Source organism: Rhinichthys klamathensis, unplaced genomic scaffold (assembly GCF_029890125.1).
Source record: "Rhinichthys klamathensis goyatoka isolate OS25496 unplaced genomic scaffold, OSU_Roscu_1.1 h1tg000019l_1, whole genome shotgun sequence".
NCBI classification, from domain to species: Eukaryota; Metazoa; Chordata; class Actinopteri; order Cypriniformes; family Leuciscidae; genus Rhinichthys; species Rhinichthys klamathensis.
The window spans coordinates 1,236,923-1,381,101 of NW_026606570.1; the positions used below are offsets into that span (position 1 = coordinate 1,236,923).

A 144,179-nucleotide genomic window follows, 5' to 3' on the forward strand; every position below is an offset into this window, starting at 1 on the left:
TCATTCCGTGTCAATTCTATGGAGCCCCTAAAGGGACGTGGTGGTGAAAAAAATTTGGGATGGGAGAAAAATTTGCGTTTCCCCGAGAAACTTTGCGTTCCCTCACAAAAATATTGCAATACTCGCAATGTGAGTGAGTGCTTAACTCAAGGAGTTCAGTAAAGTTGGCAATATATTCACATATTCAAACTTCCTAAATCAATATATTCATGAGCTAAACGTTGTTTAAAGACAAATGACACCTATTTTTAATCATAGTAACGTAGACAACGAGCTACAACCCAATTTTCCTCAAAATTAGCTTTATAATATTAATTGGTCTCTAAGCAGGCGGCTGAGAGACAAGTTAGAATAAGGGACTGTCTGCAAAGTGCAAAACCCTTTTGCACATTTTATATGATGAAATATTCAATAACTTCACTGTGACACACTGTACTGTCACCAAATTCAGTTCACACATCACTGCTCTACTGCTGGTTATACTACAACACTTAGTTTGATAAAAATGCATAATTTTTATGATTATTTATTATGAAACAAAATCAATAACTTATTCAATAACTTTACTGTGTTATACAGTGTAATGCCATCAAATTCAGTAAGTATAAATTGGGCTTAAGTGTTGGATAACCAGCAGGAGAGCAGTGATGTGTGAACTGAATTTGGTGTGTTACAGTGCGTTCACACCGCCGCCGGCGAGAGCGTCAAAGTGGCCGGAAGTCATTCATTTTCAATGTGAGCCGGCGCCGATCTCCTGTGAGGGCGGCGCGTCTTGGACGGCGAGTAGAAGTTGAAGTCAGGTCAACTTTGGTAATAAGCTATGATGCGGTTTGGCGGCAACCAATCAGAATGTAGAAGTCCTCCCCTTGAGAGGATTCCAGAGAACGCAGTCAAGTAAACTTTGGTTCTGACCACATTAGTTCCCAAGCAAAATAGAGGAGAGGTTGATAATTTGAATTTGATAAGAAGGCGCGCAGAACTAGGCAAGATTTTCGCGCTAGAATGCTTTTTTTTCAGCGGGAATGCAAATTAGATTAGCACTTAACCATGAACACAAAAGCCACACCACACAAATGGCTTTTAATTGGTTTATTTCATTAGCAAACATGTCACTATAATTGTTAAGTTCTTTCCATCGATCAATTTCTTACTTTCATATTTAAAAGATTCCATGAGGTTAACTTATACCCTACTTGGTCAGTCTGCAGAAATAACGATCGACATGCTGGTTTGCTTTGCGGCCCCTTTAAATAAATGTTTAAAAAAGACCAAGCATTCGATCGATGTCAGAGTGTCCACGAATCTTTCTACGGCGTCGTTGGCAGGGCGGCGAGAGCGAATTTCGCCGCTCTCGCCGGCGGCGGTGTGAACGCACGGTTACAGTGAAGTTATTGAATATTTTTCATAATATAAAATGTGCAAAAGGACATTTTATCAAACTAAGTGTTGTAGTATGACCAGTAGGAGACCATTGATGTGTAAACTAAATTTGGTGACACTACAGTATGTAACATTGAAGTTAATGACTATTTAATGTTTTTTGGGTTTTGCACTTTGCAGACGGTCTCTTCAGACTTGTCTCTCAAGCCGCCTGCTCAGAGATCAAATTATATTATAAAGCTTGTTTTGAGAAAGATTTGGTTGTAGCTCGTTGTATACGTTACTATGATTAGAAATAGGTGTCATTGTGTTTTAACAATGTTTAGCTCACGAGTTATTGATCTGGGAAGTTCGAATCTGTGAATATATTGCTAACTTTACTGAACTCTTAAAGTTAAACACTGGCTGCATTTCTTTATATTTGAGTCCAAGTTCAAACACTATGAACTGCTCGAGCGGTTCCATTGTTAACGTACGGAGGTGTCTGAAACACTGCCAGCGGGAAATTAAACAGGAAGTGTTTTTCCGAGCTCACAACAAGTTTTGCAAGGGAACACAGTAAGACTGGAAAAACTGGTTGAAGAACGAGTGGACAAAGGACCTTGCTGAAAATTAACATTTGAACTCCACCTCGTGCACTATTGAGACGAAGGTCTCAGCTCCCTCATCCTAATCTACATTCTTCACTCTTGCAGAGATTACCCAAACTCACACAATAATCTAAATGGTTTTAATGTGAACAATTATCATACAGTTTTATACATGTTTGGTATCATTTGAAATGTCTCAGTGCGACTGGTACAAATGTCTCGTTTCCAAATAAGTAAAACAAAAGGTAATAAGGTTTTTAAGAGTTTAGAGATAGCATACACACAAAGGAGGGTGGATGGTTAAACCCTCCTGCTCTCAGAAGGTGTTAACTCAATGCAAATTCCCACTGTTAGCAAATGGTTCCATGTAAATCAACTTCTGCCCCCAGTAAGTCTGGGACGGTGATTAAGGTGAATTTACACTGTGAACTCATGTTTGCATATGAAATGGAGTCTGTCTATGTAATGAAATGTAGAGGGGGGCTCGGGGCCTTTTCTGTATCTCTGTGAATGCTGAGAGTCGGCGGGGCTCTCAGCATTTACCTGATTATACATTTACCTGACATAATAAATTGTTACATTTTGATTATTCTAGCTGACTTTGAGATTATTTCATTAGAGTTAAAAGGAATAGTCAAACTTTCGCTTATATTAATTTTAATGATGCACAGATATCATTCATAACATTTTCATTTATGGAGTCAGATGAAATAACGAGAGAATACATGAGAAAATGTATTGCATTTAATCAAAAATACTTTGCCACGAGAAAAGAAGACAGTAACACGCAGAGACCTTCACCCACTGATCGGATGCCTCCATTGGGCCGATCGAGCTGGGCTTTACAGAACGCAAAGTTTCTCGGGGAAACGCAAAAGATGTGAAAAATATTTTTTTCTCCTATCCCAAATTTCTTCCACCACCACGTCCCTTGCTCCGTACATTTCAACCAGAGGACCCCGGCTCAAATTTTAGATTTTGTTAATAGTTTTTCTGTAGAAAGACAAACTAGGGCTGCATGATTAATGACATTCCTCTTTAAATTAAATAAGTATCAGCTGTATGCAAAGTGACCCACATTTGGTTTTTGACCACTGAAAATGTGTACAATTTACCTAATTTACTCATGGAGCCGCATTAAGATATCCATATCACTGGGATTGAACCATCGAGGGCCTTTAAAACGGAGATACCAAAAGAAATGTTTGTTAAGAACCAGAATCTAAAAGGATTAAGATATCTTTAATACTTCTTGAATTACAGGCATGCAAACCTGAGGCAAAAAACACAAGAAGTGCTTTTTGCCATTTTTGAACTGTCACCATTGGCATGATATAATGCAAAAAAGACTGCTAAAGTCAACAGATTGTACTAATAGACCATCCAATCTCTGTGTAAAAATAAAATAATGATGCTGACATCTTTCTAAAGTCCTTTTTACACCCCTGAAAGTTTTCTCCAAATTTCAGGTGAAAATTGTCACTGACCCCCCTCTACAAAATAGTTGATTACTAAGTAAATATACATCTGTGACATTAAAGGGATAGTTCACCCCAAAACAACATGAGGGTGAGTAATTACTACTGACAGAATTTTCATTTTAGGGTGAACTAACCCTTTAAGTATTTTGGCTACACACGGGAGTGCTTGTAAGCAGGCGTCTAGACGGATCCGCTGATAGACGCCTGCTTTCAAACGCTCCTGTGTGTATCTGTGCAAGCGCTCTATGTTTTTGAAGCGTTGATCATTGTAGCCAATCACAGACATATGTTGAGTGAACACAATGGCCAAACAAAAGCATTTAAGAATCCATTCAACAGCACTCAAAATGCTATAGGGAAATGTTGGTAACCTCGCATTTTTAAATTTCAGTACCGACTTGGTGCTGAAATCGGTACTTTTGACAACACTACGGATTGATTCCATAAACAGAATATTTGTTTTTGATATGAATTACTTCATTTAAAAGTAGACATATGTCTCATGTCTGTGTGGCAAGTATTCGCTAGCCTAAGTTACAGTTCATTTTCGGATGCATTTCTGAATGGAATTCTGAATTTTCTTATTTCAAAAAACGAACACTTAAAAGGCACAATATGTAGGGTTTTTTCGCCACAAGAGGGCGCAGTTTCCAACAATAACAAAGTAGGTTTATGACGCAGTGATGAGCTGAATGATGGGAATGCTGTCAAGCTGATGGATCTAATAATGTTTATGGATGAGTGCAAACATTCATGTTTTTTAACATTACAGTGGTATGAAGCAGGTCGCGATTGCTAAAGAGACAGATATCACACGCGAGTCCCGCGGATATAAAGGAATAAGGACATTTAATTATACCGAACTACCCGCAAGTGCTGGATTACTCACACAGGTCAGTTTATTAGACGAATTAAACTTGTGAGGTAACGCAGCGCTGCTTCACTTGGTCTAACGTTACACTATCACACTAAACGGCATATAAATGTGTTGAAAGTTATAATGTTATACTACGTGTTAGTTCGTTCGCTATACGAAACTAGCAGTAAGCTAGATCAACATTAGAATAACATACTGACCATATTCTAACATTTCATCATGTTGAGCTAACGTTATAACATTGATTTTTTTTTTTATGTACATTTGCTCACCTGTCTAATAAAGCTGTCAAGTCGTGACTCGTGAAGCTCTGTCAAGGCCAAGTTAGTCGCGGACGTGGAGCTCTCGGCATCTCAAAAACGCCACGCTGATATTGATCCTCATTTTAGTTCTGCTTGCCATGGTCTATGTTTGAAAGAAACAAGAACTGCGTGCCACTAAACGTTATGCACTACGCAGTTGTCCACGTCTGTCGCCATGGTTACGTCATGGCTATGGCAGTATGAACGGAAACCAAGGATAGCGCAGATATTGCGTCATTGACAGGCGACATTTTTTTCCGGAACGGCCACTTATTTAAAATTGGAATTTCTCTGAAATAATAAATCTTTGGAGACTTTTGGGATATTGTAAGTACACAACTGCAGGAAATATATCACACTGTGCAAGTGATTTTTGGATATTTTATTACAAAATTCTTACATATTGTACCTTTAAACTTACATCAGCGTGATAAAAACTACATAAAGTGACAGAAAACATCTTTGGAAAAAAATTATTTCAAGTGTAATTTGATTGTTTAGTTTGCATCATGTCCAATTAGACTACGCGGAGAGGGCGGGGTTTATGACCTATACTGGGACCAACCACCTAGGGGCGATAGACTCGCTTTGGCTTCACTTTTCAGGACTTGTTTGTGTACATGCTTGGTGTACACAAATAAAAGTAGACACTTAAAGATTTCGAATAATGTAGCCTATAACACTTATCTGTATGACCAAAATCGAAGGAGTATTTGTAGTCTCTTTCGCACTGATGAGAAGAAAAGTGAGGTGGTTGCGCCCGCGAAAAAATCAATTTTTACTAGGATACTCGCCAAGATGGGCATTCTGTCACAATTTTGTGTGAAAATGTCCGTTCAAGCATAAAACATGAAAGAGCTCAATTCAGTACTCACTCGTCAGTCGCGGCTTTCTGTCAAACGCGTGCAAGTTTTTACTTCTGTTTCATCTTGCTAAAAAACACATGCAAATTATAAACAAATAAAAACTTTCATGGTGCTGCATCGGGCAGTCCTGTCAAGCCCTGCATTTAGATCTAGTGCATCAATTCTCTTCAAGTGGCATGTGTAAAAGCCTCTTTCTTTCTCTCACTGTGAATGCGCGTGTGTAAGAGAAAGAGAAAGATATTTTGCCTCTAAATCAATTACAGGCGACTGAAATTGTACAATTTACTATCCATTGGCTAATTAAAGACATTTTTTAGTTGCCTAGCATGAAATTTGGCCGCATGCGAGTGATTTACTGGCATTATAGAGGGTTTTCTCAAGAATAGTAATGTGTGCTAACTAAATAGGGTCAATTTTGATTTCATGCGTACTTGCTCATTACAGACTCACCACCAGTATCAAAATAATAAAGAATTAGTGGTAGTAATCTCTCGGACAGTAATATTTATATTCATGTGTCATGGCATACATGCTACTCCATGGTACTATGTCATGGCACCACATCTAAAAATAATCTCCACTTGACCTCTGACAGAATCCACAGACTGAATACACACACCCGTATCCCAGGAACATACAAAATGCTTACAGCACTGCCAGCGCCTGTTAGAAAACACGCTGTTTGTAAAACAAAACATAAAGCACTTGAACAAACTCATGCACGAAGTGTAAAAACGGAGTATAACAGTGATGTGCCTCTGATAAAAAAAAAATTACATAAAATGTTTTACAATTGATCTAACAAACAGACACAATCACCAGTCAAAATAATGTAATAAGGTCTTCAGGACTGTAGCCTAAAACAAAGGCCAAATATTGAAGAAAAATTAACATAGCTAGTTAAGTAAACTACAAACAAACAAACGAACGAACGAAGAATGCAACAGAACCAGCTGGGGCCTGTTGCATAAACTGCTAAGACTAGTCTTAAAAGTTAGTCATCAATATTTTTCTTTAAGACCGCACATAACTTTTTTAAGTCATAAAAACGTAGATTGGTCTAATTTGATACCGAAAAGTAAGGCTGATTACCCCAAACTAACTGCTAGTTGATTGTACTAGTTCTTACACAGTCTTAACATAATGGCTATGTATGCAACTGGCCCCTCAGCAGTGTGTACGGAACTTTTTTTACAGTATGTGGAACGGAATGATAATTTGGTGGTGGTACGATCGCGAGTCTTTTCGCGAGTGAAATCTTTAAACAGCGAGTAACGTTAATTCTGTTCTAATAAATTTGAAGGCATCTTGTGTGAACGCGGAAATGGCAACTTAATCTTGCACCGAATCAAAATTGTACGTTTTATAACACTGTAGCGTTAGTGGGTTCAAATGCCCAGCTTCCTTACTTACTCTTGTCCCAAAACACCGTTCGAACACTTTTTGTGGCTGAAAAACAATTGACGGGTCGTGTGTTAGCACGGACAACCTTCAGAAAAGTTAAGAGAAATACTTCAGCTACTTACCAAAGCTAGAAAAACTCCTGAATCAGTGGTTATTATAATTCAGAGAGACAAAGTGAAAGCGGAAACTGGCCTAGTACTGGCAATCCTCATTGGAGGAGGGACCGTTCAGTTTGCGCTCATTTGACAAGCATCGAATACACACGTACACACTACACACCTTCATGAAGCTTCGAAACCTTTACGAATCTTTTGTTTCGAATCAGTGGTTCGGACTCGGAGGCGTGCATGTAGTCACGTGATTTCAGTAAAATAGGCTTCGTTACGTCATAACTGTTTCGAAACGTTTCGAAATTTAAATGGTTCCTCTTCTTCAATTCTTCATCTTGTTAAAGATATTTCTCATGCCTTTGCTCCCCTATCAGACCATAAGCATCAGCAATTCTTTTTTAAAGCTTTGCGGTCTGCAGCCTAATTCTAAATTGCGGGGCTACTGGAAATTTAATAATAGACCTAATATATTAAAGGAAATTCAATGAGAGTATTGTTAACCTTGCAAAATAATTATTTAATGATGTACACAATGGTTACAAAGAAAAATGGGAACATTTCAAATACAAGATTAGACTTGCTATTACAAGAAGTAAAGCATTGAAAGCCAATAGACATCAGTTAGAGTGTTTATAAGATCTAGAGCCAAGTGGGTATGTGGAAAAAAATGCTAGCTATTTCTTTGCGCTTGAAAAAAGAAACGGAAAGAAAAAAGCCCTCACTGCCATTTGTAAAGATCCTATTCAAATTTCTAAATTTGTTACAAAATTTTATAGTGACCTTTCTTCTAATTTCGATATTATTAGTTGTGATAAATCTATTGACAAAATACTGCGCTTTATCCTTGCCATTAATGATTATTATAAATCTTATTTATGATGAAAAAAGGAAAATCTCCAGGCATTGATGGCCTTACCATAGAATTTTACACTCATTTTTGGGATATTATTAAATGCCCTTTACTCAATATGTATATACAAAGAATGCATCACTCAGAGATAGATGACAGTAACCATGAAACAAGGGATTATTTCCCTCATCCCAACAAAGCTACTCTTTCTATTGACAATTGGCGCCCTATTACGCTTCTTACTGTAGTAGATTATAAAATTCTGGCTTTGATTTATGCCAATAGATTAAAATTTTATATCTGAAACACAATCTGTTTTTTTTTTAAAGACCATATTTCCAACAAGATTGGTCCTGGATTTGTTGGATTATGCAGATTCCATACAATCTCAAGGTCTTATTTTTTTTCTTGATTTTTACAAAGCCTTTGACACAATTGAACACCATTTTCTTTTAAAAGCGCTTACGTTGTTTGGTTTTGGGGACTATATTATTTCCACTACTTCTATGTTTTATAAAGGTGTTAACAGTTCTGTTGTTATTAATTTTGTGTGGTATTAGGCAGGGCTGCCCTATTTCTCCTTTTTTTATTAGTTACTGAGTTGCTATCTGTGAGCATTGTTCAAAATCAAGAATTGAAAGGAATCTCTATTTTTGGGAGAAAATTTTAAATTTCACAGTTGGCAGACGACACCACGTTGTTCTTAAAAGATGGAAAATATGTGTCAAAGGCTTTAGATTTAATTAACCAATTTTCTTGTGCTTCTGGAAATATCTCAATATTTCTTAAAATGAAATATCTCAAAATGTGAGATCATGCCTGTCCATGATTTGAATTATGATTCAATAGAAAATATTCCTGTTAAGTCCACAGTGAAATACCTAGGTATTTATATTACTAAAAATCTTTTGGCAAGACAACATTTAAACTTTTCATCTAGGATCATTAAATCTAAATATATTCTTAATATCTGGCAGCGGCACCAGTCATTATATGGCAGATTCCTCCTGTCAAAGGTGAAAGGTCTTTCTCGTTTTGTATATCCATCTTTATCTTTAGTTGTGGATAACAAAATTGCTAAAGAAGTAAAAAAAAAAAAAATTAGGTTTCATTTGGAAAAATAAACCTCAAACTAAAAAAGAAGTGCTCTCTAACGACAGAGCAGATGGAGGCATTGAGTTTAGAATTTTCTGACATAAATTTCTTTAAATATACTGTCCGCACACTCAAATCCTTAAAGCAAATTTAATAGGCCAAGCTTTCGGTCAAAAGACCATCCTGATGCCCTGAGGATGGTCTTTTGACCGAAAGCTTGGCCTATTAAATTTGCTTTAAGGATTTGAGTGTGCGGACAGTTTATTTATTGAGATCTTTAGTCTTGTCTGGCACCTTGAAGATCGTGAGTACGGTGTAACTCCTTCAAGACATAAATATCTTTAAAATAAATTGGCTTAAAAGATGTCTCGCCAATCCAAAATCCATTTGGTACTTTATCCCCAACAAAATATTTTATCAAATCAGTAGTCTTTCCTTTATTCTAAAATGTAACTATTTACCATCTAAGCTACCTACTGCCTTGTCCAAATTTCATCAACAGTGTCTCCTTGCTTGGAAGCTGCGTTACGTTCATAGTTTTCACCTCATGCAACACTGTTATGGAATAACAGTGATATCACGGTCAGAAATAAATCTTTATTTTTTCCCAGGTGGTTCCAAAATGATATTAACTGTATCCTCTTTACTTATGAGCAATTTATGATTTACCACAATTTCCGGATTCCTCCAAAAGAGTTTAATACAATACAATGGTTAAAGCAATCTCACCTGGGTTATCTCATCTGGTTAAAAGCTACTCCATATATAATGCAAGAACAACAGTCACAATACAATCTACTTTGCTCTAAGATGGAATTGATCTTTTGGACAAGAAATGTACGGCAAATCTTTCTAAAAAAAAAAAAGTGTTTCTCCAAGAGGAAAATTCTATTGGAGATCTTTGAAGAAGATATAGATTGGAAAAGGGCCTGGCTTTTACCCTGAAATACTAAGGAAATACATTTCAAAATTTTACATAAAAATATCCTGTCAACTCTAATATTTCTAAATATCTGGACATTGACAGCTCATGTGCTTTTTGTAAACAAGCAGAGACGACATTTGAACATTTGTTTTATGATTGCCCGATATCCAAACAATTTTGGTCTGACCTTGGTTCTCAGTTTAAAAGACAAATTTTTTTATTATAATGACAATAAAAATAAACCCCTAGAATACATTGTTAATTTCTTTATTTTATATGGCAAATTCTTCATTCATAAACAAAAGTTTGCAAATGGTATTCTGTCCTTGTAATGATACTCCACTGAAGGCAAGGTTGAAGAGAACCCAAATGCAGTTTATTTACAAAACATGATCAAACATAAAATAAAGGCATGAGATTCACTCTAAACATCCCCCCCCCCATCTTTCCGGATTTATTTGAGAAGATATTTGTAATGTTCATTTGTTTGATTCCTTCATGTTCCAGTCCATTCCTTAAATCCATTCTTTGATTTGAATATTTAATACACTCAAACAGCACATGTGCCACAGTTTCTGGTTGACTGCACATCTCACACTTTCCCGTGCTTCCCAATAATGTGTAGAGATGCATTTAGCCTTGTGTGGCCTAGCCTGATTCTGCTAAACATCCCCTGTTCTCCCCTGCTCTTCCCCAGAGGCTCTTCTTCCCCCACTTTTTGCTGTATCTTATATAAATGTCTTCCTTTATTTCCATTTTCCCATAATTTTTGCCACTGTACCTTAATTTTGCTTCGCATGTATAATTTGATTTCTGCTTTGCTAATTGGTACTTCTACCTTATTTATCTTCAACCCCTTCTTAACTAAAGAATCTGCCATGACAAAAACACATGGCAAACATGAGGGCTTAAATACACAAGACTAATGACTAGACAAGGGACACCTGTGAACAATGAAACAATGAACCAATGATACCATGACAACACAGAACACATGGCAGGATCACATGACTAGAACAGGGGATCACATGACAGACATGATACAAGAATATGAAACAAAACCAAAAGTTACAGTCCTATCCTTATTTTGACACTGAATTAATCTCACTTCTTAAATCTCTTCGTTATATAAATAATAAACAATCCCTAAGATTTATTAAATATTATGAAGAAATATTTAAAGAAAATACATGCACTTAAAAGCTTAATGTTATTGTAGCAATACAGTTGTAGTGTATGCCTTCTTGTCATATCTCTTTGCCATGTCATCTTTTGTTTTTCATAGTTTTTGTATAATTATAATTATAATTATTTATTTAATTTAATTTTTTAATATTTGTATATGTATGGTATGGTGGTGGTTGAGGAGATTCCCCCTTCTATGTAAAGCGCTTTGAGTGCTGAGAAAAGCGCTATATAAATGTAATGAATTATTATTATTATTATTATGTATTTGTGTGTAATTCCTTGACTATGTTCTTATTTTATTGAGCACTCAAAATTATAATTTTTTTAAAATGGTTCACCGCTGGGGGATGATATTTGTGAGTCCATTAATCATGCAGATTGTGGCGAACCATTGAACAAGTGTCTATGGGTCTTACCTGATCTCTGATCAGTTTTATAAATTTGTACACGTTTTAATTAGACATTATAAGGTCTGTTTAACTGAGCAATCCATGGAACAAACAAAACAAGCCCTGCAAATTGATAAAAGAACACATATTACACAGACACATGACATTCTTTTTAGATTATTAGTTAATTGCATAGATTTTATTGTCACTAAAACATTTGCAATGTGTTTGTAAAAGGTGTTTTTATGCATGTTTGGCCTGAGCTTTTGTTGCATTTTAACAACCCGATCTCACGGCAATTAGGCCTAGTTAACAAGTAATTGACCTCACTCGTATGATTTTTCAAAAAGCGTCATCAGAAGGACCACCGTAACCCCGTCCCTAAACCTACCCACCACTTGACCACTGGGGTCTAGACAAATCGTATGAATTACTGTGCGTTCACACCCCCACCGTCGAGAGCGGCAAAATTCGCTCTGGCCGCCCTGCCAACGACGCCATGGAAAGATTCGTGGACGCTCTGACGTAGATCGAATGCTTGGTCTTTTTTAAAACTTTATTTAAAGGGGCCGCAAACAAGCATGTCGATCGTTATTTTTGCAGACTAAGTAGGGTATAAGTTAAAGGTACAATATGTAAGAATTTTGTAATAAAATATCCAAAAATCACTTGCACAGTGTGATATATTTCCTGCAGTTGTGTATACAATATCCCAAAAGTCTCCAAAGATTTTTTATTTCAGAGAAATTCCAATTTTAAATAAGTGGCCGTCCCGGAAAAAAATGTCGCCTGTCAATGACGCAATATCCGCGCTATCCTCGGTTTCCGTTCATACTGCCATAGCCACAGGGCCGGCGCTCCGCACACGCACATCACGCGCTGCGCGTAGGGCACCAAGTGCTTGGGGGGGCACCAAAAAATCTGGGTCGTGAAAAATCATCACAATAGGCTACTAGTATAAATAACAAATAAAATATGTCTAAAGCATGTTAATATACAAAAGCAATACAAAAGTAATATAGGCCTTGACCAAATTAGTCGAGAAAAAGGTGAATCTCCTTTTTCGTCTCCCTCTGGTGCCCCCCCTTCCCCACCTCCCAGTGGTCTGTTCGATTATGCCTCAATCAATGTCAAATTTGGCAGACACCGATCTCAGACATGGCCTCGGAAAGGCACCAAGAGTCGGGGGCGAAAAAAGAATAGACAGCGGGATGATACTCGCGCGTCGCTTTGCAGGTAAGACAATGGTTTAAATAAAAATGTTAGTTTTGTAGCGCGGGCGCCCTTGCGTCGTGTACGCACGTCCAGGGGGGCGTCGCTAGTGGTGCAAATGAAATGATCCGGGGCTTTTTTAGCCCTGCATGTTGAATCTTTTATTTTAACGGGGGTCCGGGGCTTTCTCCCCCGGAAAATTTTGAAACTTGGGCTGTTTAAGATACAGTTAGTTTGTTTGAGAAGAAAAGGAAGACCGCTTAGATACGTTTTTTCGTTGTTGTTTTATGCGGATAATGCGTTCATTTTCAAGAGGTTCATAGGCCAAGGCCCAAGGGCGACATCTGTTGGTGAAACTGCAATTAAATTTTTTTTTTTTTTAAACACAATCTCAGTGTTTGTATATTTTCATATTCACAGAGTTGTCAAATTATTAGGGCTGGGAAAAGATTAATCGCATCCAAAATAAAAGTTTGTGTCTACATGATATATGTGTGTGTACTGTGTATAATTATTTTGCATATATAAATACACACACATATGCACGTATATATTTAAGAAATATTTGCATGTATATACTGTATATATAATTTATATTATATATAAATTTAAATATTTTATATATAAATAACAAATATTTCTTAAATACATACATGCAAATGTGTATTTATATATATACAAAATAATTATACACAGTACACACACATATATCATTCATGTAGACACAAACTTTTATTTTGGATGCGATTAATCGCGATTAATCTTTTCCCAGCCCTACAAATTATGTACAGAATTATTATATTGTGCTTCATCAGACTAAGAAATTCTGAATGGTTGTTATTCCTTGGGTGGGGGGGTGAGGGGCACCACCAAGCATTTGTGCTTAGGGCACCCAAATGGCTAGCGCCGGCCCTGCATAGCCATGACGTAACCAAGGCGACAGACGTGGACAACTGCGTAGTGCGTAACGTTTAGCGGCACGCAGTTCTTGTTTCTTCCAAACATAGACCATGGCAAGCAGACTTTGGGACAAACAAGGAGAACTAAAATGAGGATCAATATAGGGGTGGCGTTTTTGAGATGCCGAGAGCTCCACGTCCGCGACTAACTTGGACTTGACAGAGCTTCACGAGTCACGACTTGACAGCTTTATTAGACAGGTGAGCAAATGTACATAAAACAAATCAATGTTATATAACGTTAACATGATGAAATGTTAGAATATGGTCAGTATGTTATTCTAATGTTGATCTAGCTTACTGCTAGTTTCGTATAGCAAACAATCTAACACGTAATATAACATTATAACTTTCAACACACATTTAAATGCCGTTTAGTGTGATATAGTGTAACGTTAGACCAAGTGAAGCAGCGCTGCGTTACCTCACAAGTTTAATTCGTCTAATAAACTGACCTATGTGAGTGATCCAGCACTTGCGGGTAGTTCAGTAGAATTAAATGTCCTTATTCCTTTATATCCACGGGACTCACGTGTGATATCTGTCTCTTTAGCAATCGCAACCTGCTTTATACCACTGTATAATAAACTGACCTGTGTGAGTAATCCAGCACTTGCGGGTAGTTCGGTAGAATTAAATGTCCTTATTCCTTTATATCCGCGGGACTCGCGTGTGATATCTGTCTCTTTAGCAATCGCGACCTGCTTCATACCACTGTAATGTTAAAAAACATGAATGTTTGCACTCATCCATAAACATTATTAGATCCATAATGACAGCAAGTCCCATCATTCAGCTCATCACTGCGTCATCAACCTACGCCTTTGTTATTGTTGGAAACTGCGCCCTCTTGTGGCAAAAAAACCCTACATATTGTGCCTTTAACGTCATGGAATCTTTTAAATGTGAAAGTAAGAAATTGATAGATGGAAAGAACTTAACAATAATAGTGACATGTTTGCTAATGAAATAACCAATTAAAAGCTATTTGTGTGATGTGGCGTTCTAGCGCGAAAATCTTGCCTATAAATAGTGTTGCCCTATCAAATTCAAATGATCATCCTCTCCTCTATTTTGCTTGGGAACTAATGTGTTCGGAACCAAAGTTTACAGGACTGCGTTCCCTGGAATCCTCTCAAATGGAGCACTTCTAAATAGGGGTGGGCGATATGGCAAAAATATCATATCACGATTTTTTTCAGGAAAATCACGATTCACGATTTTATCACGATTCTTGGTTTTACTATTTTGTGACTGAGCATTACAGCCAAACTAATGTCCATATTTTAAAAACAAAGCCTTAGGTAACAAAATATAAAATAAAAAAGAATGGCAGACAGGGGCGAAGATAAAACATTTTTCATTATTTTCTTTGTTATTAAATATTAAGATCAAAGATACACATTACACATACACAACTTACCGGTAATATACAAATTAAATAAACAGTGCTTTATGTTTAAAGCTACAGTAGGTGTATTTAACAGTAGCATTGAAGAAAGTAATTAAATGAACATAAAACAAAACATAGACTTCACTGTATAAATTATACATGATACTTATTAAAGCTACTATTAAAAGTTATCAGTCAAGAGGAGTGAGTGATTTTCTCTTTGCATTTTGTTGTTTTATTAACATTTAAGGGATAGTTCTCCTAAAAAATATATAATTGTCATAATTTACTCTCTCAAGTTCTTTTAAACTCGAATAAGTTTATTTCTTCTGTTGAAAATAAAAGTTATTTGGAAGAATGTGGGTAACCAAACAGTTGATGTACCCCAGTGACTTCCATAGTATATTTTTCTCCTATGGAAGTCAATGGGGACGAGCTACTGTTTGGATAGCCACATTCTTCAAAATATTAATATTAGAAAAATATTAGAAGGAAATTAATACAGGTTTGGAACAACATTAGAGTGCGTAAATAATGAGATACATTTTTTGGGGGGGTGAACTATCTCTTTAAGGACAAGCGGCAGCATGTTTACTATTGCTACTGTCTCTTTAAGAGCTGTACGCGCCGCGTCTAATCTACACGCATTTGACAAGCAGATTTTCTCAAGTTTGCTTTCGCTTTAGACATAACTGACTTTGTTTATGTAAACCTTGTGTGTATTTGACAGTATTAGCACAATAAGACTCGAAAGATAACTTAGTCCAGTATCCAGGCGCTGGTAGACAGGCTTTTAGTGCATGTGAGCTTGAGAAACGCACACGTTAGAACAGCGCATCAGCACGCGAATAAATGTTTAACCGACAAGGCATTAAAGCACATGCAAATTATGAACTTTTGTGAACTGCAGTGTCTCGTTCCGCTGCGTTAACATTTTATGTGAATATACGTCGCGTTGTTCAGCATGTTGGGCCAGAGGCGCCAGAACAGCAACTGATAGAATGCACGATACTACGATATTTCTTCGAAAGCAGATCGTGGAGACATTTTAATCGTCCACGATCAAAAATCGTCATATCGCACACCCCTACTTCTAAATTCCAACTGGTTGCCGCCAAACTGCGTCATCGCTCATTACCATAAAGTTTATTTTTATTTTTTTATTGCAAGTTAACAAAACATTGTAGTTTATACAAGATAAAAGATCAGTGAATTATATACACATACAAAAGAAAGAAAGACGTACATGGAGCACACACAAAGTAAACAAGCCAAAAAAAAACTAAACAAAAACAAAACTAAGAACACGACAAAAAAAGAGCTAAATATAAATATATCGATCTAGTGATGTATGCAGGTACATTGGTAAGTTTAAGCAATGGGATATTTTAGAGATTTAGATAGAAGCAATATTGAGATATTCATAGTAATTGTAATAGAATTGTAGTAGAAGTAGAGGCAGTATTAATAATAGGAGTAGTAGGAGTAGTGTTAGCACTGTATTTATAATAATAATAATAGTAATTATAATAATACATATAGATCAGTAAATAAAATTATTGTGAATATACACAGTGTGAACTGCAGTGTCTCGTTCCGCTGCGTTAACATTTTATGTGAATATACGTCGCGTTGTTCAGCATGTTGGGCCAGAGGCGCCAGAACAGCAACTGATAGAATGCACGATACTACGATATTTCTTCGAAAGCAGATCGTGGAGACATTTTAATCGTCCACGATCAAAAATCGTCATATCGCACACCCCTACTTCTAAATTCCAACTGGTTGCCGCCAAACTGCGTCATCGCTCATTACCATAAAGTTTATTTTTATTTTTTTATTGCAAGTTAACAAAACATTGTAGTTTATACAAGATAAAAGATCAGTGAATTATATACACATACAAAAGAAAGAAAGACGTACATGGAGCACACACAAAGTAAACAAGCCAAAAAAAAACTAAACAAAAACAAAACTAAGAACACGACAAAAAAAGAGCTAAATATAAATATATCGATCTAGTGATGTATGCAGGTACATTGGTAAGTTTAAGCAATGGGATATTTTAGAGATTTAGATAGAAGCAATATTGAGATATTGTAACATAGTAATTGTAATAGAATTGTAGTAGAAGTAGAGGCAGTATTAATAATAGGAGTAGTAGGAGTAGTGTTAGCACTGTATTTATAATAATAATAATAGTAATTATAATAATACATATAGATCAGTAAATAAAATTATTGTGAATATACACTATTCTCTAGGCCTGGGAGCCACTCTACCGTTGCCGGTGAGCACAACCAAAAGACCTCCCCGACATAGACCCCCCACCGTCAGCGACACCCAACCCCAACAGTTACGCCTCTATGTTTCGCTGAGTCTTCCTCCGCAGAGTAAGATGGGGCACCATAACAGGCACCTGCAGACCAAGCTCACCTAGTCTGGTTGTGACCTGACAGGACATAAGTCAAGTTTGGTTGCCCCTTTGTTTTTGTTTTGTTGTTTTTTTCTTTGGTAATCTGTGGCTTAGACCCTGGTGTGCACTGGTTAGCTCCCTAGCCAGAGACACCACCAGCCCAGATATCTGTCCACCATATTTATTTTGCATGACGGAAGGGATTGGGGGCATGGGCATGTTACTAGTGTTACTAATGACCATGTCGACAATTATTAGACCATGTCGACTCATTACCATAAAGTTGACCTGACTTCAACTTCTCCACGCTGCTCTAGCAGTCCAAGACGTGCCGCGCCGCCCTCGCTGCCGGCTCACATTGAAAATTAATGACCTCCGGCCACTTTGATGCTCTCGCCGGCGGCGGTGTGAACGCACGGTTAGCCACTTCGTAAAATAGGTACGAATTGCTGTGAGATTGCGTTGGTTCTTCAGACATATGGTTCTGACCAGCAGGGGTCACCAGTGTGTAGCGTTTCGAACACTTCGAAACAGTGAATTGTATTTGCGAATTGGTTCAATTGATTCAAAGCTTTGAAAAGCTTCGTTCACACACACACACACACACACGTTGTGTTTTCATGTTTTATGGGGACTTTCCATAGACATAACGTTTTTTATACTGTACAAACTGTATATTTTATCCACTTACACTAACCCTACCCATAAACTTACCCATCACAGAAAACTTTCTGCATTTTTACATATTCAAAAAACGTCACTTAGAAGGGAGAACCTATTAGATGTTTTAATCGGAACGGAAGGGCGGTGTTTTGTCCCGCGACTATGCCGTCTCACAGTCACCCAGTTGCACAGGCTCTACAGCTGGAACCGAACAATGTAGAGTTCACTAAGCATCCAAAGTAGTATCTAAAGCCCTTGCATTCTTACTATCCTCGATTCTATTTTGAATGCGTGTCTCTAGTTCTGAAATCTTCTGTCAGCCTGACTATCTCCCTGCATTTATCACTTGTGTAGCCTTCAACGCTGACAGTGAAGGCTATACTATACATGTGGCAGGCAATGCAAGTGACAATAACAGGAGATGACATGACTCACCGTGTTTGATGACTGATCCAACTCACCACAGTTGTCTGATGGGCTCGTAAAAGGCGCGAGAGAGAAACAAGACGGTAAGCACGTATGGTAGATTAACTGGATAGCGAAATGCTAGCGCGTTGTGCGAGCGATAGCGTTTTAGATTAAAGCTAGCGATGTCAGATCAATGTGACAGACAAAATGAGATACTATCAGATATATTGTGATGATTAAATTATATCAAGCAATATAAAAGGCAGGAAAGATAGAAAATAGAGTTTAAAAAAAAAGTTATAAGGAGATACAATGTAATTCACTCAGACAGACAGGAAACAGCTAGGAAACAGCTGTGCAACAGTGAAAACGGGACGTTAAGTAAGGCTGGAAGTGAAAAACTTCTTATTGTGCCCAAAAAAGAGATTTACCTTGCACTGAAAAGTAAAATAATAATAATAATTAAATACTCATGAGAATGCAATAGTAGAAATTGCTAAATTAAGGCGTGACCAATGGACAGCAAAACGGTCATTGGTTCAGCAGGGTCATACATAACAGGCCAAGAAGAAAATACACATATTACTGTTAACTGCAAAAAATAAAATTAGGAATTAATGTGAAGAATTAGGTGTGAAACCATCAGGAACCCTGTAGTCTCCAGCGCTACCTTTTTTAGAACTTAAACCTACCTGGAGACTCCAGAAGTACAAGGTGTCAGGATCTCAGAGACTTTGCTATGGTAAAGAATCCTGAAATATGACTGTTTATAGACAATCTATCTGTCTGAAGGCTTTTGAGAGGTTGAGAGTGACTCTTGAGGGACCACCACCAGTTCAAGTCAGACAGAAGCAGCGAGGGAGTCGTGCTGTGAGCTGCTACTAACAATGAGCAAGACATACCTTTTAGTGTAGAAGATGGACTTAAAATCAACTCCCAAAACTTACTGAGAGATTCTGGAAGATAACTTCTTAAAACAGAGGTACGAGAGGATGTTGTGCTGGTCCGTCAAGAATCACTCCCAACCTATCTGTCTATAAAGCCTATAAAAAACAGTCTTCACTTGTTTCACAACACTTCAACTTGTGATTCTTATTAAGTGTGGGTCATATTTCAGGATTTGTTACCTTAAAAAAGTCTCTGATAATCCTGACACCTTGTACTTCTGGAGACTCCGGGTAGGTTAGACTCCGGATAGACCTTAATTCCTAATGTTTTTGCAGGTAACGTGTCTTTTCTTCTTGGCCTGTTTTTGTATGACCCTGCAAAACAATGAGCATTTTGCTGACCATTGGTCACACCTTAATTTAGCAATTTCTAGTATTGCATCCTCCCCAAGGCGTTTTTCACTTACAGCCTTCCTTAACAATTATGTATCACTTATAAATGCTTAAACACAAAATTAATAGTAGTTATTAAGATTGATGTGGTTTTGAATTGGTAAAATGTGCTTGGAAAAAAAACATGATCAGAATATCAACATGCATAATAATTATGCACGCACCGTATACACACATTTCACTATAGTGCCACTAAAAGTAAAACCGGTGGAAATGTTTTACATTCACAACAAAATTAAATCAATAGAGAGCATGCTTTGATGCAAAGGATTCCAATCACTGATTTAAATAAATAATTGAATTAAAGGAGAACTCCGGCGCAAAATGAACCTTTGGTCTAATAAAACATTGGTACCTAGTCAACCGTTCTCTGAGATTTGTTTTCATGATAATCGAATGTAAAGAGTTTTATCTCTAAAAACTGTTTAGCGTATAACGCTAGTAATGGGGGCATGTATTAAGTAAAAATAAATCGCTAGTTTATACCACTAACAAGACTCAAAATAGCCCCACACTAACACAGTAACATAATGAGGGTCCCTACATGCAAAGCATTGAGAACTTTGTAAGTGTACAGACCGTTTAATAAGAAGATATTTTATGAAGACAGTCCACTTCGTGTATACAGACAGGAGCCATCTTTGGAAAACAGTCTCGACTAATCAAACCACGAACGGCGTGCTAAGTGAGCTGAACTGTATGAAGTTCAGTGAACTTCTGAACTGTATGAATGGCGTTCGTGGTTTGACTAGTCGAGACTGTTTTCCAAAGATGGCTCCTGTCTGTATACACGAAGTGGACTGTCTTCATAAAATATCTTCTTATTAAACGGTCTGTACACTTACAAAGTTCTCAATGCTTCGTTTTGAGTTATTGTTAGTGGTATAAACTAGCGATTTATTTTTACTTAATAGATGCCCCCATTACTAGCGTTATACGCTAAACAGTTTTTAGAGATAAAACTCTTTACATTCGATCATCATGAAAACAAATCTCAGAGAACGGTTGACTAGGTACCAATGTTTTATTAGACCAAAGGTTCATTTTGCGCCGGAGTTCTCCTTTAAATAAAGCAAAAAAGGATATTCCCCTAGTACCCTCTGGACCCCAGTGTACATAAAATTGTATTAAAGGAATAGGGCTGTGTATTGGCAAGAATCTGGCGATACGATACGTATCGCGATACATGGGTCACGATTCAATATATTGCGATATATTTCGATACTGTGCATAAGGCGATATATTGCGATTTTTTTAAACTAGGACTACAATTTTAGAAAGTATTATTTAAAAAAAAAAGACATGATGTGCATAAAATTCAAACAAGTTTACTTTAGATAAACAATTCAGTACACAGAAAATCAAACTGCCAGTTTGGGATTGTGGTTCACAGGTTCTTAGTGAGCAAATTTGTATATGCTCATAGGCCTTAATAAAAGAAAATACATAGCCCCTGTCACAATACATAACATACACACATGTGTGCAATCTGAAAAAAGAAAAGACATCTGTCTATGTCAATAAAAATAAATAAATGCTTGCACTATTCCTAGTACACAGGGTACATCCAACACGTTTTGTGTTGCAAAAACACGAACACAATTCAAGTCAAGTCAAGTATATTTATATAGCGCTTTTCACAATTGTATCAAAGCTTCACAGTATAAATCAAAATAACATAACAATGTTTGTTTCTTAGTGGAAAAAACATCCAAGTTAGGTAGGGCTGATCAATGGTATTAATGATTGGTTAATTAATTTGAATATCCCCAATTCCTAAAGGAAACATTGAGGAACAAATATATAAATAGTCAGTTAAAGAAAATACATAGCCCCTTACTGTGACATCTAGGCTAATGCATAACACATAAGGTGCAATCTGAGGGGCAATCTGTCATTAAAAAAATGCTTGCACTATTATTCATACAGGGTACATCCAACACATACCGTAAAACTTCAAATAATAGCGAGTCCCATATAGACGCCGGTCTCTTTTACACGCCTGATGTGGCGAGTGGCGACAGGTTTGGGTAAATAAAGGCCAGTCTCAAATAGAGGCGGGGTCTGTTTTTTAGTTTCGGGTTGTATTTAATCTTTTAAAACCCGTCAAATCGTCCGCTTTTTAGCGGCTGCCAAAACAAATTTGTGTCCCGCCAAAGCCTTTTTTTATCGGTGAGTGATGTAGAATAGAAAGACTGCTGCGCTTGACAGGACGCAAACGAGCAGAGAGAGAGAGAGAGAGAGAGAGACAGAGAGAGAGCGCCCCGGCCGCACGCGCGCACTCTCACGTCTTCAAACAACACGCGCGCTGTCTTGCTCTCTCTCCCTCGCGCATATTAATCAAAATCATAGACACTGTAGGCGAGGACACTAGTGGTGCGTCTCATTCTAGCCATCTAGTGGTAGGGATTTAAACACAACATAAACGCGAACCACGGCAATAGTATGAATATTTTTGCACGTAAACTAAAAAAAAAAATCGATATTGCGTTTTTGAAAATCGATACAGTATTGCAAAATAAAATATCGCGATACTCAAGTGTATCGATTTTTTCTTACACCCCTATAAAGGAATGAGGAATCGTACTCGGTTACTAACGTAACCTCGGTTCTCTCTAGAAGAGGGAACGAGTACTGCGTAATATCTCGCCGCTAGGGGAAAACCTCTTTTCCACGAGATATTGAAGCCAAAAATTATCCTTAATTTTGAATTAATGTAAAACGCGTTGCGGCAGCATGCAGACATAGGCAAGACGACTTGCGTGCCTATTGGCTGTCCTGCGGCAACTGCAGCAGCCTATCGAGAGACGCCCTTGGTGACGTCAGATTCAATGGGACACCTATGACTACGTCACGTCCCACCGAGACGGGCGTTGCCTGGGCCTATAAATACAGCTCGATGGGCTGATATAATCTGGTTTTTCATCGCCGAAGCGAACCAGAGCATGTTGCGGGCACGGCAAAGATACGCAGTACTCGTTCCCTCTTCTAGAGAGAACCGAGGTTACGTTCTCTTACGAGAGGTTCTCTCGTACTGCGTAATATCTTACGCTAGGGGAACACGATGTCAAGTCAAGTCAAGTCACCTTTATTTATATAGCGCTTTTTACAATACAGATTGTATCAAAGCAGCTTCACAGTGATAACATGAAAATAATACAACAAAGTCAGGGGTTAAAGTGAAAAAAATTCCTGAGCCTGAACTTTGGGGGGGGGGGGGGGGGGGCGGGGGGCAGACGGACTTATCTTCAATGGCACCATTTATTTTCAAGTATTACAGCTGTATCTTAATGGCATCTTTTTATGAATGAAAGCCAGTATCACTAATATTATAACTGCTGATGTTTCGAAAATAATTTCCCCCAAAATTTTAAACATTAGGCTTCAAAAATTATAAAAACTTTTAATTTAAGTGAACTTGAAACAATCCTCATTAAACCTATAATAAATGTCATATTTACCATATGTGGCATAAGTGTGTGTGCTATTGTTCGTTGAAGCGCGAAAGAGAACTCGATACTGGCGCGCGTCTTTCTGTGCGTCGTGTGTGTGTGTCAGGACAGGAGGACATTCACTGACAGCGCGATCTCTTTTGTCTTGTCGCGCAGGAATGGTTTAAAGCATTTGCGTGAATAATAACCCTAGCTAAAGGATGACAGAAAGAACGGACGGATGCTGCGTTAATTGCGTTAAATATTTTAAAACGTTAAAGCTGGACAAAAATGAATCGCATGCGTTGACAGCACTTGTCATACATTGCTGACAGAAAATACTGCGGTTTGATGTGGACTCGTTTTCATTGTAAGTTAGGCCTACACAGAATGTTTTTTTAGTCAGCTACACAGAATGTTCTACATTTAATATTTAGCTAACAGTCTGAAGTTACCCATTATCCTGTCCTGAGCTAATTTCCTGAATCAACCAACTCACATCTCCTTTCTTTTCATCCATGATGACATTAGTCACCTGTTGTTGTTTCTGGCGTTTCATCACTGACTGTGTCGCAATCTATTTATTTTAAGTCTATGGTCGCAACCGCTATCCCTGCTCAGTAGAACTTTCAGTGAGCTATTTTACACAGGCTCTGTCATGATTCTGCCATCATGTCTTTGATTCCTCTTGTCTTGTGGCAGGATCATGACAGAATCATGTTCCCTTTCGAGAGGTTCCTCCTATTGCGTAATAGCTTTACGCTATGGGAAAACTCCTTTTCTCGAGAAATATTGAAGTCTTTATGTAAAACGCATTGCAGCTGCACAGCATACAGCAATGAGCGAGGCAGCTCGGTCATTGGCTGTGTTGCGGCAACTTGCACGAACCAATGACGGGGCGACTCTGAACCCGCTTCCAATGAGCGTGCTTCGCGCCCATGCGCGTCAGAGCCCGCCAAGATGGGCTTGGCCAAGGGCTATATATTGGGCGCCCCGTCGTCTGAGTTCTTTAGATTTAATCTCCTTCAGCAAAGAACCTTCTCTTCGCTGGATCCTCCGGATTTGTTGGAGTCTTTTCGCCGCCGCCGTCGACAAGCCTACAGCAGGACTGCTTCGAGGACGCCGGCGCCTTCAGCCGCCTTCGATCGCCCTTCTGCTAAGCCATCCGGCGCGCACCATCTATATCCTTTTTCAAAGCTATCAGTGTTCGCCCCCGCGACACTTTTCTAAAAGAGCAAATTTCACAAGGCGTTGTTTCAAATGCCTTCCTGCGCCTCGTGTCGAGGCCCTCTTCAGGACGGGGATCGTCACATTATCTGCGCCCGCTGCTTGGGACCGGACCACGCAGAGGCTGCCCTTACTCGAGGCGGATGTCCCGAGTGTGACGCCCTGGGCCTCACTGAGCTGCGCGCTCGCTTCGCCGTTTTCACCGCGAAAGAGCCCACCTCTTCCGTGCTGCCATCTCCTCTAGTCGAGCCGCGAAAGAAAAAACGCCGCTCACAGAGGCCGCCGGAGCACGCGGTTTGCAGTGATGTCACGCCGGGCCAATCCCCGCGTGCTTCACCACCACCCGAAGACTCCCCGCCGCCAGTCCAGTTCACACAGGCGGACCAGCACCCCTCCAGCGGAGCGATGGGGCTCGTCTCGTTTGGCGCGTCAGGGGATGACGATGATAAGGATGACAGTTTTTCCTGTGATGCTGCATCCGACGATTGGCCGGGTTCGTCCTTCGACCCCGCGCCATCGACATTAGCGGGCACGAGCGCGGGCTCCAGCATGGACTCTGAGATCGTCCGCATTCTCTCTAAGGCCGTGGAAGACCTCGGGCTCGATTGGTCTTCCCCGGAAGAACCCGCCCGCAGCCGACTGGACGAGCGGTTCCTGCAGGGGCGCCGACAGGCCCCTCGACAAAGACCCTCCCCCTTCTTCCCGGAAGTTCACGACGAACTCACGAAGTCGTGGAAAGCCCCGCACTCCGCTCGCCTGAAGCCTTCTTTTTCTTTGTCGCTCTCCTCTGTGGACGGCGCGAAAGAAAGAGGCTATGAGGGGACTCCGCCCCTCGAGGAGGCTGTGGCCAATCATCTGTGTCCACCCTCCAGCGCTGGATGGAAAGCTAAAGCTTCTCATCCCTCGAAGCCTTGCCGATCTACTTCAGCTCTCGCCGGTCGCGCATACGCCGCCGCCGGCCAAGCTGCATCAGCGCTTCACTCTATGGCTGTCCTCCAGGTATTTCAAGCCAAACTTCTCCGCAGTATGGACGAGTCTGGACCCGATCCTGAGGCATTTAAGGACCTACGCAGCGCCACTGACATAGCGCTGCGAGCTACAAAAGCCACCGCCCAATCCATCGGCCGTGCTATGGCTAACCTGACTGTCCTTGAGCGCCATCTGTGGCTGACGCTAACAGAGATGAAGGATGCAGATAAGGCGTCATTTCTCGACGCGCCTATCTCCCAAAGCGGCCTGTTTGGACCAGCGGTGAAGGAGTTCGCCGAGCGCTTCACCGAAGCCCGTAAGGACTCACAGGCTATGCGTCACTTCCTGCCCAAGCGATCTAGCTCATCGCAGAGCCGCCAACGGCCGCCTCAGCAGCAGCGAGCTAAGACGGCGCCCCCCGTTTCTCAGCCCAAACCTGAAACGGATTTTCAACGCCGCTCGCGCTCCGCCAACAGGAAACAACCGCCCGAGCGACGGGGACCTCGGCCCAGGATTGTGCTGAACCCAGAGCCTCGTAAGTCCTCCTAGCTACAGGGAGGAAAAGGGAGAGCGCGTGTCTCGCAAGAGCCGGACCGTTCTCTCCAAAACGTTTAAAGCATTACCCAGTCCCCTCACAGGCGGCTGGAAATGTCTATACAGCAGCCAATGTGCCAGCCACACAGCTCGCCCACCTGCAAACAAACGCCGTTTTTACGGCGACACACAGAAATCACATAAAGAGCTATTTTCTGCCTGTGTCATTAAAGGGTCACGTGTCCACACCAAAGTGCGCATTCCCACATATCAAAACTGTAAACTCAGTGCCAAATGTTTTCCCAGCTCAGGCTGGACGCCCCATAAATGTAGATTGTGTGCCAACTGTCACGTATGCACCACTACACACAAGCACTGTTCCCACAGTTATAAACACTTCCCCAGTAAAAGCGGGAAGTTGTATAAGAGTAGCGCGTGTGCCCGCTGTTATGCACGCACCCCATCTCACGAACACTGTTTATATGGCCAAAAACCTCCCGCCATGAGCGGGAAGTTTTATGAAAGTGGCGCGCGTGCCTACCACAGTCTATGCACCCCCACCCATAAGCACTATACACACAGTGTTAAACATTTCCCCACCTCACTCTGTGAGCATGACAGCGAGCGTGCCTGTAATCTCACACGCACCCCTGCACTCGGCATTCAACAGAGCTGCTCAGCGCGCGCCCGCGCCGCTGACAGCTGTAAGCTCGGTATTAACACAGAACGATTCGCTGGCGGGAGCCATACGTCACTGCGACACGCCCCCGTCCAGCATTCAGCCCATATCTGTGCGAGCGAAAGCTTGGGAAAATATCCCCGACATGCCGAAATGGGTTTTGAACATAATAAAACACGGTTACTCGCTCCAATTCGCTCGCAGACCGCCCCGCTTCACAGCAGTGGTAGAGACGAAAGTGAGAAAAGATGTTTCACATGTTCTACGCACCGAGATGCTCAAACTGATAGAGAAAGGCGCTATAGAAACAGTGCCCCCCTCTATGAGCGAGGCAGGTTTTTACAGCCGCTATTTTCTCGTCCCAAAAAAGGAGGGCGGTCTCCGCCCCATTCTAGATCTCAGACATCTGAACAAAGCTTTAATGATTCGCTCGTTCAGAATGTTAACAACCAAGCATATCCTCGCGCAAGTTCGCCCGGGGGATTGGTTTCTGTCAGTGGATCTGAAAGACGCTTACTTTCACATTCCAATAGCGCCTCATCACAGGCCATTTCTGAGATTCGCTTTCGAGGGACAGTCATACCAGTACACAGTACTACCATTCGGCCTGTCACTGGCACCCCGTACATTTACGAAATGTATGGATGCAGCACTTTCCCCCCTGAGACAGCGGGGAGTGCGAATACTAAATTATCTCGACGATTGGCTAATACTAGCACAATCAGAGAGCCAGTTAGTGACACACAGGTCTTGGATTATCAGTCATCTAGAGTGCCTAAGTCTAAAAATCAATTTTGCAAAGAGCATGCTATCCCCCAGCCAGAATATTTCTTTTCTGGGAATAGTGCTAGACTCAGTGCAGATGACAGCGCGCCTCTCATCAGAGCGCGCGCTCACTATTCGGCGCCTTGCAACATCGTTCAGAGCGGGTGCGCGCGCCCCCGTCAAGCGATTTCAGAGGATGCTCGGTCTCATGGCCTCAGCATCAGCTGTACTCCAGCTAGGATTGTTGCACATGCGTCCTCTCCAACGCTGGCTCAAAAGCCGTGTCCCCACTCACGCGTGGCGCTCGGGCCACTTTTTAATCAGAGCAAATCACGGCTGCATAAAAGCCCTGACGCCCTGGAAAGCTGTCGACTGGTATCAGTCCGGCGTGAGTTTGGGCGTGAACACAAGGAGAAAAATGATCACGACAGATGCCTCCAAAATAGGTTGGGGGGCCCTTTACGAGGGCAGGCCTGTCTCCGGCTTGTGGTCAAACCCGGAGAAGCGCCTACATATAAACTGTCTGGAATTGAAAGCGGTCGCTTTGGCTCTCAGAGCCCTGCTCCCGTACCTGAAGGACGAGCACGTCCTAGTCCGAACGGACAACATGACGGTAGTCTCGCATATAAATCGTCAGGGTGGACTCAGATCGAGCTCCCTGCACTCGATGGCCAGGGAGCTCCTCCTATGGTCCCAGCGCAACCTGCGCTCGCTGAGAGCAGCGCATGTGCCAGGTGTTCTGAACCAGGGAGCGGACATGCTGTCCAGAGACAAAGTTCTCCCAGGAGAATGGTCTCTCCACCCCCTGACGATTCAGTGGTTATGGCAAACCTTTGGCAGAGCAGAGGTCGACCTCTTTGCCTCCAAGGAAAATGCGCACTGCCCTCTCTTCTTTTCAAAGAGCACAGACGCGCTCGCCCAAGTCTGGCCGAGCCGACCGCTGTATGCCTTCCCTCCGGTCGCGATGCTACCTCAGGTCATCAGTCGGATCAGGGAGGAAAAATGTGCAGTGCTCCTGGTAGCCCCACTCTGGAAGAACCAGACGTGGTTTCCAGAACTGATGCAGATGACGCAATCTGCCCCATGGCCGATTCCACTGAGGCTAGATCTCCTCAGGCAGGCCAACGGGATGATCCTCCATCCCCGCCCCGATCTGTGGGCCCTCCATGCGTGGCCCCTCAACGGATTCCCGGGAACCTCCCCAGTGGAGTGTTGAGAACCATCACTGAGGCGCGAGCGCCCTCTACGAGGCGCTTATATGCCCAGAAATGGAAGGTGTTCAGTGACTGGTGTAAATCCAGGAACCTGAATCCTGAGACATGCGAAGTACCGAGTGTGCTCGTTTTCTTACAAGAGCTGTTGGAGGCAGGCCGCACCCCCTCCACGTTTAAAGTATATGTGACTGCCATAGCAGCATCACATGAGCCGGTCGAAGGACGCACACTAGGGAAAAACTACCTAGTTGTTCGTTTCCTGAGGGGCGCCAGGAGGATGAATCCCCCACGCCCCCCCTCAGTGCCGATTTGGGACCTGGCCACGGTCCTGGACGCACTTAAGCATGCCCCGTTCGAACCCCTCCGAACTGTGCACCTTAAACAGCTTTCGCTCAAAACTGCTCTCTTGCTGGCTCTCGCCTCAGTCAAGAGAGTGGGCGACCTGCACGCGCTGTCATCAAGCGCTACCTGCCTGGAGTTTGGACCTAACGACAGCAGGGTTGTCCTCAGGCCAAAACACGGGTATATTCCTAAGGTGCTCTCTACTCCTTTCAGAGCACAGGTGATATCTTTGGCCGCGCTATCGTCCCCAGCAGACGAAAGTGACGCTAATTTACTCTGCCCGGTCAGGGCACTCAGAGTATATTTGGAACGTTCTGCCCTGTTCAGACAGACAGAGCAGTTGTTCGTATGCTTTGGCGGCCGCACTAAAGGTCTGGCTGTGTCAAAGCAAAGAATATCGCGCTGGATAGTTGATGCTATAGCGCTGGCTTATGAAGCCAAGGGCCTTCAGTGCCCCTTGGGCATCAGAGCTCACTCTACGAGAGGCATGGCTTCCTCGTGGGCGTGGTCGAGTGGGATACCCATTCAAGATATTTGTGCGGCTGCAGGCTGGGCCTCACCGTCCACATTTATCAGGTTTTATAACCTACAGGTCCCCTCATTGCACTCTAACATACTGTCGGTCTAACTATGCATAGGCTGAGGTGTGTACATGCTGAGTATTGTCTCCTCCCTCATAGAATCCGTCTTTGACTGATGTAGAGGAATTTTCATACATGACAGTACATGAAAATGTGCTTGTGTGTGTGTCTCTGGACGCCCATCGGGCCGTTCCAAGTTGTCCTTTTATAAAGCCCGCCTTCGGCTGGCTCGTTGGATAATTACTTTGCTCGAAGGCTCAGACATCTGCCTCCGGCTTAATAGAGCGAAGTCAGCACACACGGCGTTTTACATGGCGTTCCCATAGCGTAAAGCTATTACGCAATAGGAGGAACCTCTCGAAAGGGAACGACTCGGTTACTAACGTAACCTCGGTTCCCTGAGAGGAGGGAACGAGTATTGCGTAATCTGCCGTGCTTGTGCTTGGTCAGTTTGCTTCAGTCGATTGAACCTAAAGAACTCAGACGACGGGGCGCCCAATATATAGCCCTTGGCCACGCCCATCTTGGCGGGCTCTGACGCGCGTGGGCGCGAAGCACGCTCATTGGAAGCGGGTTCAGAGTCGCCCCGTCATTGGTTCGTGCAAGTTGCCGCAACACAGCCAATGACCGAGCTGCCTCGCTCATTGCTGTATGCTGTGCAGCTGCAATGCGTTTTACATAAAGACTTCAATATTTCTCGAGAAAAGGAGTTTTCCCATAGCGTAAAGCTATTACGCAATACTCGTTCCCTCCTCTCAGGGAACCGAGGTTACGTTAGTAACCGAGTCGTTTTGTGTACAAGCGCATGGCCAATTGTTTGGCCATGTGCTTGTGTTGTCTCGTTACGTTACCCCGCCCCCTTGTTATCCTCGTCTCGTCATTATTGTCTAGTCAGTTTCACCTGTCCTTGTCTAGTCAGCTTCACCTGTCTTTGTCATTAGTGTCTCCCTATTTAATCCCCTTGTGTTTGCTGTCCTGTGTCGGTACATTGTCTAACTTTGCGTGTTAATCCCTGTGAGTATATTGTCTGAAGACCTGTTTAATCAGTATTGTGAGTTCGTTTCCTGTCAAGTCAGAGTCTTTGTTTATCATCGTGTCTTAGTCTTGTTATACTCTGCTCCAGTCCTGTTTTACCCCCTCGTGGGTTTTGTTTTCTGTTTTTGTCCAAAATAAATCATTTGAGTGTCATCTGCTGTCTGCGCCTGGGTTCTCCTTCCATCCACATGACAGGCTCGGTCCTGCTCCTCCGTGGCAATGACGGCGTGCGGTTAAAAATCACAACAAACTAATTTGAAAGTGGCATAGGAAATTACGCCCGTGGGTAAGACATCATCCCCAGGCTTTGAACTTGCGCTCCATGCTTTCACCGACGGCGCTAACGTGACGTATGGATCTCAATAACACTGTGTCGCCAAGACCCGCCCTGCTCTGCTTCTGATAGGCTTGTAACGTTAGTTAGAGCTGCGATCCTCTCATATGATTGGTAGGTGAAATCAATTGACTCAAATATTAAACCGCATGCAGGATCAGTTCCCAATTTTTTTTTCCCTCACGGCCGCACGCCGGAGATCCAGCACAGTGCCGGAATACTTTAAGCCCTGCAAAGTTTGTTTCTAGAAGAAAATCGCATCAATGTCCACCTTAAGTAAGGCAGATCAATAATATTGTTGAATATTAAATGTCCCCAACTAAGCAAGCCAAAAGCCAAGGCAACAGTGGCAAGGAACCAAAACTCCATCAGGTGACAGAATGGAGAAAAAAACCTTGGGAGAAACCAGACTCAGTCAGAGGGCCAGTTCTCCTCTGGCCAACGAAGGAACAGTGTATGATTTGGGTAGCATTACAAGTCAGATTGGATCGGAACATTTAGAGTATTTATCCATTTCCATCTGGTTGGAAGTCGAAGTAATCACGCCGGTATGGAGACGAGTTGTTGAGGATCAGTGTCGATGGCTGTCGTGTCGATGAGGCCTTCACAGGGCTGATGAGGCTGGCACTTCAGGATGAGTTGGGATGGATCCAGGCGCAGGTCCACCATAGAGGGTCCCTCGGGATAAACAGAGAGACTAATATTAGCGTAGACGCCATCCTTCTTATGATGTACCAAGCACATTAGGATTTACGGGACGTGTTCCCGGTTCCGGCTGATCTAAACTATGGAGCCTAATTTTGAATTAAGGAAGTCTATAGTGTGTTATGTGTATGCTAGGCCAAAGAGATGTGTTTTTAGTCTAGATTTGAACTGACAGAGTGTGTCTGCTTCCCGGACAATGTTAGGAAGATTGTTCCAGAGTTTTGGTGCTAAATAGGAAAAGGATCTACCGCCAGCAGTCGATTATGATATTCTTATCAACTGGCCGGAATTTCGAGAACGCAATAGGCGTGAAGGACTATAATGCGTTAAGAGCTCGCTCAAGTACTGCGGAGCAAAACCATTTAGTGCTTTGTAAGTAATCAGCAATATTTTTAAATTTATACGATGTTTAATAGGCAGCCAATGCAGTGTTGACAGAACCGGGCTAATATGGTCATATTTCCTGGTTCTGGTAAGAACTCGAGCTGCTGCGTTTTGAACTAGCTGTAGTTTGTTTATTAAGCGTGCAGGGCAACCACCCAGTAGAGCATTACAATAATCTAGTCTTGATGTCATGAACGCATGAACTAATTGTTCCGCATTTGTCAATGAGAGCATATGGCGTAATTTAGATACATTTTTAAGATGGAAAAATGCGGTTTTACAGATACTAGACACGTGACTTTCAAATGAAAGATTGGTATCAAAGAGCACACCCAGGTTCCTAACCGACGACGAAGACTTAACAGAGCAGCCATCAAGTGTTAGACAGTATTCTAGGTTATTACGTGTGGAAGTTTTTTGTCCATTAGAATCTCTGTTTTTTTTCAGAATTTAGTAGTAGGAAATTACTGAAGAAATATACAGCTGAGTATCATCGGCATAACAGTGAAAGCTAATTCCGTGTTTCCAAATGATATCTCCTAATGGTAGCATGTACAGAGTGAACAGCAACGGTCCTAGTACTGAGCCTTGTGGTACACCATACTGAACTTGTGATCGATAAGACATCTCTTCATTTACTGCTACAAACTGATAACGGTCAGATAAGTATGATTTAAACCATGCTAATGCAATTCCACTAATGCCAACATAGTTTTCTAGTCTATTTAAAAGAATGTTGTGGTCAATTGTGTCAAATGCAGCACTAAGATCAAGTAACACTAATAGAGAGACACAACCATGATCGGATGATAAGAGCAAATCATTTGAGACTCTGATGAGAGCTGTCTCGGTACTATGGTACGTTCTAAATCCGGACTGAAAATCGAAGAAACGGAGCAGACAGTACTGATCTTTAGACCGAAAGTAGTTTAGCCTGTAAGGCAGGAACCTCTAGGTTATAAAACCTTGTAAATGTAGACGGGGAGGCCCAGCCTGCCGCCATACAGATATCCTGCAAGGTAATCCCGCTAGACCAAGCACACGACGAGGCCATGCCTCTTGTGGAGTGCGCTCTGACACCCAAAGGACACTGTAAGCCTTTAGAAGTGTACGCCAGCGCTATGGCATCAACTATCCATCTGGATAGGCTAGTCCCTTAGCACGCCCGCTGAACGAAATGAAGAGCTGCTCAGTCTGTCTGAAAACAGACGAGCGAGACACATAAGCTCTTAATGCCCTGACTGGGCAAAGGAAGCTCGCGTCCTTTTCCTCATTGTAAACCGGCAGGGCAAACAGGGAAATAACCTGGGCCCTGAGCGGTGTGTTGAGGGATTTAGGCACGTATCCGTGTCTTGGTTTAAGTATGACTTTCGAGTCATTTGGCCCGAATTCCAAACACGTCGCGCTTACTGAGAGCTCTTGTAAGTCCCCTATGCGCTTCACTGAAGCAAGAGCCATAAGAAACACTGTCTTGAACGACAAATATTTCATGTCTGATAAATGGATTGGCTCGAACGGGGTACCTTTCATGGCTTCCAAAACCGTAGAAAGGTCCCACATGGGAACTGAAGGGGGTCTGGGAGGATTCAGCCTCTTAGCTCCCTTAAGGAAGCGGATGACCAGATCGCTCTTCCCCAGTGACTGGCCAGTCGCTGGTTTAGTAAACGCTGCTATGGCCGCCACATAAACCTTGAGCGTGGTTTGGGTTCTGCCCTTATCCAGTAGCTCTTGAAGGAAGGAGAGAACTTCCGTGACCCCGCAGTCTAGGGGTGAAAAGCTTTGAGCTTTGCACCAGCCAGAAAACACAGACCATTTTGAGGAATAGAGTCGTCTAGTAGACGGGGCTCTAGCCTGCGTGATCATGTTTAACACTCCCTCTGGGAGGTTAGCGGGTACCCGTTGATGGCCCATGCATGTAGGGACCACAGCTCCGGGCGAGGATGCTAAATCGAGCCCTTGGCCTGAGAGAGGAGGTCTTTCCTCATCGGTATTGGCCATGGGGCAGTGCTTGTCAGCTACATCAGAACTGGGAACCAAGCCTGGTTTTTCCAGAGTGGAGCCACAAGTAGCACTGAGCTTCCGTTTTCCCTGATTCGTTGCAATACCTGAGGCAGGAGCGAAGCGGGGGGGGGGGGGGGGGGGAGCATAGAGTGGGCAGCGGGGCCAGACATGGGCCAGCTCTTGAAGAAAAACTTCGGACAGTGAGCGTTCTCTTGGGACGCAAACAGGTCTACCTGCGCTCTGCCGAATTTCTCCAACAGCAGTAGGACCGTCTGCAGGTGCAGAGACCATTCTCCTGCTGGAACATTGTTTCTGGACAGTCTGTCTGGTCCCAAATTCAGGTGACCAGGCACATGTGCTGCTCTCAATGAGCGCAGATTGTGCTGAGCCCAGACCAGGAGGCGTTCCGTCAGCCTGTAAAGGTTTTGGGACCTGACACCACCCTGGCGATTTATATAGGCCACCACTGACATGTTGTCCGAGCGGACCAGGACGTGGTGATTTTTTATCTGGGGACAAAAACGCCTTCGACTGCCATCATTTCCAGACAGTTTATGTGTAGAAGCTTCTCCCGTTCTGACCACTGGCCAAAGAACGGTCTGCCCTCGAGCAGCGCTCCCCATCCCGAGGTGGAGGCGTCCGTGGACACCACTTTCATACTCGAGGAAGTCCCCAGGTTTACACCTGACTGATACCAGCCGATTGCTCTCCAAGGTTTCAGAGCTGTGACGCATTTCTGATCGACCTTGAGGCGAAACAGACCGGAGGCCCATGCCCGAGGTGGTACTCGCGCTTTTAGCCATAACTGCAGCGGGCGCATGCGAAGCAGACCCAACTGGAGTACTGATGATGCTGAGGCCATGAGACCCAGCATTTTCTGAAACCTTTTGAGCGGGACTATAGTGCCGCAGCGGAAGGATCTTGTGATGCGCTGAATGTTCAGTCTGCGCTCTGGTGACAGTCGCGCTGTCATAGACAGCGAGTTCAGTTCTGTGACCAGAAAAGATATTCTCTGACTGGGAGACAGCGAACTTTTCGCCCAATTGACTTTGAGACCTAGATTCTCGAGATGTTCGAGTAATATGGTCCTGTGTTCTATGAGCTCTGAGTGTGATCGAGCTAGAATCAGCCAATCGTCCAAGTAGTTCAAAACTCGCATGCCCCGAAGTTTCAGGGGTGCGAGAGCCGCGTCCATGCACATTGTAAATGTACGAGGTGCTAGGGACAGGCCGAACGGTAGGACTGTGTATTGATATGCCTGGCCCTCGAAGGCAAATCTCAAGAATCGCCTGTGACATGACGCTATTTGTATTTGGAAATACACGTCCTTCAGATCTATTAACATAAACCAGTCCTCTTGGCAAATCTGCGCGAGGATTTTCCTGGTTGTGAGCATTCTGAACTGGCGTTTCACAAGCACTTTGTTCAGTTGTCTTAGATCTAGAATGGGTCTGAGACCCCCGTCTTTTTTCGGTACCAGAAAATATCTGCTGTATAGACCCCCTTTGCTCTGAGCTTGAGATAAAGGCTCTATGGCCCCTTTGCTCAATAGTTTCGCTATTTCGGCTCGAAGTAGATGAGCTACTTTGGGTTTTACCGTAGTTTTGCCATGTAGCGGCGGGGACGTCGAGTGAACTGCAGCGAATAGCCTCTTTTTATAGTGTTCAGCACCCATTCTGATACCCTGGGAAGCTTTGCCCACGTATTTGCATGAATAGCTAGGGGTAGAATGAGATCTGGGCTCTGGCCGCAACATAGTGGCGACTGGAGAGCTTCAGTGTGCTGTAACATAAACGCTGGGCGGCGGGCGCGCCGATCACGGCAGGCAGCCTGGCCACGCTCGACTCCCAGTTTGCTGAGAGAGAGCGAGCGGGGCAAACCCTGTGGGGCTTAACATGTCTGTGAGTGAATGTGGGCGCGGGACAGCATCGGCCTGAGCTGACTGTGTGTGTGTTGGTTTTGTTTTTACAGAAACCGTGGGACATGCGGTGTTTGTGGGCACTGGGTTGTGGGCACATTCACTACATTTAATGCACAATCGACATGAGTCGAATTTATTTGTGCGAGCCCTGTAGATGCAAGGGCTCGTCAGATGCAAAGGCTCGTCCCGCAGAAGGCTTTTTTTCAGACGGCGCGGCTTCTTCACTCCCGATGCGTGAGCTTCGCTGAAGAGATCAAAAATCAGATTATATCAGCCCATCGAGCTGTATTTATAGGCCCAGGCCATGCCCGTCTCGGCGGGACGTGACGTAGTGGGCGCGAAGCGTCCCCATTGGATCTGACGTCACCAAGGGCCTCTCTCGATAGGCTGCTGCAGTTGCCGCAGGACAGCCAATAGGCACGCAAGCCGTCTTGCCTATATCTGCATGCTGCCTTCACGCGTTTTACATTAATTCAAAATTAAGGATAATTTTTGGCTTCAATATCTCGTGGAAAAGAGGTTTTCCCCTTGCGTCAGATATTACGCAGTACGAGAGAACCTCTCGTAAGAGAACTACTTTATTTTCATCAATTGCTAAATGTGTTCAGGCTACCGTGTACTTAGAAAATGTATAGTTAATAATATTTTAGTTTGGAGAAAGAAATTAAACTGATAAAGCCAAAATATTTGAAAACAAAAGCCCCTAAGTTTTCTACACAAGGAATACAGCAAAGTCTTGTAAGGAAAAGAAAATGACAACCACATTTAAAACCCATCTTTATTATAGACGATAAAAAAATGATCATGAAATAGTAAATCAATTAAATTGTTCATTAATCCTATAAATGCCCAGTTTTCGGTCAAGCACTCGTGCTCAAATATACACATGTATAATAGACAGTGATGGACCCACCGTCTCTTTTTCTTTGCTTGTTTGTTGGCTTTCTACACACAAAATGCACATTTATCATTCCTTCTCCCATTATAAATACAACCATATCTTTATGTTTATTAATGAAACATTGTTAAAGCTGTGAGCTCAAACAAAGAACCTTTTTATCTCAAATCACAATCAAGTTCCATCCTGTATTTTTCTGCCATGTGTGTGTGTTTGTCACTGTTACAGCTTCTCTATGCTGGCAGCCACAATGGCAATTATGCAAGCATTTATGTTTTTGTTTACATGTACATACAGTATTTCAGACATGTATTTGTGTGTATACATTATTCAGTGTTAATGTTTTGACGTATACATTTCGTATGTACACAGTGTGTGAATGAGTCTTATGGTCCAAGGGTGCATAGCTATTTGCTCGCTTTCCTAATTCTAAGCACATGTGTCAGTTTGTCCGAAAGTGCTCAGTAAGCACTATGACGAGTCTCAAGCTACATGTATTGTTCTTCTGTATCTTGGTGGAATAAGCGACTGTGTGAGTTTCAATGTGGCGATTGTGTGCTTGCGGCCGGTGATTCCGAACGTTCTAGCTTGACAGCAGACTCCATGCTGATGGGTGAGGTAGAGGAGGGAAGGACACCTGTGCCCTTGTTCTCCAGTGAGGAAGAGGATGAAGGCAAAGACACCACAATGTATTTCTGGAGAGGGCGTGAGCCGCCCACAGCACCTGTGTTTCCAGACTCAAGTTTGACGAGTGGCTGTAAAGACGTGGGGGTGCTGGGGACTGTACTTGTGACAGGAGATCCAGACTGGGAGGAGCTGAGAGTGATTACCTGGAGGAAGAGTTTACATCTACAATTACAACAGATATATACACTGAACAAAATTATAAAGGCAACACTTTTGTTTTTGCCCCCATTTTTCATGAGCTGAACTCAAAGATCTAAGACTTTTTCTATGTACACAAAAGGCCTATTTCTCTCAAATATTGTTCACAAATCTGTCTAAATCTGTGTTAGTGAGCACTTCTCCTTTGCCGAGATAATCCATCCACCTTACAGGTGTGGCATATCAAGATCCTGATTAGACAGCATGATTATTGCACAGGTGTGCCTTAGGCTGGCCACAATAAAAGGCCACTCTAAAATGTAAAAAAAAGTTTCTCTCGTGTTTTCGCTGTTTCCCCTATTAAATTCAGTCACGCAGCAGGCTCTTTTGCCACTCAGTCCGGCTGAGGGGGGCGTGTTCTGGCGGGAAAGTGACGTCAATGCATACCCATAGTGATGGGGACACTATAATGTAACAAGCACCGTCCTTCAGAAGAGAAGTTAAACCGAGGTCCTGACTCTCCGTGGTCTTTAAATGTACCATGGCACTTCTCGTAAATGAGGTGAAACCCTAGCCTGGATGCCAGCCGAACTTAGCCCCGCCCACAAGGATGGGAAGTTCAGTCTGGACTTGATCCGTTGTGAAGCAAGTATGCCCGAATCAAAGCTGTTCGACCAATCAAATTGTCAGGGCGCGTTTTATACGATGATGGACAGATGATCAACCGTAACGTAATCATCCACATCACCAAAAAGCGCTTGGGATGAATTCGTTTACAACAAAGAATGGCTGCCGCTGGAGAATTTAGATATGTAGATTCAGCCATCGCGTCTGTTATAGAAGATGTAGACAGCGCATTAATTTTAAAAGAGGAACAGAGAACCGTGATCAAGGCATTTGTCGATCCAATTGAGTCCAGAGGCATTTGCTTTCCTGGTTCGGTTGAAACACGCCCCATAATCACAGCCCAATGGAGCAGTATCAGCAGTATCAGACTCACATTCTGACTAGAATCTGAGTATGACAACGTCAGGCTAGTGAAACCCCAGTGCCCTGGCCAAATTCCCTCCATTGGCTCTTAACAATCATGGCCTCCTAATAATCCCCATCCACTGAATTGGCTCGATTACTCTCTATCCTCTCCACCAATCGCTGGTGTGTGGTGAGCGCACTGGCGCCGTTGTTCTATCGCTGCAGTCGCATCATCCAAGTGGATGCTGCACACTGGTGGTGGTTGAGAAGAGATTCCCTGATAGGATTGTAAAGCGCTTTGGGTGTACATAGTAAAGCGCTCTTTCAATGGCTAATTTCAATTTATTTAATTTCAACTAATGAACAAAGGATAAATAATGTCCACACATTGAAACTGCAGCGCCAACAATTATTTACCAAAGAGCACAACGTTTTGAACAGCCAGGTCTTCCTTGGGGCACAATACCTGTGTGGAGTAAGATGCAACTCTTTATAAGAATAGGTGATGATAATGATTAGATTAGAGACAGTGTCATGTGGGAAAAAAAATTAAACTGCAATCTAAATGATCAACTACACAAATAATAATAAAGACAACATAAATCACACCTGTTACGTACACACTACACTAAGTGTAATGAAGGGGATGGATTTTGGAATCCAATGCTGCTTCAATGTATATCTAATGAGTGATTATAATCAAGGTATCAATCAATATTTTTCCTTCTAAACATCACATGAGTTGAATGACTTCTCTAGGCTTATGAGATTTTACTTTGTTATAGAAGTTAACAGTGTGATTACTGAAATGTTCTTTTCATATATTTTTTAATGTCTGTATTTGATATGAATGCAGTAACAGTGCTTGCTCATTTAGCCCGGCTTCCAGAAATGAAGTATGGACTTCTTTAACATGTGGCAATACATACATCTGTTTTTCTAGGGTACTCTAACTATAACTACAATGACACCTGTGACCATAGTTGTCAGAGCCTGCCAAATCCAACCTTGGAAAAGCTGTGTGTCAATGTGTGTGTTAATCATTTTGGTTACAGGTTAAGGAACCACTGGCATTATTGGAGATTGACTGAGTTGTTGTTCTGGACATGCTGGCGCCCAGCAACCCAAATCTGCGACCTGGAAGGTCACGACGTGCCTAACTTCAGGGTCCGAGTGTCAGCTGCATAATCTATGGAGATATGCTTCAGTCTATCTGTATACAGGTGAAACTCGAAAAATTAGAATATCGTGCAAAAGTTCATTTATTTCAGTAATTCAACTTAAAAGGTGAAACTAATATACTATATAGACTCATTACATGCAAAGTGAGATATTTCAAGCCTTTATTTGTTATAATTTTTATGATTATGGCTTACAGCTATGAAAACCTTTTCACAATATTCTAATTTTGAATTTGGGGTTTTCATAAGCTGTAAGCCATAATCATCAAAATTATAACAAATATCTCACTTTGCATGTAATGAGTCTATATAGTATATTAGTTTCACCTTTTAAGTTGAATTACTGAAATAAATGAACTTTTGCACGATATTCTAATTTTTCGAGTTTCACCTGTATGTGTGGAAAATTACTATGTTTATCTATTTCGTAGCCAATCAGAATCATTCAACCTGAAGCAAGGACGTAGCTTAGACCTTGGTGAAGGGTATAACTGCTGTGAACTTTGTAACTGTAAACGGGGTGGCCTACGAACTCTGTGTGAGTCTTGAAGCTGACTTCTGCCTGATGAAACTGCAAACTATCTTCAGAAAAACTTTTCTTTAATTTATTATAATTCTGACTCTTGACTTAATAAATCATTTCTGGTTCTGGGTCTTTGACTGTAAATCCCCTTACAGTAAATAATGCAACATATTTAATTTACTACTAGGCTATAATAATTAAAAAGTAGTATCATAAATACATTTTACATTTATAATTTTTAAAGAATGAGGGAAAAAAACATAAGAGGCTACTACAAGAAAGGCTTTATATCGAACTCGTCATTTAACCCTGATGGTGACAGTGTTTAAAGTAACACCAAGTAACTTTTCCTCAGCGGTCGCCCTACAGGTTGGAAGCAGAATTGTCCATTACTGCTGTCGTAAATAATTTTGCCTTCCGCAGCCTACTGTAGCACGCGCACGCTCGCTGTTTATCCAGCACCGGCTTTGGAATCAACAATGGCAGACATCCCAACCTGCAAGAAGTAATTTCAGTGAGGTATATCTTGGTGACTGGATTGTTGACGGGGGGTGGCGGGTTGACTAGCTTTCGTGAGGCACACTCACAAGGTCTCTCGCTCTCTCCCTCTCTGCCATGCTCTCGCTATGTATGTTATGCACGCAGTATGTTCTGTCTCGCATGCACGCTCTAGATTCCGGCAGATTTGAACTAATTTTCGGGCATCAGGGAGACGCTATCAATATGCGGGAGACTCCCGGGAGACTTGGGATGTCTGCAATGGCCACAGACAATTTGAGGAAGTGGTGGGGGAAGTGACGTATGCCGTAAAGCAGTCGAATTTTGTAGTTCTTTTTGTGCACGGGTTCCTACCCGAAACCCGAAGTTACATAGTGCCAGTAAAAGCGATACAGACCACGTCAGGCTATGGCAGACGTGTCATTTAACTTATTTTAAGTCGATGTACCATCACAAGGGTCTTGGAAATATATTATGAAGGTTGAAAAACTACTTAGTGTTACTTTAAGTTTGTATCCAAAAACATTCCCTTTGTAATAATTTCTTCTCTAAATGACCTCCTCTTGAAGGTTTCTGTTCCTTGTCAATGCCAATGTATTGAAGGGCACTAACATCATGATCAACTTGTTTAAAATGTAATGCTATAAGACTAAAAGAACAGGTAATAGTTCCACATATAAAAATATTACGTCCAGTGTGTGGATGACTAAAAGAATTGCATTTATGCGTAAAAGCACACTGAGCACAATTACCACACCGATAATTTCCAGAAGGAAGAGTCGGAATTAGGGCTGGGCGATAAAACGATAACGATAATTATCGCGATATAATTTTTCTCGATAAAACGATATCAAGAGGTCGATAAATGTTCGATAATGTTTATGCGCCAAAAGCGGAACGAAACTCATTTGAACCGCGCGTGCTCACGGACTGTTTATCCGCTCGGCTCAAAGTCCAAACGGCAGCGCAGCGCGAGCTCACTAGAACATCTTTTCATAAGATTGTTGAGTGGTCAGCAAAGATTGAAAGAACACAGGAAGTCAAACTCAGAGCATTGCGATCGAAGGACATGTCATACCACAACAAGACAATGTGGAATGAGCATAAAGAAAATGAAGATAATAGACAGTCAAAAACTCAAGGAAGATGCAGGTATTGGAACGAAGAAGGACACTGGGTTCGTGATTGCAAGCTGAGTTTAAAACATCAAAGTGATGATGAGGACAACCTGTTGGGGAGGTTTCAGCAGTTGACAGCCAAACAAAAACAGATTCTGCTAAAAGCTGTTGAGCTGCAGGGAAACTGAAAAGCCTCTCTCTGCAGCACCAACTAGTGACATCTCATCCGACATCTCATGATGGACTCCATGTGTATGCAAAAATGACAAATGAAGACACCACCCCAAAGGTAAAAGCATACACAGAAGTCTCAACAACTGAAGCCAAAGAGGATGTCTTAGTAGAAGGTGCTGCTATACAAGCCGTAAAGGAGAGAGGTGCACATACAGCGACATTAAGACAACTTCAGCAAGTTTTGCCATGTAAACTGATTCAAGATGAAGCACCCAGAAAACAAATGCCATCAGTGATGGAAGCTAAAACAAAACTGCATAATGACAAGCAATGCAGTACGGATGACCACAAGGAAATTGGACTATGCCCTTTTGAACATGTCACAGGCCAGCCCATGTCCAATGAAAATCTAACATCTGACAGCCTTGCCCAAACTGATGAAAGACTCAGCCTGGTAGAACACAATGCCAAGAATCAATGTTCACCATTAGAATCCAGGAGGGATAGCCTTCAGGATCTCATGGTAACTGATGAAGCAGTTAAGGTGCAGAGAAAAGATGAGTGGACTGACGTGAGCCATTGGGATTTGAAACATCTGCCTAGAGACGAGGGATAGACGGCAGTAGTGTTTATCAGAGTCCAGATATGGCGGGACTAGGGTTTTTAGGCTCTAGCTTGTCGCCTGAGGATGAAGACATAAACCTAAAGCCACTGATAAACACAGTAATGTCCTGCCAATATTAAATAGGGACAGTTTTTCAGGCAGTTATGAACTATGTGTTTAAAATATTTTCCTTGGCAAAGATACGTTCCCCTTTTCTCTTTTGTGTGAATGCAGGTGTTCCAGCGTTCCAGAGGATGAGCAAAGCCATCCAACGTTTAGGCCGCACTACATTGGCCACCTAGATGAAAACTTCTGAACATTCACAGAACACAAGACTATCCGCCACTGCCAAAATATCACAACTCCAAAATAAAAGCTTCCAGAGGACTCAAGCATTCAAGAGGATGCAAAGTTTCACCATGAACTCTTATCCTGTCATTTTAAGTAAGAGAGCCTGTATGCAGTATGCTGTATATATGATTAATGAAGTTTGTTTTGTGATCAAAAATGATCAGATGAGGGATTGAAAGATTATGTGTATTTTCAGTTAACTTTAGTCAGATGCATTTACATTGTTACTATGCCTAAGATGTAATCAACTCTATCTGTGCCTGTAAAGGTGTGAACCAAATGACCCACAGAAACTGATTGGTGTGAATGACAAAGAATCAGCATTGCTCAGAGTGGATTAGCAAGTTAGATCGATCTACTGTGGGAGGTCCTAACAGGTTTCTATTGTTTGTAGCCCATAGGCTTTGTCTTCATGTATAAAGTTCTGTCTCACAACAGAACTTTGGGTTAACCCTCTGGGGTCGGCGGTCTCGCCGGCGATACCAGCTCACTTTTTTCCTTATCAGTGCAAAAGAGACTCAAATTACTCTGTTGATTTTGATCTTACATATAAGTGTTGTACATCATTCGATCCTGTTAAGTTTGTATTTTTTTTGTGGAACCTCATAATAAAAACAAAGTGCTGTGCTTTTCGCCTAATAAAGAAAAATAAACATGATGCGCGTTCTGCGTTCTCTCTGTCAGTGAAGTCCATTCTGAAACGAAAAATGAACTGTAACTCTGCAAATACTCAGTCAAACAGGTATACAGGCACACAGGCATGAAGCCTGAATTATCTTCTTTTAAATGAAGTAATTTATATAAAAAACAAATTTTCTCATTTTATGTAATCTGTACGAAAAGAGAGAGATGATAGTCGTTCTCGTCTCAGGTCATTAAAGTTAATTTGACCACGCCCACGGAGCGAGCGCTCTATTCAAACACAAATGCTCTGAGGCGATCCACGCCCACATCAGCTGGATAACCCACCGAAAGAGACTCATATTTACGACGCTGTGAGGAATAATACTATCTTAATAATAATCCTGGAAAAAATTACCTCAGAAGTGCAGGTAGTTTCATTTGGAGGAGCAACGGATCCAGCTAAGGAATAGGTAGGCTACATTCTTTATTTTCAAGTGCTTTGTTCTAATCGCAATATGAAATAGTGTCTGTAAACAAAAAGACTGTTTGAATATGAATCGCATTTTTGTGTGTGAATGAATGAACAGCTTTTACCTAACTATATTCCAATACTGAGATGAGTAAAAATCGACTGAAATATGTTGAAATAAAATATTTTTGTATAAGCAACGTATTAAACTGCAAATTAACATTTATATGTCCTAATCATAAAAACGATATGTTACATATGAAAGACAAGATGTCGTTTTTACTGTAAAATACTGCCACATCAAATAAGCTTGTTTGCTAAGATGTTATTATAGTGTTTGTTCGATTGTAGGCTATATTCAAACTAATTAATCCGCAACTGTGAAATATGTATGATAAAATGTATACTTTAATATATACAAAGAACAATTACATTTGAAATATAGTTAATTTTAATTGTTGTTGTAACTGTAACCTTTTTTATTAAAATAGCAAAAATATATGTAGGCTACATATAAATAAATCTTAGGTAAATCTTAAAAGCTCAATATAAGCCTCCTCTTTAAATTATTTGTATTGTGTTTTATTAGTGACACATTTGGGATATATTCCCAAACTTTCTGTAAAAACAGTATGAGAATTAACTGCACAATTACTAGAAATGTTTACATTTGATATTATACAATTTGCAAGCACAATTTGAAAAATAAATAAATAATTGGAACTGTGAACCAATTTTGTATTATATAGGCCTATGTATATATATATATATATATATATATATATATATATATATATATATATTGTCATTGCATTCTTGTGGCTCAGTGACACACCTGAATGAAAGGGTCATTAGTATGCAGCCCCATTATGCGCTCATTATGCAGGCCCATTGTCTTCTCAGGTGTGAATCACAGCAGGCCACACCCCTGCGCATATTGCCTTTCCAAACAAAAACTGTCATTTTTAAATTTAAACCAATCTATTGTTTTATGTGAATGATAAGGCAGGATGTTTTTCAGATTATTTTGAAGAAAAAACTCTAGGCGACAACATCCATTAGTCAAAAGTCTTGTGGACACATATTTAGTATGTGTTTTGTGGCCTTATTTCAGAAACTTTAAGTTTTAGTGTTTTCAATAACCACGCATAAACAATATTCTCTCAAAAATACAAACATGTACATACATGTTGATAACATATTATGGTAGCCCTGTTTGTGCTAAATAGAGTGTAATTACACCTTTGCCAGTAATTTGTTTATAAGCAACTGAAAAAAGCACAAATGTCAGAGTATGTCAAAACATCTCAAGGACCCCAAAAACACCTTGGACCCCAGCGGGTTAAGATTGTTGAAGGGCGACATGCAAAATCTAACACCATAAATAATAAGCACTGTCTCAAAACAACCCGTTCTCAGATTCGGGGCAATGTGACGTACTTTTGCACAAGCCCCTCTCACGACTGTTGACTGACACTGCAGTTTTAGCATAGACCCGCCCTGAGTGAACTGTAAACAGTCCACCATTGTTTTGACGCTGGAGCAGCTGTAGACAAGAATGTCTCCTAAGCGATTGAGTTATAAGATGTAAGAATGAACATAGCAGTCTTCATTTACTCTTGTTGTTACTCGAGGATGGATCTGTACCAACTGTTCGTTTTCCAGCTTACAGTCTCCGGATCGATAAGCCTAACGTTACCGATCACGGCAGTTAATGGAAGGGAGAGAGCGCACTTTATTACAGTTCATCTGAGTCGTTTTAAGGATATTAAGTTTACCAGTTTATTAACCCTCTGGGGTCTGAGGTGTTTTCGGGGTCCTTGAGATGTTTTGGCAGGCTAAGACATTTGTGCTTTTTTCAGTTGCTTATAAACATATTAATGGCACAGGTGAAATTACACTCTATATAGCACACACAGGGCTACCATAATATGTGAGCAACATGTATGTACTTGTTTGTATTTTTGAGAGAATATTGTTTATGCGTGGTTATTGAAAAAACTAAAAAATAAAGTTTCTAATATAAGGCCACAAATAACATACTAAATATCTGTCCACAAGACTTTTGACCAGTGGATGTTGTCGCCTAGAGTTTTTGCTTCAAATTGATCTGAAAATCATTCTACCTAATCATTCACATAAAAGAATAGATTGTTTTAAATTGTGAAAAACATTTTTTTGTTTGCAAAGGCAATATGTGGATGGGCGGAACGGCCCAACCCCCTCATGAATAATTAGGCAGTTCTCACCTGAGCAGACTGCATACTAATGAGCCTTTCATTCAGGGGTGTCACACAAGAAAGAATGCAAGGACAATATATATATAAATAAATCAATATTTATACACACACACACACACACACACATATATATATATATATATATATATATATATATATATACAAACAATCAAAATATAAATGAAAGCCAAAAGCACATTTTTAGTCACACCTTTTAGCCATCCACATACCATTTTTAGCCATCCACCGCGGTAAAAATAAACCAGTTGCATTTCAAAGTCGTACGCGAAATGACCGCCAGGTGGCGCAAAGGGACATTTAGCAAAACGTAAGTGGGGCTAATGTCTATTAACAGTAGCCTAAGGATGAAATACTACAAGTTATGGTAATTTCCAAATAAGCCTACAACAAATTGTTGGTCATACAGATAAGATATAATCTTTTAAAACTGTAAAAGGCTCACTCACAAAGACAAAACGTTTTCTCGCTCATGTGAGAAACAAACGTTTGGGTATTTCTCAGTGAGAAAATTCATAGCCGAGCGGTAGAACTTTCGGTTCATCATCAAGATGACACAGGTTCAAATCCCGCACAAACATGGTCTGCTGTAAATTTTATATTTATTATTGCAGAGAGATTTGTCTAGCTCTAAAACTCTGTTACACCATACAGTTTTTTTTTTTTTGCTTATATTTATAAAATACAACTATCATGCATTTCCATTTTACACTAAGGAACAAAATAGTATCCAACAGAACGACTTTGCATCTGTATAATAATAGGCTACCAATCGTTATTTCAAAAGCAGTTTTGTAAAAAAAAAAAATTATATATAGCCTATATATATATATATAGGCTATATATATATATTTTTTTTTTTATTCCAGGCTCTCACGCCACACCCCCGATTTCTCACGCTGAAGTGTCAACCTGGTCGGTCAAATTCCTGAAAGATATAGTTTATCTATAGATCTACCTGTTGAGCCACTCGTGATCGACTAGTTATACCACAAATTAGTTAAAATATCCCGTAATCTATCTAGAGTGAGCGTGCATGCGAGACAGATATTGTGCTCCAAACCGTGCGCGCGCATGGCAGAGAGGTCTGTTCCCTACAACCTAGAGTTTTTAAAAACATGGTTTTAAGTAAAGTGTGATTTGCCAGGGGGGACTGGGATTTCCTTCTGGTCTAAACATCCCTGCTTCTGCTGAATTATTTTAATCCCCACACCCCTCCCTCCACAGCTAATCAATGCTATAGGCTACTTCACCAATATCAAATATATAAAATAGAGATATGCAACAGGCACGTTTAAACGACAAACAATAAAATCAAAACCAGCGTTTCAGTTGTTCATTAGTTCCATTGGCCTTAATGCATGCACGGCTTTTCAAAATTTCACAAAGCGTGTTGAGATTATTTTGAATGAAATATTGGAGTTTATAATTAAGTGTTTTGGCACACCACGCCGAGTGGCCCTATGCATTTTTCTAAAGTCGGGTTTTATTCTGGCATGGTGAGTTAGTGTTCGACAAACGCGGCGGCGCGTTCATTTAGATTAATTTATTTTTCTCATTATTACAGCTAAAATAACTTAATAGGCGACAGTTGCTGGACAAAGGTGTTAATGTTCCTCTTTCATATGGAGAGTGTCGGATAGCCAGGCAAAATTATTGTAAGGATAAATCTGTGTCCAAATGTAGGCCCCATATCTTATTAAATTATAAATATTGTAGTTTATTTATTGTAGCCTATTTACAGATATATACAGTATTATCAGCTGTATGATGTGTTTTACCCTGAAATGTTTAATTTCGAGAGAGACCCGGCGCGCGCAGCGAGGGAGACTAAATAAACTTGTTAAAAAGAGATCCAGTGCGAGAGAGGCAAAGAAAAACGCATGTTTTTAATTTAATTATGTTTCTTTGGACAATTTTCGTTTTGTACTGTTTTAATTGTTTAATTTAGCTGTAATTTCTTTGGCAATACAAATTTAAAATGTCGCAAGAATAAGATTAGCCTTGTGTTTCTTATCGCATCGCAAAAGAAATAAACTCTAAACCCGATGCAACCCTGTTTTAAATTTAAAAAAACTGTCCCCACACTTTATTTAAACCTTGAAATGTTCGAACTTGGTTTCAAACTTAAGTAATTTTAGTGTTCTTTTACATTACACAATAATTTAGCAGACTAAAGACGAGCTTCTTCATTTTCATTTTCTGATGCAATCGGCTGACAATCTTCCTTCATCAGTTTTTGTCGTTTGTGCAGCGGCTGCGGTTCTACAGGAATGTAGCAAATTTATGTTGTAATGATAATTAAACAAAACTCTTGACTTTAAATAAGTAAACAGTTATAAACAGTTACCTATTTAAGCATCAAGGTGGTAAAATATGGTTAACAACATGTATGCTACATTGAGATTCGATCTCGGGTCGATTGAATCTCCTCGAAGCTCGTGTTGTTGCGTTGATCACTGAGCTACCTTCTGTACGCTGTTAAAGTTGTAAAGCCTCATTGATGTAGCCTAAATGTTTTTATTGCAATGTTTTATGTTGAAATGTTTTCATTATTTATTCAATTACATTTCAGTAGCCTAATTTCAGTATTGTGATTATGAATTATTTTAACTACGTTTCACTTGTTGAATTCATCTGCTTCCAGCTTTCAATCCACTGAATCAGCCGCGGCGCGGCAGCAGATTACTTAGAGAGAATAAACGAACACTTTTAAGAGTCTATGATTGTAGCGCCTCTTAGCGGTAAAAGGCAGCAAATACACCACACATTTTACTGCCGCGGTGGAACGGCTGATGTGGGCATTGTCATGGCTTGCCTCGACATTTGCGTTTGAATTCGCCCGCGTCCTCCGTGGGCGTGTCAGATTAACGCGTAATGAAGTGTAATGAGCTGGGAAAAAAAATACTGACAGCACTCTCTTTTCATACAGATTGCATAAACTGAGAATATTTGTTTTTTATATAAATTACTTCATTTAAAAGAAGAGAATTCAAGCTTCATAAAGAAAAATCTCTCGTGCCTGTGTGACAAGTAATCGCGGAGTTACAGTTACAGGACGCGTTTCAGAATGGACTTCACTGACAGAGAGAACGCAGAACTCGCATCATGTTTGTTTTTCTTTATTTGGTGAAAAGCACAACACTTTGTTTTTATTGTGAGTATCCACAAAAAAAAAAATAGAAACTTAACAGGATCTAATGATGTATAACACTTATATGTAAGATCAAAATCAACCGAGTATTTTGAGTCTCTTTTGCACTGATAAGAAAAAAAGCTGAGCACATCACGCCGGCTTGATTGCCGACCCCAGAGGGTTAAGCAGCCCCTGAAAAGCTGTGTATATATTTGTTTACTGTTAGTTATAACGATTTTTTTTTTGTTTAATTCGCTGTGTATGTTGATGATAATGAAAGGGAGAGAGAGAGTTATGGATAAGACTTTAAACCTCTGTGCCCTAGGGTATTTTGGGGCCCTGACATTTGTTTTGACATGCCCTGACATTTGTGCTTTTTTTAGTTGCTTTAAAACATATTAATCGCTAAAGTCTGATTACACTGTATTCAGCACAAACAGGGCTACAGTAATATGTGAGCAACTTGTAAATAAAAGTTTGTAGTTTTGAGAAAATAACGTTTAAGGGAGGTTTTTAAAAAAAACAAATTGTAAGTCACTGAAATAAGGCCATATAAAACATAGTAAAACATTTTTCACAAGGCTTTTCAAAACTGGATCTTGTTGCCAAAATTTTTTTCTTCAAAACAATGTGAAAACCATCCTGCTCACTCCTTCATACAAAACAATATAGTCATTTAACTTTTGTAAGACACTTATTGTCAGAATTGCTGATATGCGGGGAGGGTGTGAAACATCATGAATAATGCTGTGATTCACACCTGGAGAGACAAAGACCATACCCTGAATATCAATGAGGAATGTGATAGAGGGAACTATAGAGAATGAATGTGAGGAGACTTAATGATTGAATGTATTATTTTGGCTTATTCACTAAATCAAATTTAAGTTAAAAGAAGTAATCTGACTATACATTTTCTTTACACAAAGACTTTACTTAATCTCTTCTGCTCACAAAGGCTGCATTTATTTGATCCAAAATAAAGCAAAAACTCTTTATTTTTACAATTTAAAATAAATGTTTTCTATTTAAACGTATTTAAAAATGCAATTTATTACTGTGATAAAAAATTTCAGCATCATTACTCTAGTCTACAGTGTCACATGATCCTTCAGAAATCATTCTAATATGATTTGCTGCTCAAGAAACATTTCTGATTATCATCAATGTTGAAAAAAGTTGTGTACAAATCTTTTTTCAGGATTCTTTGATGAACTGAAAGTTCAAAAGAACATTTATCTAAAATAGAAAGATTTTTTAACATTATAAATGTCTTCTTTACTGTTACTTTTGATCAATATAAGGCATCCTCGTTTACTAAAAGTATTAATTTCTTTAAAAAAATTAAAAAAATAAACTCTTACTGAGCCCAAACTTTTGAACGGTAGTGAACAATGTTACAATAGATTTCTATGTGTAAAAAAATGTGTACACAACTGTTTTCAACATTCATAATAATAAGAAATGTTTCTTGAGCATCAAATAAGCATATTATTAAAATGATTTCTGAAGGATCATGTGAAACTGAAGACTAGAGTAATAATTTACATTACATGAATAAATTGCATTTAAAAAATATATCTAAATAGAAGTCTGGAAATAATCCAACGAATATAAATAAAAACGTACTCATCCGAAATTGTATCCACGGCTGGATCAAGTCGCTATTCAAAATGAGTCCAGCTTTTATTCCGAGGAAAATGCAATCTCTTCGTCACTATCCTGGACGAGCTGAAGAGCTTCCTCAACCGTGTAGCGTACCATCTTCCAAACGCGCAGGAAAGTTAATGAAACTTATGATGAAACTTACTGATTTTAAGGCATTGTTGTGGGCGTTTACTCAACACATTATCTTATGAATAGCGCGCTCTGCGCATGGGTGTGACCACATTAACGATAATTAGCTGAGCCAGGAGAAACTGTACATCTCTTTAGTTTCATACAGATTACATTGCAGGAAAATATTTGTTTTAAATGTGAATTGTTTTATCTAAAAGTAGACATTTCAAGCTTTCTTTAGACGTACGTTTTATGTTTGTGTGATAAGTATTTCAGTTTATTATTCAGACGTCTTTCAGAAAGTTTTTCACGGAGACAGCAACAGCTGAAAGCGCACCCTGTTTATTTTCTTTATTTTACAAAAACACAAGGATTTGTTGTTATTGTGAGTGTACACAAAAGTAGACCCTTTATAGTCTATAAATATGTATAAAGACTTGTATGTATGGCCAAAAATGACGGAGAATTTTAAGTTGTTTACGCGGTCATGAAAATCCAGCAGAACGCACTGGCGCGTTCTTCGGGCTCAGAGGGTCAATGCGCACTGCTTATACTGTGTTTGTTCAGCTCTTACTTCATCTTTTGTGTGATGTACAATAAACTTCATAAAACTTATCAGTACATTTCTGGCCATCATTCGGACACGGTCCGCTACAACAGGCTTGTACTAATAGTGGAAAAAAGCAAGATGAAAAATAAGTTATAACCGTAATTGAACTAAACTATACCTGTTCTATCTCCATACAGCATATATTCTCTGGCTCTGTGGGCATTATTGTCCGACTCCGGGTCGAAATGAACACCGCTACTGAGAGTTTCTGTTTTGATATTATCATTCCGTGAGATGAGATTGTCCTGACACTGAGCGCATGCTCGTGAGGCTCCGCCCTCTGTGCCGGCAGCAGCAGCTCATTTGCATTTAAAGGGATACACACTAAAACAGCGCGTTTTTCTCAGCCCCAAAAAGTGAGAATTTAAACATGCTGTAAAAAATTATCTGTTGGGTATTTTGAGCTAAAATTTCACATACATACTGGGGACATTAGAGACTTATTTTACATCTTGTAAAAGGGGGCATAATAGGTGCCCTTTAAGCTTGGACTATGACACTATTTTCTTCCATGACACTATTTTCTTCTAGATCTTCTTTATTGAAGATTTTTTCTGTTATCACTGTAAAGCTGCTTTGAAACAATCTGTATTGTAAAAAGCGCTATATATATATATATAAAGGTGACTTGACCGTTCTTATAAAGAGTTGCACCTCACTCCACAAGGGTACTGTGTCTGATGAAGACCTGACATATTCGAAACGTTGCATAATTTGGTAAATAATTTTTTTGGGGCTGCATTTTCAGTGTGCGGACATTATTTATCATTTGTTAGTTTATTGTTATCTTCTTGTCCTGCACCAGAGACCAATTTGGGTTTTTCACATGCACACCTCTTTTTTTTGCTCAACTACCATGACACAAATTCCTTTAAAACTCTTACCTGCTGTGTGGATGCAGCCCCTGCACTTGTTGCCATAACAATATACTTGGTTGCTGGGGGTGATGGCTGAGTGGGGGTTCCAGGGCGAGTGGACATGAGGGTGAGCGAACTGGGTACTTTAATGATGCTGGGTGTGCGTGAACCTGACGTTGACAATCCACTCTGAGACATTGACAGAGTTGGCCGTGGCTGCAGAGGGACAGAGTGAGCATTCAGGTTTGATTTGAATGATTTTAATAAGGTATTTTTATAAGAGAACTACTGGTTATGATTTAAACCAGCTCGACAAAAGTTTTATTTCAGATTTACTCACCTGTGTGATAGTGAGTGTGGTTCTGTTAACAGTTTGGGCCTGGAAGGAGGCCTGTGCACGGGCCTTGATCACATGTGAACAGAGCATGGTGCCCAGATAGCCAAAATCTGCCTTGTATTGATCCACCAAATCTGGCAGTGGCCTAGTTTTAGCAACCACACTTGCACAATGTTTCTAAACAGAACGAGAGAGAGAAGTACTTTTTTTTTTTAACCAGATAAGAACAAAAAGAAGAAAATCCAATTCAATATGATTATACAACATAAATAAAAATAATAATAATAATAATAATTTTTATTATTAGTTCTGAGTATGAATGTGTCCCAGCACAAAGTCCAATCAATGTAAACTTGGTCTAGGATATAGTGGGTAGGGATGATGTATAGAGACCAATCAGCAACGCTTGGATTGATTGGATTGATTGCTTAGATTGACAGGTCTAATATTTACCATGCGCCATATAATAGGAGCACACAATATTGAGGTAGACAGACAGCACTAGAAGATCATCTGTCATCCACCAAGATTTTATAACTTGTTATTTATTCTACATAATTATAAGTATTGTTTTGGTTTGTTGTGTTTACAAGTGCAAGCAGCTCTTACAACAATCAGATCACTTATTTGGAGAGGTTTTTGGACTTCTGATAAAAAGGCGACCATGGCTCCAAATGCCATAACTTTTGATTGCTTTAGTTTAAGGTATCAACACAATTTTTTTTCTCAGTTACAATTGACATGATTGTGAATGGCAAAAATGTATTTGTCATTTTATGACCTTACATACATACTTTCTAATAGTCATCATTTCAAGCATGAAAAATAAAAATATGAAATCATTAAAAATACCTACAGGGTGTAAGGGGTTAAAATGTAAATTTATTTGCATAAATAACAACAATAATATGAACAAACTTGGCAGCACCAGAACTAGAACCAATGCTCATCAGAATGACTGACCGTGTTGTTGTAAGGTACTTACAAGTAACAGACTCTGGACATGATCGGCTCCAATCTTATCAATGTTAGATACCACTGGCCCATCCATCACAGCTTTAATACGAGCACCCTCTACAGATAGGCGAGGGATGATCAATGTCTTGATCACCTACATGAAAAGTAAAAGACTTAAGTTTACTCTCAGTGAATCATCAGCACACTGAAGTGATTAAAAAAAATCACCCTGGACATTTCTGGCTTTAAATGAACTATAGCAGAGTAAAGGTCTATATAGGAAACCATAGCAAAAATAATTTTTCATCACCCTTTGCTCCAATGGTGAAAAAAAAAAAAAAAACACTATTGCCTTTCTGTGACTTTCCGATAGATGAAAAAAAGATATAGAGAGAGACAGATCATGGCCCTCAGAGAGAAAGATGTTAAATACATCATACATCACTCCCTCAGTATTAGAAACGCAGTTTCTTTTTTCCTCGCAGCAGTACTTTTTTCTTTTTCTAGGTTCCAGGGTACTATAACACAATGTATAGTGTTATAAATGTACATTCTAATTTTTTTTTTGTATATTTTGTAACATTAATACTGCACTGAAACTATATAATAAAATATGATAATTAGGGGTGTAACGGTACATGTATTCGTATTGAACCGTTTCGGTTCGAGGCTTCCGGTTCGGTACGCATACAAACCGAACGATTCCTTGGACCATTTTTCCTGCCGACAAAATTCGCGCTGGCGCGACCACCACAACGTTGCGCAACATCAAATGGCAAGCGGAACGAAACTGCGCTACTCATTATATTGTCCTTCACGGATCGTCTATCAGTTCGGACCAGCAACATCTGTGCAGCGCGCGCCGATCTCGATCAAGCGACACTGTTACAACACAGCGCTAAGATATCCAGTGAAGAAAACATTTGAATTCGCCACTGAAGTAATAACATCGCTGCGAGATCTAGTGAGAAGCATTTACATTTCTCCGTTATTAACCGTAGATCTCCATTAGATCAAACAGCGCTGACGTGGAAACCAGGAGAAACATTGTGCCGTGAATGATCTAGTTGCTATAGGCTTTAAGTCCACAGATCAGCAACATTCACCATGGATTTAATATAGTAACACTAACTGTAACCAGTTTGGCTGGAATAGTGAAATGCTTTCAAGTACTTCACACATCTTTTTCCAGCACTTCAAAACTCAAATAGGATATAAATAAATATATATTTAAATGTTATTTTTAATGTGATGACCAAAACATTATTTGTTCATCCTTCAAAGATTACCCCCATTTATAAACCTGAAAGTTTCAAGATGTAGGAAAACTCAGTTATTTAAAAATATTTTTTCTTTTAACAAATAGGAAATTTCTCTGGCATTTCTTTCTTTTTGCTGTATCGAAAACGTACCGAACCGTGACTTTAAAACCGAGGTACGTACCGAACCGTGATTTTTGTGTACCGTTACACCCCTAATGATAATAATAATACATTATTATTTGGAGATACAAATAGAATATAACAAGAGTAAAATATTTCTGTCTTAATTCGCTTTTATGCATCTAGCCTATTTAAGAAATGCTACAGAAATTGAATAGTCATCAAATATAAATGAAAAAAAAAAAGCATAGTTTTCACTATATGAACTAAATATGCTACAAAAGCTATTGGGTCAAAGGCAGCGAGTAAATCTCTCTTTGTCTTTTGATGTTTGATTTAGAGGTCTTCACGGGTCCACTTGGATCCGAAAACCCGAGGTCCGACCCGAGACCCGAGCGGGTTCGGGTCCAAAACTCCGATGAGTGTCTCGGACACGGGTCGGGTTCAGTATTAGTGGCCTCGGGTCTCGGGTAATTTAAAATAAATATGCCTTTTCCAAATGAACCCGAGAAGACCCGAATTCTTTTAAACTATGTTGGGCATTTAAGAAAATTGCAGTATTTAAAACAACTCTATGACACCGTTCTCTCACTTTTTCTGAGTGAGAGAGCGAATCCGCGCTTCTACGTGCAAATGGGCTACAAGCATAAGCACGGTTGCCTCCGCATTTATTTACTCAGTTGCTCGCTCCACATAAACCAACCCCTCCCTTTGCCAAGAAGAACTAGTGCGCCATCATGTGGATGGATGTTTGACTAAATGCAAGTATTTGAATTGTCGTTTAGCCAGGCCTGTCAATCAATTTTAAAAATATGCGACACTGTCAGAGAAGCATGGAGGCGATAAAAGAAAATGCGAAAAATGTCAGGGAAAACGAATGGTGGTTCTAATCATCGTATGGTCCGGTAAATAACATTATGCCAAATTTTATAGGACGTAATGGTTTACAGTGATGTGATTGACATTTTAGCACTTAAGCACGCTTACACTTGCGCGTCTATGTCTATGTCTGCAGGCTGTGCACAATGTAAATGCCGTTTACGTTCGGGTCCAGTCGGGTTCTAAAGGAAATGGCGTCATGTCGGGTTGGACTCGGGTCTAATTTTATCGGGTCGGGTTTTTCTTTTAAAAAAAAAATTTATGCACGTCGGGTTCGGGTAAGTAGTGATTCGGGTCGATGCGGGTCGGGTACAGTTTTTAGGACCCGAGAAGACCTCTAGTTTGATTACAATGACAGACAGCAGCAGACCTGTGTATTAGGCAGCAGCTGTCACTTTAAGAAATACTACAGAAATTGAATAGTCATCAAATATAAATAAAAAATTAGGTCATAAATTAGGTCAGCCGGAACCAGGAACACTTCCTATAAGACCTGATATACTCGCTACATCATAAAAAGAATGGCATCTACGCTAATTTTAGTCTTTCTGTTTATTCCGAGGTTAACTGTAATCAGCCGGACCCGGGCCGTATCCAGATCAGATGGTGGACTTGCGCCTAGACACGACCACAACGCATCCCTGAAGTGTCAGCAGAGCTTGTGTCAACTAGACTCTCCCTTGTGAAGGCCTCATCGACACGACAGCCATCGGCACTGATTCTCAACAAACTCGTCTCCATACGTGCGTGATGACTCCGATCTTCAACCAGATGGACTGCATAATATAATGTTCCGATCAAATCTGACTTCTGACCTATAATGCTGCCTGAATCATAATCATACACTGTTCGTTCGTTGGCCAGAGGATAACTGGCCCCCGACTGAGCCTGGGTTCTCCCAAGGTTTTTTTTCTCCATTCTGTCACCTGATGGAGTTTTGGTTCCTTGCCACTGTCGCCTTTTTCGCCATTGACTTTTGGCTTGCTTAGTTGGGGACATTTGATTTTATATTTAAAGGTGCAGTGTGTAGATTTTAGCGGCATCTATCGGTTCGGTTGCGAGTTGCACTAATGGCTCAGCCCACTGCTCACCCCTCCCTTTCGAAGAAGCTACTGTTGCTAAAACGGGACAAACATATCGTCGTCTGAGACAGCAGAGAATAGCCAGAGTAAGCCAAGTTTCTGTACCACAGTCCATTATAAACCACATCATGGATAAAATTTACAAAGCCATAGTCAGGTGAGGATCAAAGGTCTTAATATATAATAATAGTAATCAGCTGATTGTCTCACGAACGTAACCAGCACATTTCTCCCCACATAGCAAACCCATAATACAGTGAGGGAGAAGAACCACATGAAACTATCCAACTACATATTTTTTCTAACAGGGTAGTAAAAGTTTAGCTGGCTAATATGAGCTGTTATGCTGTAGGGCTGTGGCTGAGCTGGTTAAAGCGTAAAGCATTGTTTATACTCGACGCGTCCGCATGAGCGCAAAGGTGCCTCCGCATCCCCTAGACACCATTTACTACACACAAATTAATAAATAATAATGAATAAAAATATTGTTTTTTTTCTCTGGTTTTGAAAACTCTTAAAATGCTTCCAAGATCGACTTGTCGACCGCGATCGATGGGTTGGTGACTCCTGTAATGTTACTGTTTTACGGTCAATGGTACTAATCAGCTGATTGTCAAAGCCATAACACAGCGAGGGAGAAGAACTAAGTTACATGAAACAATCCAACTACATATTTTACACCACTGACAAGGGAAAAGTCACTACTCACGGTGTCGGCTAGCTTCTAGCTTTCTGCAGCTTCTCTTTCAAGGTATGAACGAAACGCGCTCTGTAGCGCTGTTAGTTCACTGTCGGCTACGGTAGAAACATGACGTCACAATATGTCGACCTTCATAGAAGGGGGTGCCCGCGGTTATGTAGATATAAATGTCTCATTCTAAGGTAATAAAAACATAATGGTTCATTGAGTAAGGTCTTTATACAACACTGAACACATAGTTATGGATCTTATATTGCATTCCTGTCAATAGATCCTCAGAAATATTACACATTGCACCTTTAACAATATTATTCCAACATTATTTTCCTGTTATCTCTGTAAAGCTGCTTTGAAACAATCTATATTGTAAAAAGCACTATATAAATAAAGGTTATAAACTTGACTGACTTATAAAAAAAAATTCATACTTCAAACTTTCACTGTATGAACTTAATATGCTACAAAAGCTATTGGATCAAAGGCAGTGAGTGATTCTCTCTTTGTCTTTTGTTGTTTGATTACAATGACAGAGCAGCAGACCTGTGTATTAGGCTGCTATCACTTTAAGACCGAATGCACGGATCCAATATAATGACTGACATGCATCCAATTTTCTCCCTATTGTTTACGTTCACTTAAGACATGACCGACTGTGTTTACGTGAATACTCGTCAAGTCGGGCATTTTGACACATAAGTGTGTGTATTTAAACAGTAAAGCGCATGAGAACTGTATTGGGTGCTCGAGCGCTGACAGTAGGCTTTCAGTGCACACGCTTCAAGTATGTGCGCACGGAGGGCTGCCCGTCAGCATGTGAGTGCTGAATTCAGATCTCTTGCACTGTTAATTGCAATTTTACTAACTTATCAAGCACGTTTTGCCTTTTATTTTCTCATTCACCCATGTTTCTTTATTCGTCAAACGGGTCAGTTACTTTAACTAGTCATGGAGCAACATATTGACACCGTTGTAAGATTTCAGAAAGCAACAAGTAAAAATAAAATGTTAATCTTCACTGTTTGGTTGCATTTTATGACCTTCGAAACGTGGATTTAAGACATTTAAATCCTTCTAAATGTCTTAGAACTTAGAATTAGAATTCTAATTCCTTATTAAAATTTGCTAATAAGGCTAATTAATGCCTTATTTTTACATCAACAAATTTAAAGGGATAGGACTAGGTAATTGAAAGTCGCTGGGATCGCTGCTTGTTTTCTTGGATCGCTGCTCGATTGCTCCTGTCTGCCTTGTGTCTGTAGCTTCGTATATCTTTCTGTTTTGAATCATTATTTACTATCATTCCCTGTTGTTTATACTGCTAAATATAACTTACTCAACATCACATATTAACCTGACATCGCTAGCTTCAATCTAAATCGTTGCTAGCACAACGCGCTAGTAATTCGCTAGCCTGTTAGCGTGACATCCATGCGCTCTTTATTTATTTATTTATTTATTTCGATCGCACCTTTTACAAATCCATCAAAGCTGTGGTAAGTAGAATCAGTCAACAAACACAGTGAGTCATGTCATCATCTTCTCTTATTGTCACTTGCACTTCATGTAACATGTATAGCATAGTCTTCTCTGTCAGCACAGGATTTAAATGTGATAAATGCAGTGAGATAGTCAGGCTGACGGAGACGATTTCAGAACTAGATACACGCATCCAAACTTTAATTGAGGTTAATTGTAAGAGTGCAAGGGCTTTAGATACTGCTTTGGATGCGCCTAGCTTAGTGAACTCTGTACATTGTTCGGTTCCGGCTGTAGTAGAGCCCGTGCAGCAGGGCAATTGGGTGACGGTGAGGCGCTGTAGTCGCGGGACAAAACACCGCTCTTCCGTTCCGATTACAACTTCAAATAGATTCTCCCCACTCAGTGAAACACCCACTGTGAATCCTAATGAATGTGCCCTAGTTATTGGCGATTCTACTACACGGAACATGAAAATAGAGACACCAGCCACCACAGTCACATAGTTTGCAGGGAGCCAGAGTGCATGACATCAAAGCAAATTTAAAAGTGCTGGCTAATGCTAATCGTAAATTCTCTAAGATTATTATTCACGTCGGCACTAATGATGTTCGACTCCGCCAGTCGGAGATCACGAAAATTTATGTTAAAGGGGTGTGTGAACTCGCAAGTACGATGTCAGGCACTGTAATTTGCTCTGGCCCCCTTCTTGTTCGCAGGAGTGATGAGATACGGTCCCACTTTATATTAAGTGGCCCTAATACCTGTGAACTTACATGGTTACTAGATATGTACTTAGTATGTAACTACAGTGTAAATACACATTGGTACATAGTATTTACAACTGTAATATTTGTGTAACTACACATATGTAACAACCCACGGAAAGGTATGTGTAAGTACAAATGTGTAACAGGACATTGGTAACAACACTTTTTCCACTACAGTAAGTACACATGTGTAACAGGCATTATGTAACTACATTTTGTAACAACAATATGTATTCACACAAGTTGTTCCACTTCCACACGCAGTCTTCCATACTGTAGTTACCAGTTAAGAACACACTGAAACCATGATGATTCCTATGTGTATACCATGTATTTACTATATGACCGGCAGGACTTATGTTGAATTACAGCTAAAGTTTTCCCTTGTGGTACCAGTGTACTTACATGGTAACTCCTCAGGAACTCTGCACTTGATACAATGTGTTAAACTGTCATAACTTACATGTATTATGCAAAACCCAAACCTCTGTGCAACTGTACTAACAGTGTACTAACATGGTAACTCCTCAGGAACTGTCCACTTAATATAAAGTGTAAAACGGTCATAACTTACTGTGTATTATGCAAAACCCAAACCTCTGTGCAACTGTACTAACAGTGTACTTACATGGTAACTCCTCAGGAACTGTCCACTTAATATAAAGTGTAAAATGGTCATAACTTACATGTATTATGCAAAACCCAAACCTCTGTGCAACACTGTATTAACAGTGTACTTACATGGTAACTCCTCAGGAACTCTGCACTTGATACAATGTGTTAAACTGTCATAACTTACATGTATTATGCAAAACCCAACCCTGTGCAACACTGTATTAACAGTGTACTTACATGGTAACTCCTCAGGAACTGTCCACTTAATATAAAGTGTAAAATGGTCATAACTTACATGTATTATGCAAAACCCAAACCTCTGTGCAACACTGTATTAACAGTGTATTTACATGGTAACTCCTCAGGAACTGTCCACTTAATATAAAGTGTAAAATGGTCATAAATTACTGTGTATTATGCAAAACCCAAACCTCTGTGCAACACTGTATTAACAGTGTACTTACATGGTAACTCCTCAGGAACTGTCCACTTCATATAAAGTTTAAAATGGTCATAACTTACTGTGTATTATCCAAAACCCAAACCTCTGTGCAACACTGCATTAACAGTGTACTTACATGGTAACTCCTCAGGAACTGTCCACTTAATATAAAGTGTAATTGTAAGGGTCATTGTTGTGTACCACAGTAAATGCAAAACACAAGGTTACGTAGTGGATAGTAAACTCTGAAATATAAATGTGATAGTTATGCTTTGATAGATTCTGGGATATTACGGCATAGCACTTTTAAAGATTTACTCTTTATTTTAGATTTTTTGATTTGACATTGTGGTGACCTATTTGCCTTTACAGTAAATTACAGTGTTCTGTAAACAATAAACAAGAATAGCCTACACTTTAAAACCTTAAAAATACCTTGTTTAATTGTTTAACCATTTTGTAGTATTTAGTTTATTTACCGTGAGACACAAAAAGCGTTTTCTCCAATAAAACACAACATAAATTCATTAGCCTGATGTACTCCAAATCTTTAGAATCCATACGTTGTTTGCAAGAAACCGATCCAAATTCAGCCCTTTATGATCTTCATCTCCATTTCTCAGCAGCGACCGCCAACGTCAAATCCCGCGCTCAAGCGCTGGTGATGAATTCAAATTCAAAAAATGCGCCTTCAAGAAGCGTTACGACATGTTTTACGGCCGTGATATCAAACGCTCATTGGCTCTCGCCTGCTTCGTCACAAATTGCGGCATGCCGTGTTTCAGTCGGTGTAGTACATTTGAAATGGAGAAGCGCACGCGCCTTCACAGAGCGAACCGAAACCGGATTAACATTTTCATGGATTAATAATTTATATTCTGATCTGTACCTCATACACAACTATTATAATACTGCCAGAGAGGACTGCGGCTGCAACGCATCATCATGTGAATAACTTTTGGTACCAGTTTTGACATTTTCGCAATAAACAAATTATTGTGAAATTTATAACGTTACTTGTCTGTCTGTTATGTTTTTATTTTCTTCATAAGTGTAACGTTAGCCTACGTAGTTTTAAGGAATGGTTATGGGTAGGTTTAGGGGTATGAGTAGGATTAGTGGCTCAAAATATATTTTAATGCTATTGTTAATAAAACTATGAGAGGTTTGGGTTTGCTGAGATGGTCTCTGTTATGACCGTTTTACACTTTATATCAAGTGGACAGTTCCTGAGGAGTTACCATGTTAGTACAGTTGCACAGAGGTTTGGGTTTTGCATAATGCACAGTAAGTTATGACCATTTTACACTTTATATTAAGTGGACAGTTCCTGAGGAGTTACCATGTAAGTACACTGTTAGTACAGTTGCACAGAGGTTTGGGTTTTGCATAATACATGTAAGTTATGACAGTTTAACACATTGTATCAAGTGCAGAGTTCCTGAGGAGTTACCATGTAAGTACACTGGTACCACAAGGGAAAACTTTAGCTGTAATTCAACATAAGTCCTGCCGGTCATATAGTAAATACATGGTATACACATAGGAATCATCATGGTTTCAGTGTGTTCTTAACTGGTAACTACAGTATGGAAGACTGCGTGTGGAAGTGGAACAACTTGTGTGAATATATTGTTGTTACAAAATGTAGTTACATAATGCCTGTTACACATGTGTACTTACTGTAGTGGAAAAAGTGTTGTTACCAATGTCCTGTTACACATTTGTACTTACACATACCTTTCCGTGGGTTGTTACATATGTGTAGTTACACAAATATTACAGTTGTAAATACTATGTACCAATGTGTATTTACACTGTAGTTACATACTAAGTACATATCTAGTAACCATGTAAGTTCACAGGTATTAGGGCCACTTAATATAAAGTGGGACCTGAGATACTTAGTAGATTGTCCTCACTCAATGGCTGCTCTCTAAGTGGTATTTAAGGGTCAGGGTTATTTTGTCCACAAAATAATATAGAATTTATAGACAATTGGAAAGTTTTGGGGGCAGACCTGACCTGTTGAAAGAGATGGTATTCATCCCTCCTGGGATGGTGCTGCTCTTCTCTCTAGTAATATGGCACATATTCAAATTCAAAGAACTTTATTTATCCGTTAGGAACTACATTCGTGCTGAGCATCAATGCGTATACAGTTCCACAAACAAAGCACAATATACCACACACAGTTCTATATAAATAAATAAGTAATAAATAAAGCTTGCAAAGTACAATAAATACATGATAAATATCCAGTAAACAATAAAAAGGTTGCATTAAAAATAGATAAATAGTCTTAAAGCTCAAACATGACAATCTGGGGCTCAGGTCAGGAAGCAGACAGACTGGCTAAACCGACTGTCTGCCAGCTGTCTCATGTCACCAAGGTCAGATAAATCCCATCACATAGAGCCTCTTTCACCTAGTTATCATCATATAGAGTGTGTCTGTTCCCCGAATTAGGAAATACAAAAAACTTCCAAACCCATCTAAGGTTAAAAATTTAATTGATGTTCAACAAATAAAAAACAGATATAATACAAATGAGCAAATGATAAAGCTTGGGTTGCTGAATATTCAAACCTTTACTTCAAAAGCACTTATTGTTAATGATATGATTACAGATTATAAGCTAGATGTGCTGTGTTTGACAGAAACCTGGCAAAAACCAAACGATTACATTACTTTAAATGAGTCCACCCCGCAAGATTACTGTTATAAACATGAGCCTCGTCCAAAAGGCAAAGGGGGAGGCGTTGCTGTAATTTATAGTAATACTTACAAAATGACTAAGTCGTCTAGTTTCAAATATAACTCTTTTGAAGTGTTGGTGCTTAATGTAACAATATACACTCACCTAAAGGATTATTAGGAACACCATACTAATACTGTGTTTGACCCCCTTTCGCCTTCAGAACTGCCTTAATTCTACGTGGCATTGATTCAACAAGGTGCTGAAAGCATTCTTTAGAAATGTTGGCCCATATTGATAGGATAGCATCTTGCAGTTGATGGAGATTTGTGGGATGCACATCCAGGGAATGAAGCTCCCGTTCCACCACATCCTAAAGATGCTCTATTGGGTTGAGATCTGGTGACTGTGGGGGCCATTTTAGTACAGTGAACCAGTGAACTCATTGTCATGTTCAAGAAACTAATTTGAAATGATTCGAGCTTTGTGACATGGTGCATTATCCTGCTGGAAGTAGCCATCAGAGGATGGGTACATGGTGGCCATAAAGGGATGGACATGGTCAGAAACAATGCTCAGGTAGGCCGTGGCATTTAAACGATACCCAATTGGCACTAAGGGGCCTAAAGTGTGCCAAGAACACATCCCCCACACCATTACACCACCACCACCAGCCTGCACAGTGGTAACAAGGCATGATGGATCCATGTTCTCATTCTGTTGACGCCAAATTCTGACTCTACCATCTGAATGTCTCAACAGAAATCGAGACTCATCAGACCAGGCAACATTTTTCCAGTCTTTAACTGTCCAATTTTGGTGAGCTCTTGCAAATTGTAGCCTCTTTTTCCTATTTGTAGTGGAGATGAGTGGTACCCGGTGGGGTCTTCTGCTGTTGTAGCCCATCCGCCTCAAGGTTGTGCGTGTTGTGGCTTCACAAATGCTTTGCTGCATACCTCGGTTATTTCAGTCAAAGTTGCTCTTCTATCAGCTTGAATCAGTCGGCCCATTCCCCTCTGACCTCTAGCATCAACAAGGCATTTTCACCCACAGGACTGCCGCATACTGGATGTTTTTCCCTTTGCACACCGTTCTTTGTAAACCCTAGAAATGGTTGTGCGTGAAAATCCCAGTAACTGAGCAGATTGTGAAATACTCAGACCGGCCTGTCTGGCACCAACAACCATGCCACGCTCAAAATTGCTTAAATCACCTTTCTTTCCCATTCTGACATTCAGTTTGGAGTTCAGGAGATTGTCTTGACCAGGACCACACCCCTAAATGCATTGAAGCAACTGCCATGTGATTGGTTGATTAGATAATTGCATTAATGAGAAATTGAACAGGTGTTCCTAATAATCCTTTAGGTGAGTGTATATATATAGTGTAAATGATAAATCACGTTTAAGATTTGTGCTGGCTACTGTATACAGGCCACCAGGGCACCATACAGACTTTATCAAAGAATTTGCTGACTTTCTATCAGAGTTAGTATTGGCCGCAGATGAAGTCCTAATTGTTGGTGATTTTAATATACATGTAGATAATGAAAAAGATGCATTGGGATTGAAATTTAAAGATATTCTTAACTCTATTGGAGTTAGACAACACGCGTCAGGACCTACACATTGTCGTAATCATACTCTAGATCTAATATTAATCACATGGAATCAATGTTGATGCCGTTGAAATTCTGCAGCAGAGCGATGACATCTCAGATCATTATCTAGTCTTGTGTTAACTCCATTTAGCCAAGGCTGCAAAGCCGACTCCGTGTTATATGTTAGACCTATCGCTTCTGCCACTAAAGATTGCTTTATTAATAATCTTCCTGATCAGTTTCATCATCTCAGCATCCCAGATAGCTTAAAAGAACTCAATATTGCGACAGAAACTTTTAACTCTCTCTTTTCCAGCACTTTAGACACAGTTGCTCTGTTGCACTTAAAGAAGATTAAAGAAAATAGTCCAACGCCGTGATACAATGAGCACACTCAGGCCCTTAAGAGAGCAGCCAAAAAAATTGAGCGAAACTGGAAGAAAACTAAACAAGGTATTTTGCATTTCATGGAAAGAGAGCACGATTGCGTACAGAGAGGCCTTAAAAGCTGCTAGATCAGCTTATTTTTCAACCCTATTAGAAAAAAATAAACAAAACCCTAGGTATTTATTTGAAACAGTTACTAAACTAACGAAAAATAAAGCTTCAAGCCCAGAAGTTTCCAAGAAGCACAGCAGTAATGACTTTATGACCTTTTTCACTTATAATATTGATAATATCAGGGAGAAAATTATAACTATGCAACCGTCTACTACAGTATCGCATCAGGGAGTGCATTGTAGTCTCCCTAAGGAAAAAATCCATTCATTCATTGCTATAGGAGAGGAAGAATTTTCTAAACTCGTTAAATCATCTAAATCGACAACATGTATGTTAGACCCTATACCGACTAAGCTATTGAAAGATATGCTTCCAGAGGTCATAGATCCTCTCCTCAATATCATTAATTAATCTTTGTCTCTAGGATACACCAAAAACTTTTAAGCTGGCTATTATTAACCCTCTGGTGTCTGAGGTGTTTTCGGGGTCCTTGAGATGTTTTGGCATGCTCTGACATTTCTGCTTTTTTCAGTTGCTTATAAACATATTAATGGCACAGGTGAAATTACACTCTATATAGCACATACAGGGCTACCATATTATGTGAGCAACATGTATGTACATGTTTGTATTTTTGAGAGAATATTGTTTATGCGTGGTTATTGAAAAAACTAAAAACTAAAGTTTCTAATATAAGGCCACAAATAACATACTAAATATCTGTCCACAAGACTTTTGACTAGTGGACGTTGTCGCCTAAATTTTTTGCTTCAAATTGATCTGAAAATAATTCTGCCTAATCATTCACATAAAACAATAGATTGTTTTAAATTGTGAAAAACATTTTTTTGTTTACAAAGGCAATATGCGGATGGGCGGAACGGCCCAACCCCCTCATAAATAATTAGGCAGTTCTCACCTGAGCAGACTGCATACTAATGAGCCTTTCATTCAGGGGTGTCACACAAGAAAGAATGCAAGGACAATATATATATATAAATAAATAAATATTTATACACACACACACACACACACACACATATATATATATATATATATATATATATATACAAACAATCAAAATATAAATGAAAGCCAAAAGCACATTTTTAGTCACACCTTTTAGCCATCCACATACCATTTTTAGCCATCCACCACGGTAAAAATAAACCAGTCGCATTTCAAAGTCATTCGCGAAATGACCGCCAGGTGGCGCAAAGGGACATTTAGCAAAACGTAAGTGGGGCTAATGTCTGTAGCCTAAGGATGAAATACTACAAGTTATGGTAATTTCCAAATAAGCCTACAACAAACATTTATAGCCTACTCCGTAATTGTTGGTCATACAGATAAGATATAATCTTTTAAAACTGTAAAAGGCTAAAATTCATAGCCGAGCGGTAGAACTTACGGTTCATCATCAAGATGACACGGGTTCAAATCCCGCACAAACATGGTCTGTTGTAAGTTTTATATTTATTTAGATTTGTCTAGCTCTAAAACTCTGTTACACCATACAGTTTTTTTGCTTATATTTATAAAATACAATTATCATGCATTTCCATTTTACACTAAGGAACAAAATAGTATCCAACAGAACGACTTTGCATCTGTATAATAATAGGCTACCAATCGTAATTTCAAAAGCAGTTCTGTAAAAAATAAATTATATATAGCCTATATATATATATATATATATACTATATATATTTTTTTTTTCTCAGGGCTGCCAACTCTCACGCATTGAGCGTGAGACTCACGCAATTGACCCAAATCTCACGCTCTCACGCCACACCCCCGATTTCTCACGCTGAAGTGTCAACCCGGTCGGTCAAATTCCTAAAAGATATAGTTTATCTATAGATCTACCTGTTGAGCCACTCGTGATCGACTAGTTATACCGCAAATTAGTTCAAATATCCCGTAATCTATCTAGAGTGAGCGTGCATGCGAGACAGATATTGTGCTCCAAACCATGCGCGCGCATGGCAGAGAGGTCTGTTCCCTACAACCTATAGAGTTTTTAAAAACATGGTTTTAAGTAAAGTGTGATTTGCCAGGGGGGATTGGGATTTCCTTCTGGTCTAAACATCCCTGCTTCTGCTGAATTATTTTAATCCCCACACCCCTCCCTCCACAGCTAATCAATGCTATAGGCTTCTTCACCAATATATTAAATAGAGATATGCAACAGGCACGTTTAAACGACAAACAATAAAATCAAAACCAGCGTTTCAGTTGTTCATTAGTTCCAGTGGCCCTAATGCATGCACGGCTTTTCAAAATTCCACAAAGCGTGTTGAGATTAATTTGAATGAAATATTTAAGTTTATAATTAAGTGTTTTGGCACACCACGCCGAGTGGCCCTATGCATTTTTCTAAAGTCGGGTTTTATTCTGGCATGGTGAGTTAGTGTTCGACAAACGCGGCGGCGCGTTTATTTAGATTAATTTATTTTTCTCATTATTACAGCTAAAATAACTTAATAGGCGACTCCATAATTTTTTGGTCATACAGATAAGAGTAGAGTAGCTTACATCGTTCAAAACTGTAAACTTGTATTCATATTAGGCTAACGACAAAAACAGTATATCTGTCGTCTCTGTCTCCGGGAACTGCGCGTCACAAAAATTAACCGAAAGCCACTTCAGCTCAGTCACGATAAGAAATCGGCTATGTCTAAAGCCTTTAAATTTCTAAATATTTAGGCTAATAAATGTTATCTGATTATGTAGGCTAATCCATATGAAAACGAGAGGTACAGAGGATCTACTCAAACATGTAATGTAAGCGCTTCCCAATGAGAAAATGACAAGACAAGGGTGAAAATCTCGCTCTAATTAAATAGGCTAAATCGCCCTGAATTAAAATGTAAAAACAGATCAAATAATGTATTTGTCGAAATGTTGCGATATTGTTTCATTTAAGTTCATAATTATTATATAAATGTTATTTAATTTAGCAATATTACCACGAAGCACCGTGTTTCGATATTTATTTGAATAATACAAAATAAAATAAAAACTTAATTCACAAATTGCATGCCTGGTTGTAAGGATCCAAAGATCCCTGTAGACTTTAATATTGAGTTGAACATTTTGTTCATGACAACAAATTAACATGCGTTTTTTCAGATTATATTTAGTTTTGCTTGGAAAAAGCTGCCCCAAACCAGTTTTATTTCATCAATTATTGAAATAATGAAATATTTAGTAATAAACTTTTATGACAGAAATATCACTAGGCTACATGTAACTTAAATCATTTAATTCCTTCATTATCAACACTGTCTAGAATAGCGATTTAAGTGTGAATTGCGACTTCTCTTTGTGTTAAGTCAGCCTCAGACTCCGATAGCCTGTGGGGGGGTTGGAGGGACAGTTGCTGGACAAAGGTGTTAATGTTCCTCTTTCATATGGAGAGTGTCGGATAGCCAGCCTGATGAGCAGGCAAAATTATTGTAAGGTTAAATCTGTGTCCAAATGTAGGCCCCATATCTTATTAAATTATAAATATTGTAGTTTATTTATTGTAGCCTATTTAAAGTTTTTTTCACACAAAATTTCAATTGAAGTTATTGTAAGGTGAATTCAACAAGGCTTTGAAGTGTCTTTGAAGCAACAATTAAAGGCTAAATAATTTTTTCGTGATTTGTATGGCTGACACGCAGCGACATATAGCCTACAGTATTATCAGCTGTATGATGTGTTTTTACCCTGAAATGTTTAATTTCGAGAGAGACCCGGCGCACGCAGCGAGGGAGACTAAATAAACTTGTTAAAAAGAGATCCAGCGCGAGAGAGGCAAAGAGAATTAAACGCATGTTTTTAATTTAATTATGTTTCTTTGGACAATTTTCGTTTTGTACTGTTTTAATTATTTAATTTAGCTGTAATTTCTTTGGCAATACAAATTTAAAATGTCGCAAGAATAAGATTAGCCTAGTGTTTCTTATTTTGCATCGCAAAAGAAATAAACTCTAAACCCGATGCAACCCTGTTTTAAATTTTAAAAAACTGTCCCGACACTTTATTTAAACCTTGAAATGTTCGAACTTGGTTTCAAACTTAAGTAATTTTATAGTGTGCTTTTACATTACACAATAATTTAGCAGACTAAAGACGAGCTTCTTCATTTTCTGATGCAATCGGCTGACAATCTTCCTTCATCAGTTTTTGTCGTTTGTGCAGCGGCTGCGGTTCTACAGGAATGTAGCAAATTTATGTTGTAATTATAATTAAACAAAACTCTTGACTTTAAATAAGTAAACAGTTATAAACAGTTACCTATTTAAGCATCAAGGTGGTAAAATATAAACGCTGTAGGCCAACATCGGTTAACAACATGTATGCTACATCGAGATTCGATCTCGGGTCGATTGAAGCTCCTCGAAGCTCGTGTTGTTGCGTTGATCACTGAGCTACCGTCTGTACGCTGTTAAAGTTTTAAAGCCCTATGATGTAGCCTAAATGTTTTTATTGCAATGTTTTATGTTGAAATGTTTTCATTATTTATTCAATTACATTTCAGTAGCCTAATTTCAATATTGTGATTATGAATTATTTTAACTACATTTCACTTGTTGAATTCATCTGCTACCAGCTTTCAATCGCTCTGAATCAGCCGCGGTGCGGCAGCAGATTACGCATTAGAGAGAATAAACCGGAATAAACGAACACTTTTCAGAGTCTATGATTGTAGCGCCTCTTAGCGGTAAAAGGCAGCAAATACACCACACATTTTACCGACGCGGTGGAACGGCTGATGTGGGCATTGTCATGGCTTTCCTCGACATTTGCGTTTGAATAGCGCGCGTCCTCCGTGGGCGTGTCAGATTAACGCGTAATGAAGTGTAATGAGCTGGGGGAAAAAATACTGACAGCACTCTCTTTTCATACAGATTGCATAAACTGAGAATATTTGTTTTTTATATAAATTACTTAATTTAAAAGAAGAGAATTCAAGCTTCATAAAGAAAAATCTCTCGTGCCTGTGTGACAAGTAATCGCGGAGTTACAGTTAATCTTAGGACGCGTTTCAGAATGGACTTCACTGACAGAGAGAACGCAGAACTCGCATCATGTTTGTTTTTCTTTATTTGGTGAAAAGCACAACACTTTGTTTTTATTGTGAGTATCCACAAAAAAAAATAGAAACTTAACAGGATCTAATGATGTATCACACTTATATGTAAGATCAAAATCAACCGAGTATTTTGAGTCTCTTTTGCACTGATAAGAAAAAAAGCGAGACAATCGCGCCGGCGCGATAGCCGACCCCAGGGGGTTAAACCGCTTGTTAAAAAAACACAACTTGATCATACAGAATTAGTCAATTACGGCCGATCTCGAATCTACCTTTTCTGTCAAAGATACTAGAAAAGGCAGTATCCTCACAACTATGTTCCTTTTTAGAAAGAAATGATATCTGCAAGGATTTTCAGTCAGGATTTAGACCGTACCATAGTACTGAGACAGCTCTCATTAGAGTTACAAATTATTTGCTCTTATCATCCGATCGTGGTTGTATCTCACTATTGGTGTTACTCGATCTTAGTGCTGCATTTGACACTATTGACCACAACATTCTTTTAAATAGACTCGAAAATTATGTTTGCATTAGTGGAATTGTATTACCATGGTACCATTATCAGTTTGTAGCAGTAAATGAAGAGATGTCTTATCTATCACAAGTTCAGTATGGCGTACCACAAGGCTCAGTACTAGGACCGTTGCTGTTCACTCTGTACATGCTACCCTTAAAGTGTAAATTGCAGGTTAACCACCACAACCAATTAATGTGTAAATTAAAGTGCTCAATGTGTATATATGTAAAAATTTCTGTCTTAAAATGCATTAAAATAACATTTATTGGGGTTTCTTCAAAGGTAGCATGTTATTAACCGTAACTGGGTGATGACGTCATAAAAGGGAGTGCGGGCGGTAATGCACTCACTCTGTGTGTGCCGGTTGAGGGAGAATAAAACGATTCGCGGGACTCCCGCAAACTAGAAATATCTGTGAATAAAACATGAAAAAACGAATACATTTTTATTCATCTGTTGCAGAAAAGCAATAAGAACAACTAAAACAAAATAGAAACGGTTTACAGGCAGAGTTTCTATTTCTAACATGTCTGCAGCGTTGAGCGATGTAGCCAATCACAGACATATGTGTTGATTTTTTGAACGCAATAATGGGCAATCAGAAGCATTTACGATGGACTCCCCTCACCGCTCAAAACTGACTTTTTGTTCAGTGCTGAATTCTGTATGCAGGCAAATCCTCTCATTATAACAAACATAGTGTATATATTATGAAAGATTCATTGATAATAACAGAGATGTGTGAGATCGCGATGAACTGATGTCAGCTTTTTAGGAATTATCATTATCATCATATTTGCGCGCAGTCATGCCAGACTATGCACGCAGTAGCCCGCTTGCTTTTATGTTATAACAGTGATCAGGAGCATGTATGCTGATGTGTATGGTGGCGACACGTAGGCTAACATGAAAGTATTTGGAGGTACAGAAAAAAAGTCTTTTTGCGGGTGGGAGCAGGAAAAAACATAAATGTTGCGGGCGGGAGAAAGTAATATAGAAAGTATGAGAACGTCAGTTATAACGACCCACGTATTAAAAAATAGTCGGGTTTAAACCGGGCTCATAATTACAGTTAATGTGTCGGGCAGGGCCGGACCGGGCTCAGACACAGCGGGCTCGGGTAGGGTCTTGCTTGATTTTTTTGGGCCCGATCTAAGCTCTATCTCGGGTAAGTTATGCTAACACTTACAGGCACGAATCAGCCGTTTGTCCTTGGGGAACTTGTGGAGCCTCTCCCCAGTTTTTGATGTATTCGTACATCCCGCACAAACACAATAGTTAACCATTTTTGCTAGCTAGGTCTCCAATATAACGTAACTCCAGGCCTGGAGCATAGACAGTAAAAGCTTGGAGTACCTTTTATGACGTCACGCCCAGCCTAGTGGAAGGAAGGGCTGTAAAAAGTTACCACTGTAAAATGCACCAACTTTTCATATTATATTCAGCATTTTGGTATAAAAAACATTAAAAAACAATGGTGGACGGTTCTTATCTTTATGTTTAGTAAGCACATTGCATTATCTTCGTGAAAAATTTTACCTGCAATTTACACTTTAAGAGATATCATTAGGAAGCATGGAATTAGTTTTCACTGATATGCCGATGATACTCAGCTCTATATTTCTTCACGCCCTGACGAAATTTACCAATTCACTAAACTAACGGAATGCATAGCTGATATAAAAAAATTGGATGTTTAGTAACTTCCTACTACTTAATTCTGAAAAAACAGAGATTCTAATTATTGGACAAAAATCTTCCTGACGTAATAACCTAGAATACTGTCTAACACTTAATGGCTGCTTAATGGGAACCTAGGTGAAAGATTGCTTTGATAGCAATCTTTCATTTGAAAGTCACGTGAATAGTATCTGTAAAACCGCATTTTTCTATCTTTCAAATATATCTAAATTACGTCATATGCTCTCATTGACAAATGCGGAACAATTAGTTAATGCGTTCATGACATTAAGGCTAGATTATTGTAATGCTATTATGGGTGGTTGCCCTGCACGCTTAATAAACAAATTACAGCTGGTCCAAAACGCAGCAGCTCGAGTTCTTACCAGAACCAGGAAGTATGACCATATTAGCCCGGTTCTGTCAACACTGCATTGGCTCCCTATTAAACATTGTATACATTTTAAAATATTGCTGATTACTTACAAAGCACTAAATGGTTTAGCTCCGCAGTACTTGAGCGAGCTCTTAATGCATTATTGTCCTTCACGTCTATTGCAATCTCAAAATTCCGGCCAGTTGATAATACCTAGAATATCAAAATCGACTGCTGGCAGTAGATCCTTTTCCTATTTAGCACCAAAACTTTGGAACAGTCTTCCTAACATTGTCCGGGAAGCAGACACACTCTGTCAGTTCAAAGCTAGACTAAAAACACATCTCTTTGACCTAGCATACACATAACACACTATAGACTTCTATAATTCAATGTTAGGCTGCATAGATTAGGTCAGCTGGAACCGGGAACACTTCCCATAAATCCTGATGTACTCGTTACATCATAAGAAGAATGGCATCTAGGCTAATATTAGTCTCTCTTTTTATCTCGAGGTTTACCGCAGACCGCCGGATCCAGATCTGATGAAGGACCTGCGCCTGGACGACAACGCAGTCCTTAAGTGTCAACTAGTCCGTCCCCTGTGAAGGCCTCCCTCCCATCCCTTACCTCTCTACAGATAAATGTTGTCGGGATAATTCCGGTTAGCGTGGCTATGACAAAGAGATAAAATTCTGTATTATAAATTTTAAGGCCAGACAAGTAGTTTTTTGAGGGTTGTTTTTTTAGGGAAGGACTACATGCCTGCGCACATATATTCAAACTCGCATACTAGGGATGTCAATTTTCACAAATTCCCATGATCGATCATCGTTTTAATTAACGATCAATTAATCATTAGCCTTAATACTGCAATATGCGCCTGCTGCAGTGGCATATGGCCAACAGCATGATAGGGTATGCAAATGCTGCTCAAAACGCTATGTTCCTCACCAAATGAATGAGAAGGGTTTTAATTTAAATAAAGGGCTAGTAGGATTGTAAAATGTTTCGATGTGATTGATCATTTAATTAAATTACTTAGAAAATATAACGACTAAAACAACGTGTCACCAACGCCGTCTCAGATGAGTGCTTGTCAGAATGTGTACGCTCTTCCTGGAACAATGCGCTAAAAACACGATAGTTAAAATATTATTAAACTATTATAAAACAGTGTTCTCATGTTATGTGACAGTCCCAATCATAGTTATTATTAGCCGTACATTGCTGCTTGAGGTGCGCGCTGAATGAACACTGGTAAACTGGAGCACTTTGCTAGCGCGTAATTTAACTCAAAGAAATGCATCCAATATGAGATTAATCAGATACAAAATAAACATATTACAAATTATATCTGCACAAAATGATGCGAATGCACAAGTGAACTTGAACTAAGTTACAAGCCATACAGAATGACTCATGTTGTGGACGCGCTCTTCCTGAAGCAACGCAATGAAACACGGCAACTAAACCCAAATAATTCACAATGTTTTATTACAATATTGTTCTCTTTATAATGTTATGTAATATGATATGACAGTCCCAATCATTATTAGTCGTGCATTGCCGTTTTAGCTGCGCGTGTTGAAGATGATCAGCGCACGCTTTACTACAGCGTGTGTTAATTCTTAACCAAATGCATCCTATATAAGATTAATCAGATATAGATAGGCCTACACAAAATAAACAATATTAAAACTTACATTTGCATAAAACAAAAGGCTGCGAAATTGCGAATGCACATGCAAACTTATAGTCAAGATGAAGGTGTAAAATGGTCCTAAACATAACTCCGGCACGCTCGCTTTACATGTTTCGCGGTTGAGCACCATGCATGAACCTGCTTAATCGACGATCGATAAGTTTTATCGATTAAATGTATTATCGACCGATAAAGCGATCGTCGATTAAAGCTGCCGTCGGCAACATTTTTTTTATCATATTCAGTGAAATCGACACTATAATCCGACAGAACAACATAAATAAATTGGTTTTAGAAAAAAACCCGAGCTTCTAACTCCACCTGGAGCGTGTTATTTGTTTTGCAAAAATCCACAGCTCCCGGTTCATCATGTCCAATCAGCGCAGGGGGGTGTGAGATCTGACTGTCAATCACAGATCGGGCACACGCCACCCCTCACGCACATTACAATCACATGCACACGCCTGAAGTTCGCGGAAGTTCGCGCAGTAACGAAGAGTGATGGCGGAAAATCAAGTAAGCTCATTTAGAGTATGACGTTAGCAATTGCAATCTATTGGTAGATTAGCCAGGACAGCATACCTCCAAATAATCCATGGTGTTGATGGATGCTGATGAGACGGGCGCGTTCACTGAAAATCTGGTGCACACGCACTGACGAGCATGAACTCGGTCACGGTGGAAGGGTATTAGTTGATAGTGGGGGAGGGCCATGAGAGTTGAAAACATTCAAAATTGTGTAAGTCCACTCAATCTGCCAGACTTGCCGACTTCAGCTTTAATCGTTAACATCCCTAGCACATACCTATAGAATGAACTCTTAATACGCATGTGCACGGCATCAGAGTTCTCACAGGTTCGCGTTTTTCAAAGTTTGCGTAGAGAGAACTTAAGAGTTTTCTGTTAAAACGGTGTCGTATTAGCGGCCCCTAAGTTAATAACTAATGATCGTTGCGACGGAAGTGAATCAATAAAAATGAACTTTAGCTGGAAAATAACTTTATTCTAGAGCTGCTATAAAGCCAAAACAATCTCTGTTACTTTAATTTTCTATTATCACTGTAAAGCCGCTTTGGACAATCTACATTGTTAAAAGCGCTCTATAAATGAAGATGACTTGACTTGACTAGTTGACCCAAAAATGAAAATTAGTCCATGATTTACTTACCCTCAAGCCATCCCAGGTGCATATGACATTCTTCTTTCAGACGAATAAAATCAGAGTTATATTAAAAAATGTCCTGGCTCTTCCAAGCTTTATAATGGGAGTCAATGGGTATATTTTTTTGGAAGTCCATCAAAGCGCATCCATCCATGATAAAAGTGCTCCACAGGGCTCTGGCGGTTTAATAAAGGCCTTCTGAAGTGAAGCGATGCGTTTGTGTAAGAAAAACATTCATATTTAAAAGTGGTATTTGCAGACCTGCCAACCTTGAATTTTTTTTTTGAGTACTATCAGTGGGGGTGGGGGGGGGGGGGGGGGGGGGGGGGTATGCAAGGTAAAAATTTACCTTGCATTGCATATAATGTGTGTGTGCTGTTCAACTAGTCTAAAATTAAGAAACCCCTAGAAAACAGTAAAAAAAACAGCAACAAATAGATGTGTACTTTTAAGATAGTGCCACTTAATTTATTATTCCATGGCAATATCCAAATATGATACTAAATCCTACAGAAAAAAGGGCTTTAATTTGTGACGTGCTGTCTTTGCATTTGAACATTGCACATTTTAACCCTCTGGGCTTCTTCGTTTAGGGGTTACACTTAGCTTCCTCCCGGTCAAAAAAGACAGAAGCCTTAAAATTTAACTTTTTTTCCCCCCAGGAAAACCAATCAAATATATTCTTGTTCAATAATATTTTTTTATTATTATTTAGAATTTTTAAAGATTTTTATGATACTTTGCATTAATTATATAATTTTTATGAGCCATTTTTCCATTAGAATTAATATATTATATATATTTTTTCAATAAATGCAACATTTCACATCAAAATAGAGTGCTGGCTGCAGGCAAAAAAAAAAAATTCAAGTGAGAAGACCGCCATCCAGTGGCTTTAAATATATATGTGTGAAATGTCCTGTAACCACCTGTAGGCTGCCTATAGCTTCCTATATAAATACATAGAAAGGCTTTTTGATTCCTATTGTTGTTTTAGACATGATTTCTCTATCTTATTCGTTTTTTTTTATTTAGATATTCTAAAATACTTAAAAAAAAAAAAAAATTTAGATAAGTATCAGGTTTTGCATTATGATTACAATCAAACAATAACATTATAGCTTCCTATATAAATACATAGAAAGACTTTTTGATTCCTATTGTTGTTTTAGACATGATTTCTCTATCTTATTCGTTTTTTTATTTAGATATTCTAAAAGACTTTAAAAAAAATATTTTTTTTAGATAAGTATCAGGTTTTGCATTATGATTACAATCAAACAATAACAATTGGTTAGAAAGGGAACACAATGCAAACATTTTTGTTACTGAGTATTTGATCATTAAAAAAATCGAACAAAATAAGTGTGCGTGTGTGTGTGCGTGCATTTGAGCAAGAGTTTTTTTGTATTGTGTTGTTAAGAGATATGTACAGACTGTAATGATGCATTTCCATGGTTATTAGCATTGTAAATGTACCAAAATTATTATAAATTTTTACGTAATATAAATGGTTCATTATATTTTCGTAAATGTAAATGTAAAAGGGGTTCTGGCTTCTCAAGTTAAGATACAGTACACAGCATGAATTATAGCTTACAATGTAATTTTACATTTTCTGTTGACAATTAAATAGGAAATTGTTTCTATTTATTTCCCCTATTAACACATTGGCTGATGCATCAGCATATTGTACATGCTAAACTGAAATGCACATTGTTCTTCAGGAGGGATATTTTCCCCTTTTCTCCTCGATGTACTTTCCAAAACTTCAGCAGTACTTTTCCACATTTCATTTGTGCATTGCCAGCAAAACAATTTACACTATAATGCTTTTTTCAGCATTACAGCTTAATTCCACAGATGTATAGCTGTCACATGCTTTAAGATTGAATCATAATTTCGAAAACTTGTTGAAAACTTGATCTTAAATGAAGATTGTTTTAAATGTTTATCAGCTGCTGAAAAGAACACACATGTACATTGTCTCTCATGGGACTCTCTTTACAAACAAAAAAAGAAAGAAAGAAAAATGCTTGGTGCATGCTATATAAGTGTTGCATACCAGTCATGGCACCTAGATTACACTTTAGGGCCCTGCTTAAAGGGAAAGTTCACCCAAAAATGAAAATTCTTTAATTGATACTCACCCTCATGTCAATCCAAACACGTAACACTTTCGTTCATCTTTGGAACACAAATTAAGATATTTTTGATGAAATCTAAGAGATTTCTGTCCCTCCATTGACAGCTACTGAACAACCACTTTGATGCTTCAAAAAGTTAATAAAGATCATAAAACTAATCCACATGAATTGAGCATTTAGTCCAAATTTTCTGAAGAGACACAGTTGCTTTATATGATAAACAGATTGAATTTAGGTGTTTATAATGATAATGTACATGAGTAACTAAATTCCTTGGTATAATGTACAATCAACATGCTTTTTTTAATGAAAAAATAAAATAAAAAATATCTGTGATGCATTTTTTTTTTTTTTTATATATTATAGAAAAATGCTTGGTGCATGCTAGCTATGTTGAAGTGTTGCATACCAGTCATGGCACCTAGATGACACTTTAGGGCTCTGCTTAAAGGGAAAGTTCACCCAAAAATTAAAATTCTTTAATTGATACTCAAGCAAATTCTGAAAAGGCATTTGTAAGCTATAATTCATCCTGTGTACTGTATCTTAACTTGTGAAGCCAGAACCCCTTTTACATTTAATAGAAAATATAATGAACCATTTATATTACGTAAAAATGTATAATAATTTTGGTACATTTACAATGCTAATAACCATGGAAATGCATCATTACAGTCTTCAATATCTCTTAACAACACAATGCAATCACTAGTAAGACTTCCTGTTAATAAAGTATCTGGTAAGAATCTATTCTATATTAACAATGGATTAAATCACATTACACATTAATAAACCACAATAAATAAAACAAATTAAGTGATGTCTCATGTCTCAAGTCAAGTGAATTATGGGTCATTGGGCAGGCGTCCAATCACAACTGACTTTCGGAAAAGGGGAAATAACCAATGACATTTGAGGTTATTAAAACAATAAGTCCCACCCCTCGAATGCCAAAAATAAAAGTGTTCGAGCGAGCAAAAGCAGCAGGCGAGAGCAGATCGAGCGCGAGAGCGTGGGGAATGATCATGCGCGCACGGTTTGAATGAGCTCGCGAGTTCCTGTTTCCTCGCGTGCAGATCGGTTATCCTCTCGCGGAAGTCATTTACCGCGCGCGCCCACATCAGTTGTGCGCTTGGTTATTTTAGGCATTGATTTTGCCGCCATAGTATTTTAAGATAACGCATGCGATTGCGATCACTCACGTGTGATCATCGAATCCAGATTAAGTTAACTAAAAACAATATTTCAACTTTCCACATCCACCCCAGCCCGTTTACCTTCAGGAGTCAGAAGTACCGTGACTAGTGTACTGTCCTCGCTTATGAACTCAGTCAGACGGCGCGCCGCGGGAGTGGAAGCGGGATCGAGTGGGATTCTTTACTGCTGTTGATTTTCAGTCTCTTTTTAATGATAGGCCTTAAAGCTGCAGTCGGCAAGTCTGGCAGATTGAGTGGACATAGGCAAAATTTTGAATGTTTACAACTCTCGTGCCCCTCCCCCACTATCAACGGATACCCTCCCACCGAGTTCGTGCTCGTTAGTGCGTGTGCACCAGGTTATCTGTGAACGCGCCCGTCTCATCAGCATCCATCAACACCATGGAGTATTTGGAGGTATGCTGCCCTGGCTAATCTACCGATAGATTGCAATTGCTAACGTCATTTATACTCTAAATGAGCTTACTTGATTTGTTAGTGTTTTGAAAGCGAGATACATCCGCCATCACTCTTCGTTACTGCGCGAACTTCAGGCGTGTGCATGTGATTGTAACGTGCGTGAGGGGTGGCGTGTGCCCGATCTGTGATTGACAGTCAGATCTCACACCCCCCTGTGCTGATTGGACCCGATGATCCGGGAGCTGTGGATTTTTGCAAAACAAATAACACGCTCCAGGTGGAGTTAGAAGCTCTGTTTTTTTTTTTAAAACCACTTTATTTATGTTGTTCTGTCGAATCATAGTGTCGATTTCACTGAATATGATCAAAAAAATGTTGCAGACGGCAGCTTTAAGCATCTGTCAATCATACCCGCTTGCTATTTGGGGAATGAACCCAGCGCTATGATTGGTCGAACTCCGCTTATTTTGCTGTTGCTTGATTTGAGCACTGCGCGTGCACAGAAGCGTCACCAGGCTTTTGCGTAGTTTATGGTGCGTTCACGTGCTATGGTAATTATGGTAAATACCAAAAGCCGACATGGAAAATGCACATGAACACCCCCACATGTGGTATTTTCCACTGGGCAACTCGTAGAATATTTTGATGCACGAGTTGCCAAGATGAGATAACCTTTGACCTTTTCAAAATGGCGGAGAGCAACGCGAGAGTCGTGAATGGTAAAAATATGTACTATTCATGATCTAGAAAATATACAGCATATTATTAACCGTTTGAGTTTTGATAAATCATTTTCTTGCTGTAGCAGATGACTTAAGCAATCTAAAATAGTTTTACCTAAATAACAGGTCTGGATCTCCATCTTTTTACCACATTACGACAACAAAAGCACTTGAATGCAACACACTGGTAAATACCAGTTCACAAGTGGAAAATATCATATTTTCCATAGCACGTGAACGCACCATTAGAGTGACAAATCGTACCAGCGTACTTTGAGGTCAAAATGCGTATCCGCTACACAAAATGCGTATGGGGGCCTTGTCATGGAAAAGTTTGGGAACCCCTGTCCTAAAAGAAAGAATGGATTCAGAACGGCTGAAACGAGTCGTCAGCAATAGCTGGGTTTCAGTCACGTGATTATGATGACGCGCAAAATTCAGATGGAGGGCAGGGAGTGAAGAGCGCAATGGACGAGATGGAGGAAAGTCCGTACTGTACTACTTTACACGCTATTACAAGAGAAAGATGTAAACAAAAAATCAAACATATGTTGGACGTGATCCTTACGTTATGAAGAGGAGCGATTTTCAACTGAATTGAAAGATTTTCCTGCCATCGAGGCGGTAGATATCAGCAACTACCTCGTCTTACAGACATACTTTGACTTTACAAAGTTCGGAAACGTTACACAAACATAGCCACTTAAGTTGTATTAACTCACCTTTGACGAAGTGATCACTGCACAAACGGGCATTTTCCCATTCGGCTCCTCCCGACCGCAGACGTAGGTTTGCAAGCCGTTTTCCCGGAGTTTTTCGGTCAATTTCTTGCATTTTCCCCCCTTATGAACAACAACTTTTGGTACACTGAACTTCCTGCTCAGCTACTGTTCGGACGCTCTTGCTTACTGCTCCGCGCTTTGCTCTATCGCTTTTATATTTTTTTATTGCTCTATCGTTTATTTTTTATATTTTATTTCCTTTTATCACCTAATTTTAACTTCAGCAAATCAGTACAGTGCTCAAACGCTTGATTACTAGAAAAAAGCAGAATTCTTTTCTCCGACCAGCCTCCCACTGAAAGCTTACATTCCGGGGAAGAGAAAACACAACTCCCTACATTCATAAGGATAAGAGAAAATGCCTCTTCTGGAATCTACTTGCTGCACTAACTGCCAGAGACTTTTACAAAGGATTGCAGTTCTTGAAACAAAGTTACTTGTGGGACCACCAAACCAGACGGAACACACAACAGAGCTTCATCATGGACGCCCTCAGCATACAGCCGGTGAGTCCCATGAATCTAGTGCTCCTCGACAGGCTATACTGAGTGTAGAGAAACAAGCCGATCGACTTACAAATCGATGGCACAAACAGGGAGCGAGACCCAAAGGCACTCGAGACATCATATTGTCACGAGCATCACACATTGCCGCAGTAACATCCTCTACCCCAGATACGGCTCTGACAAGGATTGCAAACACTGGTCTCCTACCACCGCCTATACATCTTGAGAACAGATTTGAAGTATTAATGAATGAGGAATCCCTGAATGTAATGAATGTGATCGAACACAGAATGAATAAGCCAGTAGCTAACACTAATGCTAACTGGCGCTCAAGGTCGAGCAGACAGCGGCACTCAGCTCAGAGCGCAGCCGAGCCCAGGACTCTGATAGTGGGTGATTCGATAATCAGAAACATTATTAGCAGGGACACAACTACATGCTGCCTTCCACAAGCAACGACTTCTGATGTAAACAAGGAACTTCAGAACATTCTGATGAAACATAAGACTGCAAATCGACTCATTGTTCATGTGGGGAAGAATGATATTCATAAAGAGCAGTCAGAACTCCTTAAGAAGGATTTCAAGGAACTTTTTGAAACACTTAAAAGACTGAAAGTTCAGACATTCATCAGTGGACCACTCCCAGCAAGAGGAACAAACAGGTTTTCACGGTTGCTTGGGCTTAACACATGGCTGCAAAAAACCTGTAATATAAAAGGAGTGAACTTCATTGACAACTTCAATCTTTTCTGGAGTCAGAGGCAACTGTTCCAACAGGATGGCCACCACCCAAACAAACTTGGCTCAAGAGTGCTAAAGGACAATATCTACTTCTCCCTCCATCATCCTTCTGCAGTGTGTGCCAATCCACTCAACCTGAATGGCACACACACACCTGGACACAGTATGAATGACCACAGGACTTCACTTATGCACCTGAATGGACATGCGGCCGACACATCACACAAGGACAATGATAACACCACTCAGCCACAACAACCTCTGCTCACGGACACAATCTCAGCTGAGCCCTGCCCACAGAGCTCACCACAGACAGACTGTGACATACTAGAACTGCTAGAAGATTCAGCACCCAAGGACGACTTTCTGGAAAACAGCCAGGGAATACAGGACAGCATATTACAGCCTCCGATAACACCAGAACAACAGCCCCTCTCACCAGACACGTTATCCCTCTCTCCAGCAACTCCACTTCTGTGCTTCTCAGAGAAAATGGAAAAACTGGTGTATGCTGGAACCAAACTATCCCACTCTTTTGCTGCAAGCCCCCAGATGTTAACCAAAAAACGGCAGGCCCCACAACCACCAAAGCCTGCGGGCCTAGCTCGCCCTCCTCCTCCTCCTGTGAGAGCTCTTCGGCCACTGCCACAGCGCCAGGGCCCACACCATCCTCCAGCGGCTCGCGGTGAACCAAAAACAACTGATACCAACTCTCAGTGATATATGTCGGGTCCCCGCTATGATAACAGTAACTTTCTTAAATGTTTACAAAACAAGCGGGAACCCAGTGTGCCTGTATCTTTCTCTATTGCTGTTCAATTACATGATAGAAAATCTAAGGCCTTCAAAAGCCACACAGCAAACCCATCTAATCTGGTGCCTATCACACGGCAAACTAAGATCGCTGTGGGGACAAAAAGTAAGATTGTTAAGTTAGCACTTTTAAACATCCGCTCACTTAAAAAAAAATCACTTCTAGTCAACGACTTAATAACCACATACAACCTGGACTTTATGTTTCTAAATGAAACTTGGCTAGAAGACAGCTGCAGTGCAACAGTCCTCAATGAAACATCCCCTCCTAACTTTACTTTTATGAGTGTTTGCAGAGCGGGAAAGAGAGGCGGGGGCTTAGCTGCTCTTTTTAAAGATGTCTATCAATGTAAGCAAATATCATTTGGGAATTACCCGTCTTTCGAATATCTGGGTATTGTTTTAAAAGGTGCTCCACGTATTTTACTTATCATTATTTACAGGCCTCCAAAATACTCTCCAGCCTTTGCTGAGGACTTTACAGAACTGTTATCAACAATTTCCTCTGAGTTTGACTGTTTTGCCATTGCTGGAGATTTTAACATTCACATAGATAATGCAGAAACAAATATGGCAAAAGAAATCAAAACTGTTTTCAAAACTTTTGATCTGACTCAGCATGTACATGGACCCACACATAATCGTGGACACACTCTAGATTTACTTATCAGTAAGGGTCTAAACATCTCATCGATTGTTATCAAGGATGTAGCACTGTCTGATCATTTCTGTATTTTCTTTGATATACTGATCTCTCCTGCCATTGAAGCTAGATCTGTGTCTGTCAAGAAGAGATGCTTAAATGAGAACATTAGTGTGCTATTTATGAAGGCTATATCTTTAAAACCAAGCATATCTGCTGACTCTGTTGATTTTCTCCTTGAATCTTTTAACTCAAAAATCAAAAGTGTAATTGATGATATTGCTCCTGTGAAAGTCAGGAAGAGTGGTAGACAAAAAGCACCTTCGAGAAACTCAACAGCAGTGCAAAACATGAAAAGACAATGCAGAAGAGTAGAGCGCATGTGGCGGAAGACAAAACTTGTAGTCCATTATAACATCTACAAAGACAGCATCCATGCTTTCAATATGGAACTAGGCAAAGCTAGACAGACTTTCTTCTCGAATATTATAAACAGCAACTTAAACAACACACGCACTCTTTTTGCTACTGTAGAGAGACTGACAAACCCCCCAAGCCAGATTCCCAGTGAAATGCTCTCAGACATCAAGTGCAGTGAGTTTACTTCTTTCTTCTCTGAGAAAATCAATAATATCAGAAAGGTGATCAGCTCATCCTTGAGTTGCGCTGGGGTCAAACAGATCAGACCACTACCTGAGAAAGTAGTTACTATGTCTGTTTTCGAAGAAATTGATGGCAAAATTTTGGAAGAAACCGTACAGCACCTTAAAACATCAACCTGCGCCCTTGACACACTTCCCACATCTTTTTTCAAAAGTGTGTTAAACAGCTTAGAAGCAGATCTCCTAGAAGTGGTAAAGGCCTCACTTCTTTCTGGGAGTTTTCCAAACTCCCTGAAAACTGCAGTTGTCAAGCCCCTCCTGAAAAAGAGCAATCTGGATAAGACCATCTTAAGCAATTATAGACCGATCTCAAATCTTCCTTTCATAGGCAAGATCATTGAAAAAGTTGTCTTCAATCAGCTGAACAAATTCCTAAGCTTGAATGGATACTTTGACCATTTTCAATCTGGTTTCAGATCGCATCACAGCACAGAGACAGCTCTCATAAAGATAATAAACGATATTCGCTTAAATACTGATACAGGCAAATTATCAGTGCTGGTACTACTCGACCTCAGTGCTGCATTTGACACTGTCGATCACAACATACTTCTTGACAGGCTGGAAAACTGGGTGGGGCTTTCTGGGATAGTCCTAAAATGGTTCAGGTCATACTTAAGGGGGTCGCACACCGGACGAGAAGCGCAGCGCCGCGTCGCGCAGCGCCAGGTCTTTAAAATTCGAACACATTATTCTCTATGAGTGTACACACACCGGCGGCGCCATTCGGCGTCTGTCCGCGGCGCCCAGCTACGGCTCAGGACCTTGTTCAAAACCCTGCCGCGCCACAGAGCGCCATTTGCATAGTTTTATAGTAAATGTACATTTATTTGTCTCAAATCGTCGTTAATGTACATGGCTTCACCCTGTGCTGTTTTCACTCGGGTTAGCTAAACGCTAGCTAAATAAATACTATTGTATTATGTGACATATTTGCCTAGACAACGGATAACGTTACAACAAAATAACAGACTCAACGTGATAGACACTTTTACTCGATTAACGTTCAAACATCAGCTATTATTCAATGAACATAAAAAAATAAATAATTAATCAAGATAAAACACACATCGTGCAGCTCTTCTACCAGGAGTTGATTCAAAATTGTCCTCGCGCGAATAGAATGTGCGCGTCCGGTGTGCGATACCTGGAGTTGTCCTAGACGTGGCGCGACGCGGCGCTGCGCTTCTCGTCCGGTGTGCGACCCACTTTAGAAGGGAGAGGTTATTATGTGAGTATAGGAGACCATAAGTCTGAGTGGACACCCATGACATGCGGAGTCCCTCAAGGCTCAATTCTTGCACCACTCCTATTCAACCTGTACATGCTCCCAATGAGCCAAATAATGAGAAAGAACCGAATCTCTTACCACAGCTATGCAGACGACACACAGCTCTACTTAGCCCTATCGCCTAACGACTACAGCCCCATTGACTCCCTGTGCCAATGCATTGATGAAGTAAACGGTTGGATGTGCCAAAACTTTCTTCAGTTAAACAAAGACAAAACTGAAGTCATTGCATTTGGAAACAAATATGAAGTTCTCAAGGTAAATGCATACCTTGACGCTAGGGGTCTAACAACTAAAAATCAAGTCAGGAATCTTGGTGTGTCTCTAGAGTCAGACCTTAGTTTCAGTAGTCATGTCAAAGCAATAACTAAATCAGCATACTATCATTTGAAAAATATTGCAAGAATTAGATGCTTTGTTTCCAGTCAAGACTTAGAGAAACTTGTGCATGCTTTTATCACCAGCAGGGTGGATTATTGTAATGGACTCCTCACTGGCCTTCCTAAAAAGACCATAAGACAGTTGCAGCTCATACAGAACGCTGCTGCCAGGATCCTGAGCAAAACCAGAAAATATGAACACATCACACCAGTCCTCAGGTCTTTACACTGGCTCCCAGTTACATTTAGGATTGATTTTAAAGTATTATTACTGGTATATAAATCATTCAATGGGCTAGGACCTCAATATATTGCAGATATGCTCACTGAATATAAACCCAACAGATCACTCAGATCATTAGGATCACATCAGTTAGAAATACCAAGGGTTCACTCTAAGCAAGGAGAGTCTGCTTTTAGCTATTAAGCCAGCCGCAGCTGGAACCAGCTTCCAGAGGAGATCAGATGTGCTCCTACAGTAGTCACATTCAAATCCAGACTCAAAACACATCTGTTTAGCTATGCATTTACTGAATGAGCACTGTGCCACTGTTCGTCCGACTGTTTTTACTGTACTTTATTTTATTTTTTATTCTAAACTGTTTTAATTATTTCCCCCTATGTAAAGCACTTTGAATTACCATTGTGTATGAAATGTGCTATATAAATAAACTTGCCTTGCCTTGCCTTGCCTACACGATAAAAACTCCTCGTGGTTTGATCGATTTAAGGCGAGACACGGCAGGCAAAAACATGGGTTTTTTTTCACTTGTCAATTTTGAGATTTTGGGATATTTGTCTTCAATAACATGTCTTCTTTCAGACTTGAGGTGAAAAAAAGTCCGAAATACACATTTAGGTCTTTATTTTACTACACTTTGTCTGTTTGCGTATGTAGATTTCTCATAAATTCTTCAAAAGTTGTCGTTATAAATCATCCTGCTGCTCAGCGATCGCGATCTGCACCCTGTCATAACACACACGGTTAGAAAGCTTTCTTTCTCCTGTACAACGCTGTCGGATCCAAATATGGTCATTTCCTTTTTATCAGCAACCAATCGCGAAAGTAAAAGGGGGGATTTAACTCTCAATGCGCGATCTCATTGGCTGATGCGAAATCTTCACAGGCAGTTTTCTCAAAATGACTTTTCTCTCATACTCCAAGTCTGAAATCTCCACTTCAGTAGCACCTATATACACCAAACTTTCCAGTCTTGTACCTAGTTATATTATGAAGACATTTACAGAGGGATTTGTAAATATATTATTCCTAGCCTGATTTATATAACATTTTATTCCAAAAAACATGGTGAAAATAATTTTTTTAAGGCTACTGACAGTATATTCTGATTTACAGGATAACAAAAGTAGATATCCATAAATCCCTCTGTAATTTTTTTCTCATCTAATATGTGAACACAATGAAAAAAGAATTTTGAACCTGGCTTTATCCAATACTCAGATTTCGTTTTTTAAAATATATGCAAATTAGTGCATATTTAAGTAGATAATGCCTCATTTGCATATTTAAACATTAGATTACACAAACCTTGTAATATATTTTTTTCTCATCTTAATGTAGGTAATCAACTGGGAAAGTTTCATGTTGATATCTGCTAGTTAAAAAAATTACCCTATTCACCTGTAGTGTCTCGCCTTAAGTAACCATAAACGACGCAAAACATAGGCATTTTGAGTTTGTTATAGTGCTTTCTAAATACAGCAAATCACTTCCTGCCCTCCATTTGCATTTCGCGCCATGGCAACGCAGTGGCGTGACGTCATATGAAAACGAGCTATTCCAGTCTCACTTCCTGTTACATACCTATGTAGCAATGTAACAAATTTGCATAATGCCAGCCAACAATTTAGTTGTAACCTGGAAGAGTTTGGTTTGTGTTGTCAACATGTCGAGAATATGCTGTTTTCAGTGCTGCAAATCCATTTTGCATGCACTTCAAAAGGATGAGGACTCACGCTGGAATTGATACGGAAAAACCAACGCAATCGTTCGTAGAAATGAGGTGTTGTACAATGTATATTATGAGAAAATTAAAGTGTTTTTTGACCTTGGATGCATGTAAACCTATTGTAGGAGACCTCCAAAACTAATTAAGAACCTTTAAAAACGCATAATAGAGGCACAATTGGGCTTAATGAGTGCTGCTCAGTAATATGATGAACAAGCGTTTACTATATTGGGTATTTTAGATAAATATTTTTGATGCTGTACTGACCAATTAGCATCTAAGACCAGAAGAAAAATGACATACATTAAGTATAAATGTGCTTCCAAAGCATTAAATATGGTTATAGTAGACAGTGAATGAAGGAAACTCACGTCATGCCCAAGTTCAGCAAGTCCAGCAATGCAGCCATAACGAGTCGTCCACTGAGTCCTATCATCCAACAATGCCTGACAATTAGAGAAAGTCATATAAAAATGATGGACACTTTAAGCTTCTTAGACTAATTTCTGTTTTTGCTTGTCAGGTGTATTTGTTTCAATTGGTTAAAACGAATAATACTTTGTAAACACACCAGCCACAATGTGAGCACGCAAACACACAGGTTCTACTACCTTAGTAAAGGTCTTGGTGATACGAGACTGGATGTTGTTGGTGGTTGTGCTGAACGTCTTGCAGCTCTGAGCCATCAGCCGAGCAGCAAAGTCTCGCAAAGCCCAGTGATTGTCCACGTCAGGCCTCAAACATAACTGCTTACTGACAATACACGTCACCACTGCTGGGATCAATTCATGAAGCTGAAAGACAGCAGAAAACAAAAGTTTCTATTAAAGCAGTCACATTAAGAAAAATAGCATTTGCCTTGAATTTTTTAGATAAAACAGGTAGTACTATGAAAACATATAGTAAGTTTAAAAACTAAAAATGTCCTTTCTAGTCCAAAAATAACATTATTTTACATCCAAAGAAGTCAACCAATCATAAAACATGTTTACATGGAAGCCTTAAAGGTATAGCAGCAAAACAAATCAAGGGTCTTAATTCTAAAGGTCGGGGTTTGTTAAAAAACTAAATGACCCCTTTAAAAAAGTAACTTTTAATAAGGGAAGTAAATATGTGTGTGTTATTGTTAGTATGTAGTGTGTGAATAACTCACATATTTCTCTAAATATAGTGTGGGATTGTCCATTAAAGCCTTCACCATCCTCATCAAGTATATCAGCAAAGCCAGGTTATTCTGAACAACATTTACACGCACCTGAAAAAGAGATAGAGATAACACTTACTCCTGTGACACCCATATAGACCTTATGCGCCAGAGAAACAAGGGCGTCGCCATCTTTAGAATATTGTCTTTGAACTTCCGTTTTTGCGGTCGCTCTGTATATCTCTATGGCATTGCTGTCCAGGAGTAATTAGCTTTTGAAGTGGATTTACTCAATGTAAAGTTAACGAAAGTTATCACGAGGATTGTAATGTTTTAAGCAGATGTCTTAACAAATCTCAAAAGACCAGGAAGATTTTAAAACGAGCCGTTCATTCATAAACAGGCAAGATCGCTGTGAAAATACAGACCGGAAGACAAAAGATAACGAGCGGGGCAGGGCTACATAAGGTCTATAGAGGAATGAACACAGGCCTGATTCTACAGGTGCTAAACACCCTCAAATGAAAGCAAGAGCACCCTCAGTTTGAACTATAATAACAGCATATTGGCGAAACAGAGGAACAAACTCTTCAGTGCGTATCTGTGTTCGTGCTCTAGAGAACGTCAAAGGTTTCTTTGCAGCGTGTTTTTGCAGCGTTGAGCAATGTAGCCAATCGCAGAAATGTCTGTTGATCTCTTGAATGTAATGGCAATCAGTAGTGTTTAAGTTTTTGTTTAGTGTCCTGCATGCTCATGAATCATCTCATAATTACAGACATGGTATAAATAAGAGATTCATTGTGCATCTTCTTTGGCTTGAGCTGGAGGATTTATTTTGGCCTAAATGTACTTGTGAAACACTTTACAGCCAAATCAGAGATGGCGCAGCAGTAGCATGATAGTCTGTCTGTCTGTTTGTTTGTTTCGCTGTTGTTTATTGTTGGTTAATTTTTGGATTTGTATATTTAATTTTAATCTTGAAAATGTTGTGGTATTAGTAAGCAACTAATAAAAAGCGTATGAGAATGACATGGAAAAGAAGAGATTGTTGAATAAAGTCGTTATTTTAGTTTTTTTCCCCACAAAAAGTATTCTCATCGCTTCATAACATTAAGGTTGAACTACTGTAGTCACATGGACTTTTTTAATGATGTTTTTACCACCTTTCTGGGCCTTGAAAGTTGCAATGATGTTGCTGTCAATGGAGGGACAGAAAGCTCTCAGATTTCATCAAAAATATATTTTTGAGACAAAGGTCTTATGGGTTTGGAACGACATGAGGATGAATAATTAATGACAGAATTTAAATTTTTGGGTGAACTAACCCTTTAATCGCAGTAAGATGTTTACATGACAAGAGCAGAATTCTTCACTCCAGTTACATGCAATTTTCATTATTCTGATTATTCGCCATTAAGTATGGTTATACCACACTCAGATAGGCATACAGTATGCATGTTACTGCATTGTTTAATCTACTCATATCAAATTAAAAATAATTTTTTATGGACGTACTGGATATTATTCGGCGCCGTGATGAACACCGCAATGCCGGGTTTGCCCACACTGCCGTTGTGTTCTTTGTGCTGTCTGGATGAAAATACGGAGCAGAGACTGCGCAACGAGTTGTTGACAGAGTTTGGTCGATTTGGAGAAGAGAAAAATTAACAATAATGTCACTGAGTTTATTCATGAAGTTGTTGGAACAACACACGGCATCCGTGTAGAACCGAGCACATGCGTACTTTGGTCAGAGCGGTAATAATGAGATTAACGCCGCCTTCAAACTGGCAGTTGAAATCATCTTCGTAATACGCAATACGCCCCCAGCGGACGTCGTACTACACCGTTGAAAAGAGTCGGAAGCGAGTAGAACAAAAATGGCGGAGAGATTAGATCTCTTCTTTTTCTGCTTGCGTCTCCAGTATAGGAGAGCAACAGCAAGAGCATTGACCAGCCGACGATTTGCCATCATGGAATTTTCTGGCTGTATGTGAATGAGCTGGGTGAGGAAAAACGACCACAATATTTAATTATACATTTTAATTGTATTAACTGCCCTAATAATGTTAGAAAATCATGAAAATAAAAAAATGACATGAGAACTTATTATAAAATCATTATTTATTTTATCAAAAGTTAAGAATTCAGGTTTGTTTATCAGTACCATAGCAACGCTAACTTCCGCTGGAATTGTCGGTTATGAACCGTCCGTAGCCTTTCGCAAGAGATCAATTTTTTGAACGCATCCGGATGACCAACTGACACGATTTTTTTCGCACCGCACTCGTTCGGACCCATTCGCATGTGCGAATCTCCATAAGAAATGAATGACTTCCGGTCGTTTCAAAGCTGATTTCAACTGCCAGTGTGAAGGCGGCGTAAGGTGTTTACATGCCTGTTTATTGCAATTAAAATCGGCATACTTAGTTAATCGGCATACTTAGTCACATAGTTAAATGCGAATATGGTTATTACGATTATGAGCTTAATAGCATCGGTTTGATCTAAGTATTGCGTTTACATGAGGTAAAGTTTAATCGCAATATTGCCAAAAATCTATAACATTATTTTAGTGTTTTTTTTTTATATTTTAATCCAAAAATCTTACATATTGTGCCTTTAGCTTGCACCAGAAAGTTTTTATTTAGTTTTATTTAGAAACTTTCAGGAGGTTTTCATTTCAAATTCATTTTTGCTACAACATTTTATCACTGTGATACTAAAAATCTAATTTTCCTGATTAATATTGACATGCTTCTTTGGTAATTAATCAAGCAGACTTGCTGGAACATTATAAAGAACCCCTAATATTCTATGTAAAGAGTAACTGCTGAATTAGTTACATTTCAGAGGGGTACTCATGGTTTTCATTTATGCTGAGGACTGTATATACAGAACACTTTCTATATATAGTCATTCATAATTCATAATTTTAATAAAAGTTTTGCTTTTCATGCTGCTAAGAGAACCAACAGTCACATACACACTACAAAGTTTCGGTGACATCCATATTTAAATGCGGGATTCACTCTCAAAATTGCAAGGATTAACACAGTGATAACTATAGCAATGGACAGTACAAAAAAATTGTCAAAATTAGGCAATATAAATGTAGACTAATAGATAAATAGAAAAATGTTCAGTATTTTATGATGACAACTATTTGCTATAAGCCAGCCAGTTCATGCCCATACAATGTTTTTGAAATGGTGTTGCAATTATTTAAGTAATGACTTCATGACTTCAACCTTGCAAATCTCTAATTGTACATTGCTATTCTTGTTATGGTGGTGCTTAGTAGCCTTACTTACACATTACATCTGTTTTGCAAGACAACCCTCACTCATTTCAAAAGCACCCTCAATGATTTGATTCTGGATGTGGGCCTGAACTAACACTAAAATCAGACTAAAAAGTGGTCTGTTTTTATGCGTGTGTTTGCATGAGAGAGCTAAAAGTCTAACATATCACCTATTTTACTGGTTGTAGCCATTTTACACTGGTTAATAAAGCAGTTGTAGCAGATATAAGTGGTTTATGAATGTACTCACGCCCTCGGAGATGAAGGTACTAAACCTTGGCAGCATCTGGTACAGGCCAGGGTCTGTTGCTATGCTCTGCAGTGCCTCCTGGTGGCATCATTACAGCAACATTTATATAACATGTGGAAGTAAAGACGTTTCAATGTTTTTGTTTTAGGTGGTCTTTTGTCAAACTTGCTTGATTATCATAATGCAGAAAGATATTCAAAATACAGCTAAATATCACAGGGATAAACATTTTAGGGAAATAATGCAAAATACAGTTTAATGGCTGATAAATTGTCTCGCTTTAACCACCATTTAGAAAAAAAATATTTTGGAGTGGACACTGCACACACATACCGCTCTTTTGGCTTCACAAGATCCCACACAGGCTTCAGTGATCTCTTTATAATACAGTTGCTGTTCCACAGAGAGCTCGTGTGTGCTACGCGGCTTCATCCGCATCTTCTCCTTTCCTGAAACACCATGAGAATGATGTGAGTAAGATTGGAAAATCAGTAGAATAAAATTAACTAAAACACCAGACGTACAATTGCTATCAAAATCATTCAACCCCACAGAGACTAACGATTTATAAAATGTAAGCTTTTCTAAAGATCCAGAGATTTAAAAAAAATATATATAGTACTTTAGTGGCATATTAATAGTGATAATTACTATATATAATGTAATATTTTTGAGTTTTTTTATAATGCAGCTATGTCATAATTATTCAACATTGCTGTTTTTAAATCACTTACTAGTATGGTAGGGTACAATGTGTAAAACCAAAATTAAGATTTTGGGAACCCTATTACACCACTTTATTAGCTTTAGTTGTAACATATGCATACATTTAGCTCATGCATGTGCTGAAGTTAATTGGCAAATATGGACAAGACAAAAGCTATGAGAGCTATGAAGAGCACTCTCACAAGCTATGAGAAGACACTAAAAGTTCCAAGAGACAAAGTTGGTAGCATCGTTTGTAAGTTTAAAATGTATGGTACCATAGCAAACCTTCCAGGACATGGAAGAAAAAAGACAATTTAATCAAGGGGAATAACATGTTTAATCAGAGCAGCTGAGGGAAAAAAAAACATTAATTTAATTGCCAAAGACTTGCTAGATGACTTGATAAAAGGAGGGAAAACATTTCAGTGCAGACTAAGAAAACTAAACAAGCCTTGACTTCATGCCCGGACACTTCGACAAATGCCACTAAAGCCCCTTTCACACAGAGATTCCGGAAAATACACGGATAAAGCGACCCGGGATTTGACCCGGGTTCGTTTGATTTTGCTTCATTCACACTGCCAGTGATTTGCCGGAATCAGAGAGCGCGTTCACACACAACCCGTGTATGTTCCGGAAAGACACGTGACATCGATGTGACATGTAATGTCTCAGCAACGTGTATAGTTTGCTTATGAGCTGCGATTTCTCTCTGGAGAAACCACGCTTGTGCATTTTTTTCTCTAATTCGATCATAAACTAGCGCATTACGTACCGTTTCACTAGCCTGCTTTCACTTCACTTCAGCGTCATCATTACGACACGGCATTGGTTACGGCTTTTGTTCACACAGCGCGCGTTCCGGGTCTGAACACGGCAATGTTACTAGGTCCCCAACCCGGCATCGATCCCGGCATCAGTCCCGGGTCGTGTTTGCGTTCACACAGAAGGCACTCTGGCAATTTGCCGGCAATTTGCCGGGTTCAAAGCGCTGTGTGAAAGGGGCTTACTGAACAAGAGAACATAAAAGGCTAACTTGAATATGGTAAAAGAAATTAGGAAAGGCCTGTGGAGTTCTGGAAGATTGTTTTATGGAGTGATGAGACTGTGGCGAGCAGGACGAGGCCGAGGGCCGTGAGAGAGCGGCACGAGGCCGGTGGCGTGATTGATAATGAGCGACACCTGCGCGACGCACCGGTCTCGTATCTCTCACTGTCGTCGCTCCTCCTTTATGCTTCTGCTCCTCCGTGAGAGATACGAGATCGGTGTGTCGCGCAGGTATCGCTCATTATCAATCACGCCACCGGCCTCGTGCCGCTCTCTCACGGCCCTCGGCCTCGTCCTGCTCGCCAGAGATCAAACTGGAACTTTCTATACCCATGAATCAGCAGTATGTCTGGCACAAAAAAGGCATGGCTTATGACCAGACACAAACACAATTATTAAGGTAAAAAATGTAGGTGGGTCAGTCTTGTTATGCTTTGCTGCTGCAGGAAGTGAAAATTTTGACCATGTGACCAACGTAATGGATTCTTTGAAGTATCAGGATATTTTGTCAAAGTTTGTGATGACTTCAATGTGTAAGCTGCAACTTTACTGGATCATTGGACTTTCCAGCAGAATAATGATCCCAAGTATACATCCAAATTAGAGCCCGACCGATATGGATTTTTAGGGGCCGATGCCGATACCGATAAAAAAAAAGCCAGATACCGATATATCGGCCGATATTATTTATGTGTATATTATAATACAGTAGCAATATTATGTATGTGTATTATAGTACAGTACCAGTCAAAAGTTTGGACACACTTTCCTATTGGTGTGTACAAACTTTTGATGGGTACTGTATATAGAATACACAGTATAAACAGAATAAATATATAAACGTTTTGCAATGATCACTCAAATGTGGTGATCAAACACTTGTGTGACAAAGATATGTAATGGAGGCAGGGTGAATAATAGATTGAGAATGATACATTTGAGCTGTAACCAAACTAGTTTGCATTGCATGTTATATTATATTCTAAATACTGTTGCATAATCTTCACTAACGACTTTGTCTTTTAATTTAGTCACGTTATATAAAACATAACATATCAATAAATATATCAAAAGTGTCACTGACAAAACCTTATTATTCAATTCAATTGTATTTGTATAGCGCTTTTCACAATACATATTGTTTCAAAGCAGCTTTACAGAAAGCGCATTTCAGAAATGTACATAGAAAAAATACAGTTAGTTAATCATGTATTAATTTAATGTAAAATATTATCTTCTATTTTTAGTCTTAATTCCTCTAATCTCTACCAGTGGAGGAAGAACTCAGATCTTTTTACTAAAGTAAAATTAATAATATCATAATGAAAACGTTTTTAATTACATATGTACAGTACTTTTATACTATTTTTAAATAAGTAGTAAGCAAAATGTACTAAACATGAAACATAGTGTTATAATTATATAAAGTATTGCTTGTGTAACGTAGCGTTAGGCAGAATGAGCTTCAACACTGTCTACACCGGACGCGGCCGTTATTGCTCGCGTCGCAACAGCTGTTTACCCGAGACGCGAAAAAGCGCCCGTTACAAAGCAGAATGGGGCATCAGTTTACTGTCGGAGATATGACGCTCGCGCAACGCATTTTAATCAATGTTTCATCAACCAATTGCCTGGATTTAATACATAAGAAGTCAATATAGCAGACAATATAATCAGGACTTCTCAGCTGCGCGCTTTCCCTAGTCATCACAAGCTCACACAATACGTGACAGAGACTGGTAGCAGAGAAATCAATTCTGTGAATTACACTGCGCAAATCAAAAGTAATAGGCTACTACCCACTGGATGAAGAAGGGTTGGCTCTCAACAGAACATAAAATATTCATTTTATTTTATTTTTCGTGTTCGCATTTATGAGGAAAAAACAACGGACGTGACAAGCTCTGAAAGCAGCACTAAACGACTTTAAAACTTTCACAGAGCCCTCAAAACAGAAAGCACAAAGCCTTTCATTAAAGTGAATTTCGTTTTGTATTAATTGTATCTTAATTTTAATCAATGTTTCATCAACCAATTGCCTGGATTTAATAAATAAGAAGTAAATATAGCCGACAATAGATAATCTCGACACGGAGGTGCCGGCCGGCGCGTGAACTGCAACTCGTCTTATAAATTAACCAAAACTCAGCAGAAATAGATCTATATTGAAATGTCTACTTTTAAACAGAACAATTCAAAACGAAAGACAGACTGCTCTCTGCTGTAATCCGTATGAAATGTGTATTTCTCTCTGGCCTGTTCACTGAAGATCGCGAGTCAGCGTCGTCAACTTTGCAGCGACACTGACTGAAAACACTTGTTTATTAATAAAAAATTAAAATGTCTCCTTGCTATATTTGATGTATTCACAATCATTACTTTTGCCAGTTCTTTGTGACAGCTTTTATGTGCTTTATTGGCAGCGCCACCCTTACATGAATCACCGCACCCGCATTTTTAAAAATATTAATTTATCGGCCATTATAAAGGCCGATACCGATAGTTAGGAAAATGCCTAATATCGGCCGATAACATCGGCGCGCCGATATATCGGTCGGGCTCTAATCCAAATCTACCTAAGCTTGGTTCAAGGATCGATCTTGGAATGTTCTTGAGTGGCCTGCACAGTCTCCAGATTTAAATTCCCTTGAAAAATTTGGTGAGATTTGAAGAAAGCAGTGACAGTGCGGGAACCCAGGGCTCCAGACTGTGGCGCATTTGGTCGGCAAATGGTCGCATTTTGCGACCAAATTTTGAGAGTGTGCGACTGAATTTTACATCCAGTCGCACATGTGCGACCAGTAAATTTGTCCCCTTTTTTTTTTTTTTACACGTTACACGTGGAAGGGGCTTTTCAATGAATCCGGAGTGTGTGGCAGGCCAATGAGTGTGAGAAGAATAGGGAATGGCCACTGTAAGTGGCTAATGTGTGGAGGGGGAGGGTCCTAGAGATAATCGAGCGCGCGTTTAAACGTCTGTGGGAAGGAGACGGAGACAACCTGTTGTGCGTCTGAGCAATGAACTAGCGAACTAATGACTCGTTCTTGCAGACATTAACTGCAGACATTACCATCGGTGTTTAAACTAAACTCATTTAAGTTTTGCCAATGTAAACATTCAAGAGCAAGACGCGAAAGAGAACTTGCGTCTAGAAGATTTGTGCGTATGTGTAGGCTACTCATCTCAGACAGCGCGCAAATATTGAGTTCTCTTTCAAGTCTTGCACTTGAATGAACAAATTCACACAAAAAGTATGTCAACATGTCTGTCTTGATGAGTATCCTAGCAGACATAGTCTGCTATGCCTTAAGACTAAGTGAACTTATATGGTCAAGAAAGACACTCACAGTATCGTGTAGGCCTACTGAATCAGCTCTGAATTGAATAGCTTTTGTAACTTTAATAAGGATTAATCTTTAATTTATATAGTCAAATATGCAATGTTATTTTACATTTGATTATTTTATTCAATTTCTGTACCTGAAAACTAATGTTAGAGCTACCTGAAAAGCATTGTTTATTTTATTAGTATCTTTGCTCTATTGTATTTATTTGTGATTTTGCTTGTGGTTAGATTATTTGTTCATATTTTCTTTATTTTATTTGACAGTAGTCTTTTTTTCCTCTGAACATAGCACATACCGAATCATACCGAAACCGTGAACCTAAAACCGTGAAACAAACTGAACCGTGAGCTATTTGAAACGTTGCAGCTAGTACAGTGTCACAGTCGGAAGATGATTCAGAGTGAGAGGTTTTTGTGGCGAAAAAGGCCAAACCCACCATTTTCGTGAAGACTGGGCTGCGAGAATTCAGCTGGTTAAGGTAGTACTGTAAGGAGATGAATTCCATGACCTGCGAATGTTGCAGTCGCTACCCCATAACTGCGGGGAACACGAAGTTTGCCGACAGTGCAGACACTTCACAGTTTAAACACAATACGCTAGTTAAACACAATCTTAGCCTGAAGCATAGAGTATGCGGTGACATGTTAATAAATCAAAAAGCAACGCCACTGCCGGTTGCTTTTAGAAGACAAGAGGTTGTTACGTTAAATCAGAGCGCAAAGGCATTGTAATTTCTGCATCTATTATCAAAGTATTTATTAGTAATACACTGGAAATTTAATTAGTAGAAATGTGAATATTTGGTTAGTATGTTGATTTACAAACTGTTATGTTAGTATGTGCTCCTAAATTTTCTGGTTGTGCCCCTAAAATTTTCAGTTGGGGGCCACTGTGCTCCTAGTGAAAAAAGTTAGTCTGAAGCCCTGTTAAATCAGTGAGCTGGAAGCTTTTGTACACATAATATTTCTAATAGCATAATATTTCAGTAAAGAGGTGTCAGATGTTTATTTTAGGTTATAAAGAGTAAAGAATTCTCTACAAAATTTGATTTTGGGGGTTGAATAATTTTGTATATGGATGTTTACAGCCATATTTGATACATAATTGATTTTTTATTTTAACTCAGTAACTCAACCTAACATTCTCAGAATCAATATATGTATTAATAACTTACTATGATGGTTAACTGATGCTTTACTTGAAGTGTTTTCATACAATTTACCAGAATGTATTGCAGGGCAGGGGGGTTCAATAATTTTGATTGCAACTGTACCTTTTTAACTTAACTAATTTCTGACCTTTGACTTCAGCAGAGGTTGCACCCTGACCCTTGGACTGGATAGAGCCTTCCTCTTCCTGTCCAGGTTTGACAGCTTTGAGCGGCTCTGTAGACTCTGCCTTCTGCTGCTCTTTAGGGGCTGAGTAGGATAAAGAAATCACAAAATTATTTCATGTATTTTTAATGTAATAATAAGCTAGAAATGGGATACTAGTGTACTACTGCAAACTTGCGCAGTATATACGGTCTAATGCACAAATAGTATGTAAGTTAATACTAGTTAATAGGAATAGTATTAACAAGATACCAGTATGTAAGTATGTATGTTATTATGATATTCAACAATATAATTGATCTGACTACACTCACTGACACTATTTGATGGGAACTGAACTGAGCTGTACGATGACATCACTGTTTTCTGCAGAGCTGCTTTATAGCCCAATTGAATTAATTTAACAATTGATGATCTCTACAATGGAGCCGAATCAACACTGAACTGACTTCAGCTTTTTAGAGCTGCTTTACAGGTGCATTGAAATCTGTTTGCGTCATTGGATCATTATTTTCCTGTTATCATACTATTCCTGCAATAATAGTGTGGTTTTAATATAAGCTTTATCTTTTTTGCAGTACAATAATCCAAACATATTCCTTTACTCTATACCAACATAATACAAAAGAGAGAAAGGGCTGAAAAACTTTTACCTGGAGGTGGGTTCTCTGGTATTGCAGGCTGGACACCATCAATGCTTAACCAGTGAGCTGAAAGACAGAGACAACAGGCTTTTTTCTTCTTAATTTTTTTTTGCTAATGTGGGAAACAATGTCATTCACAGACAAAAAACGTAGCATGCAAATAGCGCTCCTCACACAAAGCACATTGGAGACTTGACTCGCAATTGATTCAGTCTGATGTTAGCATGTTGCTAATCTAATGATACAATGCTCATTATAAACACTTGTAATAAACAAAAGTAAACAGCACAATAAATAATGGGCTAAATAGTCTATTTTTAATTAGATATTCAGCATTTAATTTAAATATATATATATTATTTAATTTTCCACTCATCTACTATCTTGAAACTTTTTTACTGAGCTCACTTACATTGCATTCTGGAAAGGACACATTTGATGCTACCTTAGTATTAAGCAAAAACAAGGTATTCTAAAAGGCAAGAAAACTTATGCTGTTCCTTTTGGGACAGCTTTTAAGTCAGGACAGTGTCTATAATGATGTATATGCTAAGTAAGCAACTCACTAGGTTTGGTATAGAGTTTGCATCTAAATAGTTTCATATGAGGAATGCTTGTTAATTACCTTTGAGTGAAACATCAAGAGGAACTCGAGGGAGGGGTGTGTTGATGATGTCACTAAGATCCACTTCCTTTTCTTCATAAAAATGCAATTCTCTGCCGCCTCCACTTGCAAAGCGAAATGGGATGAACTCTTGAGACTGGAATCCATACAGCGGCTAAAGGAGACAAGTACAATTTAAAAAAAACTTGCTTTACATAGGAGAAATAATTTGTAAAAGGTACTGAATGTTGTGGTTCATTTCATTTCAGTTTTCTTACCTCCACGTTTTTTAGTTTAAGAGCATGGTCAATGTCACCAGTCATAAGTTTGCGTCTCTTCCCATGGTGCATGAACTTTAGTGCATCCTGTGGGAGATATCACATCAACACTTAAACAACACCTTCAGCTTTTCTGTGTAATCTCTCAAATCTCTCAATCTGCATATTTCAAACAAGGGTGATTGAAACAAATATAGTATTTTCCATACTATGGGGGGGGGGGGGGGGTCCATTTGGGGTCCAATTTACAATATAAATAATAATAATAATAATAATCATTATATATATATATATATATATATATATATATATATGGGGTCTATCAAATGTTTGATTACCAACATTCTTTACAATATCTTCTTTTGTGTTCAGCAGAAGAAAGGAGTTCATAAAGGTTTGGAACAACTGAAGGGTGAGTGACAGGATTTTCATTTTTGGGTGAACTATCCCTTTAATGTAGCCTGACAATCAAGATGTTGGGTCTGGGAACACACCATTGGCAGGGCTCAATCCGAGGGGCGGGATAAACGGTTGTCTTTCAAATTCCCTCTGCACGCAATAGCGCAGACAGCGCCATTTTTGGCCAAATTTTATTTGGATTATTGGCCAGAGGAGAACTGGCCCCCGACTGAGCCTGGGTTCTCCCAAGGTTTTTTTCTCCATTCTGTCACCTTTTGGTTCCTTGCCACTGTTGCCTTGGCTTTTGGCTTGCTTAGTTGGGGACATTTAATATTCAACTACAGGTCCTTCTCCAAAAATTAGCATATTGTGATAAAGTTCATTATTTTCCATAATGTAATGATAAAAATTAAACTTTCATATATTTTAGATTCATTGCACATCAACTGAAATATTTCAGGTCTTTTATTGTTTTAATACTGATGATTTTTAACCTGACTCCGCCAGATGGATTTGCTCCGCATATCCATCTGGAAACCTTCCGTTGAAGTAGTTTTGGTAAGGGGCGAAAATACTGGTTAGCTGATTGGCCTATGTTGGTGATAGACGGGCCAAATCAACCAATCAGATCAACGAAGCATATGACGTACTAACAGAGCGTATCTTTTCCTCTGAGAAAAGCCTCCAGAGCAGTGTTTTGCTCTTCTTTCAGTGAAGAAATACTCTGTAATTCCGATAAAACTTGCTCGATAGCCACGCTGATGCTAGTTTCATCCGCTGAAGCCGACATGTTCTTTAGACTGAACTGACGCGCTTCTCGTTGCGTCACACCTCAACCCGCCTCAAAGCCAACGCTGATTGGACGTTCGTTTGGTGAAATGCTCCCAAATTTTCTTTAACGGAAAGTATCCAGACTGATCTGCGAGTGAAACCTTGAAAGCTCGCGAGATCAGGATGGTCTCACGAGGCTAGATGATTTTGGCATACAGCTCATGAAAACCCAAAATTCCTGTCTCAATAAATTAGCATATCATGAAAAGGGTCTCTAAACAAGCTATTAACCTAATCATCTGAATCAACTAATTAACTCTAAACACCTGCAAAAGATTCCTGAGGCTTTTAAAAACTCCCAGCCTGTTTCATTACTCAAAACCGCAATCATGGGTAAGACTGCCGACCTAACTGCTGTCCAGAAGGCCATCATTGACACCCTCAAGCAAGAGGGTAAGACAGAAAGAAATTTCTGAACAAATAGGCTGTTCCCAGAGTGCTGTATCAAGGCACCTCAGTGGGAAGTCTGTGGGAAGGAAAAAGTGTGGCAAAAAACGCTGCACAACGAGAAGAGGTGACCGGACCCTGAGGAAGATTGTGGAGAAGGACCGATTCCAGACCTTGGGGGACCTGCGGAAGCAGTGGACTGAGTCTGGAGTAGAAACATCCAGAGCCACCGTGCACAGGCGTGTGCAGGAAATGGGCTACAGGTGCCGCATTCCCCAGGTCAAGCCACTTTTGAACCAGAAACAGCGGCAGAAGCGCCTGACCTGGGCTACAGAGAAGCAGCACTGGACTGTTGCTCAGTTTTGCATGTCATTCGGAAATCAAGGTGCCAGAGTCTGGAGGAAGACTGGGGAGAAGGAAATGCCAAAATGCCTGAAGTACAGTGTCAAGTCAGTGATGGTCTGGGGTGCCATGTCAGCTGCTGGTGTTGGTGCACTGTGTTTTATCAAGGGCAGGGTCAATGCAGCTAGCTATCAGGAGATTTTGGAGCACTTCATGCTTCCATCTGCTGAAAAGCTTTGTGGAGATGAAGATTTCATTTTTCAGCACGACCTGGCGCCTGCTCACAGTGCCAAAACCACTGGTAAATGGTTTACTGACCATGGTATTACTGTGCTCAATTGGCCTGCCAACTCTCCTGACCTGAACCCCATAGAGAATCTGTGGGATATTGTGAAGAGAAAGTTGAGAGTAGGGGTGGGCGATATGAGCAAAAATTCATATCACGATATTTATCACTGTCCAGACGATATCGAGATTATATCGCGATATGAGAAAAAAAAATTGGAATCACATTTTAGTGCACCTTAGTTAAATTACAGGCAAGATATGTATTTAACACTAAAGAACTAGAAAAAGGTGAGGCATATCATTGGACATAGACCTGAAATGTGTTTTTTTTTTGTGCCATTTTTTTTGCCTTTTTTTTTTTCTCAAAAAGTGCAAACGTGCAACATGAGGTAGGCCTGAATGCACTTGTTATGTCTTTCCACTTTTTGCTCGTCTTGTCATAATGAGAACCGGCAGCAAATGAAGACTTTATTGATTTCTGAGTGAGAGCCGTCTTCGGGTGTGCTCTGTCTCCGCCGGGAATATCTGTTGTTATAGTTTTGCTTTTTTAAATTAGTTTTTATTTTAATATCGTTTTCAATTTTGCTTTAAATTTCAGTTTAGTTTTAGCTAGTTTCATTAATGGTTTTGTTAGTTTTTATTTTGCAAACACATTTCTATATAGTTTTTATTTTATTTAGTTTCAGCTTTAGTAATTATAGTTTAGCTTTAGCAGAGCGAGCAGAACACTTTCAGTGTAGACCAAAGCGAGACGTTTAATTTAAGTTTAATGTTTGCACAGATTACAGTTAACTCTTGTGCAGACATCTTAATAAAAATAAAATAATGGTTTGAGATTGAACAAAGCACCAAATAAATAGAACTTAAAAGTATACAAGAAAAAAACAATGAAAATGTTCATACAAACTAATTCATTAGTGTAAGAAGACAGAATAAATGCCTACAGTTTGTACAGTATAAAACCCATTACGTCTATGGAGAGTCCCCACAAAGATAGTGGACCAGTGTGTGTGTATGCGCGCGCTTATGTGTGTGTCGTGTCGTGTCACGTGTGTATGCGCACGCTTATGTGTGTGTCGTGTCCTGTTATTCATAGCCTAACGTTATATTGCGGGGAAATGTCTCCACGTGGATAATATTATTAGCAGTAGGCTAAATGTTTTGTAAAAACAAAGATAATAATAGCAGCTTTCAGCCTTTCAACCTTCATGAAAACATGACATCTCAAACATACAGTAGCCTAGAACTTTAACGTTTGTTTGTGCTTGACGAACTTGTTTTGGTGTTGCACCCGCGTCTCGCAAATGAAACGGCATTCTAAAAATGCTGCGCTCCAGTTAAAAGTCAAAGCTCCAGTTTGCTTCTCATTACCTTGTTATTTCCCATTCCATCGCAAAAGATGCATCCTTTATGAACAGCCGCTTAGCACTAGCGATGTGTTCTACGTTACGGTCCTTCATTGAACGCGTCACAGGACAGCGGTTAATCGCCTCAGCAACTTCACGCGTATGAAGCGCCAAATCAGCCATTTCCTTAAACAGCGTATTCGATTCTGTATCGTCATTAGTGTTAACAGTTGTAAAGAGTACCAAATTGAACAAAACAATATAACTGCAATATTTGAATTTATGAATACGGTATCCTCGGTATCGCAAAATCCATATCATGGCACAACATAATACCGGTATTCACGTTCATACCGGTATAGCGCCCACCCCTAGTTGAGAGACGCAAGACCCAACACTCTGGATGAGCTTCAGGCCGCTATCGAAGCATCCTGGGCCTCCATAACACCTCAGCAGTGCCACAGGCTGATTGCCTCCTTGCCTCCATGCCACGCCGCATTGAAGCAGTCATTTCTGCAAAAGGATTCCCGACCAAGTATTGACTATTGAGTGCATAACTGAACATAATTATTTGAAGGTTGACTTTTTTTTTTTTGTATTAAAAACACTTCTTTTATTGGTCGGATGAAATATGCTAATTTTTTTAGACAGGAATTTTGGGTTTTCATGAGCTGTATGCCAAAATCATCAGTATTAAAACAATAAAAGACCTGAAATATTTCAGTTGGTGTGTAATGAATCTAAAATATATGAAAGTTTAATTTTTATCATTACATTATGGAAAATAATGAACTTTATCACAATATGCAAATTTTTTTAGAAGGACCTGTATATTATTGATTTGCCTTACTTAAGGTGGACGATGACGCAATTTTCTTCTAGAAACAAACTTTGTTGTATTATTTTCATGTTATCACTGTGAAGCTGCTTTGATACAATTTGTATTGTAAAAAGCGCTATATAAATAAAGGTGACTTGACTATTTGAGACAGTCATACTCCGTATAGACATTTCTTTTTTAAAAACATTGATGATATTATTAATAATCCAGCAGTGTTATTTTTTTTCAACAGTAGGCTTAGGCTGGCCACACACTTTTTAAGCATTTTTTAAGAATTTAAGCCCGATTTGCAACCCCCAACAATCTGGGGGGTGTGGCCTGATTCAAGGCGTCTCGCAACCAACATTTAGTCCAAAAAATCCTCAATTGTGTGGTGTCATTACGATTATTTTACTGCTCCCGATCGCATCGGAGCCCACACGATCCCAAATCGCAAATATCAAACATGTTTGATATTTACGATTCTTGATCGGACTGCCTCTGACATGATACCCGCGATAGCTAATGAGAGGGAGCAAGCTTCACCAACTGGATGTTGCATGCTTCTATATCTGAAACTTGGCAGCCACAAACATGCCACGAAAGTGGAGTATTGAGAAAGAATATCACCCATATTCTTCCTTTCTCCTTTGTTTTTCTTCCTGTAAAAACACACTCCAGGAGAACCAGCTGACGACGTTGATCGTCCTCCTTTTTTTTTTTCTCAAGTCACGTTTAATCTTGTCTCACTGAGAAAATGTTACAACAATCGACAGGTGTGTGGTCTCGCGGTCCGAACAAATCTTGTAGTATGTGCATTCGGAGGATTATAATGCTAAAAATCAGTTGAAACTAGCCTTATGTGGTCTCCCATAGTTTTACAATCAGTTAAGATTTGAAAATAGTCTAGTGTGTCCCAGGCATCAATCAAAATTCTCGTCATGGCTTCGAAAACGAGCAGGGATCACTTGCTAAAAGTATACGAAAAAACAGATGTGCAGCACCAATCTGGCATATACTAGTGGTCGACCGATATATCGGCCTTGGCGATATATCGGCCGATATTTGGCATTTTTAAAATATTGGCCTCGGCCGATTAGGTTTTCTGATTGGCCGATGTGTTGGAAGCGGGACTTTTATTTTGACGGCGCTCCGGACTTTTATTTTGACGGGTGGCGCTGAGAACACCAGTGCCTGAGAGGAGAACGGCAGCGCCTGATCACACAGCGCTCACTCACATTCTCTGTCTTCATTAGTTTATGATCTCTGTCAGTCAGTCATATCTCTAATACTTTGTTAGACAGAACTGGTAAACAAAGAAAGTAAATGGTATGCGAAAAAGTAAAGCGTTTGCTTTTATATTATTTGTAACAGAAAAGGCAAACATTCCGACTAAAATACTTTCTCATTTACCGTCAACATTTAGCAGATGCGCATCTACATCATTTAAACAAATCTCTGAATATCTAATAAACATTTAATTTCAGAAACCTTGCAGATTTAATCGAATCCAGCTGTGATATCTTGTGAAGTGTGCATTTGTAGCCTTAAACGTTTTACTGCGAGTGACGGTCAGTCCGTGTGAAGTGAGTGAATGCGAACAGAAGATCAGCTTCACAGGAAACGCGATCGAAAAATACTTTAAATCCTTAATTTTAAAATTTGCTGTGCTATATCCAGTTGCCCACTGTGTTTATTGGCAACACAGTGCCAATATTGTTATTGGCATATAAATATTCATATTATTAATAATCTTTCAGTGCGCAAAACTATCTTGTTCTGTCGTATCTATCATGTATTGTTGCCCCATTAAAATGCTGTGTAATACATTTAAAATAAACATCTTTTAATTTCATAGTATTTAATTTTTCAACAAATTCTATTTCATGAATGTATTTTATAATACAAATAGAAAATTGTCTTTTTTTTTAATTGACATTTTACCAGATTTTGTCCTAGTAGTCTTCAGTCCTTCAGTCCTAAAAGTTTAAATTTTATAAAATTACTGCACCCAATATTTTTTCAAGAATTACTTTTGCTTCTGAATTATAGATTCACCTAGTTCATGATATATGTTTGTCATAGATTATATATATTTTACATATATACATATTACATATATATTTTTAATAATTTGTTGTTTTCCTCTAATGAAGTAGATTTTTTTTGGGGGGGGGGGGGGGGGGGGGTCAGAATTGGATCAGTTATGAAAAATGGTATTGGTGCATGATGCATCTGCAATTCCAAGTTGTTGTTTTCTTTATTCTTTGAAATTGCTCATTTTGGTTTTCAGTTGTATTGCATAGTTTGTCATTTTTACATTAAACGTGCAAAAGTTGATTAATTTTTTACATCACAAAAATGTTATATTATATTACCCTGATAATTTTATTAGACCAAAAAGGGGGGAAAAATACCAACATGTACCGGTAGTATATAAACATTTTACATTTTCATGTCCGTGTACTGTGCACAATGTTTGTTCTTAAAACCTTAATGAAAATCATACTTTCTACATGTTTATTTATGTATAAGCTTACACTGTAAGTATAAACAAAATTGTTAATTGCATACCTGTGCAATCTCTTTAATCCTGTAGCTAACCTCTTCGCTGAGGGCCAGACAGCTGTCTTCCTGCAGTGAGCCCACACCCACTGACTCCGCCATCGCCTTCATAGATTCAGTAGGGAGGATCACCGAACACAGCTTCTGTCTGCGCTCCTCTGCCATGTCTCACTCTATGGCAGAAAACAAACTACATAAATCAGATATATTCAAATTTCAATGTCATCATCAACAGTAAATAAAGCTCTTTCAATCCATTTCCACTGGCAACAGAATTAGATAACTTTAAGAATGGTCTGCCAAGTCAAGTCACCTTCATTTGTATAGCGCTTTTAACAATACAGATTGTACTGATAATAGGAAATTAAAATAACATAGATTGTTTGGGCTTTACAGTAGCTCTAGAATAAAGTTATTGTCCAGCTAAAGTAAGTTTTTGATTGATTCACTTCCGTTGCAAAGATCATTAGTTATTAACTTAGGGGCCGCTTACACGACAACGTTATAGGCCTAACTGAAAACAGAAAACCCCTAACGCGCTCCAGACGCTCATTTGCAGGACAACGGCATTTGGTGGCTTGAGAACGCAAACTTTGAAATAGGTTCCAAGGTGCAAGTTTTAATTTTTTTTTTTTTTTTGTAAGTTATCTTCTCCATGTAAACTTCAAAAATGTGAATCTGTGAAAACGGTGAGTGCGTGCACATGCATATCATGTGTTCAGTCAATAGGTATGCGTGTTTGAATACGTATGTGTGTCTTTCTTTACAAAGTGACAATGCCAAATTACTTGTCTGGCCAGCATAATACAGAATTTGTTGTCATTTCCGCAGATCCATGCGAACTGGAATCATTTTGATAACGTTTTATTTGTACAGAGGTAAAGGGAAGAGGAGGCGGCATTTTGTTTAATTTTGTCTGCTGAGGTTTTGTTTAAATAAAAAAATAAAAAAAACTTCTAATAGTATTGAAGGCATAAATAAGTTTTTAAAATTTTTTTAATGTTTATAAATTAATGCCATCTTTTACAGCACATTTATGTTAATGAATGTATAGTTGCCATGGAGTTATATAGCTGCATCTTTTATCATCTATTCTATATCTATTATCACAACTTAAAAAAAATAGTCAAAATACTTTTAAATAATATTTAATTAAAAAAAAGTACTTTTCTAAAGAACATATATATATATATATATATATATTCTATTTTCCATTACAATGTGAATTCACATATTGTTGATATATTGATTGCTATAGCCTATGTCATTGTGTATTACTTGGCCACAGGTTTATGGCCAGGTAATACACAATGAAATAGGTTATAGGCTATAAGATGATTTGCACATTTGTTCACAAAGTTCATATATAGAAACTGGAATCAAATTGCTAGCAAGTTATTCCTTAGTTGTAGACTACTGATATGAATCTTTTATGGCTGGTGCCAAAACAGAATTTCACAGTAGAGTGTGACTGGTGGCAGATATGAAGCAAATATATTACAAATAATCAAATGTAATGATTGGGAATGATACATGCATACAAAAAAAAATCAATAACAACTATTTGAAAACATAACAAAAAAGTTTTTAACTAGAATGTTGAGTTTTTCCAGAGCATTGTATCCTATTAAAAATCATAAGAGTCATACTGAGAAGACCTACGGGTCTAATATCTAGTTATCGGTTAGTTTAGTTATTTGTTTTACAGGAATCGAAAACACTTCTTCTCCGTAATGCATCAACACTTCTTCCAATGTTCAACTCTCATAATGGTCTGTCAGATTCCATTGTGCTACAGAAAATATTCCCTGACGATCGGAAAAGTTTATTCATCTGAAACGAGTTAATGAGTTTTCAACCACATTTTTAAGCAAACTTAATGCGGGATTGAGTGCTCAAATATGATATACTACGCTGTCAAAAAGTTGTTTATGCACATATTCAAATGTCTTAAAACTCATTAGGCCCATTATTTATATACAACTGAGGTTAATCATAGTCATTTCCCTGTAATAAAATTGCACAAAAAGCAAAACTGAACTGCATGTCGTTCTTACCTTTAAAAAGATGATGCCGCAATGTTAAAACGATTAAAACAAATTTAAAACAAGCAAATCGGTTATTGATAACTGCTCACTTTGTGTTTGTGCAGCAAATTGTTTATTTTTCCCCTGTATTTATTTTATATTTATACTTGGTATATCCTGTTTAGCTCCGAACCATTTTTCTGAAATTCCGCCATTTTGAATTTGCTGGAAGGTCCTGAGAGTGCGAATGAAGGATCGAAACGTAATCCCATATACACGTATTTACAAAAAAAGCACATTTTAGCATCATGACATTTAATAAACTTCATAAAGAAGCTTACAGACGATTTACTAACAACTATAGATAATAGTTAATGCAACAACAAAAAAACGTATATAGTTATATTTTTATGCATCTTTCATGATATCGATTGGTTCGTTCATCCGCTAGCCAGTCTGTCGAAGATTGCTGCCCTATATATATATATACACCTAGATCCTCACTAGCGGTCGTTTCAATGGGCCACTAATACGTAAGCCGTAGCCATATTGGGGCGGTCCGTGAACATTTGAAGTAACCGCAGTTAGACGCATGTATGGATAGAATATCTATATATGAAATATAATTCAGCAGATGATGTTGCTAAACTAACACAATACAACAAGACAAAGGCGTCAGCTGACATTGCTAAGTTACCATAGGAAAAGTAAAAACATTACAATTACATTAGTAAAAACATGTAATATTGATTTAATACAAATAAAAACACAAATACAACACATTCCCACCTGTGTAAGGTTATCCCATTTCTTCGGGAATTTAAATCTTGGTGGTTTCACAACCAGAAGCTGCACAATGATGTGGGATCATTGATTCTTACTGTGAGTGACGACACGCTGACTGTTGCAAGATGGCAGGCAAACATACCGGTAAGTGTCGGGAGCGGTCATGTATACGTAGAATGAGGTTTCTACGTATACATATCTATGATTAACGTTACCGCAATATCTGCTCATGCCTACAATAATCAACAGCCATTTCCCCCAAGTGTAATAATATTTGATTTTAGATCAATTATTTAAATTAATATTCACTTGTTGAAATATTTGTTCATGCAAAATGAAAGTGAAGTATGTGAAAAGATGTTTCTAAAACAAGATCGTTATAGTAGGCTAGTGTTTCTAAATTATTACTGGTCAAATTCACAAATGTAAACAGAACAACAGAGGTAACAAATCAACAAAAGATACACACCAACTACATAATTTGGGTGGGGGTGGGGGTTAGGGGATAAAAGATGTGAAAAAGGAGGATGTAAATACATAATGAAACGTTATTATTCAGCTCAGCTGACATATTTTTTAAAGTGAATTTTCTCTAGACTTTTTTTGCACAAGTGGGAGGAGTTGTTTTCTCGTCACTTTAATTATTGCCCGACTTTCAGCAGTGCAACGCCTAATTAACCCGTGATTATGGAACTCATACAAAAATGAGTTAATTGTCCATTTAAAGAAGCGGAAGTGGTCCAGATGCTTGCTAGGTGATGCGGGGTTAGCTTGCAGATTTGGCTCTCTAAATTAATTGAGGACGATGACGGAAAGTTTAATCTTGCATCTCTTGATCCTGACTTTGACAGCAGAGTTTAGTGATGTAAGGGCCTCTCAACTGAGCTCTAACCCTCCGATACCCTATACATCCGGTCGGTCGCAAATGAGGGAACCTTTCCCAACCAAGCACCTCTCGAATCAAGCAAAAGATTCGCCCAGCAGACAGATCACACGTGTCAAAACAGTAGCCGTGATTTGCCACGAGAATTACATGGAGATCGCGGTTAAGGTTGACCTCTTTGACGTTGATTTACCTGTGGATGCTTCAGAGCTGCGGCTTGGTGCCGACAGTCAGTTCACTCCTTCGTGTAAAGTGACCGCGTTCTCCAATAACGAGTACATCATAGCAGCTGAGCTCACTGACTGTGGCACTCAACACTGGGTATGAGCAATTCAAGCTTTTTTTTGTAGATATTCATTTTGGGTCAGAATCTGTTAAAGAGCTATTCATCTGGAGGTTATTCCAGAAAGCTAGGTTATGTGAAATACCCGGGTATGTTTAAGGGTAACGTTAGGCCTAGTCCTTGTACACTGAGTCCGAAATTTTCGTATAAAGGCCTTTCGTATAGACGAATCCGGCGAAACTACCGGAAGTAAGCGGGCGCCATAACTGAGCTGTTGCTGGGTAGCGTTGCGCCATTGCCTCCTATTGTTTTATTTGCAACTTGCGTCCACTGGAATAAACAGCCCGCGATTTACGACTGTCACTAACGTTACAACTTTTATAATGTCGAGTGGGAAAACATGTTCCGGTTTAAATTGTTTCAATGGCGGCAGTAAAGGGCGCATTGGGGCAGTAACGTAACATTACTGTTATGTCTGTTGTTAATGTTTGATTTGCTTGACTGTGACAGATTTTTTTTTTAAATAACAAATTAAAATAAATTAAATATAATGCAGTTGTTGTTATAATAACAATTATTTAATGACATAAGTAAAAAAATATAATCCATATGTAATATAGTGCTCAGCAAAATCTCCTCTCTAGCGATTTTTTCTATTCAATTAACATGCTATGGTCATTAAATGGCTTTGCTGAGCTAAATGTAACGTTATGTGACATAATTGTTCTCCTGCTGTTATATTGACCTCTTTCCATGGTTTAAAAACACTAATTGGTCGATATTATGTGTACTTTCTAGCTGTACCTTACCCTTGCCTTTTGCAATGTGAAAATGAGATAAATAATGGACACAAATGAAAAACATGAATTCGTTTATTTGATGTCATTTATTTATGGTTGCCAAATGGACAGATCTTTTTATAGTTTCCTCGTTAGCTAACGTTAGCCTAGCTAGCTTGCCAAGCTATTTTCATAAATAATCTGTAAGATCGTTTGTACCTTCATCTGTGACTGGAGGCCACTGTCTAACATCATCAACCCAACAAGTCATTCTGCCTGGCTGTAGCTGTCATCGAGGGTGCGTTATCACGGAGGTTTGTTTACATACCGGTAATGGCTTCGCCACAAGATGGCAGCCTACACAGAAAGCTCGTCGGATTCGTAAGTTATTTTTTAAAGTGTAAATTGCAGGTAAAAAATTTCACGAAGACAATGCAATGTGCTTACTAAACACAAAGATAAGAACCGCCCACCATTGTTTTTTTATGTTTTTTATACCAAAATGCTGAATATAATATGAAAAGTTGGTGCGTTTTACAGTGGTTTTAAGCACGGCCCCTCCCTTCCACTAGGCTGGGCGTGACGTCATAAAAGGTACTCCAAGCTTTTACTGTCTATGCTCCAGGCCTTGAGTTACGTTATATTGGAGACCTAGCTAGCAAAAATGGTTATCTATTGTGTTTGTGCGGGATGTACGAATACATCAAAAACGGGGGAGAGGCTCCACAAGTTCCCCAAGGACAAATGGCTGATTCGTTCCTGTAAGTGTTAGCATAACTTACCCGAGGTAGAGCTTAGATCGGGCCCAAAAAAATCAAGCAAGACCCTACCCGAGCCCGCTGTGTCCGAGCCCGGTCCGGCCCTGCCCGACACATTAACTGTAATTATGAGCCCGGTTTAAACCCGACTATTTTTTTTATACGTGGGTCGTTATAACTGACGTTCTCAACTACTTTCTATATTACTTTCTCCCGCCCGCAACATTTATGTTTTGTCCCGCTCCCGCCCGCAAAAAGACTTTTTTTCTGTACCTCCAAATACTTTCAAGTTAGCCTACGTGTCGCCACCATACACATCAGCATACATGCTCCTGATCACTGTTATAACATAAAAGCAAGCGGGCTACTGCGTGCATGGTCTGGCATGACTGTGCGCAAAGTGCGCTCCCATAATAATTCCTAAAAAGCTGACATCAGTTCATCGCGATCTCACACATCTCTGTTATTATCAATGAATCTTTCATAATATATTGGCCTACACTATGTTTGTTATAATTAGAGGATTTGCCAGAATTCAGCACTGAACAAAAAGTCCGTTTTGAGCGGTGAGGGGAGTCCATCGTAAATGCTTTTGATTGGCCATTATTGCGTTCAAGAAATCACCACATATGTCTGTGATTGGCTACATCGCTCAACGCTGCAGACATGTTAGAAATAGAAACTCTGCCTGTAAACCGTTTCTATTTTGTTTTAGTTCTTATTGCTTTTCTGCAACAGATGAATAAAAATGTATTCGTTTTTGTTTTATTCATAGATATTTCTAGTTTGCGGGAGTCCCGCGAATCGTTTTATTCTCCCTCACCCGGCACACACAGTGACACAGAGTAAGTGCATTACCGCCCGCGCTCCCTCTTATGACGTCATCACCCAGTTACGGTAAAAAACATGCTACCTTTGAAGAAACCCCAATAAATGTTATTTTAACGCATTTTAAGACAGAAATTTTTACATATATACACATTGAGCACTTTAATTTACACATTAATTGGTTGTGGTGGTTAACCTGCAATTTACACTTTAAAATCGTGTTTAACAACGGAGTTCCTGGTGGATAACTACATTACCCATGATGCTGTACAGAAAATTACACCGATTAGAAAGTCGAAAGAAGATACTGATGTTACTGCCTGTGTCCGAAACCGCTCACTCGCACTCGTATAAAATTAAAATAAAACTACTTTTATCTTACATGTTACTTTATAAAATAACATTAATAACAACAACAATCATAGTGACTTTTTATTTTGTAATTATATATGCCTCCGTGCCAGATTTGTAGTTTCATCGATTGTATTTTTGGTTTATCATGCTTAATGTGTATGGCCCTGTCCCAAATGGCACACTTGCACTTTCGGTCTTGTGGACTTTGGCTGCCGAAAACGCGTTAAAGGTCCCGTTCTTCGCGATTCCATTTTTCAAACTTTAATTAGTGTGTAATGTTGCTGTTAGAGCATAAAAAATACCTGTGAAATTAAATTATAAAGCTCAAAGTTCAATGCCTAGCGAGATATTTTATTCAACAGAAGTCCCCTTTCAAAGCATACAGCGAACGGCCAGTTTGGACTACATCCCTCTACTTCCTTTTTTAATGACATAACTAGAACAGTTTTTTGACTAATCTCCGCCCACAGGAATACACAAAAAAAGGGGGCGTGGTCTTGTTGCGCTCCCACGGAGAAGAAGCACTTCAGCTGCGCATGCATCTCCAATTTATGGTAAGAGGCGTGACCTTTCCGGGCAACGTGTGATAAGCTGCTGTCGAATCACAATACAGGAACCGCTGGCACAATCAGAACTCGTTTCGTATTTCTGAAGGAGGGACTTCATAGAACAAGGAAGTTATCAGGCCGTTTTTTGGACAGTGAAAACAGCAGTATACAGATAAGTAAATTGTGTGAAAAATACTGTGTTTTTTTTTAGACGCGAAACATGAACACATGTTATATTGCACACTGTAAACACAATCAAAGCTTCAAAAAAAACATGAAGAACGGGACCTTTAAAATCATTCATTTTACCATTGTGAATAGCCGAGGGTAACGGTTGCTTCACGGCCAATTTCAAAGTTCCGTGCGACTGACACTAGGGGGCGAAATGCGACAATCGTATGCGAATGTCGTGTGCAGTGGAAAGGCGGCTTGAGGGCGCTCAACGACCACGTCATGAGCGTGAGAGTTTCTAATCTTTTCCTTTTTTTTTTACAGTCTAGGTTTCTAACTGAGAAGACTGTAAAAAATAGGCCCTGTCCCAAAGCTCGCATCAGTGCGGGCTCGGCAAAAGTCCGTATCGAGGGCGCATATCGACCGCAAAGGGGGCGCTCGCGAGCACCCCTTTGAGACCTAAAATGACAAATGGGACACGCTAGGTCTCATGGACTTAAAGGGATACTCCACTTTTTTTGGAAATAGGCTTTTTACAACTCCCCCAGAGTTAAACTGTTGAGTTTTACCGTTTTTGAATCCATTCAGCCGATCTCCGGTTCTGGCGGTACCACTTTTAGCATAGCTTAGCATACATCATTGAAGTGGACAAGACCATTTGCATTTCTAAAAAAAAAATGACCAAAGAGTTTCGATATTTTTCCTATTTAAAACTTGACTCTTCTGTAGTTACATCGTGCACTAAGACCGACGGAAAATGTAAAGTTGCGATTTTCCTGGCTGATATGGCTAGGAACTATACTCTCATTCCTGCGTAATAATCAAGAAACTTTACTGCCGTACCATGAGTGCAGCAGGCGTAATGATATGACGCAGCGCCTGAAAATAGTTCCGTTGTGTTGACGGAACGTGGCCTATTTTCCACTATGCTAAAAGTGGTACCGCCACGCCAGAACCGGAGATCGGCTGAATGGATTCAAAAACGGTAAAACTCAATAGTTTAACTCTGGGGGAGTTGTAAAATGAGCCTATTTCCCAAAAAAGTGGAAAATATGTTCTTCATGTTTTTTTGAAGCTTTGATTGTGTTTACAGTGTGCAATATAACATGTGTTCATGTTTCGCGTGTAAAAAAACACAGTATTTTTCACACAATTTACTTATTTGTATACCGCTGTTTTCACTGTCCAAAAAACGGCCTGATAACTTCCTTGTTCTATGAAGTCCCTCCTTCAGAAATACGAAACGAGTTCTGATTGTGCCAGAGGTTCCTGTGTTGTGATTCGACAGCAGCTTATCACACGTTGCCCGGAAAGGTCACGCCTCTTACCATAAATTGGAGATGCATGCGCAGCTGAAGTGCTTCTTCTCCGTGGGAGCGCAAGAAGACCACGCCCCCTTTTTTTGTGTATTCCTGTGGGCGGAGATTAGTCAAACTGTTCTATTTACGTCATTAAAAAAGGAAGTAGAGGGATGTAGTCCAAACCGGCCGTTCGCTGTATGCTTTGAAAGGGGACTTCTGTTAAATAAAATATCTCGCCAGGCATTGAACTTTGAGCTTTATAATTTTACAGGTATTATTTATGCTCTAACAGCAACATTACACACTAATTAAAGTTTTAAAAATGGAATCGCGAAGAACGGGACCTTTAATGAATGTAATGCATGCATGAATATATCCACACAAAACGAATTACTAAAAATTATCTAAAATAAAAAATAGATTTTATAGAGCTAAGCAATCTAAATATTGATAATTATAAAATATTATTTTCTGCCATAATTATTAATAACCGACATTTTACAGAAATAGCGTTTACAGAATAACATTCAAGAGTTAAAATATTGGTAATTCTTGCTCAGTCCTCTCAGCATTGGATTTTGGGAAATAGTGCTTCAGCAAGTGTACGCTCTAATTCAGAGAGGATTGTGCTCTCAAAATACTTAAATGTTTGTATATGTAGGCTATGGATTTTTGTAATAAACGTAAAATATATTTTTATATATAATCAACGTTTGTAAATGAGTAGTTTGTCTCCATTGTTTTTGATTAGATTACGCTGTTTGAAATTATACATGGGATTGTAGTTCTTTCCAAAGCAAAAAACAAACGTAGTGTCCACACACTGATATGACTGCTCCAGAAAAAGTGTTTATTGCAACGTTTCGACCATCAGGTCTTTCGTCAGGCACAAAATTAGTGAACTAAGGTACAACTTTATAGACAACAGGTGATCACCACCCTCTTGATGGTCTTCGGGGACTTTTTAACCTGCAAATGACTTTTGCTGAATTAAAAAAAAAATCTCTGTCCAAATGGCATGAAACTTTGTACGGCTCTCAACCCCTTTCTAGATCTACAAAAAACAAGGAACTCCCGCACACTATCCGATCCGTACTTGCAAATGAGTATCAATTTTATTAGCAACGTTTCGGTCTCACGACCTTCATCATGCCTGAGGTTGGGGAAAACTTATTGTATTAAACAATGTTCGCATTTTTTCATGCACTTTACGATGCTATCATCAAATTGAAGTAGTTTAAATAAAGGAATATTTCCAGCCCATAGACGATTATCAAAATTAACTGGTTTGATCATCGTAAACTTCTCATCCGTGTTTGAGTGCAGTGATACTGTAGACAATAATAGGTGGTAATATAATGCAAAAATAAACAACATATATATAACATTAAAAATGTAATTAAATCATTCCTCTGGTAAGGTTTTTAATAGAGGAAAACAGAAATAAGTACTGGCTATATAAGGGGATTTTATGGTGCTAAATATATACCTCTAAATTATGAACCATTTTTCAGCTGTAATACCAAGGTGTAACCACTAGATGGATGTATAGCCCTATATATAAATGTATAAACATGGCTGTGTACATTGCTTTCAGACATAATTCATTAATTGCATTAGGTTTTGCATTTGAATATAGGCCTATATTTAGACATTATGAGTGACTACTTTTTTTTTTTTTGTCAAAGTTAAGATTGTTTTTGTTTTTTGCTCATTTAAAGGTTGTATCAGTGATTTCTGGCCCAAAAATAAATGTCTAATCTTTCCTAACGATCCGCTAGCTGCCCGCCCCATAAGCATGCCGTCCAAAAACCGCGTCTCTGTAGGCAGCGTAGGCTCTGAGATCTGCACACAAAAACAAATGGGTAGAACCACCACTCAAAACCAAAATAAACAGTGTTCCAACCAATCACTGACAGGGGCGGGTGTTGCTCCGATTTCGCGTCCAGCCGTGCACGAGCGCAAAACCTCACAACACCCGCCCCTGTCAGTGATTGGTTGGAACACTTTATTTTGGTTTTGAGTGGTGGTTGTACACATTTGTTTTTGTGTGCAGATCTCAGAGCCTAGGCTGCCTACAGAGACGCGGTTTTTGGACGGCATGCTTATGGGGCGGGCAGCTAGCGGATCGTTAGGAAAGATTAGACATTTATTTTTGGGCCTGAAATCACTGATACAACCTTTAAGTTCATTTGAAGTATCAGTTTTTGCATTATTATTACAGTCAAATCTAGACAAAGCATTTTGTTAATCATTCTGATTATTTCCGTGTGACTAATCAAGCTATTAAATGTAGCTAGTATATTGACAAGATCTGGTCTGTGGTGGTCTCTCCTCCTGTTTGAAAAACTCACCAAATCGACAAATTCAGATTCAAGTAGCTTTATTGGCATGGTAAAAAGGCTTTACATTGCCAAAGCATTGACAGTGCTCTGATCCAATTGTGTTGGACATTGTCAAATTTACAGGCAACAATGGGCTAGTTAGGGTTAGAAATAGTACTGTAGAAATACTAAAATATTAGTAAAAACCACTGAAAAGAGAGCAACTTGCTCTGTTTCCCCAAACCGTTTTGTCGTAAATTTGTCGTTCAACCATGTTGGTTTGGTTAATGATGGTGGAGTTAACTTCTTATAATGAATCTGTCTGAGATTGAATTAATGCCAGATTTTTTTTGCTACAAATTACGGACATTGCATCTGAGGACTAATTCTCATTTTATCAGTTATTTGGCTTTTTCTAGATTCAATCATATAGGCTCGTTCTTACGTTCTAGTGCATGTACTAGAACTGCAACTAAAATGTCAACTAAAATAAACTGCAATTTAAATGACTTGACAAAGTAAAACGTAAATTTACGTTTTGTATATTTTCAAAATAAAACATCTAGATTGTACTAAATGTCAGATTGCTTATTTTTCTCAAAATAAGGATTTAAGTTCACATGTCATGCAAACAAGAAACTATGCTTCTAAACACAGGTCGAGAGACGTTGTTCCAACCACACAACTTTGCAAAGCTGTTTGCGAATGTTCGTTGGAACTATGGTTTCGGGAAACACCAACTCGAACTATGCTATGTTGTAGCAGATTTAAAGTCTTTTTGGTTCAGTTCTCAAAGAAAGCTCTCAGTCGAAGTTCCAGGTCTCAGAAGAATTAGCTTTATTGAACAAGCAATAAAGTGAGATGCCAGCTGTTCATCTGATCTTACCATTGCCAGACTTCATGTCTTATACCTTTTTCTTATCGCTAGGTACGATACGTTTTCTTTTAGATAAGTTAAAAGATATAAGATAAAAGTGAAGTTATGTTTTCTTTTCGCCCCTCCTCGTGATAAACGGCATTAAAAACATCTTTCCAGAGGCCTTGTTTGTATTGGTGGAAAGTCTCTGACCATACAAAAAAAATTAAAACATCTTATATAACATGTTTTTCAGTGCCTTCCAGTGTTTTCCACTACCTGCACCCTTCCCATTTGATTAATGTACAGGATTTTGGGTGCTTTTCCATTTTCACATACCCTTTGACCTGTTTTCTGCCTGGTACATCAGCATATAGACATTTTGCATGAGACAAATGAAATTCCCCAATAATAATGACGGAACTTGCAACCAAAGTTAGCTAATGATGCTTTTGGGAAATGCACTCCAGAGCGGTCAGACTGAAACAGATTTCCAGAAATGCGATTTGAATAGGTTTTCAAAACACATGAAAATGTGCAGAAATTGGATTTGGACTGACCGTAGTCTGAATTGGTCTGAACGTAGCGTAAGGATTGTGTATCCGATTGGAATCTGATCTAAAATTATTGATGTCAACATTGTGTATCGAGACTGTTCAGATCGGAATTGTGTGTCCATGCCACTTTCCTTTTCCGGAATATCTGCATTGGTTTGTATGACAATGATGTTAGGTTGGTAGGCATACACCAAAAACAACAACTGAAACACAGAGGGGTTTGCAATACAGATGCTGTCTGATTTACAATATAACAATGTGTAGACGCCATGTTGGACTAGTGCGTCTTCTGAGGCAGCTGCAGAACTGTAGAGCTGGTAAGAGCAGCTTTATTCTGTGCTGTCATCTCTGTCGGTTTAAAATGTCTGTTATATTGTCATTTTTTGCTCGACCAGCACTTTGCAACAACACAACCTTGTTTCTGCAGCGACTTTCTGTATGTTTCTATAACAACGCGAGTCACGCAAAATCCGATCAGAGCAGTCAGACTGAAACGGATTTCCAGAAATGCGGTTTGAATACGATTTCAAACCACAAATGAATGAAGCTCAAATCATTTATAAAAATAGCATTCCATGTGTTTTTGTGTGTGTGTGTGTTTTTACTGTTCACGCTTTCAATTGGATACGCACAAATTTGATTTGGACTGACAGTCTGAACGTAGGCTAAGACAATAGCAAAGCGGCTTGTATGCAGCATTTAATTTCACATCAGACCAAAGCCTAATTAATAAAGTCTAGTTCTTGACAACCACTTAAATGCATGGTTAATCAATTTAATAATTTTAATCAGTTAACCTTTTTTGTTCAGATTACAGATGACTCTCTTATATACACCAACCTCCTTATCTTCACTCCGCAACCCTCTCCAGATGGAGTGGTTCGCCTTGAGCAGGCAGTAGTTCCTATTGAATGTTATTACAGCAGGTAAGTGGACTGTGTATATAACTAACCATGTTACCCCACTTTACTATTTCAGCATGGGTATAAAGATGGGGTATTTATTTTGTATCCTCTGTCTCTCAGGCGATTTGACATTACCAGTAACCCCATCAAACCAACATGGGTTCCTTACGTTTCAACGCAATCTGCACTGGAGGACTTGCAGTTTTCACTAAAGCTAATGACAAGTATGTGCAGGGGTATTTGTAATTTGTAATTTCAGGACTCTTTATTTTGACACTTTACCTGAATGTCTGAAGTAGACAGTTGTAGAATGGTCATACTTGGTTTGCATTATTTCTGGTGCAGGTGATTGGCGCTCTGAACGGGCCTCTGCTGTGTACTTCTTGGGTGACATCATAAACATGGAAGCCTCAGTTCGTCTGGGTCATCACATTAACCTCCGCATATATTTTGAGAGCTGTGTTGCCACAGTGACTCCAGATATCAACTCTGTCCCCAGATACACGTTTATTGAAAATCATGGGTGGGTACATTCATTTTGTTTTTTTTGTCTTAAATTTTTCACTCAGAACATCTTCGCAACTGCATAGAAATGCCCTGGCAACCACTGTAGCATCAGAATTTTGTGAAGGCAAGCACTACTCACTCTAATGTAATCTAGTTGGTGTTTCTTCTACCGATAAATGGCCATCTTGTGGGTGTTTTGAGAATTGCGTGCAAGGCCGCCATTAAAGCACTGCGTCTGAGAGGAGATGAGGCAACAACGGTGTTTAAAGGTAAAATAATTGGTTTCCCTTAATTAAACTTTATTTAACATAACAGCCATTTATGAAAAAATAGATGTTACATGCTTGATATGTAGTTTAAACTATAAATCGAGACGGACTCAAGTCACGTAATCCGGCATGATAATAAAGACATAATTTTACATGAATGAAAAAAAAAACCCAGCCATGAATGAATGCATGTTGAAAATAAAACCTCTAAATTTAATTCTCTCTCTCCGTTGTCTGTGCTCATTAGGCTACGCTGCCTTCACATGCTATCGGAATTATCGTAAATCCTAGTTTCCTAGTTTAAAAAATTGGACATTAATGCCCTCTCAATTCATATTTACCACTGGGAAGCTCGGGGATAATTTTGATACCTAAATTCCCGCGATAGACGGGTTGGACAGTTCCGAAACTTTTGGAATAATTACGATTCCTAGTTCTGGAATCAACTCCATTGAGTCCAGAACTAGGAATTGGAATGATTCCTTGTTTAATCTTTTTCTAATCTTGTGTGTGTATATATATATAAAACGCAAGATTAAAGGAACCTAGTCCCGGAGTGACCTCAGGATGTAGAAAGTATTCTTCTCTGAAGCTTTGTTTGTAAAATGAAGATACATTTCAATAACTCTTGATTTTAAATTGTAATTAAGGATGCTCCTGAAATGGCCCATAGCCCAGCAGTAAATGCGCAATATAAATAAATAAAAGCACCTCATTTAAGGATGTGCATTTATTGCATGGAAAGAACGACATAACATATCTAAAATGCGTGTGCACAGTTCAGTTAAATGACGAAGTTTACTGTTAACTGTGTGCTATTGCACAGAATATACGAGGCGATCTCATCACTGAAATAACCACAATATTTACTACACTGAAATAAGAGTGTGTGGCTTATTTGGCAATCAAATGCGCGAGGGTGTTGCGTTCGTTACTATAGAAACAGTAGGCAAAATCTCAGCAAACAAACACCATTAACTTAAGTGAATAAAAAAGGTAGTAATCAGCAATATGCGTTCACATGGCTTTATTTGAATGTTTTAGCGTGGCCTATCATAAAACTAAGTTGTTAGAAATAAGTTCCAGTGAATAGATTACGCGATGACGCAAAAGAATGAGTTGCGTATGTAACTACGGTTCTATGAGTTCAAGATGACAGCCAGAGGCAGTGATTCCCTCTGAATATTATCTCTCGTGCACAGGTTGAGTTTAGTAACAACAAAGTCATCACATGACCAGGAATGTCATGGGGATCCCCTCTATTTAACCCCGTTACAACTCTACAGAATCTTCTCGTGAGACTCTGACGCATAACTCTCGTTCTATTTCATTCTTACTGACCGCCAGAGGCAGTGCTTCCCTCTGGATGGCTCATAACAACAAGGTCATGAGGAGGCTACTCCTAACCTTAAGCTGAAGTTGAGGGACCCAACAGGACTGCGCTTCCATAGCACCAGCGACTGCCACATTAAAGGGATAGTTCACTTTTAAATTAATTTTTGGTATGTTTTAGCTTACCTCAAGGGCATCCATGATGTAGGTGTCTTTGTTTCCGCAGTAGTTTCAACTTTGATATTTTTAGGTCAAACCATTCTTGTCTGTCAGTCATATAATGCAGGTCTATGGTCACCACCTCAAAGAGCATGCACAGAGAAGTCCAAATTAAACATGATTTAATTACTCGTAAATGTAAGTACACATTGATGGCCTAATGGTGCGTTCACGTGCTATGGTAATTATGGTAAATACCAAAAGCCGACATGGAAAATGCACATGAACACCCCCTCATGTGGTATTTTCCACTGGGCAACTCGTAGAATATTTTGATGCACGAGTTGCCGAGATGAGATTACCTTTGACCTTTTCAAAATGGCGGAGAGCAACGCAAGAGTTGTGAATGGTAAAAATATGTACTATTCATGATCTAGAAAATATACAGCATATATTATTTACCTTTGAGTTTTGATAAATCATTTTCTTGCTGTAGCAGATGACTTAAGCAATCTAAAATAGTTTTAACTAAATAACAGGTCTGGATCTCCATCTTTTTACCACATTACGACAACAAAAGCACTTGAACGCAACACACTGGTAAATACCAGTTCACAAGTGGAAAATATCATATTTTCCATAGCACGTGAACGCACCACTAGACACGAAACGAGCGGTTTGTGTGAGAAAACGAACTATTTATATCATTTTTACCTCTTGTAACCACAGCCACGTCCAAGTGATCTGAGGGCGCAGGCACTTCGGTCTGCGCAAGTGCCGGAAAGCGCCACTTCAAGTTGAACACACCTATTATCAACACCTAAATTAATCTGAAGCGGTCAGGTGGTACAGTAGTCACATGGTACAAGTAGGTCTCTGAAAATTCTCATCTTACGAGCTGTAATTATGAGCTCTACAACCACGTGAATGCAGTTGATGTCATACACCAATGGCCGCTCCATTAATAAGATGGAAAGATTTATCTTGAACTATCATGAAAACTATGTATAAAAGTTAAACAATTTATTAATAAATTAAAAAGGAATTTATACCTGAATGATATAACGCTGTAGCCACATTGGACCAGCGGATTGGAAAATGGATGGATGCTTAAATCAGCTGTGGGCGCCATCTTCTTGTCAGACGCGGGAATTGTGTGCGACTCGCACTGTGCGACTTGCAGTGCATGACTTACAGTGAATAATGGGTATTCTCTAGCCGTTGAGCGTTCATCGGTTGTACACGTTATTGTGGAATTGAATGAGTGCACTATCATCCACTATGGTTTTGGACACCACTACAAATAGCTGTCCCTTCAAGTAGTGCCCTAAGGGTATAGGGGGCGATTTCAGACACAGCTCTAGTGGTGCCATAGAGACATCACGTCTTGTCATTTCGAGACTACAGTAATTACGACGTGGCGTAAAATGCAGCATTGATCTAGACGGACAAAAACATTAATTCTGATAGCGTGCCAGGTGAGTACATCAAATCGCAATTACAACGTAAGCATATTCCAACAAATGTACGTGTACTAATATTCCTTTCTTTTCACTCTTTATTCTACTAAAAACAAACCTTTTAAAACTAGTTGATAGACTCGCCTGTCATTTGTTCTCCATTTGAAAACATTAAACTTAGTAATTTATTTTGCCTGTTAATATTACTGCCATTTATAATTTATGCTTTTTTTATTTTTTTTATTGTAAATCCGTTTATCCGTTTGTTTACCTGACCAAAGTTTTGTTTTGGTTTTTTTTTTTAGACATTTTAGTGATGGTGCACTTTTTTTGCACCCTTTCGGACCCCTTCATTTATTGATGTAGAGTTAAATTACAGAATTTACAGTATAGAAAAGTGTTAAAACAGTTTTGTTCTGTTCAGTGCTGTTATAACTGTAGAAAACAAATAATATATATCAGTTCTGTTTATCGGTTATCGGGCACATAAACATGCAAATAATCGGTATCGGTCATAAAAAGTCATTATCAGTCTATCTCTAATGTCTTGTAGTGCAAATGTAAGGAAATGTTTTGGAAATATTATTTGGCTAATCACCGATAAGTACACTTTAATTTCCCCCTCCCCAATTAGTTGTCTGATGGATGGACCGATAACCAGCTCAAAGTCTCGTTTCCTGCCCAGAATCCAAAATGACAAACTTCAACTCCAGCTGGATGCCTTCAAGTTCCACCAAGAGACGAGGCCAGAGGTGTATATAGTGTATTCCCATGAAAACATGTTCTCAGGCCCAAAACATTATAAAATGGTGATGGAGGGTTTGTTATTTTTGCTTAGGTTAATAATATTGGATGGAAAAACAAAAAGTGGGGTTGTTGTACACATTGAATTCTGATGTCAGTAGTTCCATTTGAGTTCAAATTAACATACTTCTCATTTTGTCGTGCAGATGTACATCACCTGTAATCTTCAAGCTTACCCTGTAATGGATGCAGTTAACCCCTTTCATAAAGCATGCTCCTTTATCGATGGAAGGTGTGAAGCTTTGCTTTTTCTCTTTACCCCCCCCCCCCTTTTTTTTCTATTGTCTAGTAAAGTTTTACATCTCGCCATGCAAACTGTATTTTCTTCCATATTGTTTCTTTGGGGAACCAACCTTAAGTTTCTCTCACTCTCCGCTTTAATCTACAAGCTGGAAGGCTGCAGATGGAGATGACTGGGCTTGTTATAGCTGCCAAGGAACAAAAGAGTATGCTCCATCCTTCCAATCCACACTGCAACAATCTGGGCCACCTCCTGCTCCCAGACCAGACCAGAACTCATCTTCCCCAAAGCCCAACAAATTCCAGCCCAGAATTCAAGAGGGTTCTGGAAGTTATTTCAGTTCCTTGCTAACAGATAGTGAGCCTATTCCCTCTTGGAGGAACTTAATTCTCCCACAGGAGGAGGATGAGGGAATTGGTTCAGTGGGTAAGCACTCCCAGGTCTGGTGATGACTGTGTCTTAGATTGTGTAATTTATCTTAAAGAGCAAGTCATTTAAACTGTGTATTTTAAAGCTGATATTTTGACATTAAAACTGCAGATAAGCATATTTGCACTAACCATTTTGAAAAATGTGGCTCTGTGTCAATAGGGTGGGAACTAGAGAAAACAGTGGGTCCATTGGCCATCTTTCCAAAGAAAAGCAAAATGGGATTTCTGGCTCCTCCTAGAGTGAAGGAGGGTGTTCCTCCTCTCCCTTCTCTCATTAAAGATAAGAAACCGATGCCTCATAGTAGCCTATGGAAGAATGGTGTCATTGCTGAGATGGGTTTGTATTCAACACGTTACAATCTCTCTTTAATTGGGTCAAACACTAGGAATAACTAGGACACACAGTAGGTCTTTTTCGTTTTTTCTCCCTAAACAGAAGTCAAAATTTAAACTAGTATATTTGAAGTTGGATTTCCCTTTTTTTTTTTTTTTTTTTTTTTTTTTGGCACTGCCTTTGAAATTACCTATGCCTACAATTGGAAAATGTGAACTGATTGCAAACTGCTATTTAGGCATTGGGCCTCATTCATTAAACAAGAGCAGAATAAATTTGTATAAATTGTTCGTAAGGCCATTCTAATGTACATTTTTGGGTTCATTCATCTTTATTTTAAAAGCGTTAGTTTGTACCACAATATTTACACCTGCTCCCATTTACCTGTAAATGGTACATAAAATATCAATGTTTTGTTCTTTAGGCAAACTGATGACATAACATTACCGTAAAATATAACAAAATTACTTAACCCAATAGTTAAATGGAGTCTTTCAATGGAGTCTTTCAATCATAACTGAAATTCTTCAAGTAGTTTTCACCTATTATTATAGATTTCTATTATTCTAAGCAAGTGAGGGTAGGAGCAGGCTTCACTCAATGTATACACTAATAAACTTTAAGAGTGCTGGCCTGGATGATTAGAATACGAAAATGAGGAGAAAGGCCGCACTATGCATATGTTATTTTTATTTTTATTTGCACAGACGCGTTTTGGCTCGTGCCTTCCGAAGGCGGCACGCGCCAAAGCGCGTCTGTGCAAATTAAAATTAAAATAAAAAGAACATATGCATAGTGCGGCCTTTCTCCTCATTTTCGTATTCTCAGCCAAACCTGAGAGATCCCAGTAGATCCCACAGCATTCCTGTACATATGATTCGCATAATTGTTTCATGGGTTAGGATAATTTTTGGAAGTATGCATGCCCTTTTTAAAAATGATTCGAATTCATTAACATAAACACAGTAATCTAAAGTTTACGAAACCTTTGTAAATCCAGAGGACAGTTTTTGGTCCATTTTATGCACAAATTACTACAAAGTTTCATAAATGAGGCCTTTTTTAGTTTTTATATAATATATATTTTTTTGTAACCTCTTCAGTATTAACATGGTAATTTAGTTAAAGGTTATGACAGTTAAAATGCTTATAACTGCTGAAAACTGCAGCCTAAAAACGCGCATACCTATAGAAGGAACTCTTAATGCGCATGTGCACGCCTTCAGCGTTCTCACAGGTTCGCGTTTTTAAAGTTTGCGTAGAGAGAATTTAAGAGTTTTCTGTTAAAACGGTGTCGTGTTAGCGGCCCTTAAGTTAATAACTAATGATCGTTGCGACGGAAGTGAATCAATCAAAACTAACTTTAGCTGGGAAATAACTTTATTCTAGAGCTGCCATAAAGTCAAAACAATCTCTGTTACTTTAATTTCCTATTATCACTGTAAAACCGCTTTGGAACAATCTACATGGTTAAAAGCGCTATATAAATGAAGATGACTTGACTTGACTAAAATAAAGTCTCCAACAGACCAAGTGGGTGGTGTAACTCCTTCACTTTCATGGGAACCCACTGAACAACCCAATATCACGGAAAGTGAACCAGAATCCGAGAAGCTGGAAGAGGAAGAGGAAGAGGATGATGAATATGACAGTGAAGATTATGACGGTGAAGATGAAGACCATGACTATGAAGAGAGAAAAGGAGAGACAAAAGAGTCTGATCAAGGCATGTGGAAGACTAGAGTCTTGCCAGAAGAAGGTATAAAAAGGGCATAGTATTTCTGTTTATTGAAGCATTGTTTGATGGGGTATTTGTTTCCTCATGGAATAGTTGATTTTATCTTATAGATTTTAAGGAACTCTTCACAACCCAATCCTCTAAGAATGAGGAAGACTCTGGACTGCATACATTGGGTATAAGCCCTTCCCCACCAGAAGAGGAGCCAGCTGACATATCACCCTCCTAAGGACTCCTGAACTTCTAAACTGAAGGATATGAATGCTGACAAAGATGAAACGATCTCATTGAGGTGGAGGAAAATCTAGTTCATAAAGCACACAAGCAGGAAACAAGACATGAGCGGTTTCACCCTTTGCGCCGATTTAGTTTCATAAATAAAAATATTTTTCTGTCTTCAATCATTGGTCTGCATTTTTTTGTTTATGGAAAAGAAAAGCCTGCATTAATGCACGGGCTTACTGGGGCTGAAGCCCCAGGGCCTATGAAGACAAGGGGCCTATCATAAGCCAGAAAATCACATGGTTGTCGTTATTTCAATATAATATCTCGTTATTTCGACATAATAACGGGTTTTCCAACAATTAAATTTTTTTTTGGCGGTCGCCAAAGCAACTTTTTGTCCCGCCAAAGTCTTTTTTTGATCGGTGAGTGATGTAGAATAGAATGACTGCTGCGCTTGACTGGGCGCGTAACGAGCAGAGAGAGCACCCCGGCAGCGCGCGCACTCTCACGTCTTCAAACAACACGAGCGCTGTTTTGCTCTCTCTCTCGCGCGCGCGCATATTAATCAAAATTGACACGATAGTAAAAGATCGGAAGACCGCAGTTTCACGTGGAGCATTTGGAGATGTTTTCTCCTGAATTACCGCGGTGTGTGAATTGTGCTTAAAAAAAACACGTTGCCTTATCTTCTCTAAAAAGCGTTCCGCCCATTCAGCTGACATAAACCACATATTTCAATAATCGAAAAAACCTATCCAGTGATTAAATGTTTTCTGTATTAACGCAAATCTTGTGCGATGTCCTAAACTGTCGAGATAATCACACAAGCGTGCCGAGGCTAGACGTCCACTAATGACGTCCGATACGCAAACGAATGACTCATTTTAAGTATTCATTTTATTAATAGTTAAAACAACTGACCTGTCCAACACTGAACTCACGAGACTTCTGAATCGGTGTATAAAAAATCGGTAACACTTAATTAGATTTGTTAACATAACAAACTGCACTTCTACAGCATTGTTAATGTCAATATTTAGAAAGTCTGTATAGGCCCACTATATGTGTTGTAGTCATTAAATAAGCGCATTTAGTTTCATTTTTGTTAAAATATAATGGGGTTTTTTGTTTTTATTTTTTACATCTATGAAAATTGAACAGCATGAGTAAGATGCGCAATATATCGGAAGATATGATGGGTTAGACATGATTTTGACCACTAAATTAAGTTTTGTTTTGTAGAAAGCCTTTCTTTAAAGTGAATTTCGTTTTGTATAAATTGGATCTTAATTTTAATAAATTTTTCATCAACCAATTGCCTGGATATAATAAGAAGCAAATATAGCAGACAATATGATCATGGAGGCGCGATTGCATTGCACGTGAACTGGAGCACATATCATAAATTTTGCTCATTTAAATAATAGTGTGTGTGTGTGTGTGTATGTATGTATGTATATATATATATATATATTATATTATATATATATTGCGCAGCTCCCCCTGTCAATGATCTAGCACCCCTCAGCACCTGCGTTAAAAAATTTAAATTATCTGGTGCCGCCCCTGCAAGAACGACGTAGCGTTAAGAAGGTTTCGGAAAACCCAGCCCTTGATTCGGGACAACTGCTTTGATTTCGGGACACCCATAGATTCAGGCCCACCTCGACTTAATCCAGGCCCACCCATCTGTCACGTTCTGCATCCGCCACTGGAGACAAGGCTTTAAGAGCTAATCAAAGCTAATGATTGTGTTTACATCTTCCTAAACTCTATTTTAAAGGTTTAAAAGCTATAAGTGATGCAATACAAAAAAAACGAGCTGACTAGGCTGTCTATAGGCGGAAATTAGCCTAATCTGCACGCAAATTTACCTTTGTGCCCACAGGCTTCCTTCTGCACCCAAGCATTACAGCTATCGATTTTTAACAAAACAGGCCTACTCAAATGTATCTAACCTAACTATTTCACTCGTTATTGCTTAAAAAACAGACAGTTATCCAAAGTTAGGCTTACTTGGCGCCAGTAGACAGCCCTTTTTTCTCCCATAAAAACCTTGCTACTTAGGGTATTTATTTACATGCACAGTGCCAAGAGAGGGAACTTCGAGTCAGTAAAATAATAATAAAAACAATAATTTAATGGTGGTATCCAAAACATTCAATTCAAGTATTATATTAGATATACATTTTAAAACTTCAATGCATGTATATTAAGCCTAGTAATAAGTAGACATTTAAAATACATCAATAACTGATATCATAGTTTAACAATAAAATAGAATATATAATATTAATATAAAATAATATTTATAATATAATAAAATCATAGTTAAGGCTTGCTTTACTGAGTGTATTTGTGTTTGTGGGTGAGCCCTTGTCTGTGTGCATGTATCTGTGAGGGTCTGTGTGTATTGTTACATTGCCAAGTAGGCCTAAATAGTGATTTTTTTTTATTGTGGGCCTACAAAACCTCTCAGCCCCAGGGGTCCGTGTATCTTTTGGTCATTTGATTTCCTGTCTGGAATGGAATAACGAGAAATGAAATCCAGCTCGTTTATTCGTTTTTTTGTTTAGTTTAAAAAACAAAAAATTAGATTTTGGCTCGATTTTTCGTTTGTGGTTTACAAATCGGTTTATTGGTTCGATATTTCATTTGCACACGTGGGCGGCGCTGAAACGCCCCTTTCATCTGATTGGTCAAACCGCTCCGCCTTCAGTACAAGCTTTTCTTTCTGTCGGGCAGAATAAGAGTATTAATAAATGCACTTTAATAAAACAATGTCTGAAACCACCACTCACTGTTAACTACGCACAATATTTGAAGCAGAAATGTTGCTGGTAATGGGGGCTCTGCGACCCCAGTAATGTGAGCCACAGTAGACCTATGACAGATTATTTTAGCATTTCCCATTGATAAATACAGTGCAAATAGTTCCGTCTCTTTGGGTAAAAGGGAAGTGGAAATAAAAATCAATAATAGGCTGAACTATAACATGATAATATGTTCATAACATTTACCACTCTCGTCTTTTATTTACATCAAAAAGTGTTTGTGTGTGACATGCACAGTATATGCCTAAATAATTTTGAAAATTGAATAGAAATAAAGTTTATATTTATAAATGTAAGCATAGGCTATAGCAGGGATAGTCAACTCCGGTCCTGGAGGGCCGGTGTCCTGCAGAGTTTAGCTCCAACCAGGTCCAAAACACCTGCCTGAAAGTTTCTATTATGCCTAGTGAGACCTTGATTAGCTGGTTCAGGTGTGTTTAATTGGGGTTGGAGCTAAACTCTGCAGGACACCGGCCCTCCAGGACCGGAGTTGACTATCCCTGGGCTATAGCCTACTCGGTTCACATGAAAAGAAAGAGACAGAAAAGAGAGAAGCTAGAATCAGTGAACGTACAGAACGTAGGCTAGGCTACTTTCAAAATTAGCAGGGTTTGGGATTAATTAAAATCATGACAGTTGAAGAGCACGGCATACCTTTAAAATGTTATTAGTTTTATTATAAAACTAATACAATTTTATTACATACTGAATTGGTCGATGTTTCTCTGAGTTCTGTTTATTATGTTGGCTTGAGAAAGCATACGTTATTATTATTATTATGAGAAATTGACTCCGCCTAGAACTTTAATGCTTCACCAAACTCAGCTCAGACCTTCAGACTGGTCTGACTCGCTTATATCTTTTTCTAACTGGTCAGACTTACTTTCCCAAAAAAATCCATTGACTTGCGTTATCTGAGCAATGGGCGTAATACTTAATGCTGTCCACTAGAGGGGGCGACAGGATAATACGTCTTTCTACTCTTTTCCTGTTTGCATCAGTTTAAATGACAAATAAAAGCATGAATTTCATTCATAAATAGGCCATATCTGTGTATGAGAACAAGCTTTACATTTCAAGCTGTAAAACTAATTAAAACTTGAACCCTACTTCAAAGTTTGCCACTCTATAGTTTCTTTTAAGATATTGTTAGTTTTTGCATTTAATATTAGTCCATCTGGAACTTTTATTTGTCATGAGCTCTATATTTTAAGATGTACTAGAAAAAATATGATTCAACAACAAAAACTCTGTTTTAACTCGGCAAATGTGTTTTCCTTTCAAGGCTATAGCCTACAAATTAGCCTGCTTTTTGCCATGGCTTGCCATACTGCCCAGAATAAACTATATTTTCTCCACACGAGATGTTTAAAAACCCTGCATGTAGTTTTTGTGAAGACGAGCGCATATCTTACAATATCTTACAAAGGTTCTATCTATCTATCTATCTATCTATCTATCTATCTATCTATCTATCTATCTATCTATCTATCTATCTATCTATCTATCTATCTATCTATCTATCTATCTATCTATCTATCTGTCGGACTGACTAGCTATATGAAAAACTTGAATGCAAACATTTATGCACAAATATATCTTAAATAACAGTTTAAAAAAAGGTGGTCTGCTATATTTCACAAAGGAAGCCCATTTGTGTGTTATACGAGAAGGACATAGCCTACTGTAAAATTAGCTGGTTTACGTAAAAATGCGGATTGATCATTGCACAGTTATTCCAGACGCCTCCCGGTGCTATTCGTATTGGAATTGTGTAATCACAGATTATGAACGGATGTTTTACACAACAACAAGGATATATTCCCATTTCATGTTTTATGGGAACTTTAGACATCATGATTTTTATACTGTACAAACTGTGTTATCCCCTAACTCTAATGTAACCGTTATGGGTAGGTCATCTACGGACATCTAATGTTACGGACATATTTTATCATGGTACAGTTCAGTTATTGATTATTTTTTTTCCACTTCCCTTTTATCCAAAGAGACGGAACTATTTGCACTGTATTCAGGGGCGTAATTTATGGGGGGGTTGGGGGGGGGGGAGATAACCCCCCCAATATTTATACCATGATCACATGAAAAATATGCAGAACAAATTTTTTTAACTATATTAAACATTACAACCCCCCCAATGTTCAAACCAAATCTACGCCCTTGACTGTATTTATCAATGGGAAATACATCATGCTAAAGTAATCTGTCATATAGGTCTACTGTGGCTCACATTACTGGGGTCGCTTGCAAGTCGCAGCAGCACGAGTTACGTGACCAGCAACATTTCTGCTTCAAATATTGTGCGTAGTTAACAGTGAGTGGCGGTTTCAGACATTGTTTTATTAAAGTGCATTTATTAATACTCTTATTCTGCCCGACAGAAAGAAAAGCTTGTACTGAAGGCGGAGCGGTTTGACCAATCAGATGAAAGGGGCGTTTCAGCGCCGCCCACGTGTGCAAATGAAATATCGAACCCATAAACCGATTTGTAAACCACAAACGAAAAATGAAAAATCGAGCCAAAATCTAATTTTTCGTTTTTTAAACTAAACAAAAAAACGAATAAACGAGCTGGATTTCATTTCTCGTTATTCTATTACAAACAGGAAATCAAATGACCAAAAGATACACGGACCGACCCCCAGGGCCTAACGGCAGGTTAATGCGGGCCTGGCCCTGGAAATGGAAACACTCATGATTTCATTTGATTTGTGATTCTATTTTAAAAAATACCTTTTATTAAAATTAAAGCTACGAAGACCTTGTTTTAAATCCTGATACACCACAACGGTTGGTGCAGCACACTAGATACATTTGGTGTGTTTAAATTAGGTTCTGAAAATGCCTGTTAATTGCAAATATTGTTCAGGCTATTCCATTCAAAGGGAGTTGTTTTGGGGAAGAATGCCTGTGGTAGATATTATTCCATGGGTTATAGTAAAGACTGTCAAAGTCATTATTTAAAAAATGATTTAAATGGTTCAGCAATGCATATATATCATATTGGCTGAGTTTGGCAACATAAGTCATCAAAAGCATCTGCTTGCCTAAGGTGGCAGCATGATTTACTTAAAATAAAATAATTTGAGACCACAAACTAACATACTGACGTGTTAGTTTGTGGTCTCAGTTTGTGTGGGGGGTGGGGTGGATTGAACAATGGATTTAACATAGAACAAAATGTATAGCAATTGTATTGCTTTAGCTCTTTTTAATTAATTTGAACAAGCAGCAAAAAAAATGATCTCTCTTTTTTTCAGTGCACTTGTTTCGGCCAGTGATTCATTTATTAGCCTTACTTGCATATAAAAACAGTAGCCTAACATGTTGCCGACGTAGGGCCTAAACCTGCAGAAAGAGTCACTAAATTGTTTTATTTCATTTAAAAAAAAAAATTTTAGTGAATGAATTCAACAGATCAAAATTAATTATCAATTAAGAACAACTGCGTAATTGAAGATAGGCTCCCTTAAAATACACCTAAATGAGAATTCCGACTTCCTGCTTCGTTTGTATGCAGGTTCTTCCGGCCACGACGATGCCATATGGTAAACTTATAGGGACAATTGTTATATTAAGTATATGCGTTGCAGGCGCCATTCGTAATTTAAAGGAAGGCCCGATGATAGGGACAGATTCTAGACAGTACAAAGTCGCATCTTTACCGATTGAGGATCCTACAGGTGATAGTACAGACATGCCTTCGGGCAGAGTTGCACCTGTGCAGGTGCTTTGCACTGAGCGAAGCATGATTGTGCTCATCAGAGCGGACCTTCACTCCAACGGCCGTCATGTCACTGCTGAAGAGTTTAGCCTCGGTCAACCGTGCTCAACCGAGAGCTGCAAAGCCTCTCAGTACAGTGATACTGAATATGTGATTAAAGCAGATTTGCACCAGTGTGGCTTTGAATTATCGGTATGTAAGAGTTATTTTGTTTTGTTGTGTTCTGTTCTTTTTTGAGGGGAATTAAGTTAATAATAAAAATAATAATACATTTTATTTATAATGCGCTTTTCTATCATTTGACAAGTCGTCACCTTTATTTATGTAGCGCTTTTTACAATACAGATTGTTTCAAAGCAGCTTTACAATGATAACAGGAAAATAATGCAACACCGTTAGTTTTGGCTGTACTGCAGATCTAGAAGAAAATAGTGTCAGTCCTGCTTAAGTTCAGTGAAAATTATTTTGTTGTAAAAAGTTAGTTCATTAATTAAGTTAATTTATCTATACTGCCACTCTGGGTAAAATAGATGCCATCTCATATAATGAGTTATTATATTCAGTTCTCATATAATGGTGTCAATGCAGGCAGATCAATAATATTGTTGAACATTAAGTCAGCTTGTCAGTGTATGTCAAGAAAAGGACTGTATATTCATATTTTAATATAATTTAATTTTTAGATTGATGGAGATCATTTGGTTTATTCAAACCAATTGATCTACACCCCTATGCAGAACAGCTTGGGTATTGTAAGGACAAGCACCGCTTCTATTCCTATTGAATGTCGCTACAAAAGGTATGGACTTCATCTGTATGGTTATAATCATTTATACCTCTTCATTTCTGCTGGCTTGCTGCCTTCCTACTGTATATTTGCCACGATGTATATCTCAGGACCCACTTTGTAAGCAGTATTGATGTGAAGTCTTCCTGGCCTACCACATCATCTCTGGAATTGATTGGTTTTTCCTTTCATCTTATGAATGGTATGTTTAGGATTAAATGAAATTTAAAAAGTGGGTTTTTCCTGTTTATTTATTTCCCCCTTTCTTCTTAGATGATTGGAGGACTAAAAGGTCATCCTATGTGTACCACCTTGGGGAAGTGATGAATATCCAGGCTTCTTTCTTGATGGCTGAGCATGCTCCCATCAGATTAGTAATGGACAGTTGCGTGGTCAATCTGGAACCTAATGCCGCATCAGTGCCACGCTACGTGTTCGTTCAGAACCATGGGTCAGTTGGGATTCCAGTGCAATGAAAACAAGATAATGATATCATAAGCAAATTTACACATATCTTTGGCCAATAAAACATTCTTTTCAATTGTTGAATGAATAGTTCATTCATTATTATATGTTTGGAATGGTTGTATCTGTTTGAATTTAACTGAATTGTACATGTACTTTGCAATATTACCACTCATGAGGTGCTGTAAAACTTTAAAACATCATGGCACCCTGATGATTTTTCTTATGACATGATTAACTAGTATTTGTATTTAAATGTTAACAAATGGAATTTCTATCCCTTATGTGGTAGATGTCTTGTCGACTCTAAAGTGCCAGACTCTAGTGCCCGTTTCATGCCCAGAAAACTAAATCATGTGCTTCAGATGCAGATGGATGCTTTCCGTTTCCATGAAGACCACCGTAATGCTGTGAGTCCTATATAAACTGAAACATTTCACTCTTCAGTGTTATAGAACAGTGTTTTGAGAGAAGTACGACCTATTTTTCCTGTTACTTTAGTTAGGACCTGTCCCTATCTTTACTCTATAGATCTATATTACATGCCAGCTGAAGATTGTTGAAATGGAGTTGAATATCATGAACAAGGCCTGTACCTATTCTGGAAACGGGTATGAGTGATTTTTATATGTTAACCTAAGGGTATAAGAGAAATAAAATTCCAAATATAATTGTTTGAAATACAGTATTTGGATTAGACAACATCTCTGATATTTGTCAAGTTGACTTGTTGCTTTCTGAAGGTGGCTCAGTGTGGATGGTAAGGATGAGGTTTGTGAATGCTGTGAGAATACTTGTGATGTCATCAACCAGAAACATATTGGCAAATGGAGTAGACTACCAAAAAGGTCAGTCAGTAGAGGTAAGCTTTAACCTAGGCCACATCATGCCAACAAATGGCAGTACCATGTGTTGCATACAATTTCTTCAGTTTTCTGTTGAGACCATCATAACTTTCAAGAAGCAGCAGAAGATATGCCTCTTTCCGCATACACTTTGCTAATCCACAACCATAAAACCATGGAAAACTCTTCTTTTCTACATTTCACGTCTGCTCCTTGCTACCTTTCATTGAATACTATGAATGTTTGCTCTGTCAAATTGCTTTTTTTCTCCTTTCAGATACAATGGAGTCCAACACTGTTTTGCTTGGTCCCATAACCGTTCTTGGCTAAATTCTGTGCTATTCATGAAAAATAAAAATTGTCAATCTCTTTGCATTGTTTTAATGATTTAACCACTTAATTTGATGTAGTGGTTATGCAGAAATGTCTACCACTGTCTCAAATAGGGTCTGTTTATAATTTCACCTGGTCTGGATTCTCAAATCAAGCAAACAAAAACAGAGCAAACCGTTTTCATGCTGTCACAGAAACCAAATGGAACTCCAAATAAAAATCACTGATTCTTGAGATAAGGGACAAAATATGTTTTAGAAGTTAGTTTTTATGATTTAATACATTATTATAAACCAATATATTTGTAGACAAAGGTATCTGCTAATGAACCATGTAAGTGAACTTTTTTTCTGAAAATGTTTTTTCAAAAATGTACGTTTATTCACTTCTTCGCTTAATTTGTCAACTCTGTCAGACACATTAAAAAGCATGCTATTTTAATTTGATCTATCCAACAAAAGTATAAAGTCTTCAGTTATGTAATGGTGTTCCATAAAGAAGCTAAGCGAAATATACATTCTCTACCTTTTTATCCTGGGTTAGGGTTATAATGAACAATCCAGTTCCTAAATACCTTAATTCTCTACCATCCATCCATCCATCCATCTTCTTCCGCTTATCCGGGGCCGGGTCGCGGGGGCAGCAGTCTGAGCAGAGATGCCCAGACTTCCCTCTCCCTGGACACTTCCTCCAGCTCTTCCGGGGGGACACCGAGGCGTTCCCAGGCCAGCCGGGAGACATAGTCTCTCCAGCGTGTCCTAGGTCTTCCCCGGGGTCTCACCTCCCCGGGAAGGCGACCAGGAGGCATCCGGAACAGATGCCCGAGCCACCTCAGCTGACCCCTCTCGATGTGGAGGAGCAGCGGCTCTACTCTGAGCTCCTCCCGAGTGACCGAGCTTCTCACCCTATCTCTAAGGGATCGCCCAGCCACCCTGCGGAGAAAGCTCATTTTGGCCGCCTGTATCCGGGATCTTGTCCTTTCGGTCATGACCCAAAGCTCATGACCATAGGTGAGAGTAGGAACGTAGATTGACCGGTAAATCGAGAGCTTTGCCTTACGGCTCAGCTCCTTCTTCACCACAACAGACCGGTACATCGACCGCATTACTGCAGAAGCTGCACCGATCCGTCTGTCAATCTCCCGTTCCATCATTCCCTCACTCGTGAACAAAACCCCAAGATACTTAAACTCCTCCACTTGAGGAAGGATCTCTCCACCAACCTGAAGTGAGCAAGCCACCCTTTTCCGACTGAGGAAAAGGACAATCTCTACCCTCCTTTTTAATTTTAAACCTATTACCAATGTTCATGGGTACATCAGACATATGTAGTAAAGTTGATGTTTTAACACAATAAATGGGAAAAATAATAAAATATTTATTTCAAAATTAACAGAAACCTTCATCTGACGATGTTAAATGGGTCATTGACAAAGCTTCAAAAAAAGGTCTTTTCAAAACTGATGCAATGTAAATTTAGGATAACAAAACACATTAAATGTACAAAAAATGAATTCAAACCAAATGGGTTTTATAGAATAAAGTGATATGTCATGAATTTATCAAATTACTTTAAAAGGGAATAATGTACTTGGACAAAAAATATGCACAATGTCATTGACCCAAATACTAACGGAGTTGACAAGGGTGCAACTGAGGTTACAATAACTGACTGACAAGACAAATTAATACAAATTAATTTTTTAACTAAAATTAATTTTAATACAACAGTCCTTCCAGTGGTTTTCTTTTCTCCTTTTAGTGGTACAAGTACGTCTCATGCTGGGTCTCCAGTAGCTCACAGAATACAAGAAGCTTATGTTTGGTTGAGTGTAATGGGTAGCATTAGTATGTGCTGCCCTGTAGCAGCAACAGAAATGTACCCAATGTGAATCCAAAGGTTGTGGAGCCTGTCTTTAAACTGCATCAATTACGTACATTTTATTTGTGCCGACCTGCATGATTAAGCAGTGGGAAACTGGCATATTCGCTCTCTATTAAGTCCATTACATCAAGGTTTGTTATTGCTGTGATCTCATGTGAGTGACAGATGATGTCACTCATGTGAGTGATTGAAATGATTGATTGTAAGAAAAAATTATTTTTGCAAATTATTTTGCAAATTATTTATTTGTAATAAGAACTGGTATATTCCAAAAAATAAGATAAGCCAAATAATAAGATAAAAAAATAAGATAAGCCAAATAAGAATCATCAATTTGTATTTCATGGTGACTGGATGTAAAGATGATATGTATATAAGGCATGTAAAACAGGCCAAATATGTAAATAATATTATATAATTGTTATGGTGTCTAACCCTAGTGATTCCCTGCACTCTCAGTCCCGTGCTCTCTCTCCCGAATACTAAGTGTCTCATACTCCAGCTTAGTAGGGATTGTTACGCTCTGATTGCATTACACCTGTTCTGTATGAACTCTGGTCCCTAAGCTATATCTGCCTCGTTAACTCGGTGCCCTGTGCGAAGTATTGTCTCACCCCGTGTTTCATGTCCGAGCGCTCTCTAGTTTTCCTGATTGTCTGTGTTACTGAGCCTAGCCTGTTGCTAACCTCTCTGACTGTCTGCAGCCTGCCAAGTGACCATTGCCTGTACCTGGACTCTGATTCTCGCCGCCAGCCATGAACCTTGCCCGTCTCCGGTTTTCCTGTTGCCTGCTGCCCGTTCCGTACCAAGCCTGTCTCTGACCCTGAGTTTTGGCCACAGCCCCGGGCTCCTGTCCGGTCCTTACAAGCATATCTGCCTTGTGTTATCTTTCTACTGAAACGCTTTGTTTGCTTGAGACTGCTTATTAAATTGTTGCAAATGGATCTGCCTCACATGTCTAATTCGTCACAATAATTATATAATTCCCCATATGATATATATATATATATACATACATATAGATACAAGTTCTTCCTGGTTCTCAAATCTGATTGGATGAGAGCCTTTTCTAGCTGTGCGATATTCCCCCAGTATCAGCACTGCACCGTTTCACCGTTTATATCACTCAGCTTGTAGCATTTCTCACAGTGAGTGTCATGGCGGATAAGCAAACCACCATAATTTTACAAATACTACTGTTGTTGTGTCATGAAATGTAGTTTTAAGAGTTTTTTAGGTGAGAATGTAGTTATTTATACTTCAAATATGCAACTTGTATATAAACATATAGCGCAAATTTGACATTTGTTTAAACGTTTTCGGAGATGTGAGCTCCAGACCGTCAGCGTGGCCGTTCAGCGCTCATGTACCTGCCTAAGTGTGGCAGGTACATGAGCGGAGTGATTCACACATTCTCCTCAAAACATTGGATTCATCTGCGCTGAGCCGTGCCGAGGCACAACCCACGTAAAGTTGATAATTCCGTGAATAACTGCAATTGCAGATTTTGAACAGAGGATGGCGACAAAGAGGAATCCAAAGAGGAATTTACTAGCAAAAGGAGCGATCGAACCGGTCCCTGAGTCGGTCAGGGTTTTACAGCCGTTATTTTCTTGTACCAAAGAAAGACGGCGGCACACGCCCTATTTTAGACCTGAGACATTTGAACAAAGCCCTCATGAGACGGCAGTTCAGAATGATAACTACCAAACAAATTCTCGCGCAGGTTCGCCCGGGGGATTGTTTTTTTACAGTGGATCTGAAAGATGCTTACTTTCACATTCGGATAATGCCCGGCCACAGGCCATTCTTGAGATTCGCCTTCGAGAGGCGGGCTTATCAATACACGGTCCTGCCGTTCGGCCTGTCCCTGGCACCCTGTACATTCACGAAGTGCATGGACGCAGCGCTTTCTCCCCTGAGACAACGGGGAGTGCGCGTACTGAACTATCTCGACGATTGGCTCGTTATGTCACAGTCGAGGACCGAGTTATTAACACAGATCCATGATACTCAGCCATTTGGAATGCCTGGGTCTCAGGATCAATTATTCCAAGAGCAAACAGTCACCCAGCCAGAATATAACCTTTTTGGGCACAGTTATAGACTCTGTTACGATGAGAGCGCGCCTCACTCCGGGAGGAAGTTTCACACCTCTCAGGAAGTTTCAAAGGCTGCTCGGTCTCATGGCGGCCACGTCATCAGTACTCCAGCTAGGACTACTGTTTATGCGCCCTCTTCAGCACTAGCTCAAAAGCCGTGTGCCAGCCCATGCATGGCGGTCGGGCCACCTGCACATTACGGTGAACCAGCGCTGTTTGGAAGCTCTGGTCCCTTGGAAAGCCCGAGACTGGTACCAGTCGGGTGTGAGTGTGGGCGTGGCCTCCAGGAGAAAAGTGATTTTTACAGACGCCTCCAACCAAGGTTGAGGAGTGCTGCACGAGGGCAAGCCTGTCTCCGGCCTCTGGTCGAGCCTGGAGAAGAGCTTACACATCAACTGCTTGGAAATGAGAGCAGTTTGGTTAGCCCTGAGAGCTTTTCTACCAGACCTCAAGGGACACCACGTCCTGGTCCGCACGGACAACATGTCAGTGGTGTCTTACATAAACCGACATGGCCAGAAAGCTCCTTCTGTGGTCACAGACCAACTTGAGCTCTCTGAGAGCCTCACATGTCCCAGGAGTCCAGAATGTGGGCGCGGACATGCTGTCACGAGACAACACTCCCCCAGGCGAGTGGTCTCTCAATGCACAGACGGTTCTTCTGATTTGGAGCGTGTTCGGCAGAGCAGAGGTCAACCTCTTCGCCTCCGAGAACAATGCTCACTGCACAACGTTCTTTTCGAAGAACAGGGACGCGCTGGCCCACCCATGGCCCTGTCTACCGCTATATGTCTGTGGGGGGAGGGGGATGCTGAGAATGCTTTTAATTATTGTTGTTCAAGGTTTTGGGGGCTTTTGGGGCCCTTAACATGCTCTAAAACTCTTGAAACTGTGCACACGGGTCAGAACCCGCGGCCATCAGGGCCGGGCTGAAGCTGGTACCCGGGCGTGGCAGGGGTGCTCGACAGCGCCCTCTGGAACGGGGTTTGAACACTTGTCCATATATCAAACACGCTTGCATGTAATAATCTGAAACTCGGTACACATATAGATGTCATCGGGCAATTTAGGGTTGTTTGGAAACGCATGCTCAGGAATTTGAAAAACTTCTCCTAGGGAATTCCCCCGTTCGTCTCCAACCTCGGTGTGCATGAAGTCAAGACATTGAGGATGAAAAATTGCCAGGGGATTTTTGATATCTCGAACGGTTTGGCCGTGGCGAGGAAACGAATTTATGGCGAATAATGGAAACAGGAAGTGTGTTATAACTTCTGCATACATTGACTGATCTTGATGAAACTTCAGCAGTGTGTTCGCTGTAAGAGGCCGATCACATGGATGTGACTATTGTGAGTCAAAGTTATAGCGCCACCAACTGGCAGCAGGAAGTGTGTCACTTTCTAAATGCTTTTGACAAAAGTGGGGGGGGTTAGTTTTATCTACAGTAACAAAACTCGATATGTATATTGTACTCTTCGAGCCGGACAACTTTCTAATTTACGGTAATTAGCTAGGACCAACAGGAAGTCAGATATTTTGGTTTGAATGTGGATTTCAGATTCTGAGTTTTTAGCTACTCCTCCTAAGTAGTTTATT

At 39.3% G+C, this 144,179-nt stretch overlaps 4 protein-coding genes across 5 annotated transcripts in view; 2 read left to right on the forward strand and 2 right to left on the reverse strand.

The window, feature by feature from the left end:
* Positions 1-7,130, reverse strand: part of LOC130071279 (transmembrane protein 272-like) — an 18,868-nt gene extending 11,738 nt beyond the window's left edge. Inside the window, exon 1 of one of the 2 annotated variants that reach the window (XM_056235984.1) lies at positions 7,023-7,130. The gene's annotated coding sequence lies outside the window, so the exon portion shown is untranslated. The remainder of the gene's footprint in view (positions 1-7,022) is intronic. The other variant, XM_056235993.1, reaches the window with a different exon arrangement.
* Positions 7,131-36,734: 29,604 nt separating this feature from the next.
* On the reverse strand, positions 36,735-108,914 carry taf6 (TAF6 RNA polymerase II, TATA box binding protein (TBP)-associated factor). The gene is made up of 14 exons (XM_056235961.1): positions 108,738-108,914; positions 101,751-101,837; positions 101,494-101,647; positions 100,878-100,934; positions 100,189-100,308; positions 94,122-94,237; positions 93,789-93,866; positions 90,244-90,345; positions 89,702-89,884; positions 89,462-89,536; positions 54,170-54,295; positions 53,188-53,361; positions 52,875-53,063; positions 36,735-37,698 (listed from the first exon to the last, which is right to left on the reverse strand). Exons 1-14 carry the CDS (start codon positions 108,891-108,893, stop codon positions 37,408-37,410), a joined length of 1,908 nt encoding a protein of 635 aa, XP_056091936.1. The 5' UTR covers positions 108,894-108,914; the 3' UTR covers positions 36,735-37,407.
* A 3,338-nt stretch (positions 108,915-112,252) lies between these two features.
* LOC130071200 (zona pellucida sperm-binding protein 3-like) lies at positions 112,253-129,257 on the forward strand (the record flags this gene model as incomplete). Its single annotated transcript, XM_056235879.1, has 9 exons — positions 112,253-112,745; positions 121,994-122,109; positions 122,209-122,312; positions 122,434-122,611; positions 126,450-126,567; positions 126,766-126,851; positions 127,009-127,286; positions 127,452-127,628; positions 129,154-129,257. Coding segments are annotated over exons 1-9 (1,560 nt in total), but the record flags the coding sequence as incomplete, so codon positions are not given.
* Positions 129,258-135,980: 6,723 nt separating this feature from the next.
* On the forward strand, positions 135,981-138,614 carry LOC130071271 (zona pellucida sperm-binding protein 3-like). Its single transcript, XM_056235973.1, has 8 exons — positions 135,981-136,359; positions 136,851-136,966; positions 137,065-137,156; positions 137,228-137,405; positions 137,712-137,829; positions 137,951-138,030; positions 138,163-138,281; positions 138,542-138,614. Exons 1-8 carry the CDS (start codon positions 135,982-135,984, stop codon positions 138,592-138,594), a joined length of 1,134 nt encoding a protein of 377 aa, XP_056091948.1. The 5' UTR covers position 135,981; the 3' UTR covers positions 138,595-138,614.
* The last annotated feature ends 5,565 nt before the right edge of the window (positions 138,615-144,179 follow it).

Excerpts from the sequence above, each read along its gene's own strand:
- LOC130071271 (XM_056235973.1), top strand. The coding sequence starts at position 135,982 with ATGCCATATGGTAAACTTATAGGGACAATTGTTATATTAAGTATATGC. Across the intron at positions 137,157-137,227 it reads TTCCTTTCATCTTATGAATG|ATGATTGGAGGACTAAAAGG; the intron begins GTATGTTTAGGA and ends CTTTCTTCTTAG. Across the intron at positions 138,031-138,162 it reads TGTACCTATTCTGGAAACGG|GTGGCTCAGTGTGGATGGTA; the intron begins GTATGAGTGATT and ends TGCTTTCTGAAG.
- taf6 (XM_056235961.1), bottom strand. The coding sequence starts at position 108,893 with ATGGCAGAGGAGCGCAGACAGAAGCTGTGTTCGGTGATCCTCCCTACT. Across the intron at positions 101,648-101,750 it reads TTAAACTAAAAAACGTGGAG|CCGCTGTATGGATTCCAGTC; the intron begins GTAAGAAAACTG and ends TGTCTCCTTTAG. Across the intron at positions 89,885-90,243 it reads CACTATATTTAGAGAAATAT|CTTCATGAATTGATCCCAGC; the intron begins GTGAGTTATTCA and ends GCTGTCTTTCAG.